Genomic DNA, 118,850 nt, shown 5'->3' with positions numbered 1-118,850 from the left:
ACTAGTTTAAATCGTTTTTAAAATGATACATGCAAAACGAACGGTTTTGGACGTACAAGGTTTTCACCCGACAACGATGATATACAGTACTTGAGTGCCTTATCTGGTACCTATTTTTAAAGTGTCCTCTTCCAGCACAAGTGAATTCGGACCAGGATGTTTTTTTTTTAATTGTATTATTATTATAAATAGTACTCTCTTATTCATTTATTAGGGTGGAATAGGCTCTATGCATATACGCCATTTTGTTCTACTTCCGGGTGTCTTTCGACTTCCTTCACAGGTGTTACTGATGATACTAATGAAGGCTCTGTTTGATGTATTGTACAGTGGACCCTTGTGGGTCCATTTGCTTCCATTTATACACTGTCAGAGTTACACACCTGTATGGGGACATTTGGAACCACTCAAGGACACTTTGAGACCCACCGGTGTAGCAGTGTGTTTCCAGTGAGCCAACATGCACAATATCAGACCCCTGACTCTGTTTGACCAGAATGGAATCATTAGTATCATCGGTAACACCTGTGAAGGAAGTCGAAAGACACCCGGAAGTAGAACAAAATGGCGTATATGCATATAGCCTATTGGTTGCCAGGTTTGCCAACTATTTTTCTAATGTAAAGAGCCTTCAATCCAATGTGTGTTCACCCTGGATTGTAGAAAAAAGGGTTCTTTTTAAACCTCTAAAAGCTATAAAACCTTCCCTTTCGGAATCATTTGAAAGTCACTGAAAATGTACTGGGCCCTCTTTAAAGGGGAAGACCACCCATTTTCAATATTGAACTGTGTCATTAATATACCTTAGAGGAGTTGAGTGGAAATATAAAAAAAAGTTCCCCCCCTTCTGTGTTGCCTAGAACTGGAGGATTGATTTTGGGGTTTGTATTGTAAAGTACAACTTGATCACATCACGCCGTTGTACTTTACAATACAAACTCCAAAATCAATCCTCCAGTTCTAGGCAACACAGAAGAGGGGGAACTTTTTGGAGCTGTGTGGAGCTCCCTATACATGGCCGTGTGTGTATCCGTCCGTCTATGTATGTGGGTATGTATGTGGGTCCGTATGTAGCCTCAAGAATGTGGTAGTACCTTTTATGACCACACATGTTAAGGGAGGGGCGCTGTTTTCAACTGCCACACACACACACACACACACACACACACACACACAGCTCCACTTCGAACAGAGGTTCGATTTTTTTTTTCTATACCCACACAACTCCTCTAAGGTATATTAATGAAATAGTTCAGTTTTGAAAATGGGTGGTCTTCCCCTTTAATGCACATGATCTAAATTGCATGGCACAAGCGCAAGTTTGGCCTGTCCAGCTCCACGTTTGCTAGTTAATCAGTGCATAATCTGGGTTTAAAGTAAAACCTAAGGCGCAAAGGGGTTATAATTAAGTTTACACGTCTGAACTTCAAGTCTTGCCAATAATTTGTCTACTTTTGAAGAAGTATGCTGTGCAAGAATATCGACATATAACATGTCAAATCCACCAAGCTGCTAAAACATGGGGTGTTGACCATAAAATCTCACTTTTGCTGCCTCGTTCAACTGGTTTTTCACCTCCTGGACTGTCGAAGTGTCCCTGAGCAAGACACTTAAGGCCTAACTCAGGGGTCTTCGACAGGGGGTCCGGGACCCCTAGGGGGTCCTCTGAGTTACTACAGGGGGTCCTCCAAATCTTCCTATCCTTTTTATATTAACTACTTGAACCCTAGTGTCCATATTCTGAGAACTGTAGCCAAAAAATAGCAGATCTACAAGCTGTAGATCGGCTATTTCCGGAGGCGTTGTGAGCTTGTAGATCGGCTATTTCCGGCAAAGAGGCTTGGTGTAGAGGGGAAAAAGAGCAGACTATGTACAGAGTAAAGGGTCAAGTTTATTAGGTAATGACGGCTCAAGTGGTTAAATATCTGAAAACACAAATTGACATGAATCCAAAATACACTGATGATTGTGCTGCCAAACAATGAAACTATATGGAATCTATGAACAGGTTGTGGGGGTCCCTGCTTCATCTCCTCTCAACTAAGGGGTCCTCGGCCTGAAAACATTGAAGACCCCTGCCCTAACTGCTACCCCCCCCCCCCCCCCCCCCCCCAATAGAATAAAACTGACATTTCCCCCGCAGGACTAATGAGGTAATAATGTATAGGTGGAACCATAATTTTCTAGGTGGTAATGTTATTGAGCATTTTTTGTAAAGAGACCTTATTTCTTTTTTACTATTTGCAACAAACGTGCAGTCGTCTCTTAATGAGGAGAGAGGGACCAGTATGAAATGGTTGTGGGAAATGTATTCTCCCAGTGGCAGTGCATGGGTTGCCATTTTTGTTTTCTTTTCAGAGGTTCATGGTTGCTGTGCTGAATGGTAGTGGTTTCTTTGGGACCCCAAATGTACACTGTATACTATTATTATTTTATGCTTTAACTATTGAAAATAGCAGATATACAAGCTCACAGCGCGGCACCGAGTGCCGCGCTGCGAGCTTGTAGATCTGCTATTTTTGAAAAAAACGTGACAATTTGAATTTTTACCCGATTCTATAAGTGTCTTTTGAATCCTTCTAAGGTTTTTTTGAAAAACCCTATGTTTCTATGTCAGCAATCTGGCCTGCCATCGTCAAAGAAAAGGTCCTTTTCACTTAACTGGAGCCCAGTTAGTGTGTTCTTGAGAGACTACTATGTCAGTGCATGGTTCTCAAACCTTTTCATGGGAAGGACCCCCAAACTGATATTTATTTGGCCAAGGACCCCCATCTCTAAATATTTAGTTCCAGGGACCCCCCAGAAGCAAAATTTGAGTTACAAACGTTCGCTTTAAAAGATTTGCTCAAATGTTCACGACTTTTTCAAAAATAGCAGATCTACAAGCTTGCAGCGCGGCACTCGGTGCCGCGCTGTGAGCTTGTATATCTGCTATTTTTCAATAGTTAAAGCATTCAATAATTCTAGGCCTAAATGGGTTAATTCATAATTGCGGAACCCCTCAAGGACCCTTTGGGGTCGCTGGACTCTTTTTTCCACTGCGCTACAGTACCCTCCCCACATTCTTTTGTTCACTGGTGTGTCACAAGCTAATGACAACTTGGTCACTCTTTGAAAGTGGGCCAGGACACAATGTGTTACCAGCAGTGTTACCAACCTGAAACGAGCTGTGTGCCAAACGGCATGGAGAAATCCTAATGATCATGAACTTTGACAATATATGCTGTTCTAGGCAGTGTATGGGACAGTGGACAAACCATATACAGTATAGGACTTTGTTTAGCAAAATGTTGATTCAGCAGATAATCTATTTTAGGGACAGATTTTCTTGTTTTTTTATATACTGTACAACTTGTTTTTAATGTATATTATGTGCACATTGCTTTTGTCTATTAGACACTGAATCAGCACCTGACCTTCCTTAGGAAATATCTTTATCACAATCAAGTGTTGCCTTTTACATTACAGTATCTTAAATTCAGTAACATTTACACATTGTCAATTTAACAACTTAAATTCCTTCCAACATTTGGCCACATTTGTACACTCTCAAACTCTTGGAAAGAGTAGAATAACTGTCAGTGCTAATGTGATGCCCGGGATTCGAATCCGGGTCTCCCACGTGAAAGTCCAATATCTTAAAGGACAACTCCACCCTAAATCACTTCTAGGCTTATTTTCCTACTTGTATTGATCCCAAAAGACTGTCCATGGGGTCTGTTAGGCAGAAATGCTCCTGTTGTCCAGTTTCCACAGCAGAACGCAGCAGCAAGCCTCAAAAACAAGCAACAAATAGCGTAAAAGCGATATGTGCTCCACTCAAGCTATGAGAGCTGCTGGGTTCTGCTGGGGAAACTGGACAACAGGAGCATTTCTGCCTAATAGACCCCATGGACAGTCATTTGGGATCAATATAAGTAGGAAAATGAGCCTAGATGTTATTTAGGGTGGAGTTGTCCTTTAACCATTGGTCCAAAGGGACATCCCTATGGACCGAGGGAGATACTAGACTTTTTAAGGCCATTAGGCTGAGGCATTGAGTTACTGTGCTACACTAAACACATGTCTACTGCTGTGAATGTCAGCAAACAATGCCTAGTCATGTACATACAAATGGTGTAATGAACACTGAGGATTTTATTGTGTATTATTGCAGGGTATTATAGGTTGTAAACTACAAAGTTTGGTTGTAAAAAGGAAGGAAACGACGGTTTCTTATGACGCTTAGAAATTCTGACATGTGCCCCTATATCAGTTTAATCAACACATAGACACTGCCTTCACTGAATGTTACCTCAAGTTATTCCATTTTGCTCCTAACTAGTGTTTCTCAAACCTTGAAATGTCAAGGTCTCCCAATAACTCTGACAGTGTACAAATGGAAACAAATGGACCCTAACGGGTCCATTTGGTTCCATTTGTACACTGTCAGAGTTACAGACTTGTATGGGTCAATTTAGACCCCCCATTTGGTTCCATTTGTACACTTGTCAGAGTTACAGACTTGTATGGGTCAATTTAGACTCCCCTTAAGGAACCCACAGATTCCCTGGAATCCACTTTGAGAACCACTATGGCATAGGAACAAAATGGCTGACACATGAACACTGTATGGTCAATGTATGTATGCTCCATTGAGAATCAAATGTCGTCTTTGTCACGGTTTTACAGTATGCTGTATATGTATGGCATCGCCTATTCTTACTGCCAACTCATGGAAATGTTCTAAACATAGAACACATGACTTGTGTAATAAATACGTAACCAGAAGTATGTAACAAATACATAACCAGCCAACAGGGAGGGAACATCTTGACGGGGCCTTTACACGGTTATAAAATAACGCCACCCTTTACGTTTTCTTTGAATTGCACGTGGCTGTTTCTACGTATCGCTATGGAGGGAATAAATGGTGGCGTTATTCTTACCTACTGTAAGTCACTCGCAGAGGATTGAATGACTTTGTTACTTGATACAATCAGAACATCTCCCTATTAAGCTGCATTTTGCGATTATTTTTGAAGGCCTGAAAATAATTATGCACTGTAAGAAGGGTCCTTTGAGACATGACACTATACCGACTAATCCAGGGGTCTTCAACAGGGTGTCCGGGACCCCTAGGGGGTCCTCAGAGTTACTACAGGGGGTCCTCCAAATCTTTGTGTGATAGAAACTTTATTTTTCTCCTTTTATATTAACTACTTGAACCCTAGTGTCCATATTCTGAGTCTTTAGCCAAAAATAGCAGATCTACAAGCTCTCAATGCCTCGCACTGCAAGGCATTCTGACCTTGTAGATCAGCTATTTTCGGCTTTTGATGTAGAGGGGGGAAAAGAGCAGACCAAGTACAGAGTGAAAATTCCAGTTTATTAACTATTGATGGTTCAAGTGGTTAAATATCTGAGAACACAAATTAATATGAATCCAAAATACACTGACGATCGTGCTGTCAAACGATTAAATTACAGTATATGGAATCTATGAAAAGGTTGTGGGGGGTCCCTGCTTCATCTCCCTCTCAACTAAGGGGTCCTTGGCCTGAAAACGTTGAAGACCCCTGGACTAATGTGAACGAACGTGCAGCTGTCCTTTTCCTGATGCCCCTCCTTTCAAAAAAAATTACAAATTTCCGACTCTTAATTTACACTCTGCTGAAAATTGATGATCATCTATAAGCTTCCAATGCATCGCATAGTGGTGCGTGGTGTAAGGCTGTAGAACTGATCAGCTATTTTTGGCGTTGGACACTAATGTGATCCAACAAACATAAGGAATAATGTTAGAAATAAATAATGGCAAATCACGGACCCTCACTTATTAGACTTACATTTGAATGCATGAGGGGTTTTTCCTTCCATTTTTTATATATATTTTTATGTTTATTTTAATTGAAAGTAAAGTATCCCTTTAGTTCCTAATTGGGGATGAATTTTAAACTTAAACTTCTGAAATGTGCTGATAAATCAAATTACTTGAATGACAAATGTGGGAGCATGGAAAAGTGATTTTGTAAAAGAAAAAAATGTTTTACTTGCAGTAGCAGATACAGGAATGTCAGTGTGTTTATAAGTATCTGATTCCATTTTCTCATCTTAACCCATTCAGAACGGGTACACATTATTGTGTATCATTATTTTATGCTTTAACTATTGAAAAATAGCAGATATACCAAGCTCACATCGCGGCACTGAGTGCCGTGCTGCGAGCTTGTAGATCTGCATTTTTGAAAAATCGTGAACATTTGAATTTTGATCCGATTCTATAAGTGTCCTTTGAATCCTAAGGTTTTTTGAAAAACTGATATGTATTTGGACCGGACCCGCATCTCAAAATATCTAGTTCCAGGGACCACCCAGAAGCAAAATTTGAGATGCAAACGATCGCTTTGAAAATACATATATTCAAAGATTTGCACACATTTTCACAACTTTTTCAAAAATATCAGATCTACAAGCTCGCAGCGCGGCACTCGGTGCCGCGCTGTGAGCTTGTATATCTGCTATTTTTCACTGGTTAAAGCATTCAATAATTCTAGGCCTAAGAAGCACTTCACTCTGCCTACCAGTGACATCGTCGATTGGGATTCCAAGCTAATGGAAAGCACAGCCTTTCTCTTCCTGGACAGTTATATAAATAGAAGCCACTTTACTTCCATCAATAACAAATAAAGAAGTGTTTAAATTCTTGTTTAAAATTACTTTGGGTGATGTCTGTGGAAGGCAGATTTCTGAATTGTCCACACCTCTTGAGACGCAGACTGAATGGACAAAAATGATCTTAAGATGATGTTCAAAGTGCTCTTTTAAAATAATAGTTGAAAGATAAATGCTGTGAACACTGCTGAATGCTGTAAAACAAACACTGCAAACTTTAATCAGATGTTTATTTTGTATTCACAAATAAATAGCGGATGAAAATGTTTTTGGGGGATGGCCTGACTGTATATAACCTAATGTAGGGGTCTTCAACAGGGGGTCCAGGACCCCTAGGGTGTCCTCAGAGTTACTACAAGGGGTCCTCCAAATCTTTGTATGATTGAAACCTTTTTCTCCTTTTTTTTAATAACCACTTTAACCCTAGCGTCCATATTCTGAGAACTTTAGCCAAAAATAGTCAACGTTTGGTGTAGAGGGGAAAAAAGAGTAGACTAAGTACAGGGGGAAATGTCAAGTTATGTATTAACTAAGGCTGGGACTTTAACTGATTAATTGCGATTAATTAATTACCGAAAATTAACGCGATTAAAAAAATTAACGCATTTTAATCGCACTTAGTTTTTGCACCACAGAACCTTCAGTTACGGGCATACAGATCATAGCGATGCAGCAACCAAGAAGAGACAACAAACGTAAGGGAAGAAGTAGCCGATCAAGAGTGCTTTGCTTGGCCCAGTGGATGCGAAATTTTGATTTAAAAAAATCACTCTTTGATTCACTCGTACAACAAAATGTGTTTTACTTGAAAGAAATGCTTCTCAGGTCAAATCTCGATGTGCGATTAAAATGCGATTAATTGTGATTAATTAATCACAGAGGCTGTAATTAATTAGATTAAAATTTTTAATCGCATCCCAGCCCTAGTATTAACGGTTCAAGTGGTTAAATACATACTATATCTGAAAACACAAATCGACAATGATGATTGTGCTGTCAAACAATGAAAAACTATATGGAATCTATGAAAAGGTTGTGCTTCATCTCTCTCTCAACTAAGGGGTCCTTGGCCTGAAAACGTTGAAGACCCCTGACCTAATGTACTGGTGTTATGGGACATTCCTCCTTGCTGTTCTGTCAAGAGTCTACAAACGCAAACAAGCGACACATGATTTATCCCACAATCTGCAACCTGCAATTACATTCAACATTTTGGCCTGAGTGATAGAGGAAATAAAGTACGGTCACGCAACAGTGACTTGTGGCTTTTTGTTAAAAATGTGCCACTCCTGCAAACTTTAGATGTGAATCTTAGCCAACCATGATGGAATATGAAAAATCCAATGGATACGTCTTGATCACATGACTAATAGAGATCATGTGTACCGATTTGAGTGAAATTTGGATAAAATCTGAAGGAGTAATATAAAATGCCGACCTCCAAATTCATGGTAAAGGTTTTTCCTTGACCTCTAGGGAGTAACCTGACCCCGCCAGATGGTGGCAGCAATGCGTAGCATGATAATCTTTGTTATTTTTAAATACATGGATTTGGTGTAGAGGGGGAAAAGAACAGACCAAGTACAGAGCTAAGTAACTTACTATATTGAGAGTTAAGTGGTTTCGTCTGAGAATATAACAATAGATAGGTATGTGCATCGTTTAACATCGTTTAAAGCAATCAGATAGGACTTTACTTTTTGGATGTATGGGCTTTCAATGCCAAAAAGTAGTTTTTTTGCCACTCAGTAGGCGTTCCCGCATAACTTCATGGTACGATAATGTCACACGTATACCCTCTATACTGATCTAAAACATGAACCCTTGAACCCCCCAACAAATTGTCCTTTAGAACTACTTTGTTAAAAGGGTTGCATTGCGAGTGCTGATGACCGAATTTCCTGTTTTAGTGCCCATTCTGAATACTTGAGATGAGCTTGGTAGTTCCCTTGTTCCTTGCTAACTGACTTACAGTATCAGGAGGAAAAACAAAATAACCTAGCCAACAGACTTTGTATTGAATGAGAGCGGGTGGAGATGAAGATCAAATGTGGTTCAGCAAGAGATACATGAAAAATTAGCACTGTACAATAACAACATACTTTCAGTATGAAGGCCATCGGGTAGGTGCAGAACGGGTTGGCTCCATATACTAGGGGTGTAACGATACATTTTAATAGCGATTCGATACATATCACGATACATGGTTGACGATACGATACATCAGGGTTCCCCAATAGGCGGCCCGCGCTACTGTCTGGCCCCCACCAACCCCAGTAATAATGGTGGTATAAGAGCACCAACAACACTAGTATATCGTCATTGTTGGGTGGAAACCTCGAATCTCCAAATGTGTAAGTTCTTTCACAAAGTAAAGCCCTGCTTCATCATATAAGGCTGTCGCACAAAAGTAGTGAAAACAGCAGATCTACAAGAACGCCTCGCGGTGCGAGGCGTTGTGTGCTTGTAGATCGTCTGTTTTCACTAGTTTAAATCGTTTTTAAAATGATAAATGCAAAACGAACGGTTTTGGACATTTTCACCCGACAACGACGATATCTGAACTGTCACTGGAGTAGCGGGAACGCCACCGTCGCACCCTGCAATGTTGTGGCCCTCGGCTTGGTACCCTAGACATAATTCGGCCCTTGGGGAAAACTAATCGGGGAACCCTGCGATACATGGTTCATTCATGGCGATTTGATTCAATGATTTAAAATCGATATAGTAACTATTTAGCAAAGACATTAAATCTGTGTGAAAGGTGTGGATAGTGCAGGTTTTAAAGGGAAACATGTATTATTATGGATATAAATAAGTAAACACAGTGATTATCTGCCAAATACATGACATTGTATATTGACAAACCTGCACCTTGACATGAACCCAGAGATTACACACATTTATTGATAGACCAGTGTAGCTATATGGAAAGGAAACGTAATTAATCCCCTCCTTTTCATTTTTTCTTCTTAAAAATGCTAAATACAATGCACAAGTAGGTAGTATCGATACAATCGATTCTTTGCACTGCCGATTCGATACGATACAAATCCAAATGATACGATTCGATTTTAGCTGTTTTCATTTCGATATACTTTAATTAAAAAACGATATTTCAATGCAGTTACTATATCGTTACACCCCTACCATATACACATGCCTGACTCCAAATAAGTGATGGATTGTCTTGTTATGGACTCATGAAAGCTGTCAATTTTGTCAAGAGGAGTGCTTTGCGTGCAAACACATCTCTTCTCCACCCTCTGTGCAGCTGTGGGAGAACACCACACGGCTCTACTTCCTCATTCTTTTAGGTTTAATGGCTTTCACTTCTCCAATAATGTGCAGAGCTGGCAGACTGATTTAAGGAACTGACAATTTGTGAATATATTGCATTATAAGAATAAAATCAAGGTTAAACAGAAAGAATATAAAGGCATATCTCAAATTCAGGAGACGAAGAATGAATGAAAATACCAGAAATGGGTAGAGGCAAGAGTAGGCCTAATTCACCTGCTTTCATTGAGGTTAAATGAGAGATGTATGTCGCATCATGAAATAACCAACATTAACAGTTTCTAATAGAAACTGATACAGTAGGTACTTAATGGGCTAAACAATGATAAACCAGCTGGATAATGTTGATGTATGGTTACTTAAACTAGATATTGTATGGAAAAGGGGGCCCTGTGGTGCAATGGTTAGCACTTTGGACTTTGAATTCAGAGATCCGAGTTCAAGTCTCGGCAGGACCTTAGGTTGAGGAATGTGTACCTTGTTACAGTCAAAATATGATGTCCAGCTTGACTTTGACACAATGTCGTATTTCCAAATGGCATCAGTCCCTGCAAACCACAGTCTACTTGTGAGACTGTAGGATGAACATGCCTGGCATGTTGCTGTTTTTTCTTCTTTTTTTTGTGCTTATAATTCATGACAAATATTTGCAACTTTTGGTCCATTCTATTCATGTTACTTTTTTTCCTAGCACTTTTGTCACCTTTAGAAATTATGTGAAGAATATAAAAACATACCCTTTTGGATGAAAACAGGGTTCCATGGTGTAACGGTTAGCACTCAGGACTCTGAATCCTGTGATCCGAGTTCAAAACTCGGTGGAACCTAAGTTTGAATACTACCTAGAGCCTACTATCTCTCACGTAGTAGTTCTGCCCAGGCTGGTGAAGACTGCTGTAGATTAACAACATTGTAATAAGCGACATGCCGTCCCCTTTGAGTTACATCACAGTTTGTAACCTAACTGACAGACGATGGGTTTATTCATTGTGACCGTCAGGTCGCACTTACTATAAAAACCTCCACCGCCTGTCTGTCAGTCCGTCCGTCAGTCTGTCACGTCACGTCAGACTATTGCCCTGCTCATATCTCCGCAACCGTTTCCCCGATCCATGCCAAATTTTGCACACACACTCCTTACCTGCCAAACCACAACCCATCAATTCTCACATGGCCCTCTTCTAGCGCCACCATGAGGCCGTTTTGCCCTAAAATCACACAAATCGGTACACACTTGCTCTACACTCATGTCATCACCATGGATCTGTCCCATTTAGCGCCACCTTCAGGCTGATTTTTTTAAACACATTTTTGGACACTGCTCCTACAGATTTTGCCCTAAAATCACGCAAATCGCTACACAGTATACACTCATCTCATCAACATGGATCTGTCCCATATAGCGCCACCGTCAGGCCGATTTTTTCAAACACATTTTTTGGACACTGCTCCTACACATTTTGGCCTAAAATCACGTTGCGACCTGACGGTCGCTTATCTCCCGATTCGGGAGTCTTACTGGTATGTATTGCTGATAATTAATGGTATTCTTCATGATTTCATCACGGTTGTTCGTAAAAAGGGACCACACCCATATTGTGTGCAGAACGGGGCCCTGTGGTGCAATGGTGAGCACTTTGGACTTTGAATCCAGAGATCTGTAGGATGAACATGCATGGCATGTTGCTGTTTTTTCTTCTTTTTTTGTGCTCATCAACTTTTGGTCCATTCTATTCATGTTACTTTTTTTCTTTTTACTTTTGTCAACTTTAAAAACGATGTCGAGAATAAAAAGTACAACGGTGTGATGTCATCACATTGTACTTTGCAATACAAACCCCCAAATCAATCCTTCAGTTCTAGGCAACACAGAAGGGGGGGAACTTTTTTTCCATTTCCACACAACTCCTCTAAGGTATATTAATGACATATTTCAATATTGAAAATTGGTGGTCTTCCCCTTAAACAAACGAGACAGACAGGCAGACAGAGAGAGAAAGAGAAAGTCAGACAGATTACATACTTGGCCATTAGTGGCAGCAGGTATGAAAGAAATCACACCACAACATTGCCCATGGCACATTTGATTTATACAAAGGTTTTATTTTAGGAAATGCAACATTTCAAAAGACACATCAGGAAAATGTCTATCTATAAAAGTTAATACACATCTTACTGCATGATAATGTGGTTACAAATATACAGGAACGCCATTCCATACTTCCAACTGAAAATGATGAATGAATTAGCTACAGCAATGGTTCTCAACCTTTTCAGGCAGTGACCCCCAAAATAATCACATTTTAACTGGGGACCCCCCCACCCTGACAAGCACTAGGAGTTGGGGAATTACATTTTGTATAACACGGTTCTATTGTGAAAATAGTTGACCTACAGTACATGATCACAACGCCTCACGTTGCAAGGCGTTGTGAGCATGCAGATGGGCTATTTTCACAATTTCTGCCTCTAATATTTGACAATTTGGCCAATGTTTAATTTGGCCAACCCCCCGGGGGTCCCGACCCACAGGTTGAGAACCACTGAGCTACAGCACAGTGCATCATCATGTATTAATGAAAAAGAAAACCTAGGCTGTGACAAAACGTTTAACAAAACGAAACTAAAAACAATGATTTTTATAAACAGTGCATAGACAAGAGAAACACATTTATGGCTGATTCCTAATGTGGTATCTGCACACGCGTAATTTGCAGGCATTATTATTATGTTTCCACGTCTCCCTTTAAAATGCTATTAGCTCTCTCTCCACAGTTCCTGCAGGGTTTCAATGCAAGGCACATTTGTATAGAGCAGGGTTCCCCAATAGGCGGCCCTCGGGCCATTTGCGGCCCACGGGGGGCTACTGTCTGGCCCACACCAACCCCAGTAATAATGGTGGTATAAGAGCAGCAACAACACTAGTCTATCGTCGTTGTCGGGGGGAAACCTTGTATCTCCAAAGTTCTTTCCCAAAGTAAAACCCTGCTTCATCATACAAGGCTGTCGCACAAAAGTAGTGAAAACAGCCGATCTACAAGCACACAACGCCTCGCGGTGCGAGGCGTTGTGTGCTTGTAGATCGGCTGTTTTCACCAGTTTAAATCATTTTTAAAATGATAAATGCAAAATAAGCGGTTTTGGACATACAAGATTTTCACCAGACAACGACGATATCTGAACTGTCGCTGGAGTAGTGGGAGCGCCACCGTCGCCCCCCTGCAATGTTGTGGCCCTCGGCTTGGTACCCTAGACATAATTCGGCCCTTGGGGAAAAATAATTGGGGAACCCTGGTATAGAGGGTTGAAATATTTACCTGATGACAGACATTAATATTAGATGTCCAAATGTATCAAAAGAATATCACTGCACAATCGACAAAACATTAAAACTACTTTGTTAATCAAAAATAAATATTCCTGTGTTATAGCTAAGACATTTGCAAGTATCTCCCCTGGCCTTGTGATGTATGTTGATAGTAAAAAACTAACAAAATAAAAGGCTGTTATAAGTGCTACTGGTTGTAGGTTACTATAACAGTAATTAAAACAGAAGATTAACATTTGAAATGAATGAACATGAAACTTGACAGTGGAATGTAGGCCTTGGTGACCATACTGTCATATCCATCTTCCAATTCACTTGTACAATTGTACAGTATGGTGGAGGAGATATATGGATATCGTTATTTAACACATTACCAACACTATGTTTGTCTAAACCAGGGGTTCCCAAACTTTTTTGTCTCAGGGCACCCCATCAATATTTTTTTAATCCGAGGCACCCCTACATTATAATTTTCACTCCCAGCACGTTATATTTATAGCATATCGTCGTTGTCGGGTTTCCACCTTGTATGTCCAAAACCGTTCCTTTTGTATTTATCATCTATAAAATGATAAATACAAGGTGTTGCGAGGCGTTGTGTGCTTGTAGATCGGCTGTTTTCACTAGTTTTGTGCGACAGTCTTGTATGATGAAGCAGGGCTTTGCTTTACCAAAAGACGTACACATTCGAAACTTGGAGATACAAGGTTTCTGCCCGACAGTGACGATATTTCAGTGATTATGTTGCGAGGAAAATGTTGAGATAATAGCCATTTTGGTTAGAACTGACTGAAAATAACTTTGTACTTCAAGTTTAAAAAGATACTAAATATTTTTTCAAGTGTCCAAATAAATTCCAAACATTATCATATGATCTCGCGGCACCCCTGGACTGCCGTCGCGGCACCCCAGGGTGCCCCGTCACCCACTTTGAAAACCCCTGGTCTAAACTACAGAACAGACTGCCAGGTTTGATGTGAGCTTGTTTATCACACAGTTGTTTGGTCAGCTGCTGTCGTTCCTGAGTGCAGGAAAACAGGGGAATAATAATTAGGCTGAGAGTTTGTTTCTCTTCTCCCTGGTGTCTTGAATGCGTTTCACAGTGCTTAGTGGGGAGCTGACCAGGTTCTGGTGGATTTATTTGGACAGCTGAACACAGTGACGTGCCTTTGTTGGGGCTTAATCAGTCCAATCTAGCTAACGACAGATTTGTAATGATGTACAACACCAGAAGTACTTTCTACCATAGAGATATGACGCAGAGTGAGGACTGGTTACGAACCAGATGATGAAAGACCAATAACAATCTGGTGGTATCTTAAAGCTACAATTTGTACGTATGTCCTTTGTCCCCCCCCCCTCTCCCAATGGAGAGAGGTCATTGCAATGTCCAAACTGTAATCAAGATAGTGGAACATGTAGTGTCCAATCTGTTGTGTGCGGTCTGCGTGTTTCCTAAACCCACCAGGATTGAGTTAAGACCCGCCTCGCGGAAACGCGAGGACTTCCAGGAGTGGCTGAGGATCCTTGCTGGACACATGGCGGGTGGATAAAGTCAGACCTAGTAAAGGCATGAAGACAATATAAAACTTGTAGGCTACTGAGAAAAGCCTGCGTTTGCACAATGCACAGCTATTAATTTGTCACTACTAGTGCTCAAAATAAACTTGTGCAAAAAAAAGAAACTTGAAACTTAATGTGCTTAAAAGAGGTAAAACTTTGTAACTTTGCTAAAGAGAAAAACGTAGGCCTACTGAGAAAGCTATTAATTTGTCACTACTGTGCTCAAAATAAAACTAATTATCAGTTAAATTGTTATAGTTTGGATATGGCTTATTATGCTGTGTGTATTGTTGTTATGGATCGGTAGGGCGTAGGACGGTACAGTATTGCTTTGCACTTGAGCGAGCAGCACTAACGTTCATATTCACTTTCATACTTAAGATTATTGAGAGGGGCGCTTCCGCGAGGCAGGTCTTAACTCAATCCTGGTGGGTTTAGGAAACACGCACTTCAAATACCTTTATCAAGATTGTTAACCCAACATCAGGGTCAAAATGTCTTAATGGAAGAGTTGGGAGATCATCCAAAACCACTCCTGCGACTATGTGCTAGTAGTCATATCAACATACTCTAACATACAGATCTGAGATCGGTTAAAAAAAAAACATTTCATATTATTCATTCAAATACATCCTAGATTTTAGCTTTAAGCGCCATACCCACTAGGCACATTAACTATAACGATAACTAGAACGTTCACGATTGTATTTCTGTTAAAGTTGGTGTGAACAACACTGCCATCCACTTGGCTTAGAACGATGTTTAAACCTATATTTTTATAGTTATAGTACTCAGTGTGAATGGCCCTTTACCATTGTTACCTCTTCCTTTTCTCAATACAAAAACAACAAAAAACTGAAAACAAAGAAAATGGACAGAATGGTCGCAAGATGTTTAGATACTGCTGTAAGGCACATGGAAGCAAGGTCATTTCGTAGACTACCCCTCAGCTCAGTTTCATGGCAGAATTGCTGATTAGTTGAGGTGCAAAATGAAAATGGATAGCCATGACCATGAGATAAGCATGTCCAGGACAGCTGCGTTCCAAAAACAAAAAGTTCACAATCATAGGGGACTGAGGTGCACCCCCGAGTGGATGGTCATTGTATAGCACCATATATGAGTGGATTTCAAACACAAACTAATAACTATTTAGAAAAAGGACTTATTTACAAACCGCACCACATATTGCGCATACGTATGTGTGTGTCTGTGTGTGTGTGCGCGCGCACGCATGCGCGTGTATGTGTATGCATGCATGCGTTTATGTGTATATGTTACAGTTAGTTTGAGAAACCAGTTAGATTGGGAAAGGAGCGCTTGTTTTTGTTCACCTGGATGTGGAAGAAGCCCATGTCTCAATGCTAACCTGGTGAATGCTACTATGCCTAAACCTAACCCTAACCCTAACCTTAGTAAAATATGCCTAAACGTAACCCTAATCCTAACCCTAACCTCAGTAAAACTATGCCCAAAAACGAGCGCTCCTGTTCTCAATCTAACTAAATCTCAAACTAACTGTGACATATACACACTGAGAATTTCAGTGTTTGACTGCTTTAGTAAATTAAGAGGGGCCTGCCTAGTTGATGTGGTTGTGTACACTGTATGTGTGTGTGTATGTGTGTGAGTGGAAATGTACGTACAGTATATGCAAGTGTGTGCATAACCTACTGTATGTGCCGGACGGTGCATGTACTCTCTCGGCGAAGGCCTCTCTCAGACTGGCTGGTGCGTTTACGCGAATTCAACAACAGCGATACCTCCATTCTGATATCGTGATGCATGCGTGCGTGTGTGCGTGCGTGCGCATGCGAGGGAGGCCTATCTCTTGGACGGGCCAAAGTAGGTGTTCTCGATGCACAGGACGACGAAGGAACTGGAGCAGCTGCTGGAGCTCTGCTGCAGGATGCTGCTGCCCGCCTGCAGGGGAGAGGCCACGCCCGTCAGCGCCATGTCGCCCACTCGCCACGTCTCGCAGTAGCTGTCCACCTGCCTGTGGCCCGCCGCGGTGGCGCCGTGCCACAGCATCTTCTCCGGCCTGGGAGAGGAAGGTTTAAAGGTTTTAATTTGAACATAAACATTGTTGCTGTTTGTTTTGTTATTTTCGATTTTATTATTTTTTTAGACGAAAATGGAGAACAGTACAAGTATAGTCAATACAATTGAAATGTAGTACAGTACACCCTGCCTAAAAGGAACATCCCAAATAAGACCTTTTATGGTATTTTTTTACGTTGGAAGCGCTCTGTATTTAATTCATGGACATAATAAATAGCAAGCTAAGAAAACATTTAATAATATCGCAGTTATAAAAACATTATGTAAAGTATAGGGGAAACAAGGGGGTGGGCTAAGGTAGGGGGGGGGGGTGCTCACTTCTCGCCTGTCTATGGGAGAAGTGATAACTACCTCCTGAAAGGTGAGTTTTCCGGGCAGTTTTGAAGGATGCCAGCAAGCTACATGTTTTAAGGGAGGTAGTCAAGGAATTCCACACCTGGGTGGCAGTGTTATAAAAGGAGAATTTAACCCATATTTGTCTTATGGGTTTGTGTTATCAGATCATCATGCTGTAAGGCAAAAAAAAACTCTGTGTTTTTTTGTTCTTGTAAATGAATACCTTACTTGATATATTACAGCGTCACACAGAAGTGTTCAAAGTAGCAAGCGTATCTCCAAGTTTCACATTTGTACGTTCTCTTTTTCACCAAGTAAAGCCCTGCTTCATCATAGGCTGTCGCACAAAAGTAGTGAAAACAGCCAATCTACAAGCACACAACACCTCACGGTGCGAGTTCATTTAGTTCATTTTCAAAATGATGAATACAAAATGAACGGTTTTGGACATACAAGGTTCCCACCCGACAAGGCGACAACGGCGATACAGTATATGATGGCACTGTTCAAAGTACTCATTGGAGGATGGATCGCACACAGTGGCAAGAGTTGTATTTTCTTTCTTTATTATTGCATGGATGAGAAACAAACGTTTCGGCTATCAGCCTTCTTCAGTGTATCTCTGATAGCCGAAACGTTTGTTTCTCATCCATGCAATAATAAAGAAAGAAAATACAACTCTTGCCACTGTGTGCGATCCATCCTCCAATGAATACATGTTGATCTAAAGGGACACCGCACCAGTTGAGTCAGAGCGCGGTGGTAACCAAAAAGTCTATTCACTGTTCAAAGTACACAATCGCTGGCTCACCATGCGCTGTCAGTGAGGACGTCCTTGCCGTCGAAGGAGTATATCGGTACGTTGTCCTTCAGTCTGCCGTCGGCGAAGATGGAGTCCCAGCTGTCAAACAGAATCTCATGCTGGACAAGAAGGGAGAGGTTAGTTGTACAGAGACGAGAACACAAGACAAATACAACATTTTACCATGTACCATTTGTGTCAATTATCAATTCTTCACTGATTGGACTGCAAAATCTTGAGCGTTTACTACCCAACGCCAGGGTCCAAATTTCTCAATGAAAGAGCAGGGGGACCACCTCCAACCAACTGCAGATGTGCTAGTTGTTGCGACCGTCAGGTCGCAGTTACTATCAAAACCTCCAGTGGCTGTCAGTCACACATCACGTCACACTTTTGCCCTACTCATATCTCCACCACCGTTGCCCCAATCCATGCCAAACTTTGCACACACACTCCTTGGTTGTCAACCTCCACCCTCCAAACTCATTTCTCACATGGCCCTCTTCTAGCGCCACCATGAGGCAGATTCTTGCAAAACACATTCTTGGACAATGCTCCTACAGATTTTGCCCTAAAATCATGCAAAGAGGTACACAGTATCTCTAAAGTCATGTCATCAACATTAGAGATGTTACCGATCAATCGGCAATGGATCGGATCGGGCCGATCAAAGCGTGATCGGCGATAATCGGTGGTTTAGATCAAAAGGTAAATGCACCGATCCGATCGGCTCGGTGCATCCAATCAACCAGCCGTTCAGTATGCCCACTTGAGGCCATTTTGGGGTATTGATTTCCACAGTGCTGAAGGAATAATTAGTTACTGCTATGATAATAAATACATAGTAATGCTGGTAAATAACTATAAGGCAAATATATAAATGAATTCATGAGTGAATGAATGAATTAAAGTTAAAACATTAACATTTAGAAAATATAAATTATAACTTGATCGGATCGGTGATTGATCGGTATCGGGTGATCAAACTTTTGTGATTCCAAAAAACCTGATCGGACCATCCCTAATCAACATGGATCTGTCCCATTTCCCATATTCCCTCCTGATTGGCTACCATTGCCTTCTAAAGTTTGTGTATGCGACCTGGCGGTCGCTTATCTCCCGATTAGGGAGTCTTACTGGTATTAACATACTGTACTGTACCATGCGGTAAGATAAGTTGCTAAATATGGAACAGGCTACCTTCAGGTTGACGATGGGCAAACTGGCCCGGTCTGACTTGCGGACGATGCTGTGCAGGTCTTGGAGCTTGGACGACAGGAAGGCCCGGAACGTCCCCGTCATCCCGATGGCTCGGGCCTGCGTGAAGCACATGTAGTCTGCCCCGCGGATGCCCCGCATGGACCCCGTCTGGGCACTGTTGAGGGCTATGATGTGGAGCTGGAGGGGGGAAACAATCCCATAGAGCAGTGGTTCTCAAACTTTCAAATGTCAAGGTCTTCCCTTAACTCTGACAGTGTACAAATGGAACCAAATGTTCCATTTGTACACTGTCAGAGTTACAGACTTGTATGGGTCAATTTAGACCCCACATTTGGGGCCTTTTCCACCGGCAAAGAACCGGTTCCAGAACCAGTGTCGGTTCTTGCGAACCGGCTTGTGTTTCCTGCAAACCGGCTTGCGTTTCCACCAGATTGAACCAGAGCCAAGGATTTGGCTCTGGAACCACAAAAACCAAGGACCAACTTTTACGGTTCGGAACCAACTCTGGTTCTCGGTGGAAAAGCACACCTCTGGTTCATCCCATAGGCGGGAGAAAGTACCGGAACCGGTTCTTTCCCGGTGGAAAAGGCCACAAAGAGAACCACTGCCATAGAGCAGTGGTTCCCAAACGTTTTAGCCCGTGACCCAAAAGACAAATTAGACATTTGCCCCGTGACCCAAACTAGTAAAAACAGCAGATCTACAAGCTTGTAGATCAGCTATTTTCACTATATTCCTAATGATCATTTTCTTACATTCATGGAATTTCCTAGATGTATTTGTTTGTTTGTTTCAACATGTACTAAAAGGATTATTTTGTGGAGGGGAGAATGTTTTGAAATGTTAATATGTTTTTAGAAGTGGGAAAAGAAAATGGGATTTTTACTCGAATCGTGACCCATAGATGGCAAGGGTCTTCTACTACATATTGTATAAAATTGAGTCGCAGATTTTCATCGATTTCATAGACTTGTTTGACAGCACTATAATCAGTCTAAGTTGGATTCGTGTTTTTCCAGACATTTAACCATTCCCACAACAATTTAAATTTTAAATTGTTGTTACTCAGTGAATTTGACCTTTCACTCTATACTTGGTCTGCTCTTTTCTTTACCTCTACTACACCAAACCTATTTGCCAAAAATAGCTCATTTACACGCTCTCAACGCCTCGCGCAGAGCGTGTAGAGCTGCTATTTTTGGCTAAAGTTCTCCTCAGAATAGGGATGCGAGGGTTCAAGTTGTTCATTTAAAAGAATGACCCTATCACACAAGGATTTGGCGGCCCCCCTGTAATAACTCTGAGGACCCCCTAGGGGTCCCGGACCCCCTGTTGAAGACCCTTCCTCTATGGCATAGAGAGATGAACTCCCATTCATCGGAAATGGCGAGTGTCGCGCTTAATTTTCTCCATGGATCAAATAACTTTAAATGACTGCGTATGTCCATTTACAAAAGAGAGAATACTCGATTGGTTGTTTCTCTCTCATTCCACACAAATATAAAGGCAAAGTAAGAAATATATCAATTCAATAAATGTAGAGAATGTAAATCAAATCCAGAATCCAGAAGTCACTCCACCAATGTTGTTTTTGACAGCAAATTTTTATTTAGTTTTAGTCATAGTCTTTTGAATAAAATGTAATTTAGTTTTAGTCATAATTTAGTCACCTGAAAAGTTTTAGTTTTAGTAAAATTTTAGTCGACTCATACGATTTTTGGCGACTAAATCTACAGTTGATTTAGTCAACTGAAATGCATTTTGGCAGGCCTTGATGGCATCGTAATGACTGATTTTACGCTTGGTTGCATGCTGAAAATAGCCGATCTACAAGCTCACAACGTGTCGCAGATTGTAGATCTGCTATTTTCAGCACGCAACACCTGAGAGCAACCAAACATAAAATGACTCTCTTCTCCACTAGTCCCTCCCTAACGTTTTCGTCGAGTTTTTATTTTGTTGACAAAATTGTCAATATATTTAGTCTTGGTTTTAGTCATCACGGCTTAGTTTTTATTTAGTTTTCGTCAGTGAAAAAAACGCAGTCGACAAATATTTTTCGTCATAGTTTTAGTCGACAAAATCAACACTGCCCTCCACTCACCGAAGGCCCCGAGGTGTGGTCGTGGACTGGAGTTTGAGGTTCCCTCGGGGGGCTGGGCCGCCGCTGCGGAGTGACCGGGTAGCGGCCGTCAGGGTAGACCGGGCGCTCCGGGGGCGGCTGGTGGTGCTGCCGAGTGTCCGGGTTGCTCAGTCGCTCGGTGAAGCTCGGGTACCGCGGATCCGTCGGCGCCGGGTACTGCGGGTCCGGCAGCGTGGGGTACTGCGGGACCCGGGTGTCGGGTTCGGGCTGCGGCTGAACCTGGGGCGGGTATCTGTGGTCCGGCTGTGACGGGTACCTGTGGTCCGGCTGGGGTGGCGTGTGTCTGTGGTCCGGTTGGGGGTGGTACCTGCAGGTAGGGGGTGGGCGATATGGAAAAATACAATATCACGATATTTTCCCAAGCTGTATCACGATACACGATTTTATCACGATTCTTTTTCACGTTGGTTTTTATGGTTATTTTTTAAGGTTATTTTTTAAGGTACTTGACAAAAACTAGACTCTCTGGGTTCCTTTTGGGAGGTTTAAATTGAACTTTACAATGTAACTCACAGTATACAAATGAAACCAAATGGACCCTTACGGGACCATTTGGTTTCATTTGTATACATTTGTAATCTCTGTATTAACGATTAAACAGGATGTTTTACAAGGCTCCCTCAATTGTATCACGATATATACGATATCTCTGAAAATGCATATCGTGGAGACATTGTATCGTCTCAGCGATAATTATCACCATATCGCCCACCCCTACCTGCAGGGTTCCCGCGCATCTTTACCAATTAATTTCCAAAACTTTTCCAAAACCTTGACAGAATATTTAACCCGATTTCCAGGACTATATAACAATAATTCAGCTCAATAACGAGTCGGCTTACTCCTATGCGCAATGCCCAAAGACAGGTAGTGTGTGCCAGTGGTTCTCAACATTTCAGGCCATGACCCCCGAAATAATCATATTTGAAGAGAGTTGAGGAATTTTGGATAACACGTTTTTATTGTGAAAATAGCCGATCTACATGCTCACAACGCCTCGCAACGCGAGGCGTTGTGAGCATGTAGATCTGCTATTTTCACAATTTCTGCCTCTAATATTTGACAATTTGGCCAATGTTTAATTTGTCATTTCAGTATTAACAAAATCAATAACGAAAGACAATGCATAGTTATTCTTCCAGGTCAATTCCAAAACTTTTCCAGTACTGGAAAAATATTTTTTCTAATTTCAAAATATTTCCAGGAATGTCATGACCGTGGGAGCCTTGTACCTGTGATCCGGTTCTGAAGGGTGCCTGTGATCCGGTTGGGGTTGGTATCGGTGATCTGGCTGTGCTGGATCAGGGTATCGTGGCTCCTGGCCCTCTTCTCGCCTCTGAGGCTCCTCTGTGGGGTGCGCCGCGTTGGGATGGTGGTCCGGGGTGTAGTGGATCACTGGTGGGGGCTCCACGGCAGCGACCTCATTACCCTTTAAAGGATGTAATACAAATGTAATACACATCATAGATCATAGATGTAGATAAGCTGAGCAAGGTGCATATTTTATTAAAAAAACTCACCTGATCGTCGGCCAAGGCAATGTAGGGCCCAAGCTGAGAAAAGAACAAAATAAGAGTATTGAGTATTACATTCTCGAGGTTGTCACAAAGAAAATACATTTCCAAAACGTTTTTTTTTTTTTTAAAGACATACATTTTGGATGGCCAATATATTATTGCGACCGTTGGTCGCATTGACTATAAAAACCTCCATATCCTGTGCGTGCGTCACAATGCGTGACACCTCATCCCAGCTCATGTTGCAAATGAATTACGTCCTTGTCTGACATCATAGACCTATGACATGTCTGACATCATACAATTCCTTTTATGCCCATATATTAAGATCCTTGATGTCATCAATATTAAGGACGGGTACACATTTATGTGCTTTTACAACTCAGGCCAGGAACACATTTGTGTGTATTACAGTACATGTACTATACAGTATGCAGTACAGTTTCTTTTAAATGGAAGACAAAGGTGTAAGCTATCAAATAGTTTTGGAATTTTGTTTCTAGCTGCTACAGAGGCTGAGTAAACGGGTCCCCATCCGGAATCAATGGGGGTACATTTATTGTTATCACATTTTTTGTCTTCAATCAATAGAAAAAAAAGTCATTTTGGGGGTGAACTACTCCTTTAAGGCTTTTTTCAAATCGGATTTAGGCCTAATATCTGGGAATGCCCATATAAGGACATATCATGTGGTCTAGGTGTCCAAGGTCAGGAAAAATACTGAAAACTTACCCAAAATATATATTTTGTTTTATAGCCAAATTAAAAACAAAAGTCCCATACTGTATATTACTATGTGAAATGTGTAGGATGTATTTTGTGTGATAATTGCATGCATTATCTACCATATAGCACAGGTTTATATAATGATAATAAATACCTACTCCTCCCGCGGGGGAAATTCAGATATCGCAGCCCAACCAGCTGCTTTTTTTATCAGCTTTAACCCAGCTGAACTCAACCCAGTGATGCCCACAAGGAGCGCAAGGGGGAAGGGGAGCAGTGGTAGCTGGAGTGGGGAATCGTACCTGTGACCTCTGGGGCCTCCGGAGTCCTAGGTGTGGACACTAACCACTCAGCCACCACTGCTCAATATATCACAGGTTAATGGTTATACTGTAGCACTAACTTTATGTTTACAGCACTGGGATAATGTTGTACCTGCACTTGGCGGACTCCATCTCGTACTCGCAAGTAGAGGTCTGTTTGTTCCTGAACATACACCAACGTTCCTTCTGCTTGACTTCTAGCGGTGGCTGCCATGGTGTCGTAGGACCTCAGCACCATCACCTTAAACACATTAGGAAAGTCAATGCACCACGAAAAGCACTGTGGGTTCTGCAAAAAACGACTAGTTATTATAGAACACGTTCCAACTCACTCCTCCTGAGGATGATCCGGGGTGTCCGGGCGCTCCGGGGGGCCCTGGGGGTCCTGGGATACTGATAGCTAGCAAACAAAAGTTACATGTCAACAGAGTTCATATCAAATCCAGTGGACACACATGCACAGCAACATAACATGTGCACAACAACAACAATATACATGTACAGTATATAAGTGTGCGTGCGTGCGTGCGTGCGTGCGTGCGTGCGTGCGTGCGTGTGTGTGTGTGTGTTCATGCTTGCGATTAATTGTCCAGGGTGCCGGTCGCTTTCTCCGTCCGCGGCCAGTCTCTTATTTTGAAGACCGGAAGTAGATCGAGCTCACAATTCCTACTTGACGATGTTCAAGATTCACCCGGAACTAGTTCTGGTCCGAAACGTAAACAATGATCGAAGATGGATGCCTTCATGCTTGTGCTATTTTAGCGAGAATCCAATGCCATCCATGACATCAAAAGTGTTTTTCGGACACAATCACAATCACTATTGTGTGCACGTGGATGCGCGATGATGATGAATCGGCGACTTCACCCGTGCCAGGGTTTTTCACCGGACGGTAGGTAGCCAGGCCAGCTTTACTGTATTTACAGTATATTTCGCGAGTCATCCCGCGATCGGCACTGTAGATACCTTTTAATATTTCGCGAGACATCGCAGGATCGGCATTAATTGAGTTAATGGAACAAGACTCACTCTGAGTGCCCCTGTAAGGTCCTGGTAGTGATCCACCTGGGGCTCCAGGGGGCCCGGGGGGGCCAGGATAGCCTGTTTGTCCAGGATGTCCCGGGTGCCCGACTCCTGGTTGACCCGGTGGGCCCTGGGGCCCCGGGGGTCCCACAACGGAGTCTCCCGGGGGTCCCTGATGGGACAAAAGAACAGATTTTCATTTTCTGTAAGGTTGATCAGAACCTAGATTAACAATGACTGTATCTTTATTGCGACCGTACACCGTAGGTTGCATTTAGTATGCAAACCTGCAGATCATGTGCATGGTGCGTCACGCCTCTACGCCTCTGTGCATCTGCCCATCAGGGGCGCTGGAACTCCCAAATCCCAAGGGGAGCTGAGCCTGGAGGAGTGCATGCGTGCGGCCTTTGGCCGCACGCCGAAAATTCACGTTTTTTATCTGGTTTTGGGTTGTTTTCATTACGGTTTCGGGTGCTTATTCCCCGCACAACGGTGTAACAAGGAGCTATATAGTTACTAGTTATTTTAGCACACAGTGCAACACACAGCACGCATGCACACACACAGTCACTCACGCACACACTACAAAATCGGGTATTATTTTTGTAAGTTTTCTACTGTTTTTTATTCAACCATATACAACGGTGTTAGTTTGCAACAATGAGCCTAAGTTCTCAAATAAATAGACTTTGGTGTGCCATCAAAGCGTGATTTAAATTTGACTTCCCTTCTGACCGGAAGTGGCAAGGTGACCATGTGATTAGGTCACCATGTGATAATCAAATACCTTTTTTAACATATTTTATTCCCCAAAGTCAAATACATTATTGTTTTAATATAGCTCTGTGTGTGTATATATATAGGCTTATTTTTTTTTTATTTTTATTTTTTCTCCCCACCACCAGGGGAGCTGCAGCTCCCTCAGCACCCCACTTCCAGCGCCCCTGCTGCCCATACCGGTATATGGACATATTGTGTCAGTCTCATGTGGTCTATGATTGTTGTGGTCTATGACCATTTTTGATGTATCAAATATGTTTGATAAAAAAGCGATCTTACCGGAGGTCCGGGGGCAGCACTTCCGCCTCCATATCGGGGATCATGGTACCCGCCTCCTGGCTCTCCTTTGTCCCCTTTAAAACCTGGGTCACCACGTTCCCCTTTCATCTCATTCTGGTGGACAAGCAGGCAACACAAAAAGAAACCAGTTCAAATGTGTACCAAGTTCAAATCAGCTACAATGTAGTCAGCAGACACTCTAATATCCAGAGTGACTTACAAAGTCCACGTAAATGCCACCAAACTTAACCCATTTAGGCCTAGGATTATTGAATGCTTTAACTGTTGAAAAATAGCAGATATACAAGCTCACAGATCTGCTATTTTTGAAAAAGTTGTGAAAATGTGTGCAAATCTTTGAATATATGTATTTTTAAATACATATATAACAAATTTTGCTTCTGGGGGGGTCCCTGGGCTGGAACTAAGTATTTTGAGATGGGGGTCTGTGGGCAAATAAATATAATTTTGGGGGTCCTTCACATGAAAAGGTTTGAGAACCACTGACATAGTAGTCTCTCAAGAACAGACTAACTGAGCTCCAGTTAAGTGAAAAGGACCTTTTCTTTGACGATGGCTGGCCAGATTGCTGACATAGAAACATAGGGTTTTTTTTTTTTTAAATCAGAAGGATTCAAAAGACACTTATAGAATCGTGTCAAAAATAGCAGATCTACAAGCTTGCAGCGCGGCACTGTGAGCTTGTATATCTGCTATTTTTCAATAGTTAAAGCATAAAATAATAATACACAATACTGTGTACCCGTTCTGAATAATCAACCAACACAATATAGCCATATACCATGGAGTTTAACATTAAATTGTGATTATCATAAGGCATATTGTTTGGGGTTAGGGTAGAAGAGTTTGCAGCATACCTTAAAGGTGTAAATGTCAAAATTTGTGGTAAGACCTAGAACAGAAAAAGAAAAGGTCACATTGATTTTTTTTTTCATGACTGTTAGGTAACTCAAATGCACATTGAAAAGGCAATTTAAAATGTCAATTTAGGCATTTAGCAGACGCTCTCATTTGAACAAAGTGCAAGGTTAGGATAAGTGCCTTGAAACATAGTCATCCAACAATGGCGTAAGTAAGTGGTCAAGGAAGTTCTAGTATAAAATAAGTGTTATTACCCGGCTTGGTTGAATGCTTGATTCTGATTGGTCAAGCACTGAAATCAGAGGTCTGATATTCCTTGATAACAGACCACTCTGCTCTAAAACAGACCGCTGCTAATCAAAGACTCAGAGCACCTGCTGCAGTCAAGCTGCACTGCGTGGATCTTGTGCTGTATCCAACATGTCAGCCATGTAAACAAACACACAAGCGACATTTAGAACTAAACGTTGCTCTTAAGAATGTTTTTAAAAATATTTTAAGCGAGAAATAGACAACGTAGTATCAGAAAATGGATTCTATATAATCAGCACTTCCTTGTTTTCCAAGGCGACCGTGTCGCGCTGGGGGGACGCCCAGCGCAACACTTGTGTAACACTTCCAACCGTCTGTAAACAAGGAAATACTTTGTTTTGTTTTTAGTTTTGAGTCAAATTATTCATTTTATTTTGTAGCCGGGTAATAAGCGGGATAATAAATGGTAATGAATGGCTGATAACTCCCCTCGGGTGGTGCTTCGGGGAGTTATCAGGCCGTCGGTGTGTTATATATCATCATTCACCGCAGAGCCATTCATTATCCCTTACATAACATCTAGCGTCTTTCTAAGCAGCATTCTACATACTAGACGCTGTTGTTTCATCTATTTTATCCTCAGTATATTGACAGAGGAACCATGAAACTACCTGGAATGCCAGGTATGCCCGGTGAGCCCCGGTCACCTTTGTCTCCCTTCGAATCTGAAACAGACAGATGCAACGCAACACAATCTGAACTGGAATTCTATAAATGGGTACTATAAATGGGACAACATAACACCCAGGTGCTTAATGGAGATAACAATACAGTTACAAATAGATTGGTGCTTCTAGGATCAATGGAAACCATGATTTGAAAGTACAAATCCGAGCACTCAAAAATGAACAATGTACAGTACTTTAATCATGTCTATTACAAGATTTAAAAGCCAACATGTTTCGACCAAACTGGTCTTCATTAGGGCAAGTATGACAAGCATGCCTACTTGCCCTGATGAAGACCAGTTCGGTCGTTTTTTTTGTTTAGTTTTTTGTGCTTGGATCTCTTCTTCTTTTCAAAACAATATCATGTTGATGTGCATTTCAGTTAATTATAGCTTATATATTAAAGCAAGCAATATTTATGATGCAGACCTTACTGACAGTATGGAGACTATGGGCTCTATATTTGTCCATGCATTATCTCTTATCCCTAAACCAAGGATCTTCAACAGGGGGTCCGGGACCCCTAGTGGGTCCTCAGAGTTACTAAAGGGGGTCCTCCAAATCTTTGTGTGATAGAAACTAAAAAAATAGCAGATCAACAAGCTCACAACGCCTCGCGCTGCGAGGCGTTGTAAGCTTGTAGATCGGCTATTTTTGGCAAAGAGGTTTGGTGTAGAGGGGAAAAAGAGCAGACCAAGTACAGAGTGAAAGGTCAAGTTTATTAAGTATTGACTTAAATATCTGAAAACACAAATTGACATGAATCCAAAATACACGATGATTGTGCTGTCAAACAATGAAACTATAAGGAATCTATGAAAAGGTTGCGGGGGTCCCTGCTTCGTCTCTTTCTCGACTAAGGGATCCTTGGCCTGAAAACGTTGAAGACCCCTGCCCTAAACGGTTTTGCCATTTCTACTATTTTGAAAAAACATTTTTGAATATTTCAAATAGCTGATCTACAAGCTCACAACGTAGATCGGCTATTTGAAGAAGTATTTTAAAAGGTTTTTGATTTAAATAGTAAAACAGTTTAGGGATAACGGGTAAGGCATGGACGAAAATATGTGCCTACAATTCCCATAATGCATTTCATGGTCCAAGACGACATTATGATTCATATATTGTATTAAGTCAGGATTGCTATTTGTTGTAAACACAGCAAACAATGTCACGGCTACTGAGGGTATTGGGTAAAAAACAGTTAGTATTCACGTTAACTCTACCCCAGTGACATCACTGGAATAAACTTAAAAGCAGGAGACATTGGGCAGTTTTATTGGCTGCAAATGGAACATTAGCCCTCCAAAATAATTAAATCATTAAAGATGAGGTTAAAATGGGGACCTTGTCCCTTTAACTTTAAAGGACAACTTTAGTTTTTTACAACAAGGGTTCATATTTTAGATTGTAATTAAAGAATATAAAAGATGAGTGTTAAAATTATTTCTAGTGTTTTAGAGATTCTTATTTCAGTGGTTGGGGGCATGCGTACAAATACGTCATTTTACACAGAATAAGCCCATTCCCAAGATACAATGCAACCTTTCATGGTTGGATGTGACTTATGGGGGCTAGAAGTGTTACTGTAAATAGCAAGAAGAAATTGCTGGCTTATTGTGTCTAAAAAGACATATTTAGCCACTTGTACGCATGCCCCCATGCGTACGCATGCCCCACATTTTAGCACGGTAAACGCGATAAAACAATAGAACGAAGCAAATGAAAACATTTTAACACTCACTTTTTCTTTTCTCTAATTACAATATAAAATATGAACCCTTGTTGTAAAAAAACAAAGTTGTCCTTTAATCAATCCAGCTGTCATACATTTCACAGAGGGCAGAATATGGAGTCAACTTACCAGGATAATACCTGGAAGGGTCTGTGTGACCCTGAAATCAGACAGAAGAACAACAACAGTGTCAATGCTCGGAAAGGTATCATTATTATTATACAGTACATCTCTATTTTAACCCATTTAGGCCTAGAATTATTGAATGCTTTAACCAGTGAAAAATAGCAGATATACAAGCTCACAGCGCGGCACCGAGTGCCGCGCTGCGAGCTTGTAGATCTGCTATTTTTGAAAAAGTCGTGAAAATGTGTGAACATCTTTGACTATATGTATTTTTAAAGCGAACGTTTGTAACACAAATATTTGCTTCTGGGTGGTCCCTGATACAATATTTTGAGATGGGGGTCCGTGGCCAAATACATATAATTTTGGGGGTCCTTCACATGAAAAGGTTTGAGAACCACTGACATAGTAGTCTCTCAAGAACAGACTAACTGAGCTCCAGTTGAGTGAAAAGGACCTTTTCTTTGACGATGGCTAGCCAGATTGCTGACATAGAAACATAGGTTTTTCAAAAAACCTTAGAAGGATTCAAAAGACACTTAATGAATCGGGTCGAAATTCTAATTTTCACGATTCAAAAATAGCAGATCTACAAGCTCGCATCGTGGCACTCTGTGCCGTGCTGTGAGCTTGTATATCTGCTATTTTTCAATAGTTAAATAATGAAATAAAATAATAATGATACACAATACAGTGTACCCGTTCTAAATGGATTAATATCTGTTTTCGAATGAACACAGATATGATACGATAGATATGATCTTCTACCACTTTTTCTAGTCACATGTTCAAATACTGGATTGTGATTGGCTTAAAACAGTAGTAAATGAGGCCACAATAGCCGGAATGTGTGAAATGCCCGGATGTACATGCAAATGAGGCACATTTCCGAGATCAATACGCGATGAACGCATCCGGGGACTTCAGGAGGGAGTCGGAACGCGACCGAGTATTTCCCGGTGAATCTGTGCGCAAAGGTGGGGGCCGATGGGCAAGGAGGGTTGCGAGCTTATGAGAAACAACTAAAATAAGACCTTAAAACCTGGCGAAAACAGTTGCGTGCATTAGCGCAAATGGAAAACATTCAATTAACTTCTGAAAAGCCTACACGGCCTTTAAACAGCGTGCATACGGTGCATTAGATGAGGATACATGAAATCATTAAATGGAAATCATTAAATTAACTTCTGAAAAGGCTTCTTCTAAGCCTACACTATATAGCCTACTAAAAACGAGTGAATCTTGCCACACGTGAATAATTGTGGTTCAGTGGTTGTAAACAATAACACAGACAATATAAAATCCTTAGTCTAGTTGTGGGAAGAAAAGGATATCATCATCATCATGGCCCCAAATAACTTTTAAATATCTTGCAATTGGAGACGAGTCTCTTACTAAATCGGCAAGAGTGCCTCTCATTTTCAATACATAAAGGCTAAGCTATAGAACCTCTCCATCATCAGCAATAGTCAGTGGTGGTGCGTGTCCCCCCACACTCCCAAGCCCCCACCTTTGCGCACAGATTCACCGGGAAATACTCGGTCGCAGTCGGAACACCTTTCCCCCCACCAACAAATGACGGTCGCAACTGTCCTATGTTTACTAACGTGCATGCTATAGTCGCCGATTTATTTGGATCCAATGCAATCCGCCAACTTTAAAGCCCCTTTTCTCTGAACCTATGCCTTTCTGGAAGCGAACAGCCTCTATTTACGGCCGGAACGGTACTTCTAACTGACGTTAGCTTAGCTGTAAGCTAGACGCATGGATTAGTATGGAGTTGGCGCCATCTGTTGGTGAGTAGAAGATGTTGTTTGTGGAACTATCTGCTGTCTCGCGGAAGTTTTATAGGCAATAATGATTGTAACTTAAGATCCTTGCAAGTTACAACTATGTGTTTTCTTTCATGTATACGGGAAAAAGTGGTAGAAAAGCTATTTACCACTCGGGGTCGGACATTATGCTCTCATAATGTCCTGAGTGAGGTTGTTATCGGACTCGGCTGGCGCCTCGTCCGATAACAACCTCACTGCGGACATTATGAGAGCATAATGTCCTCTCACTCGGGGTAAATTGCTTACGTCTATCCTCCACCAGGTATGAAGTAGCAGGTCAACTAGTGGTGCATTGTGGGAAGTGTAGTGAGGGAAGTGACCGGCGGTTCTACTCACGCCGAATCTGTCAATAGGAACGGCTGGTCCAGGAGGTCCTGGGGGCCCGGGGGGTCCTGGGACGCCCTGGGAGACAAGAGAACTGCTTCAATCTGTGGTACTTACTGTGTGTATTCAGGGTAGGGATGGGAGCTAGGGGTGTAACGATACATTTTAACTGCGATTCGATACATATCACGATACATGGTTGACGATACATGGACGATATTGGTTCATTCATGGTGATACGATACGATTCGATTCAATGATTTAAAATCGACATAGTAACTATTTAGCAAAGAAATTAAATCTGTGTGAAAGGTGTGGATAGTGCAGGTTTTTAAGGGAAACATGTATTATTATGGATATAAATAATAAACACAGTGATTATCTGCCAAATACATGGTCATTGTATATGGACAAACCTGCACCTTGACATGAACCCAGAGATTACACACAGTTATCAATAGACCAGAGTAGCTATGGAAAACCCCTCCTTTAAAATTTTTATTCTTAAAAATGCTAAATACAATGCACAAGTAGGTAGTATCGATACAATCGATTCTTTGCACTGCCGATTCGATACGATACAAAATAAAACGATATGATTCGATTTTAGCTGTTTTCATTTCGATATTTCGATTTTTTAAGTTAAAAACGATATTTCGATACAGTTACGTTACACCCCTAGATGGGACAATATGAACATTTCATATATTTTATTTATATTTATGATATTATTGCGATCTCGCCCTTAGGGCGTCTTACTGGTAAGTACCTTATACCAATTATAGAGTTTAAGAAAAGTGGTACCGGATATGCAGCTCGGCAAATAAGTAGGTAAAAGTAATAGGTGAATTGATCCCAGTGCATGATGGAGGATGATATGTTACAGTTTGTTTGAGGTACCAGTAAGATTGGGGTTGGAGCGCTTGATTTAGTTCACCTTATGGGCAGTCCCTGGAAGAAGCCCATGTCTCAGTGGTAGAGCATTTGACTGCATTGGTCCCACGTCTCATTGTTCCTCCATTGTTCCCATTAGTCCCACGCTGGTGAATGCTAACCAAAACTATATGCCTAAAATTAACCCTAATGCTAACCCTAACCTCAGTAAAACTATGCCTAAAACTAACCCTAATCCTAACCCTAACCTCAGTCAAATTATTCCTAGTTCCCCGAAGGAGGCACCGCTTGCTCCACCTTGTGCCCAAAAACGAGCACTCCTGGTCTCAATCTTACTGAATCTCAAAAAAACTGTGACATATACAATAATGCTAAAAAGAGAACACAAAAAGCCTGGGGGGCTTGTTTCCATTGGGGTCCTAATAATACCCGTAATTGCCGGACTATAAGCCGCGGCTTTTTTCCCATGTTTTGAACCCTGCGGTTTATACAAAGGTGCGGCTTATATAAAGATTTTTACAGCTAACGGCCAGTTAGTTTTACAATAGTCTTTAACAAGGATTTATATATAGATTTATACAGCTAACGGCCACCAGGGGCGCTCTAGTGGAAAGCAGGAAGGACACCTGCGGCTTATAGTCAGGTGCGGCATATATATGTAAAACATTTTTATTTTCTTCTAAATTTAGCTGGTGCGGCTTATATTCAGGTGCAGTTTTATAGTCCAGCAATTATGGGTAATCAACAGAGAAGGTGCTTCACAGTGCATTTAAAGTAGTGCAAACATTTGAACTTACTGGATAGCCTTGTCCACCGGTCCCAGAACCTGAATCTCCTTTCTCTCCCCTCGCTCCGTTCAGCCCGGGACGACCCTGCAACGAAGCAACAAAACAGTCATGTTCTTTCTACCTGGCTTTGTCATGTCATTATGGGCACAAAACATTAGTGAAAATAAGGGATCTATAAGCTTACAATGCATCGCAATGCATCGTAATGAGTTGTGAGTTTGTAGATCGACTATATTCGCTATTTCTCGTACGATGAAGTACAGTATATAGGACCAGTTACACATATATGGAGACCCCTGGAACCCATATATGGAGATCCATATACTGTAAATGGAGATATGCTGTGAGAGCCCAAACATGCTAACTCAGTTATTTGTTATGTGAAAGTCCTATGACGTCTATGACATCTGACATACATACAATCTGTAGAACCAGCCACACTGATATGGGCTTTCTTGGCCATCTGTCTTGGCCATACATACAATATTATGGATTCTGTTAGTGTGGTATATGGCCAATGTGGCCTCCATATATGGACATTCCCATATGAAGTCCTGTTAGATATGGGCTTAATATTGATGACATCAGGGATCTCCATATATGGGCATAAAAGTGTGGTTCCCCTGACATCACAGTGATGTCAGAGCGTCAAACCCATAGACTGTAAAAAAAAAAAAACAAGACAAGATGTGCCGTTTCTCATACTAAACTGCGACCTGCGGTCGCAACAACTAAGTGGTTAAAAGTGATTTGACCTGTGTATTTGGAATCTCAGATTTGTCTGTAAATTCAGACAGATTTCCTTCCTATTTCTAGGTGTTAATTTTTTTATAAACTTTGAAAATGTATGGAAAGTAGGCCTATGTGTACCGTATGTGTGTAGAGTTTTTATATTTAATACTTTCAGTGTAAAAACATGACACATTTGACAGTATTTCTGGCTGTTATACTGTATAGTGGAGTCGTAAAGCCTACTCACCGGTCGACCTGGAAATCCAATTTCTCCTTTAGGGCCAAAAGGCCCAGACGGACCCTACAGAACAGATTTAAAGGAGATAACATTTGTATTTAAAAAAAAAAAAAAAAAAAGTGTTGAATAAAAGTATTGTTTTCCCAAAATAAATCATTATGATATGATAATATTTAAATCATATTTTGTCAGTCCAGCAAAACAGAGTTACAGTTTAGTTTTATCTCTGAAAGGCATAAGCTGATGGCTACGATTATCCAGGTTTCTTTTGGTACGGTATTTTCTTATATGTGCTACTTACAGGCGGTCCCACAGGTCCGGGAGGCCCAGCGTCTCCCTGTAGATACATAATTATGAGCACACACACGCACACACACACTTTGTTGTAGAACATATGAATGACTTACATATGAATGAGTTATACAGACTCCAAATGTGTCAATTTTAAAAATATATACCGGTATATATATATATTATTAACTCCATTTGTACACTCTGAATTATGGGTCCATTCGGTTCAATTTCTACACACTAAATTAACACGATTTTGATGTGCACCACAGTAGGTGCTAGGGTTGTTTACCTGAGGTCCGCCCAGCCCACCCAGGTACAGGGGTCTTCCATCAGGTCCCATGATAATACCAGGCTCTCCTTTCTGACCCTAAACAAAAACATGGGGGGAAAAAATATTTAAAAAAATCATATGCAGTATCCAGTATCAACTATTTGAAATGAAGTGAGAACTGCTCTTACAAAATGAACGCTGGCACAAAAGTACAACAAAAAATGCTGCGGGTATGAAAGGAAAAAAACAACAACATTGTAATATGCCTGACTGCACATAAGGGAGTAAGCAGACTTTAGATTTTTCTTCCAGTTTATACACTAATTCCCTGTCTCGTTCCACACAATCGTATAGTCTTATCACTGCTGACCCCTACTGGCTGATCTTCAGAATGTTAGTCTCCTCCTGGAGGAGTGGAATCGGAACAGGTTATAAGCCTTATTCACGGCCCGCCCACTCAGCAAATTTCTCAGCATCCCCCGGGTGCTGACATCAATTTAGAAGGGGAAACTATAACAGAAATAGCTGGACTTAAAGCCAACAAATCATTATTTCGAACGGTAAAGTAAATTATAACGCTTTGTGCCTTTTACTATCTTGTGTTGGTGGTGGTGGACTTCCGCACCTCCAAGAGAGTCCCCCCGGTGCCAAGCACCATTAACGGTGAGGTGGTTGAGCTCGTGGATAACTACAAATTCCTCGGAGTACACCTGAATAGTTCACTGGACTGGTCGGACAACGCGCAGGCGATTCACAGCAAGGGGAAAAGCAGGCTGTTCCTCCTGAGAAGACTGAGATCGTTTGGGGTGTGCAATAGGATGCTACAGATGTTCTATCAGTCTGTCATGGCAAGTGTCCTCTTTTTTGGCATAACATGCTGGGGTGGCAACAACAGAGCAGGTGACACGTTTAACCTAAACAGACTGGTGAAGAAAGCTGGCTCTGTCGTTGGGTCCTCTCTGCAGGGGGTGGAGGAAGTAACCAGGGTGCGCACTGCGAAGAAGCTAGATTCCATCTTGGAGAACTCCTCCCACCCCCTCCATCTAGAGATCACCAGTTACTGGAGTAAGAGAGGAAACGACCGCTTTACCTACCCAGTACGGAGATGTGAGAGATTAGGAAAATCTTTTGTACCGGCTGCCCTTAAGCTGTACAACGAGACACATAACGGACGCTTGAAAAGGTCTCCCTTCCTAACTTAGACTTACAGAACCATTGCTGTATTGACTTTGACCTCTAAGGAACAATTGCTGTATTGACTTTGAACTCTAAGGACCTTCCAGGAAGAGTGCTCAGGTGCGCCTTGCGGTGACACGCTTCCTAGTTTCTTCGTTTTTTCGCACTGATTTTTGACACTGCACTATTAGGTTGTTAGTGTTGGTAGTTTCTGAGTATTTTTGCTTTGTTTAACAATGACAGTGAGATACTTGTTTGCACTAACTAGCATTGACTGCTATGGTCTCTTTTGCAAGACACTTTATGTATATATACTTATATATTATTCGCCCCCCTCTATTGATGCACCTTCTCCTTATTGGTACTGTACTGCTCTTGTCTTTGTTTTTGTTTTTTTCCCTCTTATCTATCTTTCTTACGTCTCTGTAACTTTGTAAATAACTGTATACTGCTGTGCTACTACTGTACAACTAAATTTCCCCCTTGGGATAATAAAGGTATCTATCTTGTGTTCTTGATCATGCTAGCCGTATTTTATACTTTACTATTCGGAAATTGCATTAACTCTATAGGCTATAGTAGGATTTTCCCCTTCAAAATGTGACTTCAGCACCCGGGGGATGCTGAGTGGGCGGGCCGTGAATAAGGCTTATTGCCAAAGTTCACGGCCCTCGCTGCTTGGGGGCTTTTGGCTAACCCTTGCTTGGGTAAAGGTACAGTTTCATGACAGTACACTTCACTGGCACAAGGTCAACAAAAAGGATACCTCAAAACTGATTGTGTGCTTGTTTTGTTTCAATTGGGGTCCTATTTAACAAATAAAACACAGTACTATGCAGGAAAAAAAGGATTTTGTAAGTATTTGTCATTTTTGTTCCAGTTTCGAGTGTGTGTTTGTGTTTGCATAAGAAGTGTTATATATTGTATTGAGTGTAGCGAAAATTTGTGACATTATAAAATCATAAAATACCAAAGAACTGTTTATTTTTTATTTGCGCGTCGCCCACTAGTAGGCTACTGTGCTGTCTGCGGAGATGCGCTTGATACAAGAGTTCTCCCGTCGCCTGCGCGTCGCCCACTAGTACTGTGCTGTCTGCGGAGATGCGCTTGATACAAGAGTTCTCCCGTCGCCTCCCTTCTGCATCGTGAGCCTTGCATCATGACGCAGTGCCTAGGAATGGGGGGGCGGGGGGGGGGGGGGCAACCTGGCCAACTGTGTTTGTTGGAACACCATGGTGGAGGCACGACAGGCACCATGGAGGTTTCAAACCCTGCGTCTCCTCTGTGGTGGGTATAGGAGCTTTTCCCTGCATGTGCCCCTTGAGCAGCTCTGGAGCACACAGGTTTTTTGACCATCCAACTAAACTAAAAAAAAAATCTTGTATGTCCAAAACCATTCATTTTGCATTTATCATTTTAAAAAGTATTTAAACTAGTGAAAACAGCCGATCTACAAGCACACAACGCCTCGCACCGCGAGGCGTTGTGTGCTTGTAGATCTGCTGTTTTCACTACTTTTGTGCGACGGCCTTGTATGATTTGCGAAAGAACGTACACATTTGGAGATACGAGATTTCAAACCCGACAACGACGATATACTAGTGTTGTTGCTGCTCTTATACCACCATTATTACTGGGGTTGGTGTGGGCCAGACAGTAGCCCCCCGCGGGCCGCAAATGGCCCGCGGGCCGCCTATTGGGGAACCCTGCAATAAATGGACCTACCTGTGCAGTAGGACCAGGAGGCCCACTCTCCCCTGCGTCTCCCTTGGGTCCCATGGGCCCCTGTATCAAAACAAACATACCTTTAATTTGAGTCAAATCGTAGGTTTTCATGATTTTTTTTCTTTCCAGTTGAGTTTTCAGTCAAACAGATAAGCATAATATTACGTACTGGAAATCCAGCTCTTCCAGGAGCACCCGGGAGTCCCTTGATAACAAAACAAAACCCACATGAGAAAGACACATCCTCACTGTTTATGCATTAGTATTAGTATGAACTCTTCACACGGTAACATAGCCCATACCCATACCAGGGGGAAAATACGCTTTATGTATGTTTCAACATACTAACTAAATTAATAATATAATAAAATCGATTTGGGCTGTATTGAGTGGTTAACAGGCCGGAGGGCGAATGCACTTACCTGCCACTCGTCGTTCCCAAACACGTCGTTATACTACGGCGGAACAAAGTTAGGTCAGTTAGTAGTGGAAACTAAAACGAGTCAACAAGCAATTGTTAAACGAGTCAACAAGTAAGCAATTGTTAGCAGCTACAGTATGTGCATAACTGAAAGGAAACGAGTGATAAGGGTCAGTGAGTGAATACTGGAGTCGGCGAGTGAATAAGAGAATGCGTGAGTGAGTGAGTGCGTGAGTGAGTGAGTGCGTGGTTGCGTGCGTGCGTGCGTGCGTGCGTGAGTTCACAAATTCTGCCCAAACACGACCATACCCGACCCGACGTTTTCGGGCCGGGTAGGGCCTAAAATGTATGCTAACTAGTCAGGCCGAGTAGGGCCTCGGGCCGGCCCAGTTAGGGCCCAGTTAGGGCCAGGCCTTAATTTTCAAGCCTGTTGAGAACTCTAGTGCGTGCGTGCATGGGTGCGTGTGACCGTGCGTGCGTTGTGAGTGCGTGAGTGAGACGATAGAACTTGCACACAAAAAAACGAACTTCACCCACTTTTTTACTTTTACTTAATCTGTAAACCTGTGGTGTGACAATAAAGCTGAATGAGACACAATCAGAGGCTAGCATGAATTGTAATCTCTGAAACAGGTTCAGGCGTCACACGCTCTGCCCCGTGACGTCCAACTCACATCGCCCGCCGCCTGGTGAGTGACCTCCCCTGGAGGCCCCGGGGGGCCAGGGGGTCCTGGTTGTCCTCCATCCCGTCCTGGCAAACCCTACAGCAGTAATGATGAACACAAGAGGAAAACGTCACTGTCGGGGCAGAAACCATGACAAACAAACCGAAAATGACTTACCTCTGTTGATAGAAAATAGCCTAAAAGTATTCCTTTATCCCTGGCATTTGTTTCGATATTTGTTAATATCCACAACTTTCCAACATCCCATCGTGCATTGTGCAGAAGTTGCACGGAGCTTCCGGCGCCGCAGCCGAGTGTGATCTACAAGCTCACACCGGCTGCATCTGCGACGTGACGTGAGCTTGTATGTCTGCTGTTAACCGGAAGTGTGGTGCAAAAAATTCCCCAGCAAATTCCCGCGGAAAGAGGTGGATAGATTCCTTGGCAGCATTCTTCTGCCTGTCAATCAGTTAACAGCGCACGCCGCACAGCTGCCGTGAGTGAGGGATCTCGGTACATGAAAGGGGATTTTGATAATGATTAAATGGTCAGGTCTCTCGGAACCTCGGAAATAAAAGGATTTCGGGACAACATGTCACAGGTTTCGGTCTGTAAAAAAAGAAAGAATGTCGGAACGGGACGGAATCGGACGAGACCGTTACGGGGCCACTTGGGTTTGGTTTTGTAATTTGATTATTATTTCGGAACAGGTCGGAATCGGACGGAATTTGACGGTCCATTTCAATTTCGTTTCGTTTTTTTTGACCCGTGAAGACCTCTACTGCAAGCACACAATGCCCTCGCGGCGCGAGGCGTGGTGTGCTTGTAGATCAGCTATTTTCACTATTTGGACATACAATGTTTCCACCCGACAACAACGAAAAGCAAAAGAGACTATTCCTATTACCAAGTACCACTGAAAGGGAAATGTCACAGTGAGACCCTCCGATAATGCCTTATAAATTCTCTTCTGGTATTTTTCAGCTGTTTAATATTTTGTCCATAGGGTAGCTTTTTGGTGATAGAACTAGAGGGGAAACAGTAGGGTGGAGGGGGTGTTTAGAGATGAAACCATTTATTTCAAAGGTAGTACAACTTACATATAAAATAGCCAACGACGAAATGTAACTTACAACTCATAATACCAAGTAGCCTCGGACAATTCATCCAAATGGACACTGTGCCTGAATTGTATTTCCTCATTTCATCTGCTGCACCACAATTTCCAGCACAGATTGCTATAATATACCTCTTAAAACACCTCTTTATAGAACGATTTATGTATTTACGGTACACGTTATACCGGCATTAACCATGGAATTCCAGGGGCGATTTTGTCGAAGTGTCAAAGTCAGAATTGATCAAAGCGATCTCTGACAGTCTTGGTCCAAGGCTAGGTGTTTCACAAAACCTAGATTAAGGATTTAGCCTGGATTTATCAGCTATCCTGGCGGAAGAAACCCACTCTGTTTGGTTCCATGATTGGTCACGATCAAGGAATCGGTGCTCGGCGGCATGGGCTTTTCAAAGAATACATGAACGCGCATTCAGCCAGGCTTTACGATCCCGATCCTGGCTCGCCAAAGTCGCTCCCTCTAAGCCTGGCTTGGTGTTAGTGGAACGAATAAACCAGGCTATGCGGAGGAGGCTTTGGAAAACCTGGATTTGGTTTACATCCTGGATTATCTCAGTGGTTCTCAACCTTTTCAGGCCGCGACCCCCAAAATAATCATATTTTAACTGGGGACCCCCCACCCCGACGAGCACTAAGAGTTGAGGCATTACATTTTGTATAACATGGTTCTATTGTGAAAATAGCCGATCTACATGCTCACAACGTCTCGCGTTGTGAGCATGTCACAATTTTCACAATTTCTGCCTATAATATTGGTCATTTTAGAGGTATTAAAAAGTCCTTAAATTATCACTTTAAAAATGTATAGATACCCTCTATACACTTAAACATTATGTTGTTTTGCTTACAGTTGAGTGAGAAAACAATGTTGCACATTAAGTTCATCATCTGGGGAACCACCAAAATAATTTGGGGACCCCCCCCTGGGGGTCCTGACCCACAGGTTGAGAACCACTGGATTAGCTAATTCTGCCTTCATGAAACAGGCCCGGGATCTCCAATTGTTTTAATGCTGTAATGGTGTCTGACACGCTTTGGAGAACAGAAGCCCTTAAACAGAAGATTCATTCTGGAAGGTTGAAATCAATTGGCAAAACGAAACAGCGACTCACCGCATCTCCTTTATCTCCTCTATCTCCCTTTTCTCCCTATGGAAGAGAATGAGAAATTATTAATGAATTGTGAATGGTTTTGTAAATAAACAAACAGAAATAAATGACTATGTTCCTACCCATTGTCCAGGGAATCCATCCAGCCCTGGTGCCCCCATCGGCCCTCTTGACCCCTCTGCTCCCTTCAGTCCAGCGATACCTGGGAACCCAGCTCTTCCCTACAGAAAATAATAATAATTATTATTATTATTTATAAGTAACAGAAGCCGAAAATATGATCCTAATATGCTACTACTACTATAAAATGTAGAAAACATAAGATGGTTGCTACGCGGTGGAAACCTCCTCATACCTTAACATTTCGCCAGTGGGCTCTAACCTTCTTAGATATAGTATATTTAGAGAAACTTTGAGATGTTTGTGCCAAGATGTAGGCCATATCTTGGCCATATCATTATGTAGGCCACACTTCAGTTTACTTAAGCCCTGACCATTTCTTTACATGTTTTTCCCTTCGGTTTCATGACAGGACAAAGCCAGGTGTTGGCTTTTCCAGGAGCACCGCTCGAAAAGGTATAATCGCTCATATGAACACGGCAGTACTTACTGGCAAGCCTGGAATACCGGGCGGACCCTGAAACAGAACACAAGCACAGCGTTACACAGCGCGCCCCCACGACTGTGGAGACAGAGACACAACACTGTGGTGGGTGTGAGTTATCTGCTCACCTGTGGTCCTGAGGGTCCTCTCAGGCCTGGCACGCCGTTGACTTCATCCTGTAGGAGGAGCAGGGGAAAGCATGTCAGTTACAGGGGTTGAACTGATGCAGTGGTGCTCAACCTTTTCAGGCCGCGACCCGGGGCCGGATCTCCCCATAGGCAAGGGGGGGCATTGCCCCCCTAAATGCCCTGTCTGCCCCACCAAACAAGATGGCATGAAAAAATAAAAATGTTTTTTATTTTTTATTTTTTTTTATATTATGCTACAGCTGTCGCACCACCAAAACCAACACCATTTCATTATATATACATTTTAAAAACTCTGATCGCCAATGCCATCTCTCTCCCTCTCTCTGCACCTCAAAATAAGTAAAACAAATAATAATGTTCCAGGCCAGCAGCTCCGCCCTGATATGCGCTGATGCGTAGGAGGGAACAGCAGTAAGTCTCGCACGCACCACTTCTGGTTACAACTAACTTCAATTTTGTCCAGGCTGTCCAGCGCATTAAGAGGGAACTAATCGAGAGAACAGTCTGTTTTTTAGTTGTGCTTGCAGCTTGTTTCACTATAACTTCTGTTCTCTTTCTCTGGCTCTTTCGGTCAATATGCGTCGATTTCTGGTTTCTAAACCTCGCAACGCGAGTAGCACTGCTGCTACGGCTCCAGTCAGTCCAGAGGCAGGCTCCGAGCCGTCGTCGACTCGGGGTACAGCTGCTCCTCAACCCGACCCAAACCCTAACCCCCAATTGAGTTCCACAAGCACGGCAACACCAGCTGAAAGCGTCGCCGTTCGCAACGCAGCAGCGGTCGCCGATAACGGCACATAATTGCAAATAGGAAGCTTTTTCTTCTTTCTATGCACCTGCCTGGCTACAGGTTTGCTCTACTGTTTGTAAATTAGAATGACAAAATACTGTATCAAGTTGACCATAGCCATAGCTGAATGACATCTCACTGCTCCTGGTTCTTACAGGATGGGTAAAACGCAGAGGATAGGTTTCAACTATCTGCAAAACCATAGGAGAAGTAGTTCAGTAAAGTTCCTTGTGTAGTTCAGTAAAGTTCCTTGTAGTTAATGAACTCCCACTTTGTGGCACTCTGGAAAGCTCACATGATGAACAGGAATTCTCTGCAGGACTCTTCTTGAAAATGGTTGCAAAGAACCCCACGTTTAATGAAATTAACAAACACATCCCACAATATGCAGGGGCGTGTACAGACGTTTTGAGGAGGGGGTGCTCAAGTGAAAAATATGCAGGGGCGTGCACAGACATTTTGAGGAGGGGGTGCTCAAGTGAAAAAAGGGCACCTTGTGAATGAAAGCAAGCAAGCAGCATGTAAAGACTCAGCACATCTGTGGGTGTATTTACCACTTGCACAAATAATGCCATATAGTCCCTTTGAGTTGAGAGTGACATGAGTCCTTTTTTTTCCTAATTCATTTCATTCAGCAGTTTGTTTTGTCTCTCCAGCAGAGTTTCTAGTGTCTCTCTCTACTCTGGAAGAGAGGTTATACATGAACTTTGCGGCCTCACTGAGGCGCTCCAACCACCCTGACAAGCTAAATATTGCCTCAATCAGTGGTTCTCAAACTTTGTCATGTCAAGGACCCCCTAAATGATATGTATTTGGCCACAGACCCCATCTCAAAATATTTTGTTCCAGGGACCCCCAGAAGCAAAGATTTTAGTTCATTTGGGTTGCCTCAAGCTAGATGCCTAATAGATACAGTACATGCTGCTTTGCTTTGTTTCAGGGTAGAGGACAGACAAAAGGCAACACCTGGTCCTCTCTGTTTGTATTGTGTGTTATAGGTACTAGAAGCTGGGCCGCCCTTTGGGCGGCCCAGCGTCTAGTCGGCGACCTGGCCAACTCGGAACAATGTAAATAGGGAATGAATGCCCCGCCCTTTAATGCAAACCCCATTATACCTGTTTTCATAGGACCCGTTTTGACCATCTGTCTGCCTGTGTCCATTTATGCCCATATATGGAGATATCTGTATCTGTCTGTCTGTCTGTCGGCGTCCATTTTATGTCCATATATGGAGATCACTGCAGTTATAGTTCTGGGTCCATTTTATGCCCATATATGCCCATATATGGAGATATCTGTCTATCTGCGTCCATTTTATGCCCATATATGGAGATCTCTGTATCTGTCTGTCTGTGTCCCTTTTATGCCCGTATATGGAGATCTTTGTGATTCTGCGTCCATTGTATGCCCATATATGCCATATATGGAGATATCTGTTTATCTGCGTCCATTTTATGCCCATATATGAGATCTCTGTCGCTTTTTTGCCCATATATGAAGATCTCTGCACACACAGTACCGGTTGCGGAAAACTCTGATGTCAGACATCAGCTCCGCATACGGGCATTCATTTTATTCCCATATATGGAGAACGCGCGTGCCGGTGGGACAAACGGTTCTCGAGATACGCGGATTACATACATACATACACACTCACAGAGATTTTTTGTTGACTCATGTGGCGTACGTGATGTCAGAGCCTTTTATGATGTGATGTCACAATGAGTCAGCGCTTGCGCCGATTTCCTCCGGAACAGCCTGATGTCAACAATCAGCCCGCATAAGGAGATTCCGAACGTTTCGCGCCGGTTAGGGAAAACCGCGCGTCGGGTCGGGTCGAGGCCCGGCACTGCACTCCGTGCCGCGGCGGGGAACGCGCGTGCCGAATCTGAAGCCGGTGGGACGAACGGTTCTCGAGATATGCCCATATAAAGCGTCCATTTTATGCCCATACATGGAGATCTCTGTATCTGTCTGTCTGTCTGTCTATATATGCCCATATAGGGAGATCTCTGTATCTGCCCATATGCCCATATGCCCATATATGGAGATTTCTGTATCAGTCTGTGTCCCTTTTATGCCCATATACGGAGATATCTGTCTATATATGCCCATATATGGAGATCTCTGTATCAGTCTGTGTCCCTTTTATGCCCATATACGGAGATATCTGTCTATATATGCCCATATAGGGAGATCTCTGTATCTGCCCATATGCCCATATATGGAGATCTCAGTCTGTGTCCCTTTTATGCCCATATATCTGTCTGTGTCCCTTTTATGCCCAGCGCTTGCGCCGATTTGTCCCTTTTATGCCCATATATCTGCCTGTGTCCCTTTTATGCCCATATATCTGCCTGTGTCCCTTTTATGCCCATATACGGAGATATCTGTCGGGTCGAGGCAAGGCCCGGCACTGCAGTGATGTCACAATGAGTCAGCGCTTGCGCCGATTTACTGATGTCAGCAGCTAGATGTCTCCATATATGGAGTTATAGGTTGCCCATATACTTGCCCATATACTCTGTATCTGCCCATATGCCCATATATGGAGATCTCTGTATCAGTCTGTGTCCCTTTTATGCCCATATACGGAGATATCTGTCTATATATGCCCATATAGGGAGATCTCTGTATCTGCCCATATGCCCATATATGGAGATCTGTCTGTGTCCCTTTTATGCCCAGTGCTTGCGATATCTGTCAGGTCGAGGCAAGGCCCGGCACTGCAGTGATGTCACAATGAGTCAGCGCCGATTTCCTCCGGAACAGCCTGATGTCAACAATCAACACCGCATAAGGAGATTCCGAACGTTTCGCGCCGGTTCGGGAAAACCGCGCGTCGGGTCGGGTCGAGACCCGGCACTGCACTCCGTGCCGCGGCGGGGAACGCGGGTGCCGAATCTGAAGCCGGTGGGACGAACGGTTCTCGAGATACGCGGATTACAGACACACAGACAGACAGACAGACAGACACACACGCAGAGACTTCTCGCATTTATAGATAGATAAGAGTGCCAAAATGCATAGGTTTTTATGTATTTCGGGCGTTATGACCCCTACAAAAATTTTCGCCCCGCCCCTCTGGCATTTCTTCATGCCCCACCTACTACTAAAGCTTAGATCCGGCCCTGCCGCGACCCCCAAAACGATCATATTTTAACCGCATGGGGACCCCCCACCCTGACTAGTACTAGAGTTGAGGCATTACAATAGAGGGTATGCGCGTGACATCACTGTTGCTGGAAGTTATGTGGGAACCCCTACTGAGTGGCAAAAAAGTAATTTCTGCCATTGACAGCCCATGCTAGCCTCGCAAGCCATCCCGAGCTACGTCATCACCAATGTGCTTCCTTTCTCGGAGTCTGGCTGTTGCGAGGCTAAGCCCATGCATCCAAACAGAAATGTCCTTTCTGATTGTATTAAACAAAGTTAAACTCACCAACATTGCGGCTGTGCTGAAGGCTTGAATTATCCTCTTGGCTCTTTCTATCTTCAAAGTTTTTGTTTCATAAAAATCCACCATAGGCATGTTATGAGCTACTTAGGTGTCAAGACATTCTGTAGGGATTATTTTTCCAAGTGTCAGAGTTTGGAAGCACTCGTTTTCAACAACACAACATCCTGCTGCCTCCTGCGTTATGTGCAATTTAGAAACAGGTGGTATGCAGGACTGTTGAGGGATTTGCAACGAGCACTTCCAAACTCCAATACTCCATGCTGCTCAGTGTTTTGCCACTCAGTCTAGATTAGGGGGGCAGGTCCAAGCCCCCAGAACCCTGGGGGCGCTTTGAAGCAAAAAGTACATGGTGGCCGTTTGAGGTACTGCAGTTGGGGCTACTATTCAAACAGTTAGTTCAGTTGAAGCAGATAGCCCCCCCCCCCCTACTCCCGCCTCCCTGTTTCTCGCTCCCAGACCACGCCCTGACCGCCGCGATTGGCTCAGAAGCTAGTAGCCCCACTACGTCACGTTTCAGAGGCGTCTCAAACGCGGAAGTACGCTTCATGCGCTGGGAGAGCAACTCAATGCAAGTGGACGGGCGGGGATATCCGTTGCCCTCTCTATTCTTATTATAACTCTATGGGCAGGTCCCACGTCCCAGTGGACGTGCATACCCTCTATGTGTATAACACGGTTCTGTTGTGAAAATAGCCGATCTACATGCTCACAGTAGATCGGCTATTTTCACAATTCCTGCCTCTGATACTTGATGGCCAATGTTTAATTTGTCATTTTAAAGGTATTAAAACGTGCTTAAATTGTCACTTTATAAATGTGCAGATACCCTCTATACACTTTAAGTTGGTTTGTTTACTGTTGAGTGAGAAAACAATGTTGCACATTAAGTTAATCATCTGGGGACCCCGCAAAATAATTTGGGGACCCCCCTTGCAGGGCCATAGCATGTCTAATCGGCACTCTAGGCGAGCTCTCTCGAATGCGCCTTCGCGTGTGCGTGATTTTTTGAATTTAGTCGGTTTTGGGCCGGTTTGGATATGACATTTTCTCGGGTTTTGGCGTGATTTTTGCCCGTTTTGGGTCAGGTTGGGTGGATCATTAACTGTTCAACAACATGATGCAAAAATGTCAAGCCAGCCAGCCTTGGGTTGGGTAAGATCACTTACCCAACCGTCGATGCTTCAGGGCAGGCAATTCACATACTAATGAACAACAAGATAAATCCGTTGCGATTCCAGGGCACTGGTAGGCCTAATTATTAGTAACTTTACAAAACAGTGACGCTTCACTTCAAGCTCCCAGCCCTGTGCTGTGCGGCGCCCCCTTTGATGAAGAGTGCAGGGGCGGGGGTAGTACCAATCTCATTCACCTCGCCCTGTTACGGCCGAGCCGACTCGAGTGAGTGCACAGGCAGGCAGCAGGCTGCAGAGTGCAGACACTGAGAGCTCGAGTTTTTATGATTGGTAAAAGAAAATTGACCCACATATAAGCAACTAGGTCATATTGGTGAGATAATACCAATAGAGGTATTGTTTTTTTCTTTTTCTTTTTTATAATATAAAAAAATAAAAATAAACACTTTCGGCAGGCGCCCCCTTGAGATCGGCGCTCTAGGCGACCGCCTATACCGCCTATAGCTAAAAACGGCCCTGCCCCCTTGGGGGTCCCGACCCACAGGTTGAGAACCACTATACAGTATGAGGTCAGTACTATGACATCAGTCATCTATAATGAAAACATCAGGTATATAACCGAGCAACAACTGTCCATTAGATTAATTATATATGTCTGTAGCCATGTTTCCATAAGCCAATTTGAAAATAGGAAGCGAATTATCATAAATTCGCATTAAGACGAAGCGAATTTAGCCTGTTTCCATTTGCGGGTGTCATTCGAATTAGCGACGGTCGCATGAGTTGATCGGGCTGATTTTTTCAGACCGAACCAGACCTGAGCACTGCACGTCTGACTGCTGTGAGTGACTCGATCGTCATCCTGCAAGTTTCAGCGTCCTCTGGAAGGTGGCCGATCTGCAAGCTCACAGCGCGGCGCAGAGACGCGGATGCGAGCTGCTGTGAGCTTGTAGATCGGCCACTTTTGGCACGCACCACCGTGTGATGAGGAAGGGTTAGCCACGGATGGCTTGACTCCGTGAGGAATTTACACGCGGTCCGTGTCACTCTGTGTGTAACAAACAACGGTTTGTTTTGTGGGCTTTAACGCTATACAATGGACGTTAAGCGGCAGGGGAAAGTGTTAAGTTGGAGGACGATATGGACCCAGAATGTCATAATCTATTCGCATTTATTGTCTGACCCGTTTCCATTCACAAATGCGCATTTAGTCTATTCGATAAAGCCTCAAATTCCACCTCCTCCAAGCGGATAAAGGTTTTTGCGGATAATGAAAGTTTATTCGAATTTTGAAGTGTTTCCATAAAAAGATTTAAGTGAAAAAGGCTTAATGCGCATTACGAGGCTTTATGGAAACGCCACTTGTGACTCTGTATCAAGGATTAGTACTTTTTGAATGTTTAACCAGTACTTACAAAGCCTCCATTCCCAGGTGGTCCGGGGGGTCCCGTAGGTCCCATGGGTCCTGGCAGCCCGTAACGCCCCTCCTCCCCTGGGGTACCTGGTTGTCCTGAGGTACCCTGACCACCCTGAGCTCAGGCAGAAAGACGCATGAGGGTGACAAAACAAAACACAAAACAACATAGGACGAGAAAACAGAGTGTGTTGCATGTCATGCAGAATAAATCAACCTGGTTATCGACGTCCTTCGGGTGGAAACCTTGTATGTCCAAAACCTTTCGTTTTGTATTTATCATGTTAAAAAACTATTTAAACTAGTGAAAATAGCCGATCTACCAGAACACAACGCCTCGCACCGCGAGGCGTTGTGTGCTTGTAGATCTGCTATTTTCACAACTTTTGTGCAACACTTTTGTATGATGAAGTAGGACTTTAATTAATCAAAAGAAACATACACATTTGAAACTTGGAGATATGAGGTTTCTGACCGACAGTGACGTAATATTGCTGTCTTCACAGATGATTAAGTGAACGGTGAAGATTGTGCGTTTGTGCAGAATCATTGCTGTCTTCTGAGTGAACGGTGAATCGGTTGAACACAAAACAAGCACATATGGCAGAGAGCTGGTGTAGAGGTTAGATTTCAGAGTGAAGTCAAGACAATGTAGTCGTGGAAGCGTGCAAATAATAACAGATGGTATCATGAAAACACTCAAAGCAGGGATGACAAACATTACAATCAATGCAACCAAGCCCTCTGCACGAAACTAAACGCAAGTCAATGTGTACTACTAGATGTTCAGGCCGCTATGCAGCCTTTATATCCAATCCTATATTGCGCTGATCAGAACAATGGTCACCAAGTTATGGCACTGCCGTGACACTGCTGTAGTGCCCTTACAGTATGTGTGTGCAGGTTTTTGGGTGTGACTATTTGCATCATGCATGCAGGGGTGTCGCACCCCATCTCAAAATATTTAGTTCCAAGGACCCCCAGAAAATTAGAGTAACAAATGTTCGCTCAAAAAATACATGTATTCAACGATTTGTACACATTCTCACGACTTTTCAAAAATAGCAGATCTACAAGCTGTGAGCTTTTATGCCCATACATGGACATCCCTGTCTGAACCAGCCACACCACTGTGATGTCACCTGTTTATGCCCATATATGGAGATCCCTGCTCTGAGTATCTGACATCACTGTGATGTCACCTGTGATGTCACAGTGATGTGTCAGGGGAACCACAGTGTCAGGTGTCACCCCTACGTCAAGATGGACAAGATGTGCCGGTTCTGACAGTAAACTGCGACCTACGGTCGCAATAACATCTTCACAACTATTTACATGTGTTTACAGAGAAACCTATGCATTAATAGACTTGTTGTCTTTTCCTGATTATTCAGGGTAATCAGTGTATTAGTGTGCATGTAAACACTCACTGAAACAGAGCCATCAGGATGCATTGATAACAAGGAGAAAGGACAGAACAGAGAGTCTATGACGTTGCTGTAATGGTGGTTAGTAAGCAGGGACGTGCAGAGAATGTTAGAGAGGCAGGGGCTGAAATTTCTAAAAGGGCCTTTTGGTGAAAGTATTGAAAATAGCCGACCTCCAAGCTCACAACGCGTCACGCGTTGTGAGCTTGGAGGTCGGCTATTTTCGGTACTTGATACCACACTAAACTAAGCATAAAAAAGGCAATACTGGAGAGGTGGCGTACGGCATGGATTTCTACACAGAGAGGGCAATTCTTTCAACATAAGATGCTGCATTCAAGTTTAGGAGAGTTTGGACAAGGCAGTTCTCTTGAATGCTGCCTTCAGGTAGTTATGAAAAGGGGGGGGGGGCTTTGAATTTCTTTCAACATAGTGAAAAAAACTGCATTCATGGTCTGGAGAGGGCACTTTTTACAGACGGATTAAAAGGGCAGGGGCTCAAGCCCCCTTTGATGTCTATGTGTGCACGTGCCTGTTAGTAAGGAGATAGAAACGGCACAGAAGATATCGAAATGGAAACCAAACCAAAGCAGAAACCCAATACCTGTTCCCCATTGCACGCAGGAGTACCAGGAGTAAAGTAAGACAGGAGGCCGGTGAAAAAGTTGGAGCCAGATGAGTCTTGCTAGAGGAAGGCAGATATCAAGGAAAGAAATCCGTTGGACCACTAAATCGATTTTTTCGATTTACAGTAAATGCACAAGATGTGCATTTTAGGGTTAGGGGTCTTCAACGTTTTCAGGCCAAGGACCCCTTAGTTGAGAGAGAGAGATGAAGCAGGGACCCCCACAACCTGTTCATAGATTCCATATAGTTTCATCGTTTTGACAGAACAATCATCAGTGCATTTTGGATTCATGTCAATTTGTGTTTTCAGATATTTAACCACTTGAACCGTCAATACATAATACACTGGACCTTTCACTCTGTACTTGGTGTGCTCTTTTTTCCCCCTCTATACCAAACCTCTTTGCCGAAAATAGTCGATCTACAAGCTCACAACGCCTCGCAGCGCGAGGCGTTGTGAGCTTGTAGATCTGCTATTTTTGGCTAAAGTTCTCAGAATATGGACACTAGGGTTCAAGTGGTTCATATAAAAGAGGAGAAAAAAAAGTTTCTATCACACAAAGATTTGGAGGCCCCCCTGTAGTAACTCCGAGGACCCCCTGTTGAAGACCCTTGATTTAGGGCATTTAATCCATCAGATTCCTGTTATTCATGTTCAGCTTGAAGACAGACAATACTATGAAATGAGTCCACCTGGGATGATTGTAAAACTCACCTTCTCTCCCGGAGATCCAGGAAGGCCAAGGTCCCCACAGTCACCCTGGAGGAATGGAAGAAACGAAAGATGGAAGAGAGAGGTTTATAACACATTTTAATCATTTGTTTCCCTGACAAAATGATTAGGAGTCAGCTGAGTAAGAAGTTAAGCGGTAAAACACAGGTTAAAGGAGCTATATAGTCAACTTTTTCTTGAAAAACAGATGCTAAAATAAAAAATCACACCCGTGTGAAGTGGAGCTGTGTGTGTGTGTGTGTGTGTGTGTGTGTGTGTGTGTGTGTGTGTGTGTGTGTGTGTGTGTGTGTGTGTGTGTGTGTGGATCATGTGTACCGATTTTTGTGACATTTGAAGAAAATATGTAGGAAAAGGAGCAAAAAGTGTGTTTTGGAGAAAATTCAAGATGGCGGAAAATCTATCATGGCGCAAATGGGCGTGGCCTATATGGGGAGATGCGTCATGACCCAAGGAATCCAGGGAAAAAATATTTTTAATTTTCCGACCTACGGTTCAAGAGTTACAGGCCAAAACGTAAAGTGGGGTGTTATAGCGCCACCATGAGGCCAAATGACACAATTATTTTTTATTTAATCCTTGAAATCATTATGAACCTCCTCTCCAAGTCTTGAAACTGTAGCCCCTGTGGTTTGCGAGAGACAAATAATTGAATGTGAGTTTTTGCGATTCCCATTCTAAGTCAATGGGGAAAATTAATTCACTAATAAATTAATATCAATTAAACTATAGAACCTTTCTCTTAGAAAAGTAATAGCCCACGATTCCCGAGTAAGCCGGTCGATTTGACATATGGCGCGAGTGTGTGGTGGCAAAACTGTGGGACTAGTGGCGTGCCGAAGTTTAGGAAGTTCAGGCTACATACACACAGACACACACACAGACACACACACACACAGACCCACACAGCCACGTATAGGGAGCCTGTGCTTCACACAGCTCCAAAAATAATGTTTCGAAAATGTTTTATGAGAAAATAAGCTTCATATGTGTTTCTATTCAAAAATGACCACACAAAGCATAGAATAATGATAAAATAATCATTTTGGCCATTGTAGGGCCGACTTTGTTTACATCCCTTATCAATCCATAGAAGAGGAATGTAAACTGGCCATGTCAGTCTGACATGGCCAAAATGATTATTTTATCATTATTTTATGCTTTTTGTGGTCATTTATTAATAGAAACACATGTATGAAGCTTAATCTTTTTTCTAAAATATTTTCGAAACATTTTTATTTTAGCGTCCGTTTTTCAAGAAAAGGTTGACTATAGCTCCTTTAAGTTGAAAGCATGCTTCCCAATGTTGGCTCCAGGGACCCCCAAGGGTCCTTCAGGGGGTCCCCAGATAAATGATTGATAGTTAGGACCAAATAGACCAATATTTCTGAGACCAATAGGTCTCAGAGATAAAAAATCTAAATCAAATTGGGTGCCATGTCGTCTACTGCATATCAAACTGGGGAGGGGTCACTGAAATGAAAAAGGTTGAAAAACCTGGTTGAAAGAATATGATGAAATCAACTTCTGGTGTGAAACTGAGGTGACATGATGACCTCAAGATCCTTTGCTTGCTTTGCACCGTACACTTTACACATTTATGATTTCAGATTTCCCAATTGGTGGTCCTTTCAAGCGGCAGAAGATAAATACGGTAATGTACAGCAACTAACACACTTCATGCATCTTCATATATATACAGCTTTAAGAGATGTTGAATGCTTGAATGCGGATACAGACTTTTCAACCAGATTCAATCATAGATCAACATTTTGCTTTACAAGTCCTCTTGTGTACGTGCATACGTACGCACGCACATACGTGTATGCGTGTGTGTGTGTGTGTGTGTGTGTGTGTGTTCAGCAGTCTCACCTTGGCTCCAGCGGGCCCAGGTGGTCCCACCCGTCCAGGGGGACCTGGAGGCCCCTGAAACAGAAGACAGATATAAAGAAATGGACAGTGTTTCCTACATCTGTTAATCATTGATTGATGATGGTCCCCCAGTGCAAATGACACCATAACCAATGAGTGCTTGAATGTCTGAAATGCCTCACCTTATAGCTAGCTTTCAGCTGATTGATGGCTGTTTATTAATTAGTATAACAGTGGGATTGTATTGATCTGGGGGCCCCTGCCTTGTTTTCAATGTTTTAGCTGACCTATTACGAGTTGGGAGTGAGGGCGACGCTTCCGCATTGAAGTCGGTGGGACTACCACGAACGCTGAAAATCAATGTGACAGGTTTGCCTCTAACGGGCCACAGGGTTGAATCAAATAGGTGACACAACATTTTTGTCACCAACTCACCATTCTACGAACTGACAGTGAGAATGTGTCAAGTTATTTGGCATGGGCGTAACCTGCAATATGCTACACCAAACTGACTGTATGGTGCTTTTTGCCATTTTAAGAAAATGATTTAAAAGCATTAGAAAGCACAGCTGAGATGTTCAACGCAGTTATTGAGCAGGATTTTTACCCATTCTGTCAGTCAATTAGGTTTGTGTTCTAACACATACATATACATAACACATACAACATACACATACATAACATCATGTAATCCAGGTTCACAAACGAAAACACACTGATACTCACAGGTAAACCTGGCACTCCATTATTCCCTGGAGGTCCGGGTGGTCCAAAGGCCACCTTGGCGCCATCGGTTCCCAGAGCCACCGATCTACCAGGGGGGCCCGGAGGCCCCGGGGGTCCTGGGGGCCCCTGGAGAACCATACAAAGAACAATTAACCTCATGTATAGTACATGACGTCTTCTTTACATCTGAGCTGTGGTGGGAAAAGTACTCAAATGTCTTACTTAAATAAACGTATCAATACTTCAATGTAGAAATACTCTGTTGCAAGTAAAAGAAGCAGAATTCAAAATGTACTTGAGTAAAAGTACAAGAGTATTGGTATCAATATGTACTTAAAGTACAAAAAGTAGAAAGTACTCATTGTGCAGAATGTCCCATTTCACATGTTTTCGAGTGTATACCAGTAAGACTCCCTATAATCGGGAGATAAGCGACCGTCAGGTCGTATACACAAACTTTAGAAGGCAATGGTAGGCAATGCGGAGGGAATATGGGAAATGGGACAGATCCATGTTGATGACATGACTATAGAGATACTGTGTACCGCTTTGCGTGATTTTAGGGCAAAATCTGTAGCAGTGTCCAAAAATGTGTCTTGCAAGAATCGGCCTCATGGTGGCGCTAGAAGAGGGCAAAGTGCGAAATGAGGGGTAGCCAAGGAGTGTGTGTGCAAAGTTTGGCATGGATAGGGGCAACGGTGGCGGAGATATGAGTAGGGGAAAAGTGTGACGTGGCGGACAGACTGACAGACTAACTGACGGACGGATGGACATCCGTTGGAGGTTTTGATAGTAACTGTGACCTGACGGTCCTTTCCGGCGTAGTCGAACCGGACCTTTTCACCGGAAACGGCGGTTTCAGTCAAAGTATGTACAGGCCTTAAGGATTAGTCCACCCCCCAAAGCCAAATGACTTGTTTTCTACTGATTACTTATGCCATTTCTAAGACAAAAAATTGATTATAGTAAATTTACCCCCATTGATTCCGGATGGGGACCCGAATGCATTTGGGTCCCCATCCGGAATCAATGGAGGTACATTTATTGAACTCAAGTCTCCATGGCGTGAGTAATTTATAGCACTGAAACATCAGAGTTTTTAATACGGCACAGTTAAGAAGCAGGAGTTAAAAATGTCGCAAAAAATCTTTAGTACTTGAGTGCATGTACTTAGTTACTTTTTACCACTGCATTTGAGCTATGTGGGAACTTAAATACCATTTATTTTGTTCAACGTATCTCTTTCAGTATGACGATCAACCTACCCGTAATCTGTCCAAATCTGGGAAACCGGAGCCTTCCATGTCAAAGAATGTCTATGAAACAGAATCAAAGCAGCATATTACATACATATACTGTATTGCAACATGCCATGTAAGTAATCCTCACGTCAGTGTTAGGGCGGTCACGATTATGACATTTTACAGGAGAATTAATTGCGATTAACGATTTAATTGTGTCTTTGTCGTTGACAATTACATTTCTGTTTGGCTTATAGGCTTTGAAGTTGCCCACGGCAGATATGACACATAAATATACAAAGGAATGACTGACACATTTTACAACTTTACACTTAAAAAAGAACATTGATCATGGAAATAGCCGATCTACAAGCTCACAATGCGTCGCATCGCGATGAGTTGTGAGCTTGTAGATCTGCTATTTCCACTATCTTTGAAAATGTATGAAAATAAATTAACATTGTTCAACATGGAAACGATTATGTCAAATAATTGCGATTAGGCGATTAAGTAATAATTGCGACAGGCAGAGGGAGGTCACCTACCGGCCGGTCACCAGTGGAAGGTCCAGGAGGTCCAGGAGGTCCTGGGGGACCCCGCGGTCCTGGGTGACCGTCCCCACGATCTCCCTTGAAAGGTCAGAGGTCACATGTTTACATTTTTTTTTTCCCCAAGCGGTTACGCTCACATTCACAAAGATCAGAAATGCATCCTGCACACTTACTGTATGTATCTACATCTGTTGATCCATCCAACTTTTCACAACCACTCATTAATTAACCAATCCATCCATCCATCCATACCTTAATTCCTTTGAGTCCAGAAGTTCCTGGTGTTCCCGGAAAACCTCTTGGACCAGTGGGACCCTGGACACCATAATCAAATGTATCGTATATATTCTAATTAGTAAAATCCATTTTGAAGAGTCATACCAGGGTTTTCAATGAGAACTGAAATGAGAGAAACTTACCACTTTCCCATCCTCTCCTGGATCTCCCTGTAAGATAGAATATAATCAATGAGTCGATTCATACTTCTAACGTTCAAAACACTGTGAGGTTCCTCACAGTGGGATATCATGAAAACAAAACAAAAATAAATCCAGCTACTGTTTTGTTTATCAACTACTATATGTGGCAAGGTTTCTACCCATGAAGCCATCACTCACAGCTTCTCCCTCAGCTCCTGGGGGTCCTGGGGGTCCTCCTGACCCTGGGGGTCCCACCGGCCCCGGGGGTCCGGACACCTGCTGGACGGAGGAGCCGTCGCCGAGCCGGACCACCTCGGCTGCAGGCCCATGAGGACCAGCGGGGCCGGGGGGCCCGGCCGGACCGCGGTCTCCTTTGTTGCCAGGGTAACCAACCCCGGAGCTACCCTGGTAGGAGAGAAAACAACACGCTGTAATGTTCAACATGTCCATACACGGACAAATGTGTCCGTGGAAAAAGACTTGGCCTTGTCCGTGGCAAATATAATAATAATATATAATAATCTTTATTTATAGTGCACATTTCAGACATAAATGCATTTCAAAGTGCTTTACATTCAGGTTTAAAAAAACAAAGCAAACAAGACAATAAACACTTTAAGACATTGTAATAAGTTACAAGAAGAAAAAACAGAAGAAGTAGTAGTTAAAATTAAATCAGTTAAAAGCAAGGTTATAAAAGTGGGTTTTTAGCTGCCTCTTAAAGTCATCGACTGAGGTTATCAGTGTAATTTGTAGGGGGAGTAGGTTCCAAATCTTTGGTCCATAGCTACCAAAGGAGGCCTCGCCATATTTCTTGCCATTTATTGATGGCTCCGTCAGAAGTCCAGCACCGAGTGACCTGAGGGGGCGGGCTGGGACTAACGAGTCTTTCAAATATGAGGGAGCTAAGCCCATTAAGGCTTTAAAAACAAGTAAAAGAACTTTCAAATCTATCCTAAACTTAACAGGGAGCCAGTGCAAAGATGCAAGTACCGGGGTGATGTGGTCCCTTTTCCTAGTATTTGTTAATATTCTAGCAGCTGCGTTTTGGATGAGTTGTAACCGGTCTATTGTTTTCTTTGGCAGGCCTGTATAAAGTGCATTGCAATAATCTAATCTAGATAAAACAAAGGCATGGGTCAGTTTCTTGGCATCCTCTAAACAGAGGAATGATCTGACTCTGGCAATATTTCGCAAATGATAAAAAGCTATTTTTTGTGACATTACTAATGTGCTTTTCAAAGTTGAGGACCGGGTCATATATGAGATTTTCTTTTTTACACATCATTTAAATGTTCTTATTTTGATAATAAGACCCAATCACTGAATGTCAAGTCTCCAGGTTTTCCTCAGAATAATTATGTATGACCCCAGGACAACAATGCACTCGTCCAAGACAATTTGCCCTCCTGGCCCCCAAACTGTGGAATAAACTCCCTGTCGCACATAGAACTACAGACTCACTCCCAGTCCCTAGCTTCCACCGTGGACTTCAGACTCACCTCTTCAGACTCCACCTAAACCCATAGCACTACTGTAACACTCCCCCTTCCCTCAATGACCATACAAGAAGCTAGATAGCATTTTTGGTTTTAGAAGTTTTTTACTGATTAGATGCATGGTCTATATTGTTTTTCTAGATTGATATTCCTATGCATTTGTTATATTGTTGTTAATATTATCTTGCTTATTATAGTGATGTGTATTACCTGCTTATTGTAAGTCGCTTTGGATAAAAAGCGTCAGCTAAATGCCTAAACTAACTGTATGACACTAGTACTAGTGTCATACTCGAAGTACTAGTGGTTCTCAAATGTTTTATTTGCAAGGACTCTTACGGGTCCATTTGGTTCCATTTGCACACTCAGAGGGGCCTTTTCCACCAGCAAAGAACCGGTTCCAGAACCAGTGCCGGTTCAACTTTCTTGGAACCTTGGTTCGTTCTTGCGAACCGGCTTGCGTTTCCACCAGATTGAACCATGATTGAACCAGAGGAACCAAGGATTTTGTGGTTCCCTGTTCGGAACCAACTTTTACGGTTCAGAACCAACTCTGGTTCTCGGTGCAAAAGCACACCTCTGGTTCATCCCATAGGCGGGAGAAAGAACCAGAACCGGTTCTTTGCCGGTGGAAAAGGCGAATTACAGACCTGTTATTGTCTTTCAGGGCTATCTCTTTGTGTTTCTGATAATATTATTGTCTTCTGATTTTGTATGTCTGTGGCAACATTTTTATTTTGACAAAAATGTCCATAACAAGCCAGCATGGCAATGAACCCTGGTAATGTTGAATGAAGACTAAATGACTCGCGACGTGTCGAGTAGATCTCGATTTCCGTTGCCCAACCGAGTATACAGTATATATAAATCAATCGTAAGGCCACTATAAGGATGACTTTCATCCCAATGAAGATATGTGGAAAATTGGTTGATAGAACGTGGATGGAATAAATGAAGATTTTAATTGAAATCAATTTAAGAGAACATACCTTGGTGCCTTTGTCACCCTGAAATAAAGAGAATAAGTGAGAGTTGATTACAAACCAAGTGTATTTGAGTTATTTCTGTCCTGTAGCAAACACAGTTTTATTAATCATAATTTGCAGATATTCAATATTCCATACTTGATATGGTTCCACCGTGTGGAATACATCACTGTAGAGGTTTCTCAACCTTTTCTGGATCAGATCACTTGAAAATCTCAAAAGCATTTGCTATCTGACCACTTAACATGGTAGCCAATATGTCATGGTGTGCTTTAAGAGCATGTTTGTTTTACTGATAAATCAAATAGATTTTGACAGTCATAACACCTTTTTCAAGCTTTTAAAGAGCACTTCTTTATATTAATGTTATAGACTTGTAGTGCTTTGCCAATGATTTGGGGGTACACGGGGCGTCAATTGGGTATGGCAGGGGTATGCAGCTGCCATACCCTGGGTCCAGGGGGGGAAATAAAAAATACTTTTAAATATAAATCCATTAATGTCTCTTTGTCTATCTGTGCTGGTTATTATGTTGTTAAATTACAGTAAAATAACTATGTAACAAAATGGTCACTTTAACAAGGTATTATAATTATATTCTCCACACTTGTATTCTCCCCATCTTGACAAAATGGTATATTCCCAGGTTCAGCAGGTCAGCTGCGCAGGTGCAATTCATTATTGTTAATTGTGTCACGTTTACTAACATGCCAAGTTTAGCTGCACTTGAACAACCATAGAAACGGCCCAAGAAACCATAGAAACGGGGGGAAAAAAATTTACTTCTTAAAATAAATGTATCATGCCTGTTGCTAAGGTATGGCAACATGACAAGACGACACCAGTCATGTTGCCATACCTTAGCTTTTTCTGAACTGACGCCACTGCTTGCAATACCCATAGGTTTTGAATTCACTCTTTGTTAGCCTTCTGGTTGGTCCCTGACTGACCATCCAGAAGGCTCTATCTGCCTTGTCCCGCCCTGGTTCTGCCTTTCTTATGTTGAATTTGCTGAAACATCATTTTTGGAGAAATAAAAACATTTAAAAACATTCTGAGTCACTATACTGCCACTGAGCAGCTCCATTTTACTGAAACCAAGTTTGAAATTAGAATTGAACACACAGAATAACAATACGAAGCAACCAAATTACAATGGTAGTGGGTGGAGTGTCCCACCAAATGTCCCACCAAGACATAGCAACCAATGGGTGTGAAGAGGGGTGGGACAACGGGTGGGACTTGACAAAGGGTGAATTGCTGCTCTATCAGTACGGTAGTTCCCAAATGGTGTGCCATATGAGAAGTCCTGGTGCAAGATGGGATTTTCTGACAACCACATTGACTGTACACAAAGCTATACATTATGTTTTAGATTCAGTTTCAGTACTTACATTTCCTAATCTACCGGTATACCTAACCTGGTGTCCCTATATTGGGCATGTCATTATGGGTGAAATGTTACAATTCTAACACAAACAATCCTGCTCCTTGAGCCTTGAGTTTTGACTAGGGTTGGGACAATATGAAAATTTCATATCACGATTATTGTGACAAAAGAAATCGATGTTCAAAAGAAATCGAAATTTACGATGTTATCGCAATAATCAAAATCCATTATCCTTGGGCTGAACATTTGCCAAGGAATAGCAAATCTACAAGCTCACAACGAGTCGCAACGCGTTGTGAGGTCTGCACTGGGCACAACACTTTTTGAAAACCACTGCTCTACGTAGTAAAGTTTATTGACACCCTACTAACACACACACTATACCTTTTGCCCTCGTTCTCCTCTACCTCCTCCACCGAATCCACCAGATCCGGTGCTGGAACCAGACTCTCCCTTGGGTCCCGCGAGGCCTGCGTCCCCTCGACTGCCCTTCTCCCCTCTGTCACCCTTCTCACCTCTACTTGCGGGACCTGGAGGAGAGTCAAAGGTCAAAGTGAGGGTTAACACACACACACACACACACACACACACACACACACACACACACACACACACACACACACACACACACACACACACACACACACACACACACACACACACCTTCTGTGACATAAAATCGCAAAGATCACTTTGTCCCAGTAGTGAAACAGAGAGATGTCAAGTTTATCTTTTGGTTATTTTAGCACAGTGACCTTTAACCCATTTAGACCTGAGGCCGATTCTAAAAATGCCTTCTACCTAAGTTTTCTGAAGAACGTAAAAAAGAGATTACATTTTTAAAAAACTGCGTAGAGTGTGGGAAAATATAGCCCTGCAAGTCAAATGACGTCATGATGGCGTTATGATAACGTCCTCCGGTGACTCCGGTGACATTGAGAACCAGGCCAGATCACAGCCCATATGGGGATGATCTTGACGTCGTTACCAGGACGTCATATGGACTTATGGATTATTATTGTTATTGTTTGTAATGTCAGTTGAAATATGAGCATGCAAGGTTATATTCTGGGACATATCTGACTAGTTATGATATTTATTTGGCCTCGATCGGACCCTCTCTGATTAATCCAGGACGTCCGTTTTCGTGGGCAGGATTTATGTTGGTTGAAATCAGGTGATATTCTAGGCCAGATCTGACTAGTCATGGTTTGACTTGATCTGGCCCCAATCAAGACGTCACTGATTGGTCCAGGTCCTGACCGTGCTTGCTGGGAGGCTACAGTACAATACAGCAAGTGCCTTGGGAAACAACAGTTCTGAGACAAGTGTGGAGTTCTCTTCGGGTTTGAGTAAAATGGTGACGGCCCCTTTGCAGGGGCGTCAATTGGGTATGGCAGGGGTATGCAGCTGCCATACCCTGGGTCCAGGGAGGAGAATAAAAGTTACTTTTAAATATAAATCCATGAATGTCTCTTTGTCTATCTGTGCTGGTTATGTTGTTAAATTACATTAAAATAACTAAAAATGCAAAATGTAACAAAATGGGCACTTTAACAAGGTATTATAATTATATTCTCCACACTTTCATTCTCCCCATCTTGACAAAATGGTATATTCCCAGGTTCTGCAGGTCAGCTGCACAGGTGCAATTCATTATTGTTAATTGTGGCACGTTTACTATTTTATTCCAAGTTTAGCTGCACTTGAACAAACCGTAGAAACGGGGGGAAAATAGAATGTACTTCTTAAAATAAATGTATCATGCCTGTTGCTAAGGTATGGCAACATGACGCGTGAAGCACCAGTCATGTTGCCATACCTTATCTTTTTCGGAACTGACGCCACTGCCCCTTTGACTCACATCAAAAAACACTACTTTTGAATTTTAATCACACTGTACTACCACTAAAGTAGCCTGAGAATGTCAGACGTTTATCATGAACAGGCTACACGCAATCTTGGACCTAAGTACAAATATCGGACACCACTTTTGCATTTTAATTTAGCTACATTTAAATCACACTGTACTGGCTGACACATTTATACTTTTAAGGCTACAATGTGGTTTAAGTGTAGAGAAATTAAAATACTATATTTTTTATGTTCTTTCTCATGAGTGATGCTACAGCGTCCTAAGCCAATGAACCCGATGAGAACTCCACGCTCACGTTCCCCAGCCATGTGGCCCAGAGGTCAAGAGCCTATATCCTGTTTCCATAGCATGAGGCAACAATGCAACCAACCAATAGAAACAAGGTTCTAATGCACATTCTAAGATGCATTAAAAGATGGCTTTCTTGTTGTCAAACACGTATTTGCCAGATGAGAGTCTGAGGATCTTTAACATGTTTTTTTTCCTCTACTAATAAATGTTTTAATTTAATATCGTTGTTGTCGGGTGAAAACCTTGTATGTCCAAAACCGTTCGTTTTGCATTTATCATTTTAAAAATGATTTAAACTAGTGAAAACAGCCGATCTACCACGAGGCGTTGTGTGCTTGTAGATCGGCTGCTACTTTTGTGCGACAGCACTGTACGATGAAGCAGAGCTTTACTTTGCGAAAGAACTTACACATTTGAAACTTGGAGATACAAGGTTTTCACCCGACAATGACGATATATAAGAGAGAAGAAGGGCTTGCAATTCATGTTTAACACTCCAAAGACTTTTTCAAAACAGCACGTACAAAGCAATGTTTCGACCTTCCAGTCTTCTTCAGGTTAATTTCGAATATAGACATTGTTCACTCGTCTCTTGGTTTGTAGCATATGAGCCCTGAAACATCCCACAAAACAAAATGTACCAAATATTGCTTATACTGCAGCATATATGACATAGAATTATTAGATAGCTTTACTCTTTAGTGATATCTCACTTTTCTTTGCTGTCTTTTAAGGTACTTTGTAAATTAAATTCACATAGACTTGACTTTATTAGTAGAAGTAATGTAGTACTCTGTCCACTAGATGGCGATATAGCATAATAATGCCAATACCACAGTAATCCCTGTCATGCATAGCATTGTCTGATCATTTTTTATTTATTTTTTTCAGATTTGTTTTTGGGCTTTTTGCCTTTATTGGATAGGACAGTTGTAGACTGACAGGAAATGGGGGAGAGACAGGGAGTGACATGCGGCAAAGGTCGCCCGGATCGGGAATCGAACCGGCGACGCCGACAGGCATTGATGCCGAACTGGCAATGCCTAAATGGTATGCGCCTGGTCCACTAGGCCACCAGGCGCCCCTGTCTGATCATTTCTTTCTCATATAATGTTGCAAATGTATTTGTTGTTACAGTCCCTTTGAGACTGTAACAGTGATTTAGGGCTGTACAGATTAATGTGATTTGATCCCGGCCCTTTCTTCCATGAATGGACAAGCTTTTGCGCAGGATTGCCGCATTTGAACCACTCAATCCATTTTTGAGGCTTTGTTTTCCCATTGACCCATGTTTGTAGTCCACTGGGGGTGACCCATGTTTGGGGGGGGTTGACAAGAACGGTCAGCCTAGCTGTCTACAGTTGACACAAATACAACACAGACCCATGTCTTCCTCAGTGCCTTTCACTGGATACAGGAAAGCTGCATGTACCAGCCTGCACAGAGAAGCTTGTAAGACCTTGTTATAATCTCGCATGAATGTCTTAAATGAGAGAAGTGATGAAAGAAACTATCCTTGTTTTAAGAAGCTTTCATTCATTCATTCATCAGTCAATATGTACGACATATTGACTGATGGGCCTTTTTTTTTTAGATTATTTTTGAGGGGGTAGAGACAGGACATTGCAATGCTGCTAAAGTCATGAGTTGTTCGATTGAACCCTAAAAGATGAATAATAGAGATTACAACCCAGTTACATCGTAGAGATTGTTGTACATTTAAATGGGACATTCTACTTTTGGTAGGCCTACTTTAAAGGAGTAGGTCACCCCCATAAGGAATTTTTTTCTATTGGTTAGTCACGCCATGGAGACTTGAGTTCAATCCGGTGCCATTCATTTGGGTCCCCATCCAGAATCAATGGGGGTAAATTTACTATAATTATTTATTTATTTTTGTGTTAGGAATGCGACAACTACAACAAAATATTATTGAACTCAAGACTCCATGGCATGGCTAATCAATAGAAAAACAGTAATTTTGGGGGTGAACTACTCCTTTAAGTACATTTTAATGGCAATATGTTTGTACTTTTATTCAAGTAAATGTTGAATTCCGGACTTTTACTTGTAACACAGTATTTCTACATTGCAGTATTGATACGTTTAAAACATTTGAGTACTTTTTCCACCACTGTCCAATAGCACCCATAAGAGGGCTCAAAGTCTCATCCAGTTCCAGTCTCGCTTCCAGTCTCCACTTGAGGGCGCAAGAGAGCTTCAGGTCCATATCACTTGTAAGCTTACTGACTACTAACTTTATGTGTAGGCCTTTAAGATGGCCTACAGTATTTGACTGTAATTCTAGGAAGAGGTTTTGTTGGCTGCTATATATCATTTATCAATGGTTCAGGGAGCCCCTGGTGTCCTTGAGGGGGTTCCAGGGGGTCTCCAGCTAAATGATTAATAGCAGAGTAGGAACAAAAGGGACCCTTAGAGGTTTCACACATGGAGTTAAATTAGCACTGAGAATTCTACAGTGTGGATTGGGGTCCCAGAGATTGTCAGTAGATTGTATCAAACGGGGGTCCATAGAAAACTGGGAGTCCTTGATAATACTGTAAAAGGGTTGAGAATGACTGCCATATGTAAAAGACTGTTGAGGTTGTATGCACACTCAATACCCTGAAGAAGACTTGTCATGAAACATAGATTTATTTAATGAATCCTTCTTGAATCGTGGCTGCGAGTGTGCGTAGGGCTGTCACAATTATTACATAATTCTCTAATCGCAATTATTTGACATAATCGCAATTTTTTGGGGATAATCGCCATAATCGTTTACATGTTGAAAAATGTCCAAACATTCAAAACATAGTGGAAATAGCCAATCGCGACGTGTTGTGAGCTTGTAGATCGGCTATTTCCACTATCAATGTTCTTTTTAAAGTGTAGCTGTCAAATATGTCCTTCATTTCTTTGTATATTTAGGTTATGTGTCATATCTGCCATGTGCAACTTCAAAGCCTACAAGCCAAACAGATATGTAATTGTCAACGACAAAAACACAATTAAATTGTTAATTGCAATTATTTGAGAGACAATTAATCGTCATGTAAAATGACAGTGACAGCCCCAAGTGTGCGACCCCCTTCCTTCATATTTAGACATTTCCTTTCGAAAGCTTTCGACCACCATGAACGTTGAGCTAAATCTGCCCATATTTACTCTAAGTGCAGCCGACTAAATCCATGTAAAGATAAACTACACACGACCGCCGCGAGTGATTTAGTGCTCATACCTGAGCCTGCTGAGACTCTGGAGCCCTTTGATGATGTCAGGCTGGGCTCTGGCACCGGCTGAACTCGAGACGGAGGGGTGGTCTGTGGGACGGAAATACAGAGGAGCAGAGTTAGATAGATAGTTAGTCTCAGGGCACCCCATGAATATTTGTGTAATCCGAGGCACCCCTACATTATAATTTTCACGAGTCCCAGCACCTTATATTTATAGAATATTGTCGTTTTCGGGTGGAAACCTTGTATGTCCAAAACCGTTTCGCATTTATCATCTAAAAATGTACTAAACTAGTGAAAACAGCAGATCTACAACGCCTCGCATCACAAGGCGTTGTGTGCTTGTAGATCGGCTGTTTTCACTAGTTTTGTGCGACGGTCTTGTATGATGAAGCAGGGCTTTACTTTACCAAAAGACACAGTTGAAACTTGGAAATATGAGGTTTCTGCCCAACAGTGACGATATTTTGGTGATTATGTTGCAAGGAAAACGTTGAGATAATAGCCATTTTGGTTAGAACTGACTGAAAATAACTTTGTACTTCAAGTTTAAAATGATAAATATTTGTTCAAGTGTCCAAATAAATTCCAAGTATTATCAAATGATCTCGCGGCACCCCTGGACTGCCGTCACGGCACCCCAGGGTTCCTCGTCACCCACTTTGAAAACCCCTGAGATAGAGGGGTGGTCTGTAGGACATAAATACAAAGGAGCAGAGTTAGATAGAGGGGTTGTCTGTGGCAGGGGTTTTCAAAGTGGGTGGCGGGGCACCCTGGGGTGCCGCGACGGCAAGATAATTTGATAATATTTGGAATTCATGTGGACACTTGAAAAATATTTAGTATCATCTTAAACTTCAAGTACAACGTTATTTTCAGTCAGTTCTAACCAAAATGGCTATTATCTCAACGTTTTCCTCGCAACATAATCACTGTCGGACAGAAACCTTGTATCTCCAAGTTTGAAATGTGTATGTGTTTTGGTAAAACAAGGCCCTGCTTCATCATACAAGACTGTCGCACAAAACTAGTGAAAACAGCCGATCTACAAGCACACAACGCCTCCCATCGCGAGGCGTTGTGTGCCTGTAGATCTGCTGTTTTCACTAGTTTAGTACATGTTATAGTATAGATGATAAATACAAAATGAACGGTTTCTGTCGGGTGACAATGACGATATGCTATAAATATAAGGTGCTGGGAGTGGAAAATTATAATGTAGGGGTGCCTCGGATTAAAAAAATATTCATGGGGTGCCCTGAGAGTTTGGGAACCCCTGGTCTGTGGGACAGAAATACAGAGGAGCAGAGTTAGATAGAAGAGTGTAGGGCTGTCACGATCATGACATTTTACATGACGATTAATTGTCACTCAAATAATTGCGATTAATGATTTAATTGTGTTTTTGTTGTTGACAATTACATTTCTTTTTGGCTTTTAGGCTTTGAAGTCGCACATGGTAAATATGACACATAACCTAATATACAAAGAAATTACTGACATATTTGACAACTTTATAGTTAAAAAAGAACAGTGGAAATAGCCGATCTACAAGCTCACAACGCGTCGCATCGTTGTGAGCTTGTAGATCGTCTATTTCCACAATTTTTTACTTAAAAAAAAAATATATAAACATTTTTCAACATGGAAACGATTATGACGATTATGAAAGATAATCGCGATTATGTCAAATAATTGCGATTAGACAATTATGTAATGATTGTGACAGCCCTAGTAGGGTGGTCTGTGGGACGGAAATACAGAGGAGCAGAGTGGAACAAGACAAACGAGATGAGAGACCAGAACATGGACAGATCAGAGGAGAACAAGACAAGACAAGACAAGACAAGACAAGACAAGACAAGACAAGACAAGACAAGACAAGACAAGACAAGACAAGACAAGACAAGACAAGACAAGACAAGACAAGACAAGACAAGACATGAAAACCATAGAGGTGGAGACTACAGCTGAGGATGTGTTTCTGCCCACGTTTGTTTTTGGTGTTTTCAGCACCCACTGGTGGACAGATCTGTGGACAGAGTGACAGACAGAGAGACGGTAATATAAAGACAGACCTTCACTCTGGGACTAGTCTGTCTTCTGTCCCCATCTCCACTCCCAAAATCGCCTGATCCCTGAGAGAGAGAATGGGGAGATGTGTCAGCCATTTTTTATTTATTTTCTATCCCACGATTTTGTAACCCATTTTTCACCCAGTGCCAAAAATTGCCCAAGCTGTAATCCTGGCCGCTACTCTCCCTCTGCCAACCTGGGGAGAGCCCTGCATGTGTTTTGTGGGGGTACCGGGGGTACCCAAAGACCTTAGGCTCTGGGGCATCTACATCTTGAGGCGATACAGATGGGACACAGAAACAGAAGTTGGTAGGCCAATCAGACTCTTTTCGTACGCAGTTTCTAAGAACAGCTGGAACTGGATGGAAACATGCCAATAAAGCTCTGCTGAACTGAACTGATAAGTCCCGGAACAGACGCACTGTGATTGGCCAGTATTCATTTTGACTCCGCACGTCCGGGCGTCCAGCCTCCAGTTGTTACAGGTCGCTCCAATGAACTGCAGCGGTGGCTGAGGTATCTACCTTTTTATATCTATGAGGGTACCTACCCTAGGGAACACGGGGAGAACATGCAAACTCCACACAGAAAGACCCTTTTGCCAACCCCACCGAGGGTATGGGCACTGTGATTATAGGGATGTCACAATATGACATTTTACATGACAATTAATTGTCACTCAAATAATTGCGATTAACGATTTAAATGTGTTTTTGTCGTTGATAATTACATTTCTGTTTGGCTTTCAGGCTTTGAAGTTATACTGAAGTGATACTTAAAAAATGGCAGATACTTATACTTAAAAAATAACATCGTGGAAATAGCCGATCTACAAGCTCACAACGCGTCGCGATGCGACGCGTTGTGAGCTTGCAGATCGGCTATTTCCACTATTTCTGAACATTTTTGTAAATGTATGAACATTTTTAAACATTCACGATTATGACAAAATATTTGTGATTATGTAAAATATTTGTGATTATGTAAAATAATTGCGATTAGACGATTATGTAATGTTTGTGACAGCACTAACTGTGATGTCGCAGAGAAGAGAACACGCCCCCCAGCGCCCACAGCGTCCCCCGGCGGGAATCGAACCCGGGCAGGGGTTCAGGCGAGCTACAGTACAATGCCAAATTCAATTTCACACCATGTCTGGAAGTCTCTACGTTCTGAGGGAGTGGTGTGGATCCATGCATTATTGTCTATGGCGATTAGCGATTTGCTGCGACAGTCGGCAAAGAGTGGCGCGTGAAATATTTGAGGAAAGTTCTTTTTCATTTACAACACGGGAAATACTCACAGCATCAGGGTCGTCCTCGTCGTCGCAGAGGCGCTCCGCGGCCTGAGGGTTCCCCACCACTTTCAACATGGCGATGGCACCCTGCACGTGCACACACACACACACACACGCACACACACACACAAACACACAAACACATACACTATAGTGGCGTTTCCATAAAGCTACTTTTTGCGCATTAACGGCTTATTCGCAAAATGTTTTTATGGAAACACTTCAAAATGCGAATAAACATTCATTATCCGCAAAAAAGATTATCCGCTTGGAGGAGGAGGATTTTGAGGCTTAATCGAATAAACTAAATGCGCATAAGTGAATGAAAACGGGTCAGACAATAAATGCGAATAATATATGACGTTCTGGTCCATATCGTCCTCCTATAACACTTTCCCCCGCCGCTTGATTAACGTCCATTGCATAGCGTTAGCCTACAAAACAAACCGGTTGTTAAACACGGAGTGACCCTTCGTCATCACACCGTGTTGCACAGGCCTGTGCTCCCGCCGGCCGTACTTTCTCCGCGGCGGTGCGTTGCGACTGGCTCTGGGTCGGGATGCGTGTGCAGCGAGTCACAGCAGTGCCCTCACGTCTCTTGGTCTGAAAAGTTCAGCCCCATCCCAGCTCTGTGCACTGTGTGCAAGCCCGCGGGAAGTGTTTACAGCAGGTCGGTCAGACGGACCCAGGCAGGATCTCCCAAGAATCGCATTTCACCAGTTTAATGGAAACGGGCTAAATTCGCTTTGTCTTAAAGCGCATTTCTGATAATTCGCTTCCCTAATTCGAATAAGTTTATGGAAACGCCACTATTGACTGTGAGCAGGGGCGTCACAAGGGGGGAAAAAAGTGGGACTCAGTTACTAGGGCCCAAGGTGGAGGGGCCTTAATTATTTTACACTTTAGCTATTGAAAAATAGCAGATCTACAAGCTCACAGCGCGGCACCGAGTGCCGCGCTGCGAGCTTGTAGATCTGCTGTTTTTGAAAAGTCGTGAAAATGTGTGCAAATCTTTGAATACAGCATTTATTTTTAAGCGAACATTTGTAACTCAAATTTTGCTTCTGGGGGGGTCCCTGGAAGTAAATATTTTGAGATGGGAGTCTGTGCCAAATACATATAATTTTGGGGGTCCTTCAATTGAAAATGTTTGAACACCACTGACATAGAAACATCAGTTTTTTTCAAAAAACCTTAGAAGGATTTGAAATATTCAAAGACAAGATTTTTCAGAAATAGCAGATCTACAAGCTCGCAGTGCGGTGCTCGCAGTGCGGCACTCGGTGCCGCGCTGCGAGCTTGTATATCTGCTATTTTCCAATAGTTAAAGCATAAAATGTGAGAGAATCCTTGTGCCCACAAGCCAGGGCCCAGAATTTGGCGGTACACCCCTGAGCTCTTCCATTGTGAATGACAAAACTTGTGTCTGTTATTCCACAGCTTGCAATCAATCAGGTCACAACACGAATCCTCCATGAATCTCCTGAGAGGTGGAAAATGCGAGCGTGGCAGACACATGACTCATCATAGCATTCACAGTCCACAGTATTATCCTCAGTGTTATCGAAAAAAACATCCGTACATTCTCAGAGTTAAATGAAATGGAAAGAGACGCATTTGACATCATCGGGCATACACAGAGACAGTTTTTTTTTCATGGTTTGGTTCTGGAGTCAACTATGAGAGGGTCTTTGTGTGTGTTCATCAACCAGTGCTGATTTCGTCGACTAAAACTACGACGATAGAAAAAAAAGTCATTTTGGGGTGAACTACTCCTTTAGTGGTTCTGACCCCCAAAATAATCATATTTTAACTGGGGACCCCCCTTATCCTACAAACACTAAGAGCCGAGGCATTACATTTTGTATAACACGGTTCTATTGTGAAGCATTGTGAAGCATGCTCACAACACCTCGCGTTGCGAGGCGTTGTGAGCATGTAGATCGGCTATTTTAACAATTTCTGCCTCTAATATTTGACAATTTGACCAATATTTAATTTGTTATTTTAGAGGTATTAAAAAGTCCCCAAAATGGTTACTTTAGTAATTTGCCCTTTATACACATAAACTTAATGCTGGTTTGTTTACTGTTGAGTGAAAAAACAATGTTGCACATTAAGTTAATCATCTGGAGACCCCCCAAAATATTGTGGGGACCCCCCTGGGGGTCCTGACCTACAGGTTGAGAACCACTGCTTTAAGCCACAGACCCCCATAAATAAGGGTGTACTGTACTGTATACCCTCAGAGGTCCAAACGGACCGTTAAGGGTCTATTTGGTTCCATTTGTACACTGTCAGAGTTCCAAAACTGTAATGGTCCATTTGGTTCCTAACTATCCATAGCTGGGGGACCCCCAGTTGGAACCACCACAAGGACACAGACCCCAGGTGTTCCCAACCACTGCTGTTTAAAGATGGTAAAATAAAAAGATAAAAGAAAAGATCATCAAAATTAACCTAAATAGTTTTGATATCTCAAATGAATCTATTATCATGATTATTCGTATTTGGTTGGAACCCAATATCCCACCCACCAGCGATTAAGTCAGGCCTGGTTTGCAGATGTAAAGGCGTGGGAAATGTTTTTTGCGTAAGCCCCATAATTTGTGTTGTTTTCCAGAGACGAGGGAGGATCAAAAAATCTAACAAATAAAAAGATCAAGATATGATATCTACTGTACATGTTCCCTATTGAGCTTGGCACATTTCCTGGGGCAAGCTGCCCAGATCACACATGTCACACAGGTCTTCTTATTTTTTCACTCTCAAAAAGCGCCTGCAGTGTAGTGCATTTGAAACTACAGTGCGGTGCACATCATGGGGTGATCACTGCTTTGCCTCCTGTGAATTGTTTTATTTAAATTTTTGTTTATTTTCTGTTTATTTCGTTGCTGAGTGAGCGAGATGAAAAAACATGGGTGAAATGTGCCAATCTCAACAGGAAACATCGGTATATACGCATACTATAGCATAAGACCAATAGTATGTACAAGGGCATTCGCGAATAGTGATTTTTAGTATTCAAATTATTCAATCTCAAAGTGTTCGGATAGTCGAATATTCGACAGGACTGGCCGAACTGTCAAATATTAAGTAAGCAAGAGGCGAACATTGTGAAAATAGCCGATTTACATGCTCACAACGGCTATTTTCACAATATTTATCTGCGGAAGCGAGTCACATTAAATGTAATATTCCAAGTGCTTGTCAGGGTGGGGGTCCCCAGTTCAGATATGTTTATTTTTTTGGGGGTCACGGCCTAAAAAGGTTTGAGAACCCCTGGTATAGAGCATTAACAAATTCATCCACCAGGGGCATTGACAACTCATTCTTATGACTTCCTAGCCAAGCTTTATAAACTATATATTTTTTAAAGAGGAAACAAACAAACCAACAAAAAAAAAAGTGAATATTCGACTTCGGTGAACAACGTCGAATAGTGACTTTGATATTCGAATATTCAAATATTTGGTCAATGCCCTAGTATGTACATGAGGTTAAGCATGAGGTGTGAAAGTGGTAGCACATTGGTATAGGTCCACATACTGACAGGTATGTGCATGTAAATGAGGTGCAAAACATTTCACACGGGGCAGAAACTTTATAGGGGTGAGCGGGGGGAGTGCAAACCCATTGGGAGACATTCATTGGAAACTACAGGCCACAAGAAATATTGAAGGATTTTAACCCATTTAGAACGGGTACACATTATAGTGTAATATTATTTTATGCTTTAACTATTGAAAAATAGCAGATATACAAGCTCACAGCGCGGCACCGAGTGCCGTGCTGCGAGCTTGTAGATCTGCTATTTTTGAAATTTTTTGAAAATTAGAATATTGACCCGATTCTATAAGTGTCTTTTGAATCCTTCTAAGGTTTTTTGAAAAAACCTGTGTTTCCATGTCAGCAATCTGGCCAGCTAGCCATCGTCAAAGAAAAGGTCCTTTTCACTTAACTGGAGCTCAGTTAGTCTGTTCTTGAGAGACTACTATGTCAGTGGTTCTCAAACCTTTTCATGTGAAGGAACCCCAAAATTATATTTATTTGGCCACGGACCCCCATCTCAAAATATTTAGTTCCAAGGACCAGAAGCAAAATTTGAGTTACAAACGTTTGCTTTAAAAAATACATATATTCAAAGATTTGCACACATTTTCACAACTTTTTCAAAAATAGCAGATCTACAAGCTCGCAGCTGTGAGCTTGTATATCTGCTATTTTTCAATAGTTAAAGCATTCGATAATTCTAGGCCTAATTACCGCCAGTCTTCTTTTGTCGCTTCAAGGTTCATGTGACCATCACATGTGGTCAGCTGGGTCACTGATTGGGCACAAGGCCGGGGGTCAAGAGGTGAAAGGTGATGACATAGGTTTACAGGGGATCGGAGGAGGATTAAGTCTGTCTTTCTTGTTAGCACTGACCCAGACACTTACGATGCCACCAGGGACATGCTGGGCCCCTGATTCAGCCCGGGAAAAAGAGTTGGAGAGGCCCTCATTGCGTGCTATAGAGGGTATGCGCGTGACATCACTGTTGCTGGAAGTTATGTGGGAACACGCCTACTGAGTGGCAAAACACTAATTTCTGCCATTGACAGCCCATACATCCAAACAGAAAAGTCCTATCTGATTGTATTAAACAAAGTTAACTCACCAACATTGCGGCTGTACTGAAAGCTTGAATTATCCTCTTTCTATCTGCAAAGTTTTTGTTTCATAAAAATCCACCATAGGCATGTTATGAGCTACTTTCTGTCAAGACAATCTGTGCAGGTTTTTATTTTTCCAAGTGTCAGCGTTTGGAAGTGCTCGTTTTCAGCAACACAACATTCTGCTGCCTCCTGCATTATGTGACATTTAGAAACAGGTGGTATGCAGGGCTGTTGAGTGATTTGCAACAAGCACTTCTAAACTCCAATGCTCCACGCTGCTCAATGTTTTGCCACTCAGTCTAGATTAGGGGGGAAGGTCCCAGTGGACGTGCATACCCTCTATAGAGAGAGATCTCTCTCTATAGCGCTGCTGCTACTCAAAGATTTGCCATTTCAGATCATGACAATTCATGACTACCGGGAGCTCCGCCCCCACCTTTCCCTCCACGTTACTGTCGCTATGTCCGTCAAGCTTTGAAGTCCGACAGCCCCCACTCAGTCATTAACACTGTCAGCACAATGGAGGAGAATGTCACACACAGACACACTGCATGTCGCGTTTTGGACCCAAAGCCTCGAAATCTCTTCCAAATTCGTCAACAAGACCTGGCATGAAATTAGAAAAATATGTAGGCCTATTAAAACAAACCAGCAGAGAATACAGAAGGAAATCTCTCTGCTGGATTCAGAGCCGTTTTACACTGACTCGGAAAGATTTAAATATGAATACACTGTATTGGCTAAATGGCTCATGACTATAACACCAACACCTTATTTGTTATGTTAAATAGCTACTGATTATCCCCCTTGGGATAATAAAGATATCTATCTATCTATATATCTATTAAGTGGCCTGCCTAACATCAGCCATAAGCATACTACCAACATCATCATCATCATCAGCACAGACTTTATTTGTTTAGATCGATTCATGCCATTATAATGATTAGTGTTATTGACCTGGGCGGAATGAGTTACTTTCATCAAGTCATATGAACTGAGAAAATATGTGTAGGCTGACTCATTTATACCAACACAAACATTGTATGTGTTTATATCAAGAAGCACCAAGGAATAGGCTACTTCATCTGACGGTGTGTTAATGTATTTATTTGATCTGTGATGATGGTGTTTAAACAGCCTATAGCGACGAATGAGGTAGGCAGTATCCTACTCTGTCTATTTCTCTTATTTCACAACAACCAGAATAAACTGCTTCAAATGTAGGCTAGGCCTACATGTTTCTTATCATGCCGATTGCTTATAAACCTAGAACATTTGATATCTCTGGCGTTAAAACGTCTCGATTCCGAAAAGTTTTAGCCGTGCGAGTCACAAAACGAGCAAGGGTGTCGTCGCAGCGCGGCACTCTCGAGTTTATATATCTGCAATTTTTCAATAGCTAAAGTATAAAATAATTAAGGCCCTTCCACCTTGGGCCTTAGTAACTCGGCCCCTCTCCCCCCTCTTGCGACGCACCTGCACAAATCCTGCTGCATGTCAGAAATACACTTTGCGTTGTTCATTATCATTCATCATTAGGCTACTTTATCAGTAGCTATTTTACATAATAAATAAGGTGTTGTAGTCATGGGTCAATGGCCTTTTAGAAATCGTCTTTTTTATATAAAAAACGGCGATCTGTGGTCCAACAGACAGGGGCTTCCTCATTCCTTTTTTCCCCAAAATATTCCTCTGCGGTTTTGTTCCATAGTTTTGTTCCATTAGCCGTGTAGGCTACTACACCTTCCTCCAACGCATGCCTTGCCCTGCCGACGGACCAGGAAGAGATTTCAAAGCTCTGGGTCCAACACTGAATTAGTATTTAATGTGTAAAATGTGTGTACAATCCGCCGTATTTCCCATTGAAGTGAATGAAGCCAATAGCGGCGCGCTGTGATTGTGGTCGGAGGCAGCTTTTGGAGGGGGCGGAGCCGGTACTCGTCAATTAAGTGACAAGCCAGTGGGCTAATTACTGTACTGAGCTATATTTCGTCGTTGTCGGGTGGAAACCTTGTATGTCCAAAACCGTTTGTTTTGTATTTATCATTTTAAAAATGATGTAAACTAGTGAAAACAGCCGATCTACAAGCACACAACGCCTCGCACCGCGAGGCGTTGTGTGCTTGTAGATCGGCTGTTTTCACTACGGCTGTTTTCACTACTTTTGTGCAATGGCCTTACTGTATATTAAATGATGAAGCAGGGCTTTGCTTTGCGAAAAAATGTACAAATTTGAAACTTGGAGATACAAGGTTTCTGCCCGACAGTGACGATTCACTTTGTTGGCCACCCAGCCCCCAAAATGGAACGAAGGCCGACATTTTATTACTAATGGCCGGCGTGGACCGGCCGGGAATGAACCGGCCTTTCGGGAGTTATCCCGCTTTTCCCAATGACCAGCACGTCCCTGGATGCCACAGGGGGAGCTTCCAAGTAGGGATTTAGTCTGAATTAGGATATAAATTAGGTTTCAACATGTGTGCAAGCTCAAGCTGTGCCGGCTCACCAAAACAAATCTACAGATGCATGAAGCTACACACACATACAGTACATGTGCGTCCACACAAAGGATTCTGCGCCAGCCTCACGCAAAAAGTTGAAAGTGTGAATGGTTGTTTTAACTTGATTGATGAGCCCTTTTTCTCATAAACTCTAGATATACTCTAGCCCTTTTAACTCATCCTGTGCCGATCCCGAACTAGTTCGGCTTTATTTCAATCCAATACAATTTTTTTTTTATTAATTCACTTACCCCGAGCTGCTTGTAGAGTCGTGGGTGGTCCTGGCTCGCTAGCCGCTAGCCAGCTAGCCATTCTACTCTGTCCGACGATATATTCCATTAAAAATGGTTTAAAATACATTTTTGAGCTCCCCAATGTTCACCCAATGTTCGGCGCCGCTTCCGATGAGTATACGAGTGTGCCGATCCCGAAGTAGTTCAGCTTTTTTTAATTAAATGAATAAAATGATAAGAGGCCTTCTGAAGCCTGGCCTGATTTTTCTAGCTACTAGCCGAAAGCTAGCAACCTCCCGGCCGGCCGTTATTTGCGAACGAAATCGCCAATCTCCGCCTAATCCAATGAAAGACCACATCTTTGAAGGCTTATATCTCTGGATTGTGTCTTTAGGGAAGCGGCGCGAGGTTTATTTACGGCGAAATCGCCCAAAAATGATCTTTTAGATGACAAAATGGGAATAGCCATTCTGTTAGCATTATCATCCGGGACCTTTCCATGACGTGCATGAACGTGAGCACGTGAGGTCCTGGAAGGTGAGGTCCTGGAAGCTAAAGCGCTCGCCTATGAGAGATACCCTGGCATTCTATGGCCCCTAGAGGGCGCTGGCACTAAATGAGTTAATTCTACCAGTCTACATACAGTATAGGCCAATAGCCATAGTGAAAACAACATTACTAGTAAGACGCCTCAGGGCGACCTCCCCCTAAAGGGCGAGGTCGCGCCACAGTGATGTGGACATCAGGGTTCTCCATAATATGGGCATAAAAGGGATTTGTTCCCCCTGGCGTCACAGAGATCTCTCTAACAGGGCATCATTAACACATGCCCCGCCATTTGCAAATACCTACGTACTTTCATATGCCATCTGTCTCCATAGACTTCCATGTAATTCATAGTGCACTGATAATGTCATGTCCATGCCTAGATCATGCACCACGTGTGTGCACATTGCTCACAGCTTTCAAACAAAAAAATCCGAATGGAAATCCGTTCAGGCATTCATGAAATAGCAGCCATTATGTTTTCCTAAAATGTAAACAAAAGATGGCTGCCATGTTTGAAAGATGGGGTTGCTATGGGGGTTAAACATGAAATTTCGAGATTGCTATCATGCCTACTAAAGTTTTTTTTTTTTTTTTTTCAAAAACGGGAAATTCTCGGGACTATCGGGCCTGGCGGGGAGGGACATGAGCATATTCTCGGGACTATCGGGCCTGGCGGGGAATGAGTTAATATTGATGACATCAGGGAACTCCATATACTGTATTATGGAGTCTCACAGCTCACACGTTACCTGGTAGCGGTCGGGGTCGGCGCCGCCCGCCTGGCCCACGAAGATGCCCGCCGCGGGGTCCAGCTCCATGTCGTCGGGCGAGCGCTCGAACCTCACCACCTGCGGCACCGAGTCGCAGCCCTGGTAGAAGGTCACCTGCAGTGTTGGGGAAGTTAAAGTTACATGTAACTGAGTTACGTAACTAAGTTACATTTTGCTGTAACTTGCTGGTAACTGAGTTACATTCATATTACTGTAACTCGTCAAGTAACTGAGATACCTTTTGGGTAATTTTTGGCTCAAGTTACAAGTTACAAGAAGTTACATGCGAAGTTATAATTTTACATTTAAGTTTTGTTAAGATTGACGATCAAATGTCCTCAACAGATCATAATTTTCTTATTTTTTTAACTTTATTAAAGGAGTAGTTCACCCCCAAAATGACTTTTTTTCTATTGATTACCCATGCCATGGAGAGTAGAGTTCAATAATATTTTTTGGTTTTTGTCACATTCCTAAGACAAAAATGTGATAACAATAAATGTACCCCCATTCGTTCCGGATGGGGACCCGTTTCGAAATCCGGAATCAATGGGGGTAAATTTACTCGAATCAAATTTGTGTCTTAGGGTGACAAAAACCAAAAAATATTATTGAACTCTACTCTCCATGGCATGGGTAATCAATAGAAAAAAAGTCATTTTGGGGGTGAACTACTCCTTTAAAGGAACACAGATGTTTACTAAAGAAAATGTCAACCTTTTTGAAACAAAACATAAAACTCAGTTGAGAGGCAAATTTCTGCTGGCATGTGACTTTTTTTGTAGGATATTATATTTTATTACTCAAGTTACTTTTTCTATGTAACTTGAAACTTTATAAGTTACATTTCTCCAGGGGTATAACTTTAACTTGATCAAGTTACTGCCATGGTGAGTTACTTGTAACTGTACAAGTTACGCTTTCAAATTAACTTCCCCAACACTGGTCACCTGGTCCTCGAAGACAGACAGCGAGAAGCGCGTCCAGGTCTCGGTGAGGCGCGGCAGGTCGAAGGCGGCCGCCTCGTACGACTCCTCCGAGTCGGGCTCGGTGTAGAAGAAGTGCAGCCGGCGGTGCGTGCCGCCGGGCGCCACGCGGCTCAGCTTGACGCCGACGTACATGAACTTCTGCGGGCCGTCGGTGATGGCGAACAGCACAGACTGGTCGTCCGTCGACGGCTTGATGTGGAAGAGCAGCGAGAAGTGGCGGTAGAACGGGTTGGGGACGTGGGCCAGCGCCGGCTGGCCGGCCGCCGCCGAGGGCCCGAAGAGGTAGGCGGCAGCGCCGCCCGGCCCGAATATCCTGGTGATTTCATTCGGCGGAGGGTCCCCGATCAACTGGAGCAGAGAGACGCCACTCTCTTCTGTAGGATGAAACAATTAAGATAGTCACGGCTTTAGAGGCACACAAACAACGGGAGAGTGTTTTTTTGCAGGTCTTTCAGTCTGAGTGTATCAAAAAAGCAACTGGGTTAAGGCCGCGGAAGCTTGTGATTGGCTGTGCGGAGTGTGCAGAGGTGCCAAAAGTCGGGGGGACGGAGATACACCGAAACCTAACCTCAGTAAAACTAATGCTGGTGAATGCTAACCTGGTGAAATGCTAACCTGACGACGCTGGTGAATGTTACACTGGTCGGACCAACAGTGCTTAACCCAGTTGCTTTTTAGATACACTCGGACTGAAAGACCTGCAAAAACACTCTCCCCACAAACAACAGAACAAGCTGTGTTTTTATTGAGTTATTCAAATCTTTAAACTCTGTTAAACTCTGTTAATATTCGCAGTCACAGCAACATGGGTAAGTGGTCAAGAAATTAAGAGTGCAAGAAAACAAAGATATTATGGATACCGATATTATGTTACAAAGTAACAGGCATAGCAAGTAAGCATATACCTAGCATCTGGGCTATCTAAATCAGGGGTTTTCAAAGTGGGTGACGGGGCACCCTGGGGTGCCGCGACAGCAGTCCAGGGGTGCCGCGAGATAACTTGATAATAATTGGAATTTATTTGGACACTATTTAGTATCATTTTAAAATTGTAGTACAAGCATATTTTCAGTCAGTTCTAACCAAAATGGCTATTATCTCAACGTTTTCCTCGCAACATAATCACTCAAATATCGTCACCGTCGGGCAGAAACCTCGTATCTCCAAGTTTCAAATGTGTCTTTTGGTAAAGCAAAGCCCTGCTTCATCATACAAGGCTGTCGCACGAAACTAGTGAAAACAGACGATCTACAAGCACACAACGCCTCGCAATGCGAGGCGTTGTGCGCTTGTAGATCTGCTGTTTTCACTAGTTTAGTACATTTTATAGTTGATAAATACAAAACTAACCGTTTTGGACATACAAGGTTTCCACCCGACAACGACAATACGCTCTAAATATCAGGTGTTGGGAGTGAAAATTATAATGTAGGGGTGCCTCGGATTAAAAGAAATATTCATGGGGTGCCCTGAGACAAAAAAGTTTGGGAACCCCTGATCTAAATGGCCAGTGAGAAGGAAGTGCACATAAGTAGTAGTCAATTAAGTCTGATTCACTGAGTCGTCCAAAATCCCTCAGGTCATAATGCGGTGGAATAATACAAACGTCTAATTCGATAGGCCAAACCACCCGTAGCCCCCTGAGGTCACAATGGTGAACCACAAGACCTCAATGGGAAAGTCCCACCGACATGTTGACCGCACATTGACCACGACTGGTTTAACTATATGCTGGGTTCCTGTTGTTTTAAGTTAGTCAAGCCTATCCCCGCGAGGATGAATTCAGTGAGCGAAGTCTCCTTCCTCGTGTAGTTGCGCGGTGGTGTGTCTCACACCAAAAATAGCCAATCTACCAGCCCACAATTCATGTTGCAATGTGTTGATGGCTTGTAGATCTGGTATTTTCTGTGCGTGACACCCACATGCAAGTAAGCGGTATAATGCCACCTCACCCAGAATGAAAAGCCAAAACAAAAAAAATAAAAAATAAACAAGACGAGGACAAATAAGTATGTCTGCTGGACCCTTTACTGTCTTATCTGCATTATTTTTCAGTAACATGATATAAATACTTAATGTTCACTCTCAACATGTAGCTCAACATGAAATGTACATTCTTCATTAAATTCCTTTTAAATTCATATTGCATTATTATGCAACATACATCACCTACGTCACTGATTCATTTACATTATTACGATTTTTACAATTCTATTCCACTCATCTCCACTCCACTCTGGCCTACTTCAAACTAATTATGATACAGTACGTATATTAAAATCCCCAATTCCCAAGACTATAAAACAATCATTCGGTGCAATAACAAGTCTCTTACTCCTATGTGCAATGCCCAAAGACAGGCAGAGTAGCAAAAATAAAGCGTGCACGCCGCGAACAGACCGTGGCGTGCATGCGGATCCTGCACGATGGACACGCATGTGCCCACGTCAAAAGGTAAGAAAATCGTGTCAGGGAAGCTTCAAAGTCGATTTATGGTGGCAGTAAATGAATTAACAAAAGAAATAACCATAAACAACACATAGCCATTTTTTCCAGGACCTTCCAGGAACCTTGATCAATTCCAAACCTTTTCCAGTACTGGAAAAATATTTTTCTAATTTCAAAATGTTTCCAGGAATTTCACGACCGTGGGAACCCTGAGGAAAACTTTAACAACATTCATGAACCAAGATTGCGAAATACTCTTAAACTTCAAGGCAAGCCTGCCAGCTGTAAATAATCAAATATACACACAATAATCAATACCGGACCTGGCCGTAACCTGTGTTAAATTATTGAATGCTCCCAAACATGAAGACAGCAGGGATACTAGTGATGAGCTTCAAATCCAATTTACTGATAAATAAAAATAGCCTGCATAATGGATAGTTTCTCACTCGTATGTTTTGACACTGACTGAGTGTGTTGTATTGTATGTACTGTATTGCACCAAGCAGCTGCAGATGCACTTGTATTAACGGGATGCACATACACTACGTTTTGAAAACTTTAAATGCCACCCTGACACAAACAACAATACGATTACAGTACCTTTTAACATTCAATTCCAAGTTTGCTTCCTGTTGCGGTGTTTGTGAATTTCAGCAGCTGAGAGGAAATAAAACTAATTAAGTGGACAACCTTGGTTTTTTTACAACAAGGTTTCATATTTTAGATTGTAATTAGAGAAAAGAAAAAGTGAGTGTTAAAGTTGTACTATGTAACTTTTTTTATAAAACAAATCTTAAAATTCTCCTAACTATTAAATCACAAAAGTTTTAGAAGATCCGCGCCGTGAATTTCAGCCTGTAAAGCCTTCTCTATATGTAAACTGAGATCCTTGCCGTGGACCGGATCTCGCGCCAAAATTGCGTCATCACACTACCGGCCAATCACAGCGAGGGTTATACAACTGCCGGCCAATCACAGCGCATCTTGAAGTGGGGTCGCTATGGCAGCCATATTTGTTGTCGCCCGTTTGTACCATCCCTTCTCTAGGTAATTTCGCCTACCAGGCAGGGTGAAGGAGTCCGTATCTCTGGAATTACTGAACGCACAGGAACAAGGGACCCCTTAAAAGATAGATCTCAGCGAGGTGGAGGCAGACGCGGGGGTCTGAAGGTACGAAAAACGGACGAAAGACGCGGACGCGACCGCGGTTTGCTATAGGGCTAATGACCACTAGTTGGGCAACTTACACAGTATGGCTTTAAAATGTTTTCTTTTGCTTTGTTCTATTGTTTTTTCGCGTTTGCCGTGCTAAAATGTGGGGCATGCGTACAAGTGGCTAAGTATGTCTTTTTAGACACAATAAGCCAGCAGTTTTTATTGCTATTTACAGTAACACTTCTAGCCCCCATAAGTCACATCCAACCATGAAAGATTGCATTGGATCTTGGGAATGGGCTTATTCTGTGTAAAATGACATATTTAGCCATTTGTACGCATGCCCCCAACCACTGAAATAAGAATCTCTAAAACAATAGAAAGAAGAAAATGAAATAATTTTAACACTCATCTTTTATATTCTTTAATTACAATCTAAAATATGAACCCTTGTTGTAAAAAAACTAAAGTTGTCCTTTAACTAGCAGCAATGCTATTCCACAGGCAATGTCTACAGTATAGGGACTAACCGAATATCAAAGCCTCACAAAAACACTATCAACTTAATGCACCCATGGGATTGTGATAGTACAAAACCAGCCCTGGCCGGACTACATACAGGACAATTGCTAGATGTTTCTACACCAGAGCAGGAATTTCAGGGAGGCCATGAAGGCCATGGCCATCTTTGCCTCTCAGTTTGGCCTTGTGCCCCACAAATCAATGGCATGACTTGAGGCCACAGTGGCCTTAATGCCCCAGCTGACTGTACCACTTTCTCCTCTGTCTCTTTCTTGTCAATATGTAGACAGTAGACACCAGTGTCTCTTTCTTGTCATAGACACCAGTGTTCTTTGTTAAGATTCTGAAATCTTAACTCCCCAGAGTCCCCATCTTTAAACCAATCCAGTGACTTTGATTGGTGCAGGGCTGAGCATGGATCAGATTGGTAAATACCATCATTTATCTATTTCACTCTATCATCCCTAGCCCTTAAATTCAACAAATTCTTCCAATGGACTAAAATCTTGTTTTATATGATGGTCTTCCTGCCCTGGCATTTGGCCCTTTGTGCCCTCAAAAAATGGACAACACCAAAGGCCACGTGGCCTTGACCCTAAAATGAAGAAATTCCAGGCCTGGTCTACACAGTACACATTAGTCCTTTCACTGCACCATCCGCACAGGATAAACATATTACATATTACTACTAGAGCCCGACCGATATATCGGTCAATTCGATATATCGGTCGTTTTGGAGCAATCGGAAGGGTATCGAACATCGGTGAATTATTCCACCGATATCCGATATATTAATTGTCTGTAACGTGTCTGTGGATAGAGCATGAAACCCTGAGTTATATAGGCCTATGTGTGGGCAATACCAGAATTATCCAGCAGAGTGCAGTAAAAGACACATATTAATTCATAAACGAGACAAAACACAGCAGAACCCCCAAATTAAAAGAGTATTATTATCCAACAAGCAATAGAAATTGATAACTGCGACCAAACTCAAAGTTTGATATGAAAAGCACAAAAAAAAAAAGCAATAATCTGACCATTTATCCGAGGGGCGAGTCAATTAAATGATCTTAAATGAATAAAAATGATTTTTACAAAACATCGGTATCGGTGCTCTAGCACTCTCCAACATCGGATATCGGTATCGGTCGGAAAAAATGGTATCGGTCGGGCTCTAATTACTACTAATGATTGACGGTTTCACTTATATTTTCACACAAACAGACAACCCACAGTTGCTGCTATGTTGTTTGGTTTGATAACCGATCAGGCAGTGGCAAAATGCATAAAAGTTAAACTAGTTCCACACTAGAAACAGTACTCCTCCTTTCAGACAGTCGACACATAGGCGTAGATGACACAAATATTTCTAATTCAGAATAAGCACTAATACAGGGTTAAGGTAATTACAAAAGTGAGTGAACATTATAGTGTGCCAATCTAAACAAAACTGTACATCCCTGTTGGAAAAGTTTGGTTAATATTATTGTACCAATTTTGTCTTAAGGTCAAACTACTGTACATGAAATATCATTTATTAATTGTGCTGTTTGTCCCTCTATGTTCCAACACAAAACCCTGTTATTCTAACAGCCTTGACACTGTACAAGTAAGTGTCTGATATTTAACTGGTAAACCATTTTTAAGCAAACAATCTTTATCCTTATGGAGTGACGGCAGGAAGCCGTCAACAACAAGATTACACCATCAGTCAACAACTCTGTTATATTCTATCCACTGACGAAGGCCATGTGACATGACCTCTCTACAGGATGACATCATTATGATATGACCCATCCTACTGTCTTACAGTAACTATATAAAATCATGTCGACTGTCTATTAGGGCAGAAGAAGGCACTATGGGTGAATTGCTGTACTGTACCTTGACTCGGAACTATTCTTTCAATACAACTAAGAGAACAATAGTTTGGGGATTTAAGGGGAGCAAATGCTAATTTCGTGCAAATTTGTCTTAAAGCACAACATTTTGCACAGATGTATAGCCCAGGGCTTGCTCTAATGATTTAGCTAGGGCACCCATACAAACGATGCATGTATGGGTGAGCATTCATGTTAGTCGGAGGCCTTAGGGTTTTTTTTCTCGTGCTAATCAGTCTAAAAGTGCAAAATTTTGCACAGATGTAGCTCAGGGCATGCTCTAATGATTTAGCTAGGGCGCCAAAGTCGGCGACCTTCGGGGTCACCACAGCACCCACAAAACTCTGAAAAGTGATGACTCATCACTTTTCATCACTAAAGTCGATGGGAGCCCAACTTGATTTGGCCGCTGTGGCGACCCCGAATGTCGCAGACTCGGGCGCCCTAGCTAAATCATTAGAGCATGCCCTGAGCTACATCTGTGCAAAATTTCGCACTTTTAGACTGATTAGCACGAGAAAAAAAAACCCTAAGGCCTCCGACTAACATGAATGCTCACCCATACATGCATCTTTTTCTGAGGCCATTTCTAGCCCAAGGAATGTTTTTTGTGCAAAACAAATGCCTGTAATGGATTCAGCATCATGACAAACCCCTAGTTAGACCCCTCAGATCCTACTTAAATACCCTACTCTTCTGGGAAAGGATAACTTTCTAAAGGAATTAATACATGGGAATTAATCAAAAACCCATCAATCCCATAGCCTGATTTGCTACTTTTGTTGTCAGGTCAACCGAGGATAGACTACATCCCTTTGCCTGGGGCGATGGTTGCTTGTAAATGGCTAGTTTGATGTCAGGCCAGCCGGGCCGAAGCTGAAGCTTCATCACTCAGTGACTAGCCTTCCCTAACACAGGCTGATTTTGGTCTAGAGGGGGCGGATTCACCGGCTGAAAACAGCCGCTGGATCCTATTGGTTCACAATCTGTGCCATGGCCTGCCTCCCACTTCCTATGCCAGAAATTGCAGCAGGTTTCCCCAGGCTTTTATTTTTCTTCCTATCGCCAAAATAAAAGCCTGGGTTTCCGAGGCTACTCAGTGACTGAATCACTCAGTCAGCTGTTCAGTCAGTCAGTCAGTCAGTCAGTCAGTCAAAAGCAGGGACGTGCAGAGAATGTTAGAGAGGCAGGGGCTGAAAATTCTAAAAAGACCTTTTGGTGAAAATATCGGAAATAGCAGACCTCCAAGATCACAACGTGTCAAGCTGCGACGCGTTGTGAGCTCAATACTGGAGATGTGGCGTAAAGCCATGGATTTCTACACAGTCAGTGAGGGCAATTCTTTCAACATAAGACGCTGTATTCAAGTTCAGGAGAGTTTGGACAAGGCAATTCTCTTGAATGCTGCCTTCAGGTATGGCATGGAAAGAGGGGCATTTGCATTTCTTTCACCAAAAAAACTACATTCATGGTCTGGAGTTGGGATGGCCAACGGCTAACCGTTACCGTTAAACCGATAAGAAATTGGTTACCGGTAAGCACTAACGGTCAATTTTGACTGATAAAAAAGAAAAGAAAAAGGAAATCAACCCATGTGTCACACCAAAAGCCCCGTACACCAATATCTACGCAACATCAAGTCATCAACCATGCAACTACGCGCTGTGGTCACACATTTCTGGGACACCAATGTCTGTGTAACATGATCGAGCATTCACGCAACTGCGAGTCTGCGACGCGAGTCGTACACGCTGACTTATTCAACAAATGCTCCGTCGTCGATTGGATTTTACAAAACAGACCCCGTCACATTGAATCCCGTTTAAGAAGAGCTTAAAACACAACTTTATAATGTTACACGTTGATGACGTGAGGAACGCTAAAGTCGTCTTGGTTACAGAGTAGGATATGCGAAAATAACAAAGCTGAGCTCAGACTCGCAAATTCAATGATCGCTGCATCAGCACACACAAAACACGGGCGAGAGAGAAGAAAATTTATGAAATGGACATCACGTTTAGCCGATTCAACCATTCCAAAAGTTATACGATTGAAAGTTATTGTTCTACATACGAGCATCTCGCTGCGGCTGTTTAGTTAGGCGATAGCCAGGGAGTGCACAGAATGTTAGAGAGGTATGGGCTGAATGGCCTTTTGGTGGACAATTCTGTTGATAAAAGTTAAGGGCTCCAGCCCCCTTTGCTGTATGTGCGCACGTGCCTGGCGAAAGCGCATCACATTACAGACTGATCATTTCAATGCCACCGTTTCTTTGCAAAAACACATTTCTTTTAGAAAACATTTGTATTCTTGTTTCTCCTAGTTTTATTGTTTGTAAACACATATGGCACTTTATTATGGGGAAAAACGGGTGTATTTTCCTTTTTTAAATCGCTAAAATAGCGCATTTTTGAACACATTTCCTTAACGCATTTTTGAAGACATTTCCTTAACGGTTAACGGTTAATTAACTGATAAGGCCTTTCGGTTATCGGTTAAGAAAAAATCTCCATTTGGCCATCCCTAGTCTGGAGAGGGCACTTTTTACAGACAGTTAAAAGGGCAGGGGCTCAAGCCCCCTCTGATGTGTATGTGTGCACGTGCCTGGTCAAAAGTCATTCACATCTGTAGGGCTGGCCCCACTGGTCCAGCCAAAAGACAACAACAGATAAATACAGACGTAAGACATTTATGCAATTTAGACAGAGAAAGAGTGATCAGAAAACTGTTCAACAGACATGGCAGAGTGAGAGTTGAACAGACAGGACAGAGAAGATGTACAGTGCCGACGCTACCATGACGCGCACAACGCACTGTGCGTCGGGCATCCCGCTGCCAAAGGGCACCAAAAAATGAGAGAGAGGAAAAAGAATTAAGAAAAGAAAAAAGAAGAAGAGCCAAGCCGATCATAATCATAACAACTAATATGTATTCGCTCCGCCTGAAAGTAATCACGGCACGCATGCAAGGGTGTCTTTGTCGTGGGGCTGTGGGGGGCACCCAACAGCCAGTTGTGTGTGGGTGACCAAAATGGGTTGCAGCGGCCCTGAAGATGTAGGATATGGGAAAGTTTGGCATGCAGACATAGACTGGGAATGTCTTGGTTGTGGTCAGTGACAACAAGACGCTAGGCTTTTGGAAGAAATAGTGACTTGTTTAATGTAGACAGCATCAAATGCTGGTCAGCCAATAGAAGGACTTCCTACCCTCACTAAAACATGCAGTAATCCTGGTCTCTATACTGCCTCCCCCTGGCCAGCCGGGGCGCCTGATGGAGGGGGAAAGGAACTGGTTGGAATAAAGTGTTCCTTCCAGGCGCTACGTCCAAACCGGGGAAATCCCCCCCTGTCAGGTGAAAAGAAGCAACTTGGACTCCTCATGCATAGAAGGAAGCATGAGGTCAGTCTGTTGTCTCCCCAGGCGCGGCAGAGGGAGAGCAGAACCCAGGATTACAGATTAGGCAAAATAGCCTTGAGAAACAGTACAATAAATAGATAGACCACAAATACCATTCTCATCTTTAAGTACAGAAATCATACAATACAATATTGGAGGTGATACATACCGGTAAGCCATATAGTACTAACTGTATAAATGCAAGCAATTCATTATCGTTGCATGGATAGCAACACACTATGAATTAACATCATGTCATAAATTGCTCACAATTTAATAGTCAGTAGTGTCATCTCAGACACTTGTGAAATGAGTGAACAATCAACCATGTGTTGCAACAACATGGCCTCTTTCCTAGTTTCCATTCTTGACATGGAAACTATGCGCTTCTCTGTTGCTTCATAGCGTGTATACAGTGAACTGTAGCACACACATTATGGCCAGGGGCGTTACAAGGGGGGGGGGGGGGGGGGGACTGAGTTACTAGGGCCCAAGGTGGAGGGGCCCTATACTTTAGCTATTGAAAAATAGCAGATCTACAAGCTCACATCGCGGCACTCGGTGCAGCGTTGCGAGCTTGTAGATCTGCTATTTTTGAAAAATCATGAAAATGTGTGCAAATCTTTGAATATATGTATTTTTTAATCGAACATTTGTAACTCAAATTTTGCTTCTGGGGGGGTCCCTGGAACTAAATGTTTTGAGATGGGGGTCCGTGGCCAAATACATATCATTTTGGGGGTCCTTGACATGAAAAGGTTTGAGCACTACTGACATGGAAACATAGGTTTCTTGCACACATTTTCACACTGTACAAGCTCGCAGCGCGGCACGAGCTTATCTGCTATTTTTCAATAGTTTAACATTCATGGGGGGCCCGCAGTGAATCCTTGTACCCAGGGCCCAGAATTTGGTGTGACGCCCTTGTTTATGGCACTCATTCAATTCTGTACCTGGGTACTTTAGAGTTACTTACATACTGGTAAAATAACATCAGGGAATCAATGGCTAACAACTATTCCGTTGGCGTTGTCACTGGCAATTGGGTGTGGGTGCCATAAGCACCTGCAGTGAATGAAGTCAGTGCGGGTTAGGGACATTGCTTGATCTACAGTAATAGAAATTCAAGTCTCAATGATACAGTCAATGTAATTTTCAATGGTTTCATTCAGTTGAAGAATGCATAATGTGCCAACAACAGTCAAGTGTTTTCACTTCGAAATATTCAATATTGTTGCGACCGTCAGGTTGCAGTTACTATCAAAACCTCCACCGTCAGTCAGTCAGTCAGTCAGTCTGTCTGTCTGTCTGTCTGTCTGTCTGTCTGTCTGTCTGTCTGTCTGTCTGTCTGTCTGTCTGTCTGTCTGTCTGTCTGTCTGTCTGTCCGTTCGTCCGTCACGTCACGTCACACTCATATCTCCGCCACCGTTGCCCCGATTCCATGCCAAACTTTGCACACACACTCCTTGGCTGCCAAACCACAACCTCCACCCCTCATCTCTCATATGCCCCTCTCTTAGTGCCACCATGAGGCCGGTTTTTTCAAACACATTTTTGGACACCGCTCCTACAGATTTTGCCCTAAAATCACGCAAAAGCGGTACACAGTATCTCTAAAGTCATGTCATCAACATGGATCTGTCCCATTTCCCATATTCTCTCCTGATTGGCTACCAATGCCTAAAGTTTGTGTATGCGACCTGGAGGTCGCTTATCTCCTGATTAGGTAGTCTTACTGTATTGTATACATATTGTATTCATACAGAAGATACAGTAAAAAATACATTATCCATTAGAAAAAGTAATGTGCTGCAGGTTACATAGTGTGTTACTTATGCAACGCAACAATAACACTGTTGTTGACTACTGTATGCCACCTTTCTGTGCCATGAGAAGTGTAAATCAAGTGCACCACATGTGCCATCATCATTCATGTTGTAGCGTACGTGCCATAAATCCCCCTATGTGGACAGGACAGCACTTCCTGCTCTGTCGGAAGACCCCTAGCCTTTGGCGTGTTCAGACCCCCCTCCATCTCATCCTGGTTCCTGTTTCATAAGACACTGCAGCCCTCCTGCAAAGACCATTAACAACCAAGGGCGTCACAAGAGGGGGGGAAAGTGGGACTGAGTTACTAGGGCCCAAGGTGGAGGGGCCTTCATTATTTCATACTTTAGATATTGAAAAATAGTAGATATACAAGCTCACAGCTCACAATTCGAGCCTGTAGATCTGCTATTTTTTTGAAAAGTCGTGAAAATGTGTGCAAATCTTTGAATATGTGTATTTTTTAAGCGAACATTTGTAACTCAAACTTTACTTCTGGGGGGTCCCAGGAACTAAATATTTTGAGATGGGGGGTCCGTGGCCAAATACATATCATTTTGGGGGTCCTTCACATGAAAAGGTTTGAGCACCACTGACATAGAAACATAGGTTTTTCAAAAAACCTTAGAAGGATTTGAAATATTCAAAGACTTGCACATATTTTCACGATTTTTCAAAAATAGCAGATCTACAAGCTTGCAGCTTGTATATCTTGCTATTTTTCAATAGTTAAAGCACAAAATGTGAGTGAATCCTTATACCCAGGGCCCAGAATTTGGTGCGACACCCTTGTTAACAACACTATAACCCTGACGTCCCCATTTTAGACAGTTGTCTTTTTTTTAAGATTTCCAGAAATAGTTGTATGACAAAGTATGGGGTCTTCAACGTTTTCAGGCCAAGGACCCCTTAGTTGAGAGAGAGATGAAGCAGGGACCCCCATATTCCTTATAGTTTCATCGTTTGACAGCACAATCGTCAGTGTATTTTGGATTCATGTCAATTTGTGTTATCAGATATTCAACCACTTGAACCGTCAATACTTAATAAACTTGACATTTCACTCTGTACTTAGTGTGCTCTTTTTCCCCCTCTACACCAAACCTCTTTGCCGAAAATAGCCGATCTACAAGCTTGTAGATCTGCTATTTTTGGCTAAAGTTCTCAGAATATTGGACGTTAGGGTTCAAGTGGTTAACTCATATAGTGCCAATCCCGCGAAGACTCGTGAAATGTAATAGAGTATCCGCAGTGCCAATCCCGAGTATACTCGTGAAAAGTAATAGATTACTGTAACGGCGGATACATTACCGAGAAGAATGGCCGGAGGTCCGGAGACGAAATCCGTCGCTGATTTCGCATCATCACGGCTCCACGAGCACAAAATAGTCCCATCCATAACATTGAGGTGGACGGGGGATCTCATCTTTAATGTCCATTATCTCAAAACTAGACTTTAGAAGCTAGGATGGAGGCAGATGCTCGCTTATGTTATACATGTATAAAAGCTCCCGGTCCACCATTACACAACTCCACGTGGACAAGGATCGGTTCCGGCGCAGGACCCGATGACGTCAGACCGGAAGTGATTGCGCTGTGGATTTAACAGGCCCTTTAGGGCCTGTTAAATCAAATTTCAAAAGATTCATACAACTATTTGGTACTGTATGACCAGACGATTTGAAGGCAGTGATGTAATGTCATGGGTTGTGTAACTCAACACATGGGTTATACAATACAAACATGGATTAATCACAATGCATTTGATTAATATAGTCTTTAAATGGCAGGTATGCGTGATAACGGCAATCTGGTCAAAGCAAAACAACACTAAAGTGCCCGCCGCCCGCACTTCAGAGCGCGTCTCCGCGTTGGTGAGACAGGAAAGAGGTCAAAGGAATATTTTTGCGTGTGGAAAAGATTTGCTGATTCAGTTCCCATAGACCGAAATAGCCTGCGGAGGCAGAATGAGCAACTATCTGTGAGACTGACTATTAGATTCACATGAATTCTCACCACATGGGACCAAAGCACTAGATCAGCAGATACAGTAGTTCCTAACAAAAGAGTTGTCTCGAGGGTGGCCTGTCACAATAAATCCATGACTACTGCCGTTTCCTCGTTAGGAGCAGCACCAAAACCGTCCTAACAGCACATTAACCCATTTAGAACGGGTACACATTATTGTGTATCATTATTTTATGCTTTAGCTATCGAAAAATAGCAGATATACAAGCTCACAGCGCGGCACCGAGTGCCGCGCTGCGAGCTCGTAGATCTGCTATTTTTGGAAAAAGTCGTGAAAATGCGTGCAAATCTTTGAATGTATGTATTTTCAAAGCGAACGTTTGTAACTCAAATTTTGCTTCTGGGGGGTCCCTGGAACTAAATATTTTGAGATGGGGGTCCGTGGCCAAATACATGTCATTTTGGGGGTCCTTCACATGAAAAAGTTTGAGAACCACTGACATAGTAGTCTCTCAAGAACAGACTAACTGAGCTCCAGTTAAGTGAAAAGGACCTTTTCTTTGACGATGGCTAGCCAGATTGCTGACATAAAAAACATGGGTTTTACAAAAAACCTTAGAAGGATTCAAAAGACACTTAGAGAATCGGGTCAAAATTCTAATTTTCACGATTTTTCAAAAATAGCAGATCTACAAGCTCGCAGCGCGGCACTCGGTGCCGCGCTGTGAGCTTGTATATCTGCTATTTTTCAATAGTTAAAGCATAAAATAATGATTACACAATAACGTGTACCCGTTCTAAATGCGTTAAAAGGTCACTAAGTGGTCACAGACTATAGGATTTTCCCAAGCTTTTGTTAATGGTGTAGCTGTTTAGTGTATACATCTGCTTATATGACAAATGTAAAGCAGCACGGAGTACAGAGGAAGCTATAACTCATACACAAAGGCCATCTGACAGATGCCTCCAGGGAAGAGAGCTACATTTTCCATCCCATTGTCATTAATGACTGTCAGAACTGTACAAATATGATAAACCCATTGTGTGAAAGAGGGCTCACACACTGGCTGTAGAACCGCACAAAAACACTGTAGCTTGTAGAATAGATCAGGGGTCTTCAACGTTTTCAGGCCAGGGACCCCTTAGTCGAGAGAGAGATGAAGCAGGGACCCCCCACAACCCATAGATACCATAAAGTTTCATCGTTTGACGGCACAATCATCGGCGTATATTGGGTTCATGTAAATTTGTGTTTTCAGATATTTAACCACTTGAACCGTCGATACTTGATAAACTTGACCTTTCACTCTGTACTTAGTCTGCTCTTTTTCCCCTCTACACGAAACCTCTTTGCCAAAAATAGCCGATCTACAAGCTCACAACGCCTCGCGCTTGTAGATCGGCTATTTTTGGCCAAAGTTCTCAGAATATGGATGCTAGGGTTCAAGTGGTTACTATAGAAAAGGAGAAAAAAAAGCTTCTATCACACAAAGATTTAGAGGACCCCCTGTAGTAACTCTGAGGACCCCGGACCCCCTGTTGAAGACCCCTGGAATAGATTTTCACTGATTCTGTGCAGTAATAAAAGCCTTTTGACTTGGACTTCACCTGGCTGTCTAGCAGAGTAGCCCTGCCTGTAGCCCACAAACCTAGTATTTGTCTTGGCCAGGCGTTTTGGCTGAACGGTTAGTTGGTTTCCCACAAAGGAAACCGGGATTTCGAATCCATGTGGTAGAATGCAAATTACCTGTCAAGTTACACTGGGAATCCTGCTTCAAAATGCCAAAATGTGAACTTCAACTGCAGCTGTCTTTCAGTATATCTTTAAAACAGAGGTCCCTAAATGAGCCTTGGAGGGTTGAGTGTTTGTAGTTTTAGATTCCATCAACACGTACGCACATCTTCAACAAGGGTTCATATTTGAGATTGTAATTAAAGAAGAGAAAAGATGAGTGTTAAAATGTTTCCATTTACCGCTTTCTTTCGTTATAGCCATTTTAGCTGTTTTGATTTCAGTGGCCGGGAGCATGCGTACACGTGGCTAAATAAGTCTTTTTAGACAGTCTTTTTAGACACGATAATTCGCCGACACTACTAGCCCCCATAAGATTGTAGTGCATCTTGGGAATGGGCTTATTGTGTCTAAAAAGACATATTTAGCCTATACGCATGCCCCCACCCACTGAAATAAACATTATTAAAATCACAAAAACAATAGAAAGCAGTAAATTAAAACATTTTAACACTCATCTTTAATTTTTTCTAATTACAATCTAAAATATGTAGCCATGTTGTAAAAAAATCACACCCGTGTGAACTGAGCGGTGGTCGTGGAGGCTGCGCAACAGCAAAACAAATATATATATACCTGTATATATATATAATAAAAAATATTAAAACAATATTAAACAAAATATAATAAAATGCATGTCACTCAGGCCGCCACTGGTATCCATCCAGTGTGTGTGTGTGTGTGTGTGTGTGTGTGTGTGTGTGTGTGTGTGTGTGGGGTCTGGCCTGAACAACAACGCCCCTCCCTTAACATGTGTGGTCAAAAAAGGTACTGTAGGCTACATACAGACAGACAGACACGCAGACAGACAGACATACCCACACACACGGCCACGTATAGGAGCGTTGTGACCACCGCTCAAAAACAAAGTTGTCCTTTAAGCCGCGATGTTATACAGTGTAGTTCACAAGGAAAAAATAGCCAATCTACAAGCTCACAACACCTCACAACAGGAATCATTGAGCTTGTAGATTTTGGCTATTTTGGAAAATGTTGTAGAGATCCCAGGGTTAAGGTTACGTTCATTTAAACTACTGTTTTGACATGAGGACATCAAATAAAAGCATCAACCTGTATGAATGAGGCATCACTAAATTAACAGTTTGATGTGAGATATTCACGAAGCATTTTTGTATCGTATCGCTTATTCACCACTTACTTTAATGTGGTAGAAAAGTGGAACACACTTGGCCCTGCATGAGTGACTGCCTGGGGACCCCTGTTTAAAAATACACCAAAGAAATGACTACAATTGAAGTGAAGGTAAATTAAATACATTTATTTTCCTCACAGTGATTTATTAACCCATTTAGGCCTAGAATTATTGAATGCTTTAACCAGTGAAAATGGCAGATATACAAGCTCACAGCGCGGCACTCTGCGAGCTTGTAGATCTGCTATTTTTGAAAAAGTCATGAAAATGTGTGAAAATCTTTGAATATATGTATTTTCAAAGCGAACGTTTGTAACTCAAATTTTGCTTCTGGGTGGTCCCTGGAACTAAATATTTTGAGATGGAGGTCCGTGGCCAAATAAATATCATTTTGGGGGTCCTTCACATGAAAACGTTTGAGAACCACTGACATAGTAGTCTCTCAAGAACAGACTAACTGAGCTCCATTTAAGTGAAAAGGACCTTTTCTTTGACGATGGCTGGCCAGATTCCTGACATAGAAACTTAGGGTTTTCAAAAAATCTTAGAATGATTCAAAAGACACTTATTGAATCGGGTAAAAATTCTAATTTTCACGATTTTTCAAAAATAGCAGATCTACAAGCTCGCAGCGCGGCACTCGGTGCCGCGCTGTGAGCTTGTATATCTGCTATTTTTCAATAGTTAAAGCATAAAATAATGATACACTATAATAGTGTACCCGTTCTGAATGGGTTTTAAATACTGCCTCTTTAGCAATGACTGAAGCGTGACTTGATTCGTTGCTACTACAATCTACACTCCGCCAACGCAAGCACTTCAGACTTGCATCGCCGGCATACGGCAAATGCCAAGTGCTAAAATAAATTCTCCGGGGAGTTGTGTTCACCGCAATAATCTTTCAGCGCAACAATCAGTTACAGGGTGATAACAGTGCCATGATGCGTCCCTTGGGGCAGCTGAGGCCGTCATGAGAACCTGTCAATGCAAAATGCATGGTGCACACCAGCTTCTGACACATCTGCAGTGGCTAACTTGAATCTGTCTGGGTTAATGCATAACACATGTTTTCACACACGCACGCACACACGCACACGCACAGGTGCTGCAATGTAGAAATACTCTGTTACAAGTAAAGGTCCGGAATTCAAAATGTACTTGAGTAAAAGTACAAAAGTATTGGCATCAAAATTAATATACCAAAAGTAAAAGTACTAAATGTTTGAAAATAGCAGATCTACAAGCTCACAAACGTGTCGCGAGCTTGTAGATCGGCTATTTTCAAACAGCCTAGGTATAAAATAGGGCTAAAGTGATTTATGTATGTTTTATAATATTACAATTTATATCTGAAAAGTAACTAGTAACTAAAGTTTTCAAATAAATGTAGTGGAATAAAAGTACAATATTTGGATCCGAGATGTAATGGAGTAGAAGTAAAAGTAATGGAAATTGGAAATACTCAAGCAAAGTACAAATAACTCAAAAGTGTACTTAAGTAAATGTACTTTACACCACTGCGCACACACACACACACACACACACACACACACACACACACACACACACACACACACACACACACACACACACACACACACACGCGCGCGCGCATACACATACACACAGAGTGTGTCAGTGACATAACTTCATCTAACATACACATCAGCTAGATCTGTGTGGGATTTCAGCCAATTAGAGCTGGAGAGGGCGAATAATGATTCCCACAGGGTGCACCTGCTATTGGCTAATCTCACATGGCGACAGGTCCCGTCCAGCTGTGGTCGAACCATAGACACAGAATGAATAGATGAGAACGCCGTTTGCCCAAACAATGAGTCGGGACCCCTTTTTTTTTTAAATGAATATCCCTCTTTTGTTTCCTACGATTTGTTTAGAACTGCCCTACCTGTGCCACCACATGGTGACACTCAAGCACGTGCACACATAGACATCAAAGGGGGCTTGAGCCCCTGCCCTTGTATCCAGCTGTAAAATAGTCCCCTCTCCAGACCATGAATGCAAGTAGTGAAAATAGCCGACCTCCAAGCTCAGAGGTTTGCTATTTTCAATATTTTCACAAAACGGCCCTTTTAGATATTTCAGCCCCTGCCCCTCTAACATTCTCTGCACGTCCCTGGTGACACTACATGGTCCAAGTATTGTTTGAGAATACATGTAGAGTGCTATAAACAGGAGAATTTGTTCTAAAATGCATTTCAGAAATTATTTTAAAAAACGATATTGGAACGATGGGAAAATAGCATAACATGTGCTCAAGCTCGGACTTTCCCAGTTTTCTGGATGGGGCGGTTGTAACCAGGGGCGTCACACCAAATTCTGGGCCCTGGGTACAAGGATTCACTGCGGGCCCCCCATGAATGTTAACTATTGAAAAATAGCAGATATACAAGCTCACAGCACGGCACCGAGTGCCGCGCTGCGAGCTTGTATATCTGCTATTTTTGAAAAATCGTGAAAATGTGTGCAAGAAACCTATGTCAAGGACCCCCAAGATGATATGTATTTGGTCACGGACCCCGATCTCAAAATATCTAGTTCCAGGGACCCCCAGAAGCAAAATTTGAGTTAGAAATGTTCGCTTAAAAAATACATTATATTCAAAGATGTTCACACATTTTCACAACTTTTCAAAAATAGCAGATCTACAAGCTCGCAGCGCGGCACTCGGTGCCGCGCTGTGAGCTTGTATATCTTCTATTTTTCAATAGATAAAGTTATAAAGGCCCCTCCACCTTGGGCCCCAGTAACTCAGTCCCACTTTCCTACCCCTTGTGACGCCCCTGGTCGTAACATTACACCCACCCTCCAGATGAATGAATGCTCATTTTGCTGGCCAAACATTCCTTGTTCCCTGAATCCCATGAATGAGTAAGATACCGGGGGAGAATCTCTAACACAACACTGCCAAAGAACATAGTAAGTTATTCCATCTCTGAACAGAGTCCAAAGGAAAGCACGCACGTCCAAGTGAAAAAGTACAGGTTCTGGACAACAGTAAATCTCTCTATATATCTCTATAAATGTCACCATAAATGTGTGATTTTCTCGTGAATTTAAAATGGCAGGAATTGCAGTTTCACAAGTTCAAAACGTGTTGTATTTATGAAAGTATGAAATTGGGTTAATTGCAACTGTCAGGTCGCAGTTACTATCAAAACCTCCACCGGCTGTCTGTCTGTTTGTCAGTCAGTCTGTCCGTCACATATCATGTCACACTTTTGCCCTACTCATATCTCCACCCCTATCCATGCCAAACTTTGCACACCCCTCATTTCTCACATGGCCCTCTTCTAGCGCCACCATCAGGCCGATTCTTGCAAAACACATTTTTGGACACTGCTCCTAAAATCACGCAAAGCGGCACACAGTATGTCTACACTCATGTCATCACCATGGATATGTCCCATATAGCGCCACCATCAGGCCGATTTTTTCTAACACATTTTTGGACACTGCTCCTACAGATTTTGCTCTCAAATCACGCTGTGACCTGACGGTCGCTTATCTCCCGATTAGGGAGTCTTACTGGTATTAGTGAATAAGAGTGATACACATGTTACAGAGGCTAAATGTGTTTTGGAATTCTGACTTGCCCACAAATGGTTCAAAAAGACTTCCTCTCTAGGCCGAAAGATATTATTCATTTCATTGTATATGCAAGCAGAGAATCAGAGCTACACAATGAGGTATCACTTGGTTAGATTAAAGAAGCACCTTTGGAAGTACAGCTTACTGAAGTACGTGTTTCTTAAAATTTAAGCTATGAGAAATCAGGTTTCGAGGGCTTGAACCCTGATTGGAGTTTCAACCTTTTGCAGCTCAAAATACACCTTTGGAAAAAATATTTTTGATTTGAACTGATTATCTCAGATTGATAGTTGATCTGATAAATGTATAATGGGTGAATGTGCTGCATAAACCATAACATTATTATAATATTCAAAAGTAACACTTCACATTTGAGCTGATTTGAATTCAATTGAATATTTACAGCCTTGCAGACATTGACCCAGTCTACTTCATTGAGATCATTGAGATAGGGTTTCTGTATTTTCCATATCCCACAGGAAATGCAATGAGGATACCACGAAAAGACAGGTCTGGAGTACGTGTGTGCGTGTGCGTGTGTGTGTGTGTGTGTGTGTGTGTGTGTGTGTGTGTGTGTGTGTGTGTGTGTGTGTGTGTGTGTGTGTGTGTGCGTGCGTGTGTGTGCGTGCGTGGCGAGACATGAGTCTAAGGAAATGCATGTCCATGGGAAAGTGGACCATGAGGGAATCGGTACGAACGTTGTAGCGCACATTAAATATCAGTCCCTAAAGCCCACATTGGGGCTGACACTGCAAACTTCGTGCCAGTTAAAACAAACCCCATTAGTTTCTTGGGACCAATGGTCTGGCTAGAGGGGTCTTCAAAGTGTGAGCGCGCCTCCCCAGGGCGACGTGAGATAGTTTCATGTCTGTTGCTTAGATGTGAAAAGAAAAAGAAACTGGTTGAATTTATACCAAAATGAGAGAACCATCATTTGAAAAGTAAATGTGACACCTACAGTATAATGAATATATCGTCATTGTCGGGCAGAAACCTTGTATCTCCAAGTTTTTCACAAAGTAAAGCACTGCTTCATATAGTGTGGGGATTAAGGGGAGCAAATGCTAATTTCGTGCAATTTTGACTTAAAGCGCGAAATTTTGCACAGATGTAACCCAGGGCTTGCTCTATTGATTTAGCTAGGGCGCCCGAGTCTGCGACCTTCTGGGTCGCCACAGCGGCCAAATCAAGTTGGGCTCCCATTGACTTTCTATACAGGAGGAAAATACCCAGATTTTTTTTTCTGGGTATTTAAGGAGGATCTGAGGGGTCTAACTAGTGGTTTGTCATGATGCTGAATCCATTGCAGGCATTTGTTTTGCACAAAAAACATTCAGTGGGCTAGAAAGGGCCTCAGAAAACAATACACGTATGGGTGAGTATTCATGTTAGTTGGAGGCCTTAGGGTTTTTCTTCTCGTGCTAATCAGTCTAAAAGTGCAACATTTTGCACAGATGTAGCTCAGGGCATGCTCTAATGATTTAGCTTGGGCGCCCGAGTCGGCGACCTTCGGGGTCACCACAGCACCAACAAAACTCTGAAAAGTGATGACTCATCACTTTTCATCACTAAAGTCGATGGGAGCCCAACTTGATTTGGCCGCTGTGGCGACCCCGAATGTTGCAGACTCGGGCGCCCTAGCTAAATCATTAGAGCATGCCCTGAGCTACATCTGTGCAAAATTTTTAACTTTTAGACTGATTAGCACGAGAAAAAAAAAACCCTAAGGCCTCCGACTAACATGAATACTCACCCATACGTGTATTGTTTTCTGAGGCCATTTCTAGACCACTGAATGTTTTTTGTGCAAAACAAATGCCTGCATCATGACAAACCCCTAGTTAGACCCCTCAGATCCTCCTTAAATACCCAGAAAAAAATAATAATTCTGGGTATTTTCCTCCTGTATAGAAAGTCAATGGGAGCCCAACTTGATTTGGCCGCTGTGGCGACCCCGAAGGTCGCAGACTCGGGCGCCCTAGCTAAATCATTAGAGCAAGCCCTGGGCTACATCTGTGCAAAATTTCGCGCTTTAAGTCAAAATTGCACGAAATTAGCATTTGCTCCCCTTAATCCCCACACTAATATGGCCATCGCACAAAAGTAGTGAAAACAGCTGATCTACAAGCACACAATGCCTCGCGGTGCGAGGCGTTGTGTGCTTGTAGATCGGCTGTTTTCACTAGTTTAAATCATTTTTAAAATGATAAATACAAAACAAATGGTTTTCCACCCGACAACGATGATATGACAATTTAAATCCAAAATCACATATTTACAGCCTAGCTGCTCCTTTATTTTGTGGATATCGATTACACCTCATTTTCAAAACCTCAACTACGCTGAAAACATGTATGACATCAAAGTAGTTTTGCTGTACTCTTTCCAAATTTGGCATACACACTGGGCTCACCTAAGTTGAAAAGCTACAATCACAAATAGGGATGGTTATCGTTCACCTTTTTCGATACCTGGGAATCGATACGATACCCTTTTCGATACCATTTTCGATACTTTTTATTCAAGTTGAGGTGATGATGATGATCACACAGTGTGGCGGAGCGGAGATTATAGACGTTGGATAATCATCATAATAATAAACATTATAGGCTATTGTCGGCTATTTTCCACAGTAACGAGTGTAGCCTACTGAAGCAGTCATTAAACTCTCAGTAGCCCAACTGTTACAGATGTGACCGGCCCGGGGTGCGTTCCAGAGTATCGAAACGAGGTATCGTTAGTTTTTACGTGAACCGATACCCGATAGTATCGACGCCATGCAATCGACACCATTAAAAGTATCGCAGACGATACCCATCCCTAATCACAAAGCAAGGTACTGGCCTGTGAATGTTTGCGCTATGAACAATCTTTACGTTTCACCATTAAATCCTGGACTGCTCCGGTCTTGAGAGACACATCAGGCTTTCAGGTCTAAATATCTAACTCTTGAAATTCACACCAAAGTCAAGTGGCCCTCTTCCCCTCTCCCTGTCGACGACAAAAGCCAACGGGTTCAACCATTAACACACTCAAAGGTAATCGCACCCGCTTAGGGAAACGTACCAACTGGACTGTGAACTATACTTGGGGGGAGGGCAGGCCCAGACTCTGCCCATCAGTTAACATTTCAAAACAGAGGCGACACAGCTGGGGCCACTCTGCTCCTAATCCATGTTTGGTTCGCCAAGAGCACGGCAATTAAGTTGGCTGATAGGGGGATCAGGGGGAACAAACCGCAGCCTCAGTTTGGATGACATCAGCGCTGGACTTTGTAAGGGCATCGCTGCTGGTCTGAAGTATAGCCTGGTTAATAAACCAGACCGCACAACACCACCCAGGGACGTGCTGGCCATTGGGAAAAGCGGGACAATTCCCGAACGGCCGGTTCATTCCCGGCCGGTCCAGGCCGGCCATTAGGAAAAAATAAAAAATAAAATGTCAGCCTTCGTTCCATTTTGGGGGCTGAAGTAAATTGTCACTGTCAGGCAGAAACCTCGTATCTCCAAGTTTCAAATGTATTGCCGTTGCACAAAAGTAGTGAAAACAGCAGATCTACAAGCACACACCGCCTTGCACCGCGAGGCGTTGTGTGCTTGTAGATCGGCTGTTTTCACTAGTTTAAATCATTTTTAAAATGATAAATACAAAACAAATGGTTTTGGACATACAAGGTTTCCACCCGGCAACGACGAAATATAACTCATGTACAGTAATTGGCCCACTGGCTTGTCACTTGTCGTGATCTGAAATGGCAAATCTTTGAGTAGCAGCAGCGCTAATAGAGAGAGATCTCTCTCTATAGCGCTCAATGAGGGCCTCTCCAACTCTTTTTCCCGGGCTGAATCAGGGGCCCAGCACGTCCCTGACACCACCCCGTGGTGTAGTGTGGTCTGGAGCCTCACAGTTGAGAATCCATTTCCACCAGCCACCAGAAAGGGTTAGCCAATCAGGGCTGTAGGCTGTGTGGACACAAAAACATTCCTCGCCTCCCCCTCCCTTCTATGACAGGCATCAAAGAGGTAGTTGTCTGTAAGAGCAAGTCACCTTGACATTTTTTTTAAACCGCCCCTAACATTACGTCAATAGGCATTAGCCCGCCCCTCAGAAAAATAATCTCTTCCCGAAATTCCAGATAGAGTCTGGTTTATTAACCAGGCAAGGTCTGAAGCACTTCTTGGGTCAGCTCGGCTCTGATCCAGTCCAGCACTATTGTTCCTCCGAGTGGACAATCCGGACACTGTGCAGAGATGACTGCTTTACTGTATTGCTGCTCTGACACTGACTGTTAATATACAGTTGACCAGACACGTGCACACATAGACATTAAAGGGGGCTTGAGCCCCTGCCCCTTTATCCGTCTGTAAAACGTGCCCTCTCCAGACCATGAATGCAGTTTTTGAAAGACATGCAAATGTCCTCTTTCCATGCCCAAAGTCCAAACTCTCCTGAACTTGAATGCAGCATCTCATGTTGAAAGAATTGCCCTGACTGTGTAGAAATCCATGCCGTTACGCCACATCTCCAGTATTGCTTTTTTTATGCTTAGTTTAGTGTGGTATCAAGTACTGAAAATAGCCGACCTCCAAGCTCACAACGCGTCGCAGTGAGCTTGGAGGTCTGCTATTTTCAATATTTTCACCAAAAGGCCCTTTTAGAAATGTCAGCCCCTGCCTCTCTACAATTCTCTGCACGTCCCTGAAGTTGACTGTGTACTATTATAATACATGGTGAATGATATGTATTGTTTACTATTAATATTACGCCACGGGCCCCTTTTTTAATTTGTTACAAAGGGAGTTATGATGTGCTCTGCACTGTTGTGTCTCCGGAAGAAGGTCACCAAGACCGAATCCAGACTTTATTTATTGCCCTTGCTGTCTAAAGCGATTATGACCGGGCTTTGATCTCTTCTTTGGACAGGAAGACTGTATTTCTGTCCTCGACAAGCGAGCAAACGGGTGAAAGACCGTTTCCTGACATAAAAGAAGTGTCTCTTTTACACGGTCACACTTTCACCCCTGTTCTGTCTCAGCTCATCCCTCTGATGACCGGCCACAAACCTAATTATCCGACCATTCACCATAATTGGTTGCTATTGGCAGCAACTGCGCGCATGAGAGGTTGTGGGCAACTGGACGCCGCCCTTTAGTTTGACCCCCCGATGGAGTCTTTGAGCAGCGCTGTCTCATATCCGCCACAAGGATCCCCTTTGTGTACTAGTCTGTGCACACACAGATGCACAACTACCAAATGGAAAACACTTTGGACCAAACCAGATTATCGTCGTTGTCGGGTGAAAACCTTGTATGTCCAAAACTGTTCGTTTTGCATTTATCATTTTAAAAATGATTCAAACTAGTGAAAACAGCCGATCTACAAGCACACGACGCCTCGCGCCGCGAGGCGTCGTGTGCTTGTAGATCTGCTGTTTTCACCACTTTTGTGCGACGGCCTTGTACGATGAAGCGGGGCTTTACTTTGCGAAAGAACATACAAATTTGAAACGTGGCGATACAAGGTTTCTGCCCGACAACGACGTTATAAGAAAACAAAAAGAAAGCTACCTAACATACTGGAGAGAGACAACCCAAAACCAAAGCAAAATGGAATGCTATCTAGCACTAAAAAGAGAATATACATTAACAGAATATCTGAGCACAGTAAACGACCCAAAATTTAGGAAAAACCTTGACTAGGTACAGACTCGGTGAACGCAGCCTTGCAATAGAGAAAGGCCACCACATACAGACACCACTCCCAAGGGAAGACAGACTATGCACCCACTGCACACAAAATGTGGTAGAAACAGAGCTACACTTTCTAACCACCTGCCCACTATACCAAGACATACTGTAATAGACTGTCGTAGATTAGAGATTATCATGATTGATTATGTATGAAGTTATAGAGTAGATCAAGTGTTCATTGATTATATTAATATCTAGCCTAATGACACGTCATTGATACTGTACAACTTGTAAGAGTCTAGATGTCTACCTAGGACTGAGTAGCTATTGTTTTGGTAAAGCCTATCTTGTTATGGCACAGCTCGTTCCAGAGGCCTTGAAGCCACATGTATAACTCTAGTGTCTGACCATTATTCTTGGCAGAACTACCTTACCACTGCCCAGAATGTTAACTGTACTTCTGTCCATGATATCATGTTTACATAAACTTGACCACAACCACCTAATATAATTGTCTTCTTGTCTCCTCATTTTCTCATTGATTATTGATTGATCTGAATTCCACCACAAAGACACATACTCCCCACAGATTACACACACCCGAAGTGAGTTTGAAAACATTGGCAGCAACTGCGTGCATGAGAGGGTGGGCAACTGGCCGTCGCCCTTTGACCCCCCCGATGGAGTCTTTGAGCAGCACTGTCTCACCCCCGGCCACAAGGATCCCCTTGTTATCGAGGACACCACCCTCGCCCCTCTCTCTCACGCGGTGACGACACAATCGCGACACTCTTCCCCGGATCATTCCCCCACCCACGGCCTGCATCGTAAACCCCACGGACCCCACCCCCTCCTCACAATCAGGATCAGATAGCGCTATTGTTTCTCTATGTCTTTAGACGCCGAGACCCCCGAGCTCACAAGACGCATGGCACATTCCAAGCCGGCCGGCGGCGGACCGCAGATTGTGATCCACAACAGTCGCACAGTGCAGAAGATGCTCTAGTCTAGAAGATATGTGTGGCATGGCCTTGGTAGTAGGATGCGATCGCAGGATTAAAGGGAGCAATGCCCTCTGATCATCTCCTCAGCCAGGCTGTGTTGCGATGGCAGCCAGAGGGCATGTTCTGACAGCGTACGGACAATGCTATAGACTTGTATTCTCAGCACGAGATGTCTACACAATAAGTAGTAGCTGCACTCCACACTGAAATGAGATCCTTTCCTATAACATGGATATAGAACATACAAGATACAGAAAATCGAAGAATACAATAAGTATGAGTGCCATTCTCTGTGTTAATGTAACCAAATGGATTTTGTTATAGTACACAAGTTAAATGAACTCTGTGGATTTTACTGTGTCTAAGCACTAAGGTGTTTGGTGTATAGCCAAGATAAACAGTGAACTGTCAAGCACAGCAAAGGTTTGCTATCTTCCCTTATCAAGTGAGGCAGCATATACTCAAAACCAGGGGTCTTCAACGTTTTCAGGCCAAGGACCCCTAGTTGAGAGAGAGATGAAGCAGGGACCCCCACAATCAGTTCTTAGATTCCATTATAGTTTCATTGTTTGACAGCACAATCATCAGTGTATTTTGGATTCATGTGAATGTGTTTTCAGATATTTAACCACTTAATACTTAATAAACTTGACCTTTCACACTGTACTAGTCTGCTCTTTTACACCAAAGCACTTTGCCTAAAGTTCTCAGAATATGGACGCTAGGGTTCAAGTGGTTAATATAAAAAAGGGGGAAAAAACTAGTTTCTATCACACAAAGATTTAGAGGACCCCCTGTAGTAACTCTGAGGACCCCGTAGGGGCCCCCGGACCCCCTGTTGAAGACCCTTGCTCAAAACCATATATGGGTATGTCGTTTCCTCTGTACTTGTCAAATGAAACATACAAGCACAAACTATTGATGGACAATGCAAAAACGTGTTGTGTTCATTGTTTACTACTCTGTAAAATGTATGGGGAAACCCCAACAAGTGTTATGTAAGAGCAAAATGGCCGCCGCTTGTAAAGACCCAGAACATGCGTTATGTAAAAGACGCAAAGGTTATACAAACATAACCCTATCTGGCCTAGAGTGGCACTTAATGTTAGAAAGAAAACGGAGTTGACACTTAAAACCAGACCGCCTACTCTTTTCCAACCAGAAACCTCCGTGGGAACAAAACAAATTGGCTGATAAACATGGACAGAGTTGTTGTTTTATGTGTTTGAGCGCTGGCCATCAATCCCCGAAAGAATCGTGTGTAACGTGCAATTTATGGAGCCGCTAAAAGCAAGTTGGCCCGACCTCTGAGGCCCACGGAGCGTTTCCTGTCTGACAGGGACGTGCTGGGCCCCTGATTCAGCCCGGGAAAAATAGTTGGAGAGGCCCTCATTGCGCGCTACAGAGAGAGATCTCTCTCTATAGCGCTGCTGCTACTCAAAGATTTGCCATTTCAGATCATGACAAGTGACAAGCCAGTGGGCCAATTACTACATGAGTTATATTTCGTTGTTGTCGGGTGGAAACCTTGTATGTCCAAAACCGCTTGTTTTGTATTTATCATTTTAAAAATGATTTAAACTAGTGAAAACAGCAGATCTACAAGCACACAACGCCTCGCACCGCGAGGCGTTGTGTGCTTGGAGATCTGCTGTTTTCACTACTTTTGTGCGACAGCCTTGTATGATGAAGCAGGGCTTAATACGATACGAGGTTGCTGCCCGACAGTGACGATTTACTTTGTTGGCCGCCCAGCCCCCAACATGGAACGAAGGCCGACATTTTATTTAGATTTTTTTCCTAATGGCCAGCCTGGACCGGCCGGGAATGAACCGGCCGTTCGGGAGTTGTCCCGCTTTTCCCAATGGCCAGCACGACCCTGCTGTCTGAAGAGGCTCCGCTCTAGAGGTGGGACGTTCGCGAACGAATCGAGTTTTTTGAACGGCTCTTTGTAAATGAACGATGGGACCCGGTCCGCAGTAGGGAGGGAGCCGTTCCTTTTGTAAATGAACAGTTGTGGAAAAAGTACAAACATTCTTTACTTATGTAAAAGTATCAATACTGCAACGTGAAAATACTCTGCCACAAGTAGAAGTTTGGAATTCAAATGTAGGCTACTTGAGTTAAAGTACAAAAGTATCGGTATCAAAATGCACTTAAAGGTGATACACCATGAATTTTAACTTTTCCTATTTTAAAACCTTTTTTTGGGGTCCCACTAGCACCTTCTATCCTCACAAAGTCCCATTTCTGACCATTGTGTCTTTCTCTGTTTTTGGGAAGGCTGAGGTTAAAAGCTTTCCACGGGTTCTCAGAACAGGCTGTCCTGAATTGCTGCCGTTGCTGATGTCATCGACGTCCGTTTTTGAAGAAAAAAAAAAATTGGCAGTTCAGGCCAAAGGTGGTACTGCAGCTGAAAATGCTCTGAGAGCCATTCAAAAATGAGAGAGGCTCTCTATTCAGGAGTGGTAATTTAGCCTCAGACCTTTTGAAAAACGTTTTTGGGACATAAGCAATATGACATAAATACTTTTTAAATGCATGTGTATCACCTTTAAAATACCAATAGTATCACAGTCTTTCCAATGTAGAAAATGTAGAAAAATCATTTGAAAATAGCAGATCTACAAGCTCACAATGCGTTGCAACGCGATGCATTGTGAGCTTGTAGATCGGAAATGTAGCCTATATATGGCTGAAGTGTTGGGTTGAAGTGACTTTGTAATTATAATCAAAATCTACAAAGTAACTAGTAACTGAACGGCTCTTTGAAAGGAACGGATCCCAGAGATCCGGCTCACTTCAAAGACCATAAATCCCATCTCTACTCTGCTCAGGGGAATTTCTGACCATTTTAGATAATTTATACCTTTTCTACAGATCCAACCCTCTACAAGTGCACTGAACATGGCAACACAATGACTTTTTCCACAGTGTGAGCTGCCTATAAACAACATTCTCATGTATACTGTAATCAGAGCTGCAGAATCCCCAAAAGGATTGAGAGCAATAAAACTCGCAGAACTTGCAGTACATGTTTGCATTCAAAATGTTGCATTATCACATATTTGTGCTGTGTATTATACATAGCAGTGGTCGGTGCTTAGCTCAGGGTGGGGCTCATGGCTGTGCAGCTGACAAGCGAGTGACAAGAGGCATAGCATGCAACCTGTGGCAGCGAGTGATTTGACGCGCGGGCCATGCTTTTGCAGTCAAACCACTTCTCTAAATGAATGCAGAGCAGAATGACAGTGACAGTGCGCGATTAGCAGTGATCACCTGCAGCTCCACATTTATACAGATGTTTCCTGCTGAGATTGGCACATTTCACCCAGGGTTTTTCATCTCACTCACCTCACTTTGTCTGCTGACCTCACTCAGCAACGAAATAAACAGAAAATAAAACAATTCACAGGAGGCAAGCCATGATGTGCACCCACACATCAGATCCGTGTGACGTGTGATCTGGGCAGCTTGCCTCAGGAAATGTGCCAATCTCAACAGGAAACAAAGGTATAGGCAGAGACCAAAGCATTGGAAATGGACCATGTGATCCGGCCAAGACAGGGCGCACGTTCAACACGGAAATGCCACACGCAGCCAGCAGAAACAGCAGCAGCGCATCATCATGCCATCCACAACGGCGTCAAGGCAGGACGACATCGGATTCAAAATGTATCGCGGCCGTGGGGGGGCGGATACATTTTAACCCGCCGGAGTTACCTTTCCGGTTACTAACTGACACACAGGGCGGCCACCCGGGCTCCAGCTCCCTGTCGGGCAGGAGGTGGCACTCCGCGGGGAGCCGCCCGTCCTTCAGCGCCACCCAGCAGCTGTCTTGCAGGACATGGCAGAAGCTGCGGCAGGGCAGGAGGCGGGGGGCAGCGGCGGCGATATCCCGGGCCGACGGCGGCAGTGAGACGGGAGGCGGCGGCGCCTCGCCACAGCCGGGCGCCAACAGGAGACAGAGGAACCACTCCGCGCCGTGGTGGCACCCGGCCCTCGCCAGCCACGCCCACTGCCGCAGCACCGCCCCCACCTGCTCCAAAGAGGTGTGGTTGAAAAAGTTGGGCAGCGCGAGCCGCCTGTGCCCCCGGCCCGAGCAAATGGGCCAATCGGAGGGCGTGGGGAGACACGACGGCGGCGGGTCAGGGCCGGGGACGGAATTAAGCGCGCCCGAGACGTCCAGGGCGCCGACCCCGGACCCGGACCCGTCCCCTGCCCCGGAACCTTCCTCCCCCCCTCCTCCCACCCCTCTGGACCCGTCTGCTGCATTACCCGTGGTGTTAGGGGTCTCGGGGTCTCCCAGTCCTCCTCTGTTAGTAGTCCAGACCGGCGTCGGGCTCTCATCCCACTTCTCGACAGACTTACGGATGCTGCTGGCCACTTCGATGATCTCCTTCCCGACCCCGGCCAGGTCGCCGCCGTCCTTTTTCTTGCCTCCTTTGGGCGGCGCGGGTCCTCCCGCGCCTTTCCCGGGTCCCGGCGCGGTCGTGGTCGTCGCCGGTGTTGTCGGGTCCGGATCCTTGTTCCAAAACCACGCGTCCGAGGTCCCAGCAGCTCCCAGAACCAGGAGTACTAGGAACCACAGCTGGATCCCGGAGGCCATTCCTGCTATGCTATGAGTTGACTTCTGTGACGGTTGCACCTGTTTAGCCAGCTAGCGGGTCAACAGTTAAATCCCTGCTCCTCCATGCGTTCCGCTGAGGAACTGCCAAGTGATGCAGGACACAGACGAACACCTCGCTGCTGCACGCTCAGAGACCCTCCCTCTGACAGAGCTCTGGCACACACACACACGCACGCACGCACACATGCACAGCGGGAGCAGGGGCGTCACAAGGGGGGGAAAGTGGGACCGACTCTGAGTTACTATGGCCCAAGGTGGAGGGGCCTGGAATTATTTTATACTTTAGCTATTGAAAAATAGCAGATCCTATTTTTGAAAAGTTGTGAAAGCGTGTGCAAATCTTTGAATATGTGTATTTTTTAAGCGAGCATTTGTAACTCAAATTTTGCTTCTGCGGGGTCCCTGGAACTACATATTTTTAAATGGGGGTCCATGGCCAAATACATATCATTTTGGAAGTCCTTCACATGAAAAAGTTTGAGCACCACTGACATGGAAACATAGGTTTTTCAAAGACCTTTTCAAAGGGTTTTTCAGGTTTTTTCAAAAATAGCAGATCTACAAGCTCGCAGCGCGGCACCGAGTGCCGCGCTGTGAGCTTGTATATCTGCTGTTTTTCAATAGCTAAAGCACAAAATGTGAATGAATCCTTGTACTACCTAGGGCCCGGAATTTGGTGCGACACCCCTGCACACACACACACACGCACGCACACACGCACACACACACATGAACAGCGGGAGACCCCCGGTGTCTAGGCTTGCAGAACTCATTGGCTGATGAGTCACACTGAGACTCCTCCCCTCCTGTCCCCCCCTTGTGTGGAGTTGATGAGTGGGTCTCCTCGGAGGGTTTCCAGCATGAAGAGAAGACATGCAGTGGTGTTTTACTTAAGTAAAAGTATCACAGGGTTCCTACACATTTTTACCAATTCATTTCCAAAACTTTTCCAAAACCTTTCCAGAATATTTAACCCAATTTCCAGGACTACTGTATATAACAATAATTCAGCTCAATAACAAGTCGCTTATTCCTATGCGCAATGCCCAAAGACAGGTAGTGTATGCCAGTGGTTCTCAACCTTTTCAGGCTGTGACATCTGAGATAATCATATTTTAACTGGGGACCCGGCACCCTGACGAGCACTAAGACTCAGTTGAGGAATTTTGTATAACACGTTTCTATTGTCAAAATAGCAGATCCACATGCTCACAACGCCTCGCGTTGCGAGGCGTTGTGAGCATGTAGATCGGCTATTTTCACAATTTCTGCCTCTAATATTAAACAATTTGGCCAATGTTTAATTTGTCATTTCAGAGGTATTAACAAAATCAATAACCAAAGACAATGCATAGCATTTTCTTTCCAGGACCTTCCAGGACCCTTGATCAATTCCAAAACTTTTCCAGTACTGGATTTTTTTTTTTTTTTTTTTTTTCTAATTTCAAAATATTTCCAGGAATTTCATGACCGTGGGAACCCTGGTATCAGTACTGTAATGTAGAAATACTCTGTTACAAGTAAAAATCCAGAATTAAATAATTACTTGATTAAAAGTACAAAAGTACATTTTGATGTACTCATTAGGCAGAACGTCCTGTTTCAAGTAATTAACTTAAAAAACAGCATTAAACAAATCGAGTGTTTGAGTGAATTCCATGGGAAAATACATTGATTACCTAAAAAGATAGCAAGTTTGATTCATGCAGCATATTATACATCCCTAATCTGACTTAGAATACACTGTAATTGAATGTCAGCTGACTGAACACAATATTGGCCAATATGTCAAATATTATGTCAATATTACTAGTAAGACGCCTCAGGGCGTGGCTGTCCACAGTGATGTGGACATCATGGATGTGGACATCAGGGATCTCCATATATGGGCATAAAAGGGATTTGTTCCCCCCTGGCATCACAGGGACCTCTCTAACAGGGCATCATTAATATTGATGACATCAGGGAACTCCATATATGGGCATAAAAGGGATTCTGTTAGTGTGACATCACAGTGAAGCCAGAGCATGATGTCAGAGCGACAAACCCATAGACCGTAAAAATGTGTACACGTCTACACGTCCGGATGAACACGGACAAGCTGTGACGTTTCTCATAGTAAACTGCGACCTTCGACGCAATTACATTATCATCATTATCATGTTATGATATGTAAAATTGTGTTACAATTGGACCGCTTTGCCCACCCCTGCTTTGGCGTTGCCTACAGAACAGAAATAACATATAGCATGTTAAAATGATGTAAATTAAGGAAGAACAGATACATGCAGACAACCATCAAGATTTGATCTCGGCAACATTAACTCATTCTTAGCCAAATCGCCTTCCATCGCCATTTTGAGGACGCCAAACCGTGCCAGATCGCCAAACGTCGCCTTGGGGATCATTTTCTGATTATTTTTGTATTTTTTTGACATTTTTTGAGCCATAAATGACCATTCTAGGTTCATATAAGCTTAAGCTACAAAAATGCGATGGAAATGACATCATCGATGACGTAACCCGGAAGTCGTTCGGCCATAACAAAGCATGGGCCTTTCCATAGCATTGAAAGCTGACGTTTTTCTTATCAAACTTTACCATATGTAGACGGATTTTCATTCGGAAAAAAATGGCAGGCTGACAGAGTGGTCACTCAGGATCAAAAACGAGTGTATATGGTGTGTGCACGACGTGCACTCGCTCCAGGATGGCTCCCGTTCGGCGGACCGGGAGCCAAAATGGCGGCTCCATAGGAAGCCATTATGGGGCACAATGCTGTCCAGGCTGAGTGCAGACTGCAAGACCTTATCGTTGGGCACACTCTAGTGGATAGTACGTGTACTACATTCTGCAATTATATTATCATTGCTGGGATCGGCTACTGATAACTTGGAAATTAATAATATTCCTGGCAGTATAGGCGCACAAGCATATTGTAAATGGCTGTAAAGTTATACCATGTAACTTTTTTTATAAAACAAATCTTAAAATTGTCCTAACTCTTAAATCGCTAAAGTTTTAGAACACCCACTCCGTTATTTTCAGCTTCTGAAGCCTTCTCTTTATATGTTTTCTATGATCCTGACCGGGGTCCGGTTTTCGCGGAACTTCATCATACACTACCGGCCATTCACAGCGAGGGTTATACACTGCCGGCCAATCACAGCGCATCTTGAAGTGGGGTCGCTAGCTATCACAATAGGGCGGCCATATTTGTAGGCGCCCGTGTGTCTCTATCTATACTCGGGTGAAACACTCCGTTTCTCCGGAATGCCTGAACGCACAGGAACCAGGGACCCCTCTAAAGATAGATCTTGGCGAGGTGGAGGCAGCCGCGGGGGTGACGCGGGGGTGTGAGGCCCGGTCCGCGGCGAAAAACGGCCGAAAGACGCGGACGCTACTGACCACTAGTTGAGCAACTTACACAGTATAGCTTTAAAGAAAAGATTTGCCGACCAAAGATACTCAAGGTGATTTTTGAAGCGGTGAAAGCCGCTTCCAAGGAGTGGCTTTGTCTGTCCCGTACATGTTTTGTTTTTTTGAGGATTCCCATAGATTCTCAAGGAGTGAGAATGTCTGTCCCGTACATGTCCCGTGCATGCTGAATTGAGGATTGGTCAAGCTTCATATGACAATTTGGCCCTCCAGACAAAATCATTCATTCATTCAGAATTCATAAAAATATAGAACTAAAGCACATAGAAAGTATAGATCTAGAACACAGAATGTATAGATCTAGAACACAGATTTCATAGCTCTAGAACACATAGAATAAAAGTTCACCGCTTCACTTCGAACCGAGGTTTGATTTTTTGAGAAATACCAGTTTTCCTGCAATAAAAATGATTCTTACTTCCTGGACACGTTCATTACAGCACTGGTCACATACTGATGCCATGATGGCATTGACCAATCAAGAGATAATGTGCATGTTACAATTATGAAGCGTTACAATTATGAAGCGTTACAAATGAAGCGGCTCTCCCCTACAATATTTGGATCCAAGATGTAGTGGAGTAGAAGTAAAGGTATTGGAAAGTAAGTACAGTACAAATAACTCAAACGTGTACTTAAGTACAGTACTTGTTACTTTCCACCACTGGAAGAGAACACATGTGTGCATGCAGCCCTCCGCTTCAACTGCACAGACAGACTTCACTGTAACCTTCTCAGGACGGTTTCAAAACCATGTCTGAGTCTGGAAAAACGTACTGTAAGTAATTACAGAGACAGACCATGTAATTGAAAAGTCACATGGTCTGATCTCTGTGACACAGCCATGTTACTTGTCTAAAGCTTGATTTATACTTCGTTGTACGGCGGTGTATGACACCGTCGTACAAGGGAGCATAAATTAGGCATACTGTAAGTGTCCCAGGGTAGAACTCTAACATCCTCCCTGTTAAGTCACTTTGGATAAGAACCTTGCGACCGCGTATTTCCCGGTGAACCTAAGCGCAACGGTGGGGGCTTGGGAGTGTGGGGAACACGCACCACTGACTATTGCTGATGATGGAGAGGTTATATAGCTTAGCCTTTATGTATTGAGAATGAGAGGCACTCTTGCCGATTTAGTAAGAGACTCGTCGCCAATTGCAAGATATTTAAAAGTTATTTGGGGCCATGATGATAACCTTTTCTTCCCACAACTAGACTAAGGATTTATATTGTCTGTGTTATTGTTTACAACCACAATTATTCACGCGTGGCAAGATCGCGGTTCCACTAGTTTTTAGTAGGCTAGTGTAGGCTTAGAAGCCTTTTCAGAAGTTAATTTAATGTTTTCCATTTAATGATTTCCTTTATCCTCATCTAATCTTGGGCTAATGCACGCAACTGTTTTTGCCATGTTTTAAGGTCGTGTAGCTTTTAAGAAGTTAATTTAATGTTTTCCATTTAATGATTTCCTTTATCGTCATCTTCCGCTAATGCACGCAACTGTTTTCGACAGGTTTTAACTTTTAAGGTCTTATTTTAGTTGTTTCTCATAAGCTCGCAACCCTCCTTGCCCATCGACCCCCACCGTTGCGCTTAGGTTCACCGGGAAATACGCGGTCGCAAGAACCTTAGCTCTGACTGCTGGCTAAAAGATTAGACCAGGATTTCTCAGCCCCTACGAGGGCTCGACTTCAGTCAAAATAAACTAAACTACTTCACTACTCACCAAACCAAAGGTAGTTTTGCGTTGTTGTCTATTCTCCGCGGTGGGAAACCTCTCGTCACCCCACCCACTCTGTAAAATACATTTTTTTTGTCATGAAATAAAACTCACCCATCTCGAGCCACCCAGCGGCCACCGCAGACACAACCCGGAAATAAGCGGCGATTGAGTTGGATGCGTTTTATTTCATGACAAATATAATGTATTATACAGAGTGGGTGGGGTGCTGAGAGGTTTCCCACCACGGAGAATAGACTTTCAAGAACGCAAAACTACCTTTGGTTTGGTGAGTAGTGATGTAGTTTCGTTTATTTTGACTGAAGTTGAGCCCTCGTTGGGGTAGAGAAATCCTGGTCTAGTCTTTTAGTCAGCCGCCTGTCAGAGCATCTGTGCAGCTGACGCTCTGGACCAGAGCTTTAAGAACCCCACATTCATTTAGCATAAAACAAACATGCAGTCACCTGCACTAACACTAAGTTTCTTCATTTGGATGTGAAATCATTTGAATCGTGCCTGACGTTTGGTTCAGTGCAAAAGGGAACTGAAATAATACCCAAATGGTGAGAAAATAGCCGACCTCCAAGCTTACAACGCTTGTGAGCTTGGAGGTCTGCTATTTTCAGCGCTTCCACCAAAAAGGCCCTCTTGGAAATTCCAGCCCTGCCTCTCTAACATTCTCTGCACGTCCCTGTCCCCCGTTCAATTCTGTGTGGAGACCTGTGTTGAAGGTCTTCTCTCCTCCCTGCTCTCTCTCGCTCAATTTCCTGTGTCTCTGTGTACAATGTCCTGTCTAAAGGCAAAAAACAACAACAACAAAAAACACACAATTTACTCCTATGCCTATGGGTTCTTGACAGCAATACATAGGATTCAGATTGAAGTTCATCAAAAGAGATACAATCGAATACACCAGGGACGTGCTGGCCATTGGGAAAAGCGTGACAACTCCCGAACGGCCGGTTCATTCCAGGCCGGCCATTAGGAAAACATTTTTAATAAAATGTCGGCCTTCGTTCCATTTTGAGGGCTGGGCGGCCAACAAAGTAAATCGTCACTGTCGGGCAGAAACCTTGTATCTCCAAGTTTCACATTTTTACATTTTTTCGCAAAGCAGAGCTCTGCTTCATCATACAAGACCGTTGCACAAAAGTAGTGAAAACAGCAGATCTACAAGCACACAACGCCTCGCGGTGCGAGGCGTTGTGTGCTTGTAGATCGGCTGTTTTCACTAGTTTAAATCATTTTTAAAATGATAAATACAAAACAAACGGTTTTGGACATAGAAGGTTTCCACCCGACAACAACAAAATATAACTCATGTAATTGGCCCACTGGCTTGTCACTTGTCATGATCTGAAATGGAGTAGCAGCAGCACTATAGAGAGAGATCTCTCTCTATAGCGCGCAATGAGGGCCTCTCCAACTCTTTTTCCCAGGCTGAATCAGGGGCCCAGCACGTCCCTGGAATACACTGGAGAGAGATTACTCAATATTCACTCATCTACCAGGTAGTTGTAAGGTATAAGTGGCAAATAAAACGAAAGAAAGGGCAGCTTATTACTAAGTATGAATACACCCCAGCATGTGTACTGCTAAATGGGCGGACACAACGCCAGCAGGAGATGTGCAAATCATCTTCAGGAAGAGCGAGGGATGAATGAAGGACAGCAGCTGACAGAATGAGGCAGCAAGAGATAGGGAGAGAGAGAGATGGAGAGGGGGAGAGAGGAGGAGACAGGGGCGTCACAAGGGGGGGAAAGTGGGACTGAGTTACTAGGGCCCAAGGTGGAAGGGCCTTAATTATTTTATACTTTAGCTATTGAAAAACCGCGCTGCAAACTTGTAGATCTACTATTTTTGAAAACTTGTGAAAATGTGTGCAAATCTTTGAATATATGTGTTTTTTTAAGCTAACATTTGTAACTAAAACTTTGCTTCGGGGGGGTCCCTGGAACTAAATATTTTGGGGGTCCTTTACATGGAAAAGTTTGAGCACCACTGACATAGAAACATAGGTTTTTCAAAAAACCTTAGAAGGATTTGAAATATTCAAGAAAAACACATTTTCAAGATTTTTCCAAAAATAGCAGATCTACAAGCTCAAAGCACAAAATGTGAGTGAATCCTTGTGCCCAGGGCCCATAATTTGGTGCGACACCCCTGGGGGGAGAGAAAGAGAGAGAGGGGGGAGAAAGAGAGAGAGAGAGGGGGGAGGCGTATCTGATAGGATGTAAGTCCTCCCATGGGGACAGAGCTCATTGCCTCATTGCAAAAAACCCTCCGTTAATTGCCCGGCTCCCAGTTTCCCACAGATGGGGTGGAGGGGAGGTGTGGGGGGCTGGACGGGCTCCCCTTCCTCTCCAACCTCCTCCTCCTCCTCCACATGGCCCTGGGTGCCCCCATCGTCCAGCTACCCCGTGCTCGCCTCCCCGTCAGGGACGTGCTGGCCATTGGGAAAAGCGGGACAACGCCCGAACGGCCGTTTCATTCCCGGCCGGTTCAGGCCGGCCATTAGGAAAAAAAATTAAAATAAAATGTCGGCTTCTTCGTTCCATTTTGGGGGCTGGGCGGCCCACAAAGTAAATCGTCACTGTCGGGCAGAAACTTCGTATCTCCAAGTTTCAAATGTATAATTTTTTCGCAAAGCAAAGCCCTGCTTCATCATACAAGGCCGTCGTACAAAAGTAGTGAAAACAGCCGATCTACAAGGCGAGGCGTTGTGTGCTTGTAGACCGTCTGTTTTCACTAGTTTAAATCATTTTTGAGCGGTGGTAAACCGATCCATTGAGTGGCTGGGTGTGTGTCTGTAGCCTTTTTCCTCAGCGTTTTGCCATAGTAAAACGTGTGTGTGTGTAGCATAGCCTGTACATCCTAGACTCAAATCCTAGTCTGAAGACGTTATGACCACCGCTCACTTCACATTGGGTGTAATTTTTAAAATGATAAATACAAATCAAACGGTTTTGGACGTACAAGGTTTCCACCCGACAACGACGAAATATAACTCATGTACAGTAATTGGCCCACTGGCTTGTCACTTGTCATGATCTGAAATGGCAAATCTTTGAGTAGCAGCAGCAGCGCTATAGAGAGAGATCTCTCTCTATAGCACGCAACGAGGGCCTCTCCAACTCTTTTTCCCGGGCTGAATCAGGGGCCCAGCACGTCCCTGCTCCCCGTCGCCCGCATCTGCCAAGCCGGCACTTCCAGCTGTTGCGCATTCCAGTGCCGTGGAACCTCCTCCCACGCCCACACACGCAGTCACGCACCCTGTGACATTTCAGAGGCCTGAAAGCTGCTGCTCTATCTCCCCCCGTATAAGCTGCACATTCACAAAAGCTCCGATATCGGTGTGAACCAGCGTTCCCATGCGCCGCGGCCGGCTGCCCGTCAGCGGTGTAATCTATGGAAGATGAACGGTTTGAGGTGTGGAAAATATAAGACTTCAGTTCGTTCATTTATCATTTCCTAGTTTGAAAATAGGGCTGTCACGATAATGACATTTTACATGACGATACATTTTCTCTCAAATAATTGCGATTAACGATTTAATTGTGTTTTTGTCGTTGACAATTACATTTCTGTTTGGCTTTTAGGCTTTGAAGTTGCACATGGTAGATATGACACATAACCTAAATATACAAAGAAATTACTGACATATTTGACAACTTTATACTTAAAAAAGAACATTGATAGTGGAAATAGCCGACCGACAAGCTCACA

The 118,850-nt window shown here is 43.0% G+C and overlaps 1 protein-coding gene across 1 annotated transcript; it reads right to left on the bottom strand.

The window, feature by feature from the left end:
• Positions 1 to 16,669: 16,669 nt before the first annotated feature.
• LOC308280311 (uncharacterized protein) lies at positions 16,670 to 109,942 on the bottom strand (the record flags this gene model as incomplete). The annotated part of the gene is made up of 43 exons (XM_080720573.1): positions 16,670 to 16,886; positions 18,054 to 18,163; positions 19,245 to 19,442; positions 21,370 to 21,715; positions 22,641 to 22,837; positions 22,929 to 22,961; positions 24,087 to 24,215; positions 24,307 to 24,374; positions 25,004 to 25,169; positions 26,057 to 26,170; positions 26,935 to 26,969; positions 27,862 to 27,915; positions 29,783 to 29,813; positions 31,951 to 32,016; positions 33,630 to 33,704; positions 34,600 to 34,653; positions 34,892 to 34,927; positions 35,174 to 35,251; positions 38,057 to 38,116; positions 38,226 to 38,261; positions 38,479 to 38,511; positions 39,152 to 39,238; positions 41,390 to 41,425; positions 41,509 to 41,607; positions 41,997 to 42,023; positions 42,119 to 42,166; positions 48,935 to 49,048; positions 51,703 to 51,747; positions 53,590 to 53,643; positions 54,316 to 54,441; positions 55,581 to 55,631; positions 56,102 to 56,185; positions 56,360 to 56,422; positions 56,527 to 56,553; positions 56,725 to 56,931; positions 59,015 to 59,032; positions 60,786 to 60,931; positions 65,810 to 65,891; positions 67,883 to 67,942; positions 69,184 to 69,264; positions 77,871 to 78,005; positions 78,842 to 79,254; positions 109,057 to 109,942. 43 exons carry the CDS (start codon positions 109,940 to 109,942, stop codon positions 16,670 to 16,672), a joined length of 5,025 nt encoding a protein of 1,674 aa, XP_080576699.1.
• Between the last annotated feature and the right edge of the window lie 8,908 nt (positions 109,943 to 118,850).

Source organism: Nannobrachium achirus (assembly GCF_963921795.1).
Source record: "Nannobrachium achirus genome assembly, chromosome: 24".
Classification (NCBI taxonomy): Eukaryota; Metazoa; Chordata; class Actinopteri; order Myctophiformes; family Myctophidae; genus Nannobrachium; species Nannobrachium achirus.
This window is presented reverse-complemented; position numbering and strand designations above follow the sequence as displayed.